Here is a 127881-nt window from a genome sequence, read left to right on the forward strand (position 1 = left end):
GGAAGGCAAAAAAAAAAAAGCACAAAGCTGCAAAACAGAGCCCTCAGTGCTGCTCAAGGTGAGACTCAAACTTCTGAATCAATTTGTTGGCCTTCCACTTCTTTTTTGAAACAGAATCTGTCACAGTCATCACGAAAACCCTAGGTTTTCTAATTAAAAACATGCTCAGTAACCACTTCTTTTGACATGCAACTGAACAATTTCCGTTTGGAAACATAGCATCAGTTCATCTGTAAATTAACTAATGACACCCTGCATCATAAAGTGTATCACAATCATCTGAAGAACCCTGTATAAACACTGGTGTGAAAGACGTCTTTTTGAAAGGCAGATGCAATTGGGTTACTGTATTTTTGCAACATTTTTGTAGAGCTTTGTTTTTTTATTAACAGGGCAGCATCCTGACCTCATTTAGTTGTCTTTACGCGTATTCTAAGTTATAAACCTTGGTGGGAGAGAGGAAGGGCATCTGGGAAAGGAGTACAGCCTTCAGGATTTTCTCTGGGACCGCAACAATTATAATATCACTTATTTTTCCCTAAACATGCCTGTAAATGCACAGAAGAATCCTAGGATCTTAGACTTCTGAATAGATACACACACATTTATATACATAATACATATGTATACTTTTTTTTTTTTTTCTTAAGCCTCCTAAGAGGCAAGAGGCACAGACTGCCCGCAGACGACACACCAGCGAGGGGCGACCTCGGGCCCTCTAACGCCGGGCGGGAGGAGCGCCGCTTTGAGGCAGCACAAAGCGCAGCTCCGTCCGCGCCCCGCCCGAAAGCGGCAGCACCAGCGCCTTTCCCAACGCCCGAGCCGCAAAGCCACCGCCCCTCGGAGAGCCTGGAACCCACCGCCCCCTCCCGGCGCGGCGTCACCCAGTCGAGCACCTCCGCGCTCCGCACGCGCCAAGACTACAACTCCCCGCAGCCCCCGGGAGCAGGGCCGCGTCTGCACCGCGGGGCCGCCTGGGAAGCGCGATCACTCCCGCCCTTCTGCTCGGCCGCCGCCCGCGGGCCGGGTCCCCGCCTGCGGCCGGCGCTGGGCGGGGCGGCCGCAGAGGCGCGTAGCCAGGCGGGGAGGAGGGGGAGGGAAGGGGAGGCGGCGCGGCCCTCCCGCGCCCAGGGGCGGGGAGCGCGGCGCCGGCCCCGCCTGTGGCGCTCCGTGGAGCTGTTCAGCGCCCAGGTGCTGAGTCTCCCCCCGGCTCACGGACGCTCCGGCGGCTCTCCCTTCTCACCGCTCCCCGGCGCGGCTATGGCTCCGGCGCTCAACCGCCCGCTCGGGGCACTCTGAGCGCCGCGCCCCGGCGCAGATGCGGCAGATCCAGGCGCCCCTGGTTCCGCGGGGGGACGCGGCAGGTAAAGCCTCACCCTCCCCGCCCATCCGCATTGCATCCGCGGCCCCTCGTCCCTCCGCTCGCGAGGCCGTTGCCGAGTCGAGGCGAGCCGGCGGGCAGAAGCGTGCACCGCGAGGGGGACCGCGAGGAACAAAGCGGTGCAGTGCATACGCTTTTTAAGTAGTTTCGTTGTTTTAATTTCCGGGAGGTGGGGAACGGAGAAGAGATAAAAGGTTCTTACTGCAAATATCTGTGCTTAGCTACATGTAAGAAAAGAACTAACTCGATCAATCTGCTGCTGGTACCGTGCTTGTGTTCTCATGGCTCAGCACCAAAAAGAAAATTAAATGCAGCATTTGTCATACAGGTATTGCTACAGTCAAGTCTGCAAAATGGTTTCCTTGAATACCTTCCTTGGCTATACGTAGTGCTTGTATAGATTTTGCACAGCAATAATTACCTGCGTATTTCTACATGGATTATTAGCCACACTGAGGAGCTGGGGCACACAGCAGAAGGTCAGAGGCAGACCAGCATATATAGTGGTCCTGTAACAAAGTGTCAGAAAGGGGAAGAAAAATCCCACTATATATGACCAAAAAATAAGTTACATCCTAAGTGAAGTCATTTGCAGCCAAGCATGGTGCTGCTATGCACGATGCTTCAGGCTTCTTCTTAGTGCTGAGTGATGAGGTAGGGAATGGAGCGAGAACATCAGATGTGCACAATCAAGCAGCAAGTGTTCTTAACTGTGTGCATGTGGAGTAGCTTCTGTTGTCAATGCATTGGTGATTGTTCCTTAACTATCAAAAGACTGCATATTTTACCTCAGAGCAGGATGTAGCTGTATTTTCTGTTGTGTTGATAATACAGATTTACTTCATTTCAGAGTGGCATGGGAAGGGGGAAGCTGGCAAAAGGGAAATTCAGCACTTTCCTTGGGTGTGGAATATAAAAAGCAACTTTAAATGAGCAGAATGCATGCAGCCAGAGCAGGAACTTGAATAGGCTCTGTGCTGACTTCAACAGGAAACCTGAGAACTAAACTAGGAGTTTAAAAAAAAGCTTCCTTGAGATAACCAAGCTGTAAAGAGTACAGTAATAATGCACTGTATCAAGAAAGATGTGCTTCCCACATTAACATATCATGCATTAAGACCAGAAGAATGCCATCAGGCAATTGCTGGGGTCAGTAAGGCAGGTATTTAAAAGCAAGTTGATGAGACTCACAATAGTTGTCATGCTATTAAAAATTGCCTAAATGTACATAGAAACTTCACACTTCTCATTTTTTTCTTTTTTAATTCATCATTTTAAGATCTGGATATGCAACTTGTTTCCACTAGAGAATGCATTTATTTTGTGTTATCTAGGCAGCAGTTCAACAGTTTCTGTGCTTTAGTATAATAAGAAGAGTTGGACACCATCTCACAGTCCTTGCATATCCAAAAAACCCCTCTACAGTAAGAACGCTGAACATGCAAGGCATAACATCAGGTTCTCAGAAGTAGCCTTTTAAGAATCAAGTTAACAATTACAGCAGCATACTACTGTAAGATTAAAAACCAATTTGTGCTTATGACTGCATGCAAGGCAGGCTTCCCCCCTCATCCATCCCCCTGCCCAATTTGAAAATGATTTCCTCACACAGCTCCTCCCCATCTCTGGCTTTTAGCCTCTGTACCACAGAAGCCTCAGAGCATGTGATCAGCTCTATGTGACTTATGTTATTGATTTTTTCTACCATGAACAATTACTATGGAGCGACAAGTCAACCATTTTGATCTTTACAGACCTAGCTCTGTTTAGCAGTGCTATCCTTAGCACACACATCCTAACCCAGCCTGCATACCTCAAAGTAGCAGTTAGCTTCAAAATTAAAGGGCACTGTTAAACCTTAAAATAGATTTTCTTTTGGGGTAGGAATGAAAGAGGCTTAATAGCAGAATTGCATTCTAGAGATTTTCATTGCTGTTGCCTGAAACAACCCTTGAGGAGCTACTGAAATACCAGAAGGGCTGAACAGCGTGCTCTGACCACACCCCTACATTGCCATAATCATCAACTGAGACTCTGCTTGTTGCCACATGGATATTTTTACCTGGTCAGTTAGAACAAAGACAAAGATCCTTTGTGCTTATTAAAAGCAGGCTATCCTAGCTTCATTAAGCCAATGATCTACTCTTAAAATATTTTTAAAAGGATGCTTCTATTACTCCAACATTGCTTATGCTAAAGCCTATCACAAGTGGAACATGTTTGCTGACATGCCAGCTTGGGCAATAAGCAAATATTTTTCTGATTTAGAATCCACTGACTTTTCCCATCCAGTTATCATGCATTAAGGACAGTGCAGAAAATCTCAAGTTGCAAGCTCTTCATGGAAATGTTTATTTTATCTTTTGTAGTGGACTGCTCAAGTCATGGAAATATTTTATTACACTTAAGACCATTTTTCAGAAAGTCTTGAGCAAAAATGCTTGCCAAAGTCACATTATATAGCAATATTGCAAGTTTTGCTTTTAACATCAAAATCTCTATAAGCAAAATTGGTATGAAAATGTTTAAGTTAAAAATCAGCATGTGTCAATGGAAAGCAAACGAGTGGGTCTTTACTGCTAACTGTATTAGGGAGCAAAGAAACACATACCTTTACAAAAGAGAACCAAGGTACCCTATGTTACCACAAAAAAAAACATTTAGCATGCTCTTCTATTCCCTTCATTATGGTTTATAGTTCATTATGGTTATAGTGCATTACTTTCATATAACTCTGGAAAGAGGTAAAAAAAAAAAAAAAAAAAAAAAAAACCAACATACTGTATAGTGCCAGTTTGCTGCTTTCATTTCAGCAATGCTTGCCATTAAGTACAACTAGATTATAGATATCCCCCATGAATGACCTTAAATTGTCAGTACAATGCTCCCAGCTCCACTCTTTAAAAGGCATTTAAATGCACCATGCAATGAACAGTTACTGAACTGCTTTCTCTTACAAGAAAGGGCCTGTACGTTTGAAGCAAGTCAGCAAGTAATAGTATCAGTAATTTTTGAAAGCATGTCTCCTAACTTGAAGATTTACCTATGGACTCTAAGTATTCGTAGTAAGTTCTCCACCACGCTCAGAAGTAAACAGAAGAAAATCATGGCTGCTCTACAAGCATGACTGCTATAATCGTGTACTTTCATGTACTGCAGTTCAAAGTCACTGTAAAAATCTGGGAGAATGAACATCAGAACATGGGTGAACTGTGAAGTTCTTGCACAGAGGAAGAGTCTTATCTGTGCTGACATTATAATGCTGACAACAATTTGTGCAAAGATACTCCTAGTTTGGGAATTATATCCAAGGTGAATTGCACCAAGTACAACATTTTCTTCAGTTCTACTGAATTTAGTTTTTAGTACTTGGCATGCGGGTAGAAAAACAAAGACAGCACAGAGGACAAAGCCTGCACATAGGTTTGCATTTACCCATTAGTAAACACACCAGATCTCCGGCAATTCCTGACTTAGTCATGCAAGTACTGCCAGGGTCACTCAGCTTTTACTGTAATAGCACTCAGAATGCTGTCTGACTTCAGAGTGACCAGCAAACATCCTCTTAACTCAAAGGAAGAGTAACTGCATGTTTGTATATCCCAGCAAAGGTGATGGAGACTGAGAAACTTCATACTGTTGATCACTGTGCTACAAATCTAAGGCTTAGCAAGTATATTTAAAGAACTCAAAGAGAGCCCTTGTGCGTGTGAGCTGACCCTAGTCTCCACAGTGGGAATGGATGCCTGGGCAGCGTGCCTGCTGTTCCTGTGTGTATGATGACCATTCATCCTGGCTGCAGGCCTACTGCCTTCAGGTGAAATAGAACTTCATGGATTTCACTCTTCACTCACCATGTTCTACAGACAGCATAGATGATGTGACTGGGCTAGAATTGCATGAAAAACCCTAATTCTATCATTCTTCAGGTTTCTGCTCCACTTTGAGACTTTCCTGAGGCTACCAAGAAGTAAGCTTCCCTCCCTCCCCTGCCTCCCCCCCCCCATTACTTCTCCTCAAACAATATAACTTGACAAAATTTGCAAATACAGCCATATTAAATACTCCTTATGAAACAGGATCTCAATCTATGAAGCTTCTGAAATAACCGGAGTTCCTATTGGAACCCAGACCCAAGATACCTCAGATGTTACAACAGATATGCACAACCAATATTCCACCCGTAAGTTCAGCTTCAGTCCATTTTCTGCCCATAAATTATAGGATCTCAAATGCAGAGCAGACAAACATTAACCTGGCATTCTAAAAATTTGGTAAACTGTTCTATTCTTGCTACTTTTTGTTGACATTCCCATAGCATCTATTGAACCCTGGACTTCATAAAGTGCCATATGACCTATGAAAATGTTGTAAGACAAGCCTTGTTCTAATTCTGTCATACAACTCTGTTCAATTTTGAGGTCATTCAAAATACATACACTCTAAGTAGCTAGAAGTTACTTGTCCTGGAACCAAAAGGATGTCTAGGAATGCGTTATCGGTGAGAATGGGTTTGTAAGACAACATAAGCCAGGAGATTCCAATTTAAACATGAAGAACATCAAGGCTTACACCATATCACTGTCGCATACGAAAAATGCCACAGTACCATAAGATGAACTATGAATGAATTCAGCATAAGCTTCGGAGAACACATCCTAGACATTGTTCTGAGTAGCTGAGCACTGTCAAACTTCCTCAAAAACTTTTTTTTTTTTTTTTAAACAGGTCATTACTATATAATGACATTTACTCCAAACCCCATCATTCCTTTTTTTTGCTAGAATGCATGGATTTGAAAAATGCTCTACTATTCCTGTATCATTTCATAGTTTAATCATAGGCAGCTCCTTAAATCTGGGAACTGAGGTAAATGTAAGACAAGTATTTTTTTCTGTGGTACTTGACTTCTGTCAGCTACTGTAACTCAAGCACAATCTATTTTGTTATTAACAATAGCAAAAATAACCTCCAAAGTGACAAGCCATATCTGTCACTTGAAACTATACAAGCTTTGAGTGTATTTATAAACTGACTCGGGGAGAAGAGCTAGCATTGCAGGATTCCATCTGTTCCTCTATTATTTCTAAACATTTGATTTCCATTCCTCTACCCACAGAAAAAGGAATATATTGCTGCTAATATTTTATTACAAGTATGCTTATGTTTTCTTCATACTTGTTAATGTGAGGTTTGCTTCCAAACTTCGCATTTTAGAACTGAGTTTTACTTGATTTATTGGTTTTCAACTGCTGATAGGACAAAGGCTTACTTCAATGCTTCTTCAAATAAAAGCGTCATGGAGGAGTGGGAGAAAAATCAAGTGTTCGAGGAGAACTTATTCTATGTAGAAAAGAAGAGGAAAGCTGCGTGGTGCTTAGATGAGACTTGGGAGAGCTAGAAATTAAGGAGAAGAAAAGATGTAAGGGACAAGTGGTAATGTAGGACTCAAGATAAGGAGATGTATCAAAACAGAACAGTGTAAATGTGGAGTTAAATTGCAAGGACTAAAGATCCTGTGTAGCCAAGAATGAAGATGGACTACAGCTTCCCACTGTGCCACCACTGTGTATGCTATGCAGAGACATCAGTGTCTCTCTCCAGCACTGAACTCCAACACATCCGTGCAGGATTCCAAAATCTTTCTTGATTGAATCACAGCGGCACGTTACATCCATGGCAGAAAATGAAAGACTGCTCAGATGCAGTATAACAACATTTAATTAAAAAAACCAACACAACAACACTTGGGAGCAGCAGAGCTCTAGCCAGCCTGTTAGGTCATATGCCTTACTTTGCACTTCACCATAGAGAGGTGATTTTAAGAATGGTACTCATATATATCCTGCACCAAATAACCTGAATTACTACCAAAAAAAATTTAATCATTTTTACCCTCTAATATTTTCAATTAACTCAGCATTACCTTGTTGCAATAACAAGACAATTAATCCTTAGCCTTTCAAATAACAACTGAATCCAGGGATTATGCAAGTCTTCCCTACCTCTTCAATTATTATCCATCTGACCACAGACAAGAATGGTCAGTGCTGTCATTCTGGAGAGACAGTATGGCTCACTGAGCAGGCAACAAACTCCAGGTCCATTTTCAGCCACACCATGAACTTCCTGTAACACAGAGCAAGACACTCCAAGCCTAACCAGTCACCCACTATTACTAGATTTATTCCATTCCAGTCAATAGCACAAGCCCTCAGCTTGCTGTTGTGGTAAGCACAAGAGAGCCTAACATTGTCATCAAATAGAAGAGTGGCAAAGTGAAAGCCATGAATCCCACTGCATTCCTGGACCCCTGCTCCCATTTCTTCTTACCATTAACTCATTTGTAGGGAATGTATATTATGGTTGATCTGCATATTTTGATAATAATTCCTTTAATTAGCACTAATTAGAATAATAACTTGCCCACTTCCTGACCCAGACAATCATTAATAATACAAGTTCTTTTTATGAGAAGACATAAAAGTGCCCTTTTTTTTAAAAAAAAAAAAAAAAAAGGTTTTTAGGTCAGACTTTAGTAGATCATCTAAAAAGCCAAATATGATTCATTAAACTTATCTTCCAAGGAAACTTCCAAGAAAGAGTGGTTCTTTACTGCTGTTATTTTCTATTTTAGAAAGAAGTTTACCTATTCCTTTAATGCTAATTTCACCTGGATCCAGAAACCCCAAGCTAATAGTGAAATAGATTTCTGATCAAGATGCAATGACCAGAGTACCACAACATGCAAAGTTCCTGTTTCAGAGGCACAAAAAATTCATTGGAATCTAACAGTGGAAAACAGCTGGCAGCCAGCGTCAAGATATTCTCATGTTTGAACCAGTGACAGGGTAAACAGTTAGCACCATACATCAGAACTCTAGTCACTACTGAAGTTCCTTAATTAATTGACATTTGACCTGTGTGTGAAGTCTACATTTTGTTCATTGTCTGAACTTCTCATTTCAGCCATTTCTATACACTGAAACAAAACACTAACGGAGACCAAGAAAGTCCTCCATATTTCACAATCTTTGAGTATTGCTTCTGGAAAGCACTCAGACACATCCTCCTAAAACTGGAAGATGAACAGCCTGCTGTCTTCTACCTCTTTGAAAGGAGGATTCTGTTTCACCATAGGAAGCCATTCTTGTTCAGATTGATCACAATCAGCCTTTCACCTCACTAGCCATTAATAAAACCCCAGTGGCAAAAGGCAGCAACTGCAAGGTCTCACCAACATGCATCTGAACTGTGGCTTGGGCATCACCATTCACAGCTGTTGTCCAGCACTACTGTTATAGAGCCACTCACCAAGATTCAGGGTCACAGTAGAAATGAAGCACTATAAAACTCAGTATAAGCATGCCAAAGTAACTAGTAGAGACCCTATACAAACAGTGAATCTATGTACACATCTGTACGTACACAAACTTTCCAAGTCTTATTCCAGTTTCTTACACTTTAGTGCACAATACTTAAGTTATTACTTAATAGTAACTATTTCTCATTTATAATTTGCACTTTTCCACATTTACATATAGTACAATATCCTAAGGACACAAGCAATAATATGCTTTTCACACAGCAAACCATGTATTAACCAAATGTTCTACACGTTAGTACTGCATCAAAGTCCAAAGTCCACATTATATTTAGACATACGTGAAAAGCAAAGTTTTTTTTTTTAATATGACAAACATTTGCAATGTTTAAACCACTCTTAATGCAACCATTTCTATCTACTCAAGTTCCATTCCTTAGTTCCATGGAATCTGTTCTTTATCAACAGATTTTTGAATTTCCTATCACGTACCTACATAACACAATATATTCCCATATCTACAGTGCAAACTGAAGCTGAAGATAAGCAGCAGACGAGGTTCTTCCCTGCCCAATCCCAATGTTCACAAGAATTATTTAAGCTTGAACTCAAAGAGTTTTTATACACTAATAGGCGTTAGCACTTGTTTTGGTTAAGCATTCAGAGCAACCTAGGTAGCTTTAATCTCGTTTTTTCAGATGAGCAGAATTAGAGTAAGTTACATGAAACTGCTCCCATGATGGAACTACTCAAGAGTTACACATCTGAACCAATCAGCTTCTCAATCACAGAACTGCTTCCAAACATTGTAACTGATTCTACTCTACAAAGTTACCTAGAAACCCAACTCTTAAAAAGGAAAGACAGAGATAATCAAACCCTATGCTGAAGGAATCTGTAACTTCGTTTATTACCATCTAGGCTCTGGTTCAAGGGCAGTAACCACTCAAAGTGAATAACTTGAGGTTATTCAACTTGAGGTTGACTCTTCTTTGTCAAAAGTGCTGTAAGTAGTCACTTTACTCCAATCATTCACTCAAATATTCACAAAGCTATGTTGCAAAGTGGGCTAGAAATCCATGAAATCCTGTAGTGGCCAAAAAGCAGCTAGTACCAAGATGTCTGACCCATTTCCTCTGCAGTCAGCACAATTATCTTCTTTACAAAGCACTTTCAATCCACTGGATGAAAAGGTTAAGTGTAACCAAGGAACAAATCTATTACTTCTAAAGAATTGGCAGCTACCAGTTGAGGAACTATAGCTTTCTATACTAACTACTCCACCTTTCTCATGTTAGTAAGCAGAACTGTCTGTTGCTGCTATTGAGGATGGTAAGAAATTCTGTCTCAGAAAAAAAATTAAGTGAAATGAGGATACATTAAAATAGAAAAACATTTGTTTTTCTTCATCTCTGAAATTCTATTTAGTTCCTCACTTCTCAGCAGTCAGTTACCTTGTGAAATCAGTACTGCTTTGCCACACAGATGACAGATCAGAGTTTCAAGGCACTTTCCACAGAAGAGTCTAACACAACACAAAGCTGAAATCTATCACAGATGTCCAAAAACATCTAGGCTTCCATTCAGGCCTATTATTTTCCTGAAGGCCTGGTAGGGAAAATAGTGAAAAGCATATTTTCTCTCACACAAGCCAGTTTCAAGAGTCATACCAAAAAGATGAAAATAGAAATTAAAAAAAAAATCAACCTCTGTTTATTTACTGTAGGTAACTGTTTCTGTTACATCCTTCAATCTCTCAAACAGTGGCCTGCTAGCAGCACCTGAGTACCTACTGCTCTTTAAAGGGGAGCCATAATAACAGCCACAAAGAAAGCTCTTACACGCAGTCCCATTTTAAAATCCATGCATTCATTTCTAAGAGAAGCCAGGAAAATCCTGACAGATGGAAGAGCCAGTAGACAGCTTCATCCCTGAAAAGACTGCACATTAACTCTGTCAAACAGAGATTACAGTTCTGATTCCATAATCTGCCTTTGAAGAGCTACTTCTGACAACGCTGTGGGGCCCAGCTCCAGGTCTCTTCCTTCAGAACTCACTGACACAGTCTTCACATCTGTGCCACAACAGAAGTTCCATCACAGAATTCATTTGATCAAGATGTGAAAGGTTACCTGACCAAACTTCCTATTGAACCCATTTTAAGTAACTGGAACAGCCTGCCTTGCTCGAGTGTGAAAAAGATGAACAGAAACAGTAGTAGTAGGCTCTGTAGAGCCTACTACTTTAGGACATTGCAAAAGAACACTTCATGTCTTGGCAACCAGAAGTAATTTATTGGATAGTTTTTATATTGTATTCTAATAAAACTTAGATTAAAGATCCTGGTGGATGACAGGTTGGCCATGAGCCAGCAGTGTGCCCTTGTGGCCAAAAAGGCCAATGGCTTACTGGGGTGCATTAAAAAGAGCGTGTCCAGCAGGTCGAGGGAGGTGATCCTCCCCCTCTACTCTGCCCTGGTAAGGCCTCATCTGGAATACTGTGTCCAGTTCTGGGCTCCCCAGTACAAAAAAGACAAGGATCTCTTGGAAAGAGTCCAGCGGAGGGCCACCAAGATGGTGAAGGGCCTGGAGCATCTCTCCTATGAGGAAAGGCTGAGTGAACTGGGTCTGTTCAGCCTTGAGAAAAGAAGACTGAGAGGGGACCTGATCCAGGTCTATAAATATCTGAGGTGTGGGGGGCAGAATGGCGAGGCCAGACTGTTTTCAGTGGTGAGTGGAGACAGGACAAGGGGAAACGGCCGGAAACTGCAGTATAGGAAGTTCCGCACAAACATGCGCAAGAACTTCTTTACAGTGAGGTGACGGAGCACTGGAACAGGCTGCCCAGGGAGGTGGGGGAGTCTCCTTCTCTGGAGATGTTCAAGACCTGCCTGGATGCCGACCTGTGCGACCTGCTGTAGGGAACCTGCTTTGGCAGGGGGTTGGACTCGATGAGCTCTGGAGGTCCCTTCCAACCCCTACAATTCTATGATTCTGTGAAAAAACATTCCAAAGCCAGAGTTTCTGTATTTTCCATGACGGAAAGATTTTAAAATCAATCTAAGTCAAAAAGTTAAGTTCTTACTTCTTTATCTTTTTATTAATTTACCTATATTGATTCAAGTTGACTGGTTTGTTGCCAGGCATTTTTTTTTGTAAGAGATTACTAACAGCCCAGAATTGGAATTCTTACCACGCACATTTGTTTTGCCCAAAGGATATTATTAACCAAGATTCCTTTTACCTTATGCAGTACTAAGTAGCAGTTAACATCTCCATAGTCTAGCATGCAAGTTGATTTAGTTTGATCTTAATACCTCTCCACTCATATTGTGCTGAAAATTACTGTTCTGTAAAGTTACCTGGTTTTCAGCTCAGCAGATGAACATCGGCATGGTCTTCATTTAACAATGTATCTTAATTCTAGCAAGACAATGCTCAGTCTGAACCTATGCTACAGAGCACGATCCACTAAAAATAAGAAAAATAATCTACAGTTCACCAGCTTCCGTCTGCAGCTTTCTTCACTTCAACTACTTGCTCTTTTTAGAATGTGGTAGCTGCAGCTTCACTTGAGAGAAGAAGTTTATTTGGTACCAACTTACAAGCACAGTCCACTGGGCATCTTAACTTCCTCTGTCTCATAGTCATACTTGAGCACATTGTCATGGTTGCACTTGAGATCCTCTTTTAATAGTGTACAATCAATGAATGCACAGATGTCATAGCTATCAGGTATACCAGAGAGCTTGGCTACGTATTTATTACACCAAAGCAGAGAAAACAGGACATTCACCCAGATCCTGTACCCGCTTATGAAACTCCAGCAGAGTGAAGCTCCAGAAGAGATCCTTCCCCACTGGCAGTCAGCTCTTAAATGGGTCTAGGAGAGATGGAACCAGGCTCCACCCCTTCCTGCAGCACAGGAGAATTGCCTTCACCTGTGCTCCTCTGGCTGACTCAGTGCTCGCCTCAAGTGATCAATCAGAGGTTCAGGCCGTGGTTCAGCAGCTCCCATACAAAAAGGGCTCTGAAGCCTGCTTTTACAGACTGAAGAGCTGTGCCACCTCCTATTTGGAAGTCATACTCTGGGGGTAAGAAGCTAACTTGCCTGAGAGATGACGGACAAGTTGATTCACACCCTGTTTTCCATGCTGTTGTCCTCTTTCATTATTTGTCACTTTCTCCAAGACAGCACAAGACCAACTTGGCAATGCCAGAAAGACAAAACTGTTCAGCTTTTAGCGAGGCTACAAGCTTTTCTATACAACGGAATTATTCAACCAGCATGAGTTCCATTAGCAATAATGTACAATAGCTTCTGATCCAGAACTGACTAATCTGTTGTGAATGCACCTCTGTTAGTTGAACACTACAATAGTATAAGAGCTGGTTTAGCTACAACAGTTTAGTTTGGATGCAAACTTCCTTTACATAAATAGCCTCTCAGCAGAGGTATTACACGACAGGTTTAAGTTTACCCTAGAGATCACGAGTACATGGAGAAATAAAATCCAGCTTACTAATTATTAGTTACTCTTGTAAGCACACTTAGTTTCTCTTTATCATTAGAGAAACAACCAACATGTTTGAAAGACGCTTAGAAGACGACAAACAGGAACATCCAATATGCAAATCAGCTTCCCAGGAGTTTTAATCTCCTGAGGTCTTCAGGAGGACAGCTGCCAGCTACAGATGCTTGGCTGACTAATTGGCATTAGCAATAAACAATATTTTAATTTATCCAGGAAGGGAACAGAGAGTCTAAGAAAGGCTTATCAACACGCATTAATAAAACCTGATAAGCCTCTATCTTTACTGAAATTACTGTGGAGTTCATTTCTACCCTTGAAAATTGCACTAATGCCAAATTATGGTTTATAATGCTCTAAACAGCACCTAGATGAACTTGGCAGATTTTAGAATAGGTACAGTATACGTAAAGTAACTGCTACTGTAGTAAGTAAGAATATGACATACTTAGGGTTTCATAAGGCAGGTCTGTATCCAAACCTGAGCAGCTTATAAGCAAGTAATGCTTTTTATTAAACAACGGCCTGCTAGATCGCTTAGCGGTATGTCAGTCTCTGAGCTACAAGACAACCTACCTTATATACAACAGACACTACTGCATAAAAATTGTTCTCCTAATTCTTGGCAGCAACTATGACATTAACCTTTTGTTTTCAGGAGCTATAACCTGGCTTGCGTAATATTTATCTGACAGTATTTAGATGCTTCTTTCAGCACTTTAAAAGAATGCAGACTATCAGAAGTGGCCTAGACTGTATTTGCATTCTGACATGCACACTGCAGACAGAACTCACAGTCAATTTACATTGTTAGAGTGAAGAAAGTTAACGTAAGACTTCAGGAAGAGAACTGATGCGATAGATAAGCAAGCTGCAAATAACCTGGAGCAGGGTGGAGGCTGAAGAAAGCAACCATAAAGCAACAATCACTGAAAAAAAATTGAAATACAGGATGTATGCAGCAGCTGCTGTTTTAAAACCTTTTGAATAAAGAATTAACAGCTGATGCTGTACTCAGTAGGACTCGCATCTACTCTGAGAAAGGGAGCTGAGCCAGGGAGACAGATGGCTGGTGAAGGAACTGACACTGCCAGAGCTAGAACATTCAGTAGTAGGGAGGAAAAACAGCTATACCCATAAAGGGACTACTGCCAAACATGTAAGTGAAGTGAGAGCAATCACGTGATTTCAACAGTTCTGCAGAACTGTGGATGATGTGCTGAACTACAGGCAGCGTATACGGCCCCAAGCTTGGCAGTTCAGCAACAGCACAGAAGCAAAGAGACAAAGGACAGATTAAATGGTCAAGCACCACCTGAGAAACAGCAGCAAATAGTTCAAAAACATAAATGATTTGAAAAGCAAGTGCTGAAATGCTCAGTCAACACAAGCACTGAATAGATAGATTTATCTAGAATTAATTTGCAAAGAGATAGCTCATTATTCACTAGAAATAACCATGCCAAATGCCAAGCGTGAAGAAGCCAGATTTAAAATCTCTCTACTTAGGAAACAGTTTGAACAAACCTAGTGTTTCTCACAGCCATAGGTCAGCTCTCAGTAAATTCCAGGTATGTGTAATACTTGCATCTTGAGGCTCGCTTACGAATACCTGCCCATCAGCATCCTTGGAAATAGAGCAATTTAAATGTATGGGGAATAGCAGTTGTGGGGAGAACAAGTTTGGGAATTTTACAGTTTTGCGATACAAAAGGAAGTGTCCTGAGGTCTTAGGAAAAGAAATATAAAGCTTATTAGCACTTGATATCTTCACAAGAAGTGACAGCTCTCAAGTAAATAGAGATGCATGGTGGTACCTAGAATGAGCATCTAAAAAAATAAAAGCAATTACTTCTACTGATGAGACCTTCACTTTTCACTAAGTACTTTTCCAGCCCATTATCACTGCCAGTTATTGATAACAAGATTCAAACTGCATTACAACAGATATAGCTTTGGTACATGCTATTTTCATTAAACACATTTCTACTGCTTAATATTAAGGGCATTTAAGCCACACACTTACAGAACAGTCCCCTGTTTAAGACAGTTCTTACCAAAATCTTCAAGTTTTGCTGAGATTTTAACCACTATTGCAGGAGAGCAACAGCTATAGCACAGACAAATAGAATATTCAAAATCCCATCAAACTTATTACAGAATAAGATTATCTTTTTGGTATTCAGAAAATTAAATTACTTTCCAAGATGCAGAAAGATTTTTTTAATATGCAGGCTAGGCAACCTAATTAAATAACAATATGTGATGGCTCCAAAACATTATAGATCACACATTAATGCAGAAAGCCAACATAATTACCAAGTTACCCATCCCAGACTTCTAGGCACAGAAAACAGATTCAAACAAACTACTAACAAGCATAAAAAGCAACATATAATAAAAATAAGCCAATGCAACTGCTAAGACTAATGAATGTGTTGAAAGGTCAAAGGAAAAAAAAAGGACTGCAGAAGTCATCACCAGTAAGAAGGACTACATAAACCTACAACTAAAACCACATTAAAGAGGCAGGTAGCACAAGTTTTACATAAAAACATACTCTGAAAACTAGAATATCAACAGGAAGCCTCTTTCACAGAGTGGAAATGAGCAGATCAATAATTAGGTCATCACTGACCTCTTCCCCACCCCCCCTCCAAAACCACACCCAAACAACAACAGCAGCTCTGATTTTCTATCTATAGATATACCCAACGTTAAAATACACTTTCATTTCATTCCCATTTTCACACCACCTCAAGTTACTTTCTCTTTCTTCCCCCCCCCCCCAAACCTCTTACGGTGTTCCCATTCTGCAGGAAAGCAGCATTACTGGGAAACAAAAGGGGATAAGAACACCGCCTTAGGAGGGCCAGGAGCACGTGTGTAGGGAAAATGCCAGAGGGCCAAACAGTAACAGGGGCAGCTCACCTGTACCCAGGGGAGTTCTGCCTCTCCCAGGCAGTCCTCCCATCACACGGTGGTGTTCTGCCAGGCTCACATACACCCCTACTCTATACCTGTTATTTGGACGTTGGGGAACCAAGAAGGGAGCACTAACAGCCTGCCAGCTCAGCTCCACCTTCACAGTGACAGCATTTATTAATCACAGTCAGTTAAAACACCAACACCGATGCACTCTTTTCCAAGTTTAAAAACTGAAGAGATCCTAAGAGGCTATATAGTGTTGGAAAGATAAACATGAGGTGAAATAAATTATGACTCCAGAAAACACTGATATTTTACTTTAGAAACCAACACTGAATAATGCCTCCAAAAAAATACATCATTGAAAAGAGCAGCAAACAGCTCACGCTTAAGCTCAATACACTAAGCAACACTGAGCTCTTCGCCAAAGGCAGGCAGACATGAGCAGGCCCAGCCCTCACAGCCGGCCATTCTGCTGAGGAGATAGGCGGAGGCCTACAGTACCTCACTCGTGCCGCCAGGACAAACCTAACCGCTCTTCCTAGAACACCTCGCAAAGCTAAATCTACCTTCCTAGGAAGAAACAGCGTAGCAACAACAAACTCACCTCACAGAAATAGGAAACACGCCGCTCCCGCCGCCATCTCGGCCTCTCCTCAGTGCCACCGCCCCTCACTGCGCTCTCGCCGCCTCTGATTGGCGCGGCCCGCTGCTCTGCGGTCGAGCAGCCAATCAGAGCACGAGTAGCGGGAAAGCAGACTCCTCAATGTCGCACCTCCGCGACAGCCTCCTCAGGGCCGATGGGGATAACGGCTATTTTATCCTCAGGAGGGGTGAGCCCTTAAGCACAAGCCGAAACTTCATTTTCTCATCTCTTTCCTGACTTTGTCAAGCTAGTCTTACAGAAGAAAAAAAAAAGTAGGGAAGAACAAAAGCCTAAATGAGTTCAGCCATAGTGACAGCTGGGGGAGAGGTGGAGCTGGAGGCGTGAGAAGTGAGGTCTGGGACACGGCGTGCTGCTGGTCAGCCTGCCTGACGGTGCAGGTGGCTCTCTGTGAGGGTCTCTTAGTTTTGGCTCTCCAGTATCACCTGCGGAGTTAGCCCTGCTGGGCAGTATGGAACAAAAGCACTTCAGTGGCAATAGGTTTACTAAATAATTACAAACATATTTTTGTACCTCTATTAACTAACTAAATGCTGTTTCAAGTGAGCAGTTCTGCCTTGGTTTTTTCCCACGCGTTGCTCCCTGCCCTATGCAATGCTGAGATCAGTGCCACCTGCTTGCTGTTTTTCCTCAAGGTGGGGCAGTGAAGGCAGAAGTGGGTCAGGTGTGCCTGTTTGCAGCACAGCCTCTGAACCAGCAGCCCGCCTCACAGAACAGGAGGTTGGTCAGGAGATGACTGAATCTTATGGAGGGATTTCTTGTTGCAGAATTTGCTGAAAAATCAACAAAGCGTCATCTACCATTCCTTCCCTTCTCTGCAAGTGGTGAACCTACAAGTGAAGTAAGCCTTTATGATTCTTGGAGGGCAGGGGTGGGTTGGAGTTCTTCCATGTGAGTCTCTGTATGAGATTTTGCAAAGTCAGTGGAATTTCGGGGGTTGGGATCAAATGGATTAAGTATTCTGTGTTGTGTTTGCTCAGGGTGCAGGAAGGAAACATTAAATTACACCCACTTGAAGTTACTTGCTAATGAATTACTTAATTATACACTAGGGTATTAGAAGGGTTTTACATTAAGTCAGTGATGTTTTTGTTGTCTTACAAGAATCACCTATGTTTAGATAGGGTAGAATTAACATTCTTTAGAAGTCTTTATTTTAACTGGAGGAAAAAAAGGATTATGTTAAGAAGATAGCGTGTTTAAATTTTTGGGGCAGGTGCTTGCAGTAAAAAGTGAATTGCTAACACATTAGATGTTAAGCATGTCTTGTAAAGGCAAGAGTTTCTTTAACAGCTGGTTGGAGACTTCTAATACCGCTAATCATAACATGCAGATAAGTCCAGTGCTTCTACTTTTGCTATATGGTGGTTCAGAGAACTAATGGGAATACTTTAGAATGGTAGCTGTATGAATTGGCCAAAACTCTCAGTTTTACATTTGAACACAAAGGTGGGAGCTACTACTTTCCTGCTATGTTCAAATATCCTCAGTTTAGAACAGAAACTCCAGTAAAAAAGCAACTTCTTTGTGTCTTTGGGACTAAGAGTTGTGCTGAAGGCAGAACCTGAGCCTTGGTATTCTACGTTTGATATGAAATTTCAAAGGTATGAAAGCTTTAAAATGTATAATTTCATCTTGTTTTGCAAAATAGTTTATTTTAGGAAGTGACTTGTGGAGTATGTACCATCCTAATGCACTTAAATATCAAATGGCTGTGTTTTCCTTAGCAAAACATCATATAAGTTATCAGTTGCGTGAATATATTATTGTACTTTCTGCCAGTATCTTTTAAATTCAGCTCATAGATTCAACCTGGTTCAATTACAGGAGTATGGTTGATGGTATTGATGGTTTTCTTTCAGGCCAGTTATGAGCTCTGTTCTGGCTCTAGATCTACTGCCACTAGTAATGTGCTAGGCTAACATCAGTGATAAATTTATAAGGAGAAAATGCAAATAAAACAGTCAAAAACTTAAATTGTCCTACAGATAGTGCCAGTAAATACAGTAGTAGTAAGCTCTGTCGTTTAAAGAAGGTTTATTCAGTTTACTACAGGCTGCCTCTTGCTTTGCTCCTCCCCTGACAGGAATACTGCCCGGTGTGCCCACAACTCAGTGGCTGCAGGTTTTGAGATTACAGACTCGGATTTTTAAGAACACAGAGCCAAGTTCTTAAGTGTTTGGCATCTAATAATTGGGGACAGATTCTCAAAAGAGATTGGTGCTGATTGTGCTGAGTTCTACTGAAGATCTGTCCAGTTCAATTTTGTGCCTAAGCAAGCTGATCTGTTGAAGATCTACTCCCTGTAGCTAAGCATGACATTCTTAGAACGTTGTGAGGGCAATAATTGCAAAACAAAAAGCCTTCGTTCGTTTCAGAGTCCCTGCACAAAACAGGACAAGGTTTTGCTGTCTGGTACATTCAGACCAAACTTGACATTGAGGGTGTATTTATTGTTTTGCTACCTCCCTTCTGTCTATGTGTTTGTGTAAAGCATGGGCTTTTGTGAAAGGAAGAATGCAAGATGTCGTGTGATTGGGATTGCACAGGAATTAGAAACTTTAATTAAAATTTACGTAAGCGTTAATATTGTGAGTTTAATGATACAACCAGTGTTTCTAGAGCTGTATTGCCTTCTGGCTAAACATTTTATCTTTGATTGCCCTTCTTTTTAATCAATGGTGCAGTTCCTGCTGAATTTGATTTAGGCTGTTCGATTTAGCAGTGTTGAGCACTATATAAAACATAGCTGCATCACCAGCAAAAGTGATGTTTTATAATGGGAAAACTTGATATGTTCAGCCAACATTTTTTACTGGCAGTCATCACAGTCATAATATTGAACTGTGAGGTCCTTCTGGCTAGCCATTTGACTTACTGTTGCAGATTCCAGCACATTAGATGACTTTCCACCTCTAAATAATTCCTTTACATTGAAAATTAATTTAGTAGGCTATTAAGACAATATTTTGAATTTTGTTTTGGTCCCTTACCAATGACTATGTCTGTTTGATATTGAGCAGTAAATACATTTTTACATGGTCAGAGGCTAGCCTGCAATGCATAGCCTGCATGTCACTGAAAGCAATTTGCCCAGACACATTATCGGGTTATTGCACTGCATTTCTTATGGCACGTACATAGCTGTGGTGGTGGTAAATACATTAGGTGCAGAAGGGTAATTTTTTAGAAATCGTTCCTGCTTTTTACACAAAGACAAAAAATATACAAAATTGTGAAATGTTTATCACAGAAGATTAGAGAAATTGCACCAGCCACAAGCCTCATTCATTTTGGGCAAAGAATTCTGGTTGTACTTCTGATGAGATGCAGCTTCCTTTGTCACACTTTTAGGATGGGGGATAATTTGGCTGTATTTTATATCTGTGGTCTATTCCCTCAAACGTCTTTCTGCAAATGAATTTAATTTGCTGAGGCTAACATAGTGAATCTGATCCAGTTTGCACCTCACTGATATTGTGAGCCTATTATGGCATTATTAGTCTCCAATTATAGGCATGCAGGTAGGTAGTGGCCCAGTAGTGAAGGGTACACACCCAATGCATCATGACACGAATTTTAAGTGAGGCAAAAACAAACAAACATATGCATGTTTGAAAAATACACCACATTGGTGTCTATCAAAAGGCTGTTTTCTGTAAGTGGCTGCTCTGAAGGTGTTCCCAAGAAGTATTAAAAATTACCATGCTGTCACCTGTTCTTCCACGCTACAGACTGGAACTTGTCACAAATGCAGATGTGCACAATCTGAATGGTTTGAAATACTTCAGTACAAGGGTTATGCAGTAAGGTCAAGCAGTTTCTTAATGATGATATTTATTTCATTTGTTGAAATAACATGACACTATTAAAAAAAAAATTGGAAGTGTTTTTTTCTGCTTTAGTATTTCAGTTTTGAAAATCAAATGAACTATTTGCCGTAAAATTCACAAATATTTACTACCATTGATACAGAACCCAGCATAACTGTTTTCTGAGATTTAAGATACTGGACACTAACTTCGTGTGCCTTTCCAAAATATTTTTTTGTTGCATGAGTAGAAATTTGTGAGATGGATTCTTGCAAGACTCATTTTTAGAGAAAATCCTGTGCACTTTCAGATTTCTTCACTGTAAGACTGTACTGAATGTGCCACAGTAAACTAACAGGATTAGAGGAAGCAGAGGGATAATAACTGTCAATAGGGGGGCAGAGACCATATAAATTATATTTGTAGTATTTTTATTCTCTTTAGTCTTCAGGGCTGGTGGCCAAAGATAGAATAAACCTGAGGAGGAAGGAAATACTTCTTTTTGTACAGTAAAGAGTGAGATCAAAGAAAAATGACAGAAATAGAGACAGAAACTGCACATTCTCTTCTGAAGTCACATCTTAAACTTGAGATATGTGGAGTATTTTTGACAGAGGAAGGGATCCTGTACAATGTGAGTAGTAAAGCTAGTGATGGCAGAACTGCAAGCAATAGCTCCTCTTAGGTGCTTTCTGCAGTTTTCAGTACCTCTAAATACTGACACAAGCCTTTTAAAGTTGTTTGCTGTAGCAATCCACCCTGACACAGAATAGTAGTATGGCATGCAGATCATACTCAGTTTTAGGATGATGCAGGTCAGTGCTGCTACATGTAGGTTTTAGCACGATCGCTTCCTGGGTTTAGTTGCATGTGCAGGGCTGCTTGAGGTGTCGCATCATCAGTCCAAGGGCTAAGCTGAGAAATCATGAAACAAGAGAGAATAAGTACAAGATGATCCTTCCTGGTGGCTGTACATGTTCACATTGGCTGAGTTCAGCTTTCTGTGAACATATGAAAAATGGGCTTGTGCATAGTTTAGTTACTCCTTGCTGTTTGGAGTAGTGTATTAAATTATTAAATGTCATGTTGCATTTAAATCTGTCCAGTTTTCTGCTCTGGTTTGCTTTAAAACTGGAAAAAAAAAAATCCTATAAGTGTTCTAGGTGCTATGGAGACCGTGCTAATGTCAGAAATGTTTGCAGTGGGGGCCTGGAAAAGGGAAACAGATGTCTGCAGTTACTGTTGAATGTGCTTGGCTGTTGGTGCATAATGTCGAGCAATGGGCCGCAGTAAGAATTGCTGAGCTAGTGGTGGATGTGGTAACGTACAGCTTGTGGAGGGACACAGGTTGTCACTTCACTCCAGTGCTGTGGCACTGAAACTGCCATACTGAAACTGTCCTGCTGAGCTACACCATATGGCTGCATTAGCTTGAACTGGTGCCAGCTCAGGTGTCTGCTTTTTATTTGCAGACTTGGGCCAGATTAAACTGCCTGCTTAACTCTGTCTTTCCTCATGTCCCACTGTATGATGAAGTGAAGATGTGGAGATACGATGAAGATGAAGTGAAGTATATGATGAAAGCACTTCTGGTGCCTTGTTTGTCTTGACCTTTACAGATCTTTATTTTTTAGGTGGCTCCTAAACTTTTATGAAACCTGAGGAGTCTGGGGTAAAAAGATGGAGCTTTAGATGTTGCTCTTGATGGGGGGGAAGGATATTTTTTTCTCAAGCACCAAATATTATGGGAACATTAAATGTTGTTTCTGATAATATTTTGACCTGGTATTTTGATTGAACTGGAACAAAACTAGGAACAGACCTCTCTTGCCCTCCAAGAAAAAAGCTTTCCAAGTGCCAGACTTCCAGTTCTCCCTCACTCTGAGAGAAATCTCCTCTATGAATCTTGAATCCAATTTTGCGCGGTTAATACCAGTGCAGAACTCTGTCACTAAGGTCATTAGCTTGATTATTGATTTAGCTGCCCTGCATGGGTTCTCAACACATCTCAAATACAGTTAAAGCAGGACCTGTCCAGATACTTCCAAAACAAGCTGTGTGGCTGTGGGCTCTTCTGGCACATCTGTTGTCTCTTAGTATTATTTTTCATTCTGAACTGTAAATGAGCAGTCAGAGTGTCTTAGGTGCTTATTTGTCAAGCTTTCTAACAAGCCTCTTTTGTTTTACTCTCCCCTGTGCTTACAAGTTGCCTGCAAACAAACATCCCTTGAGGTCACCTTTCTTTTAAAATTCATCCTTTTGAAACTCTCATTTGTTGTGATATCTATAGAGCCTTTACAGTGGTTGAGTGGTGCTTATCGTGATGTTCAAAATTGGCTTCTTGCATGTACTTTCCCATCTCTCTGTGCTGCTGTCCAAAAAATAAAATGAAATATTTGATGAGCTCCCTTCTAGAAGCAGAGCCCAGGCATCCAGCAAGCCACCTATAATATCAGCTCACTTTAATAGTGATTTTAGAGCAGGTTTTAAGTCTGTCTCATTACTGTATTGAATTCTTGTATTCTTGTTCTTGCTCGCTTACACAAAAAGAATTTGTGTGAGAGTTCTGTTGTTGTCCTAACAGTATTCCTGTGTATGGATTTTATTTTCCTGTCAGTATTCAGGATATTTTATTGCTTTAAAAAAAAAATAAAAAAATTGGTAGCCTGCTTAGTTAGCCTCTGTCAGGTATGAATAGACTCAAGACTAAGCCAGTAATGGTATGGTTTCCATGTGATACAAACTCACCTAAATGGGAAGTATGGAAATCATGTGCTGCTTAGTGAATGAGGAAATGCAATCCTAATCAGAATGATACTGAAGTACCATGGAAAAGGAAAAGCTATTGGAAAAGGGGAGAGAGAGAGAGAGAGAGAGAGAAGAAGGTCCAGTTGTAAATGTTTTTGATAGGAAGGTCAGGGTAAGGTGCCTTCAAGGGTTGTTCCTTCATAATGAAATGTGCATTAACTTTAAAAATATGTATTTTTAATCTGGCTGTGCCTACAATATGAAGCTGTTTTTTGTTGTTTTTAATGCTATTTAGAGCACCACTTGCATGTATCTGTGGTGATATGGGTTATGTGACAGCGTGATTCCGTGCTTGAAAGCTACAATTATTCTGTAAACTTCAAAATCTGGAATTCAAAATTAGAAGAGGCTCAGAATTTCTGTGTTTGATTGGCTCAGGCTGAGAGCTGGAGAGAAAGTGCTTTGCCTTTTATGTGTTCTGTCAGATACAACAATGCTAACCCAGGAATGTGTCAGCTCCCGAGAGTCTCTTTTCAGACAGAAGGGCAATAATGAATCTCAAAAGAAATTCACAATCAGAAAAAGCAGTGTTTTGCACTGAAGTGTTTCTCATGGAGCTGTGAACATTAGTCTTGTGCTGTATTACTTTGGAAAATAGCATGTGAATCCCTGTAGCTTTATTGTTTCAAGACATGAAAGGAGATATTTGTTTGGATTTTCAAATAAAAAAAGAGCTTGTTGTGTTCCATTAGGACATGGCAAAGTTAGCAATGCAATCTATTTTACAAATGGCAACGTCATTTCAGCATGTTGTCTCTATGTTCAGTGATGTTGCTGAGTAACTTTGAGCAAAGTGGGATTGTTTTCTGTGATTCTTGAAAATATTGACACCAAGAAAAGTTACTTCTTGGGCATCACTGTATATTATGTATTTTGCATGCTGGATTTTTTACTGCTACAGTTTTTCATTGGAAATAAATTGCAAATTGTCATTCAGGATTCTATGGCACTTCTTGCAACTGCAAGAGGCTGAGGAACTCAAATGAAAATAGCTGCTTGCTTTCTGTAGGATATTTTTGTTGGTTACTGGAAAGTACTGTTGTGATGTCTGTATTTTGCTAAATATTGTACTTGGATTTTTTTTTTCCTGAGTTAGCTGGGCTCTATTGGAAACAGACAATTTTCAGCTCAAGATAGAGCAGATTCTGACGTGACTTACATTGGTTAGCACTTACTTTGCTAGTGTTTGCTAGCAAACAGTACCTAGTTACTAGCTAAAAAATACAATTCTTTGGTGCTTTAAAACTAACAATATTCTAAATTCTATTTTTAATGCAGTTCTGAAACTAGAGAAAGCTGAATGGAAGAGCAAGTAGTCCTGAATTACTTGAGTGTGTGGGTATCTGTTTTGCCATATGCAAACTCTTCATTAGAGATCTGGATTCCAGAATAGTTCCTCTTGACTCAGTTTCTTTCCTGGACCATCCTGGTGACTTCTTTATGTGAAGTTCTAAATAAATGAAATAACAAAATCTCATCTGATCTAAATCTGCCTTTTGCTTTCTAAGCATTAATGACAAATAACCAGCTGATGAGAACCTGTGTGTGATGTGCAGTTTGTGAAAGAATTGTCGGTGTCGTGCTTTTCTGTTTGCTTTGGTTATTCAGGCTTTGTCTCAAATGTAAGCAAGGCTTCACACTGAAAGATTTTGCAGGATTCCGAAATTACTGCTACTCTGCTTGCAATTCCTCACTTTGTTTTTCTATAAATTTGACTTCTGAAAAAGTCCATTGTTTTTCAAACTGAGGCAAAGTAAATTTTTAATCTCTTCAGCACTTTTTGGGTTTTTTTTTTTTTTTACCCTCACCCACCTGTCTGGAGTGATCACCCTTAGTATTAATCCTTGGTGTAAAAAACGTTGACATTAAATTAATTGGGAAGGGAGGAGGAGTTTGAAATTCACATGCTGTAGACTTTTGTATTTAGATGGGTTCTGGCAAACTGAAGAGATTTAATGGCCTGAACGTAAGATTTAGGAAATGAGAGATCTAGGTTCCTCCCCTGATATTACCACAGGTTTGTATGAAATGAAAGCTTGTTCTGTGCTGACTGTGGAAATGCTGGAGGATTGTCTAGAAAATTTACCAATTTATACAGTGTAATTAGAAAGCATATACATTGTATAGCTTTATTTTCAAATATGAGTTCTTTGAGACCCTGTGCTGTCCTATGTGATAACTTTGAATGCTCTTGAGTGCTAGTACTTGCTGTAAAGAGAAAACTGATCTTTAAAGCTTTAGTGGTTTTCCACAGATAATTACAGTTAATATTTTAAAATTGACATGGATTAATTAGGACAATGACATTTTCTGCTGGTATCTTCAAGAGGACAAGGACGAAGAAACACATTCTTTCAGGAGGTTCAGAATAGAGTAGTTCAGAGTAGATCTAAAGGCCAGGGAAAACACAGAGGTTACACTTAGGGCAGTGATGGTGTTACTCAACTTGACACGCGTTATGCACCTGCATTATAAACACACTGTCTACTCAGTGTTTGAGCAGATCATCTGCACAGCCTTTATGAGCAGTGGAAAGACATAAGCAATTCAGCGCGCAGCTCATTTCAGCTTCATAAATCTAAGTAAAGATATCTACTTTATAGAGATGAGAGCAGTACCTGTGTGCCAAGTACGCTTAGACATAGAACAGATTTTCTTTGCATAGGTTTTGTCCCAGAACGAATCACTTGTAAGAGCTTGCATTAACTATTGTGTAGCACAGCTGAATGACTTCAGTGCAATCAAAGAGCTGTGGTACTGGCAAGATGTTTTATCAAGCAGATGTTTATTATTTAATTTTAAAGACAGAGCATTTTGTTACTGAATGGCTCTGTTTACCCCTTCTTTGATGTCATCTGAATGTGTGTTGAGGTGTTACATTGTTAATTCTAATGCTTGTGCTACAGGTGATAATTAATTAAAGTAAATCAGAACCAAAAGAAAATATGAAGAAAGAAAATATCTAGAGAATGCTGGCATTGTAGTTTTACTTAAACGCCATAGGAGATGTGATTTCTGATATAAATAATAAGAACAACTGGGATAGGAAGTGCAAAATACTAAACAAATCAATGGATTTTGAATCCTTGAAGTCTTACACCTGTCATGTTATGAATCCCGAACATTTGTGGAATGATGGTTACAAATAATCAGCGTGTGTTCTCTTTATGTGGTCCACATTGAAAGCCTTACTTTGGATTTCTATAGCCCAAATCCAAAAGCACTACGTGGGACTCAGGTACCTCTCAGCAAAGCATGTTTGCTTTTGCAAAAAGGAAATGACCACATGAGCTGTTCATTTATTAGAATCAGTCATCAACAAGTGGTTCTTAAACTTGTTACATGAATAATCATAGAGCTTTAATATATATATATATATATAATATTAATATATAATATATATAATCATTGTAGAATAATGTCTGGTGATGGTAAAAGATTTACCTCTGTTTTAAGCTAACATAATGTTAAGAGGTTTATAAAAAGTTAATATGTATTGCTGTATGTTTTATCTGATAATTATTGACAAGATAAAACAATTTCATCTTTAACTCAGTTTGCATAAGCCCCGAAAATAATAAATGCTTAGACCTTGAAATGCTTCCTATTTTTTAACGGATATTAATGTGGCATTACTAAACTGCCCTAGCTGCAGGACAGATAAAACTTGTTTTTGTTGGATAGAAGGGACAGAAAATGTTCTGTAAAGCATGTTGCACACGTGCATTTAAGTTACAGAGGAGGTATTACATCTGCAGTGCGCTGCCCTGCCATTGATACCAATGTGATGCTGACAACTATTAGAGCACTATTTGCTCAGTGACACCTGACCGTGCTCAAATAAAATGTCAGGTAGTTCTGTATCTGACGTGACTCAGCAGCTACTTTAACAAGCTAGTTTAAAATAAACAAACAAAAAGGTGTACTCCAGCAAACACTGTGGAGTTCTGCTTTCACATGCCACGTGATGACTTAGTGAAACTACAGTGTGCTGTGGAAATGTGCTTTGATGCACAGCCATCCATCACTACAAGTCTGATCTCATAATAAGGCCAGAGATTAATGTTTTATTAAAGCAAGGTAACTTTGACAATTACATATGTAATGAGAGAGGGAGCAGGTTGATTGAAAAGCTTCCATCTTCCTGTAATTAATATAGAACTGAAATGAGCTAAAACTGAAGAACACTATCATCCTGGAAAAATTAGCTGTCTCAAGTCTCATTCTTCCCCCTGTCATGGCTTGTTAATGAGGAAAATCCTTTCCATTGCTATTTCCTACAAAACGATTCTCAGTCAGAACAGAGAGTGCTCATTATCTTCTTCACCCACAAACAACGGTACAGAAAAATTTTATCTGTGCAGTGAATTCTAATGTTTGTGGCTTATGCTATGGCTTGTAATAACACAACAGCTCCTTTACAGCTGCTTGGATGGTCCGTTGTTTGTGTTCTGCTCCTGGGAAGTGACTTGCAAGTTGTGAAGAACAGCACTAGATCTGCTTGGTTTTTGATTCTATCCTGTTCTTGCCTTTTCCAAACTCCATTTCAAAAGAATGTATGGAAGCGTAGTTTGGTATAGGAGTTGACTACTCCATTACTATTTACCTTATTAATTTTCAGTTAAGAAAGTAGGAAAGATGTACTCTCATCTGTTTATTCTCTCAGACTGATGACAGAAAGAACAATCTTAGTCTGTATTCTGAGAAGAACTGGTAAGAAATTCTACTCGTGGTCACTGGAATGGTTCTGTTGTCTGCTTCTAATCCAGCTTCAGTACCTTGTGTTGTCAAAAGCAGAGCCACTGATTTGTCTTTTACAGTGTGGAATGGTTTCTTAAAGCTACAAGATGGAATTATACATCTGATGATGTTTGGTTTAATCAGTAGCACAGTCATCAATTTCTTGAGATGCAATAGGAGAACTAACAGCCTGCTACCTATTCTACAGCTGTTTCTGAAATGTTAAAGGATCAGCAGGTGTGTAAGGGCAGGAAGTGGGGTAATTGAAGAAGACAAGAACAACTCGTGTTGCAGAGGAGTTACAGAAGGGAAGAAGATGATCAGCTACCTACCATCACAGTTTTCCAGGAACACAACAGCAATGCAGCCAATCTAAATAAACCTATTATAACTAGCAACTAACAGTGGGGGGAAGCCGTGCTCTTGGAAGCTGAGAATAAGGAGAAATTCACCTCTTTCTGTGCTCATTATGTGTGATACTTGTGGGTTGAAGGCAAATCTTAAGTTTTTGCCAGACTTCACTCTAAAGGATTGGAGCAGAGGAAGAAACTGAAAATAAAGTAAATCCTTAAAATGCTTTATTTGCTAAAAATCTTCCATGTGTACGTCACTGTAAAAGTAAAGAAGAAAAAAAAAAGATGCTTTCTCATGAGGTGAACCAGAAATAGTTAAATATTGTAATGAAAGACTTCTAATATTCATAGCTAGTATTTACCAATCCAAAAAGAATACAAAGCTCTGACAGCAAAACAAACTTTTTGAGCACTTTTTTTACGTGCTTCTCTTCTGCACTGCTTTGCAGCCCTGTTAGAACATGGCCTTCTGTAGATCTTCTCATGCAAAAACAAAACAGTCTACATTTATTGGATAACTTGATGGTAGATCACTGATTTCTTTCTTTTTTCTTTAAATATAAAATCTTTAGTTTGCAGTTCCAGTAATGCTACTGTTGTGTGTAACTTGTTCGGGAAAAACGTACATTTCTTCTCATGAGGTTTTGTTGCTGTGCACTATGGAGGAATATGATTTAGGGAACAGTCATAACCTTAACTGCAGTTGATAGGCATGCTGTCCATAAAACATTCTTGACTGTCTGGAAGCTTGTTGTCTTCCCCCATTCTACTGTCTGACAGGAAAAACGTCCCAACAAGCCGAGTATCTGTTTCTTATTGACAGAATGAATAAAACAGGAAGCTGACAGAACAGTCATAATTCCAGAAATGCTGTTAATGCATCAGTGCAAGAGACAAGTACAAACTGACACCCTGCATCAACTCTCAAGGTGAATTCCTTTGAATAAAGCTGATGATTTATTATATTTCAAGTTTGTATCAGAAATTGTAATAAATGTATAGAAATTCTGTTAACTGTTACACTCGGAGGGAAAAAAAATGTACCTGAATGTTGTCAAAGTTCTGTGTTTCAGTTCAGAGATTGATTTCCTTGGTTACCTGCCTGCTGTCAAACCTGACACAATTGAAAAACTGTGTTAAATTCTGTAGATGCACTTGCAGGATTTGTATCATTTTCTTCCATCCCCTGCTTTGCTGTATGATAACAGCTGAAATACTCGGGTGCTTAGTTTGATCCATCTGTTAAACAGGCGTAATATTAAATTATAGAACTGACTGGATGCTCAAATCAGCAGATAATCTTTTCAATGGAGCTAACAGTCAAACAGTAAGAGCTGAAGGACAGAGAAATTGGAGACTTTGGAGTTTCTCTCTTTTATCTAAAACAAAACAGTTTAATTTTAAACTTGCTGATGTTGGTTAATGTCTCGCTGTTGAATCAGCTTTCTTGAGTCAGAACCAAACACTGTGGGAACTGGATATACAGCATTTTCCACTTTAAATTCTGCTTAAGTTGAGGCTTTAAGGAAATAATCATAAAATAACTGGAGATGTTTAGGGATAAAGTTCCATGAAACGTGTAATTTTGGACTTGCTAGTTTATTAATAAAATTTAATTATTGCCTTAATATTTTAAAACACACTGAACTATTACTTACAATATTTCAGTAACATCTCAGCAATCCTAGATATTTTTAAGCAGATAAATTAATGTTGATTGAAAGCAAACATGATCCTTGAGTCAGAAAGAGCTTACAGGGTTAAAGCCACACACGGTCACTTTTCATCCATTTTTCTTTTTTGCCACAGTAATTAGGCACTATGCCAGGCACCACAATAGCAAAGAATCTTTAGTAGAATATTTTTACAAGCACTGTTGGATGCATACTGAGATCTGTGCTTTCCTCTTCATGGCCGTATCTTCTGTGGGGAAAACTCTTGAGTATGACTTAATATTTTTTTTCAGGTACTTACACGCTGTTCAAGCTTGGGGTTAAAAGGTGATTCTTTCACACTGCCATAATGCTTCGTGTGTTTTGGGTTGGTTTTTTCTGTTTTGTTTTTTGCTTCTGTTTGCATGTGTGTGTTTTGCTTGCTTGGTTTTTATCTTCAGCATACCTTGAGTATTTGATACAGAGCAGTGTTGAGTAACGTGGTGAGTAGGAAATGTTTTGGAAGCAACATCAGTTAATCTTGCACTTTTTAGTAGAGTTAGGTGGGAAGTAGAAAACTGGAGAAAAATAAGTTTTCAGTCCCTTATTCCTAACAGAATTATTCTGTTACTTAGACACAAACTCTGGAGCTCCTCCTAATTTCAAGCAGAAATTAGAGAAAAAATGTGCTTTACTGCAGTAACTCCTTGAGTTTGTATTCAGGTTTTACAGTGGTTTTGTGTGTCTGGAGGACTGACTGTGCTCAGCAGAGTATTTTCTTTGGTTGGAATTGAGAGCCATTTGCAGACAGCCACGCTGTATGAAAAAGCATAGTGTTGTACCTGAACTGAAAGGCAGTATCACCACTTCATTCCTGTTTCTGGCCTGTGGGACACAGCACTTCTAAAGCTTACAGTTTGATTTTTTTAAATTTTATTTCAATCTGGTCTACAGGTTGGTTTTATTTGGTAGCGTCAACTTTTCATTCTACTGCTGCGTCCAGCTATTCCAGTATGAATAATCAAGTCTGGAAATGATTTTTTAACAAATTATCACTGCATCAGTGTTAGCAATTCACTGAAGAACTGGAGGTGTACATATTTTTCTTTATATGCTACTTAAGATCTAATTTAAAGCTTTCATCTGAAATGTTTGGTTTATTTGGAACGAAAATGGCAGGGAACAGATAAACAGAGTTTAGCGAGATTGATGCTCGTGGATTTCAAATGCATGACCCTGAATACATTTTTATACTCCTTTTCAGGCTTTCATAAACTTTGGTAACCTATATAGCAAGAAGGCACCTCCTCTCCTGCAAAACTGGAATTCAAAAGGCAATCCTCTTTTTAGTGCTGTAATGATATTTTTTTTAAACTGTAGCTCAGCAAGTCAGTTACCTGCTAAATTAGAGTCAGGTCCCAGTCCATGTTACTTTAGCCTTCTGAGGAGTATAAAATGCTGAATTTAATTATTATTGTATTAGTTTTAATATGTAACAAGCTTGTTTTGGACTAAAAATTCGGTAGCTACCTTGCGACACTGACTGCATCCATAGAAACTGTGAGAGCTACAGGGCTCCTATTTACCTCCTGTAAAATGCAGAAATTGCCTTTATTTGTTGTTGGATGGGTTGAGTGGCTTTGATCATTTTACACAAGCTACAAAGCACAAATCTTTCAGGCACAGCACACTTGGAACTGCACGTGACAGACCAGGCTTCTGTACAGCCTCTCTTGCAATTAACTTCTATAATTGGTGCCTGAACAATGTAAGGAGTGCATATCTATATTTTATGCAATAACACAATGTTATGAATAATAATAGTAAGTTATGCAGCATGATCTGTGAACTGAAGGCAACTAATCAGAGGAAAGAGAGATCTCTTTCCCTAGTCTCTTAATTTATATTCACTTGCTATCTTGGCTAATAAGCTTACGTTTACTGTGGGAGTGGTGCAACCTCACAAAGGATTCACAAAATCACAGTAACAAAATGTAATGGAGGGAAAGGAGTTCCTCTGTTTCAGGGATGATGTTGCTTCTGCCCAGGGCTTCCAAGCCAGCCTCAGCCTTTATGTACATTGCATCAATAAAGGCTTCTGGGAAAGATGGAGTCTGTAACTCCAAGTTGTGTTCTGAATATTCCTTTCTAGTTACATGCTGATTTCAACTGGCAGACTTAGAACTGGGAGAATGCAGTTAAATACAGGCTTTTTTACAATTACCACATTTTGTAGTGTTGGATTCTCATCACACTTCTCTTTGCATGAATTTTTGATACATTAAAATTAAAATTCAATGACTGGGGAAATTTGGGATATTTTTATATGGTAAAGTAAGTGGCTCTGGTATTCTTATTTGTAAGAGGAGGAACAAAGATGTACCAGTCCCAAATGGATTGCATAGAGAAAACTACGCTTCAAGTTGCTAGTGAAGATATTTAAGGTTTGTTCATGGAAAATACAGTACATCTTCCCCTACTTAGCTTCATGTGCATAATGTACAGCTTTACGTTCTGTCTTGGGGTGGAACAATTCCTCTTTGAGTATACAAAGCTTAATATTATTGTCTGGCCCACATCCTGCTGAAGGACCTGGGGAATGTCAGTCTGGTTTCTCTGGCTGTAAGTTCTTCTGATTCTTGCTTTGTTTCCATGAGCACATACTATACACCCAGAGGCAATTTTTGTATGTGCTGTATGTTTGCAGATGTCATTCTTTCTTGTAGTGTTTCTTCACTTGCTCTAAAGTAATCTTACTGATTACAGCAAAGTAAAAAATAGCCCATGAGTTACCTCAGTGAAAGAAAAATTCAGGTGTGCTCATCATGCTCAAATTGTAATTACAAAGGTTTTCCTTTATTAAAAAAAGATCTAATGTTTGAGCACTTATTACATCTTAATTTTTCCCTCCTATCCTTATGAATTCATATTTATGAATATTAACAAATATTTTTTTGCAGAAAGAATGGGAGTTTGTGATCGACTCTCATGACCCTTCCAGAGAGCGTGGCGACTAGATATACATTGCTGCTGGCAAACAAGTGGCACATTAAGAAGGCTGTGGGCTTTCAGTGCCTCACTTCCATTTGTCTGGTTAGCAATTGGCTGTGAGTAGTAAGCTTAAGAAGCTGCTTAATTTTCTAAACTACTTCTCAGAAGTAGGCCAAAAATTAACTGCTGAGGAGACCCAACAACAGTAGAAGCAGCAATTGTTCTTGCATCCATTAACGCTGATGGAAGTCATTTGCTGCTCCCTTCAATGAGAAAAAGATAGTGGCCAGAAAGTGATGGGATGTATGCAGGTGTCACCAAGTAAGCAGAAATTGAAATTAAAGAGAGCGTTCTCAGGCCCTGTGAGGCTGCCGATGCTCCACTGCTTTGGTGTTTCTTTTCTGCCACTGGTTTAAAAATGCTGCAGAAGTTCAGAGGCCAGTTTTCCAGGTGGGAGGTTGAAGAAGTCGTTGCACTGAAACAATTCTTTGTCTGCAGTTTCAGAGTTCATGGATTCTCTGATTTTGGTATGTTAGGTAGAAGTTTGCTGTACACTTAGTACAAACAGGAGGGAACTGTTTGGAGGAGGTTTGGTTATTATGTAACTGCTTTTATAGCTTTTTTTCTATGCAAAATGCATTTATTTCCAATATAGTCAGCTAAAAAAATTAAATACAAAGGAGCTTTGTTATTTTAATTATGTAATGTACTGCTAGATTATTTCAGTCAGACACATATGAACTAATTTAAATAGAAAGTTAATAAATGCTTTCCCTTAAATCTATTGATATGTATTGACTGATAGCTATGTGTGAATTTTTACATTTTAAGCAGAAAAAATTCTTTTATGCTTTCATTTATTAAAAAGATGTTTAATAGTCTTCATTTGTTCGACACAAAATTGGCTGTCTATTTTTATCAGAGATTTGCTGTCTTATTTTTGAAAAGCCCATTGTTTGCCTTTGAAAGGCTCTTAATAGAGCTTTAACAGGGAACTAAATTTGAACAGCAAGAAATATGTGAACATAAACTTCTCTTTTTCTCTCTTTGGATTGCTTAAATCTTATGAACTACAGCAAGAAGCCTGAAGACCTGTCTCTCTCTTCTGCAGCTTTGTTGACTACTGGCAAAATCATGTATCTATCAGCATCATTACTACCTATGTCTTCTGCATCTATTTAAGGAAATCTCATTTGTTTTGACCAGCAGGGAGAGAAAGGTGATATACTGTGACGTTTTGCATGTGGTCTGTTTAAAGATGTTTCAAATATTAAATTTTAATGATTCTTTTATTAACTTTTGATTAAAATAACATTTTTGAGTGAATTACTTATGATACAGCAGGAACAGTGTGTAAAGGAGAAGCTGAGGGAGATACTGTTGCATATTGGAATATGAGAGGGCAATTTGGAAGCCTGTGTTTCTGAAACTGATGTAAAAGATGCTAATTCCAAGTGAAGCCATGTAACTCTCTTTTGCAAATTCTCACTGTGCACTTGCTGTAAGTAGTCAGAATTTTTATTTTAAAAAGAGATGAAATTGCTTTACTGAGATGGCTTAACTCCCAAGTAATTCTGGGTGGTACTAATCTAATTTCTTATTTATGCAGAAACAAGGAGGACTGGAAAAAAGCTTGAAACACAGTCATTAACCCACATCTTGTTTGGGTTTGGAGATTTGCTCCTTTTCATAGCCTTTCTGTGTAACAGTCCATGAAGAACTGGCCTAAGAACTACGCTGGGTTGCCTGGGCTTTTTTAGAAGAAGAAATTGTAGTTTTATTTTGTCTGTAATCATTCTAATGGCTAAGCACTTACCTTGGTGGCCCTTGCTTAAAGTATGAGGACTAAATACCCAAGGTCTAAGCATGCTGCTTAGCTCGTGGAGCAGAAGTGTTGCCTTATTTCCTGGTGAACTGCTGTGAAACATATCAGCTCAGCTCTGCTGAGGCCTTTCTTGAATGAACCTGGGTTATGTAGATCCAGCTCAGCTCTCTCTGCTCATCTCCTGGTTACTGGGATTTGTTTCTACTGTGCCAGCTCAGAGTGGCTAAATGGGCTAAATACATTTGTGTGTATCCTTGTTTTCATTAATGAAAGAAGGACTTGAGGCTGGATAAAGCCCTGAGTAACCTGGTCTGACCTCACATCTGACCCTGTGTTGTATAAGGGATTGGCTGCAGGCCTTGTGAGGCTCCTTCCAACTCGAATTTCCCTTGATCCTATGACTACAGAGAGGAAAATAAGGACTTTGTCATACTAATTTGCAGTGAAACCTGTTGGAGGGTCGCATCTTTTCTTAACCTGAAAATGAGCTTAGCTGTTTTTAACTGACTAATTCTTCTGTGTGATGTGGATTCAATTCTTCTGGACAGAGTTGATGCTGAAGCTCTTGTTCAACCTGAATAAATAATCATGAATAATCAAATCCTGAGGTTACTACTATAAGTAGTACTGGGCTCATTAGAATGCACCAGTCGCTATTTTGTAGAGGTGACTTGACCCACGGAGAGTCCAACTGGAGTTCTCATCCATAAATAGGGTGATGTGAACACGGCTCAGTACCAACTGGAGTGGTGGGCAGCTGCAATAATACCAAGTAATAAGCAGACTGCAAAGCTCAGTGAAAAAATGAAACGTATTATTGCTTACTAAGGCAAGCTGAATTAGTTGGATTCTTGCATGCAGTGCTATATAATAAAAGTTGTGACAATGCAGTCAATATCCGTGTAGTATAAAATGTGATTTCCTGGCTTATTTTATTATGTGAAGTACAAATATAAACTAGGTTGGTCCAAATATCTGACTGCATGCTGGTAATGACCAGGTACTTCACAGCTGTGTCTTCTCAGCCTTTGTATGGTTGAGTATTGGCTGAGAGAAGTAACACTTCCTATTTCTTCCTTAATCCAGTTCATATTTTTTTTCCCCTAAGAAAGCTCTGCAATGAGAGATTTCAGTATGCAAACTTTGAATCATCATCAGTTCCTACTGAAGAGCACTGCAGACAGAAAATAGATTTTCCTGGTGAATTTTTCTATGTAATCCTTGTGTATCAAAGTATGGATTAATTGAAAACATTTTTCCAAGTAGCATTCTTTTCTGTTAATCTCCCATCTCATGAAGAAACAATTTTGAACCCAAATTAGTATAACTGAGCGCTTTCATATTTTCAAAATGAAATATTTTGGGTTTTATTAAGAATTAATTTTAAAAGCTATTTCTGTAGGGAAAAAAAAAACACAACAAAACATAAGGTCAAGATACAGCTATTTAAAATTCAGGGAAGGGTTTTTAACAAAATTAAGTTTGAGGCCTATCAGTTGAAGATTTTTTGAGGAAAATATTTCACTATTTTAGAGCATATTGCTGGCTTGGGATAACGGTTTCACTCAGAACTTTTCCTAGGAACACAGAGAAGACAAAATGTTTCATGGTTTAAACTTCTTGTAAACCCAAATATACTTTCAGATGACTGTTCATGGCAAGGATGAGATCGACATCAACTGTACTACAGAGCAGAGCCAAAGACTTGGTTTTGAGCATGCTGTTAGTTACATCTTTACAAACTGGGAACTTCGACCACGTCTTGTACAAGAACACAGGAAGGCAGCGCCTACTCCCCAAAAGCCTCTCTTGCCTATTTAGATTTCCAAGAACGCATGGCAAAGCAGAGAGGGCCGTGGGCAAGGGGCACAGACAAAAAATAGAATCTAGGCATTAGTCTGGGGCTGTAAGCAGGCAGTTCTGTGTGGGTAATTGCAAGACATAAATGGAGGAAGGGGAATGAGATCTCTCTCCCATAGCCTTTACATTGTGTGTTTTAGTTCTCCTGTCCCTTAGGTGAGAATTCTCTCATCTTTTTTGTCTCTTCAGAAATTTATAATTGCTTTTTTACATTTAATTTCTTACTGTTAATATTTATAAAAAAAAAAAGTGCATGGTGCTTTTTTTCCCCCTCCTTTGTTGGAAGAGGCTGGAGGAGGCCTCTGAAGGCCATCTAGACCAACTCCCCTGCAATGAACAGGAACACCACAGGTTGCCCAGGGCCTTTATCTGTACTGTTTCCATTTCCACCATTTCTAGCTGCCTCCAGGCCACTATAAGTCCTGATGACTTCTGAGTCCATTTACAGATGTGCAAAAGATGAGATATGTCTGAAAGACTTCACAGCTGGAATAGGTGCTTTCCAAGGGAGAGTAATCAGAATGGTCCAAACAACAAATATGGCCAAAACTTGATTTCCCATTGGTTATGGCCTGACAGGTGTACGCAACTGGGCACGGGGAAAAGAGAGCACTGGATTAGAGGTTCACCAGGTCATGGACAGGGTGCTTCGGGTGGGGGCAAACTGGAGGTGGTTTCTCTGGAGAGAAGGGGTTTCCAGCATCTGGAAAAGTCAGTTCCCTTCTGAAAGAAAACCTGTGAAGGATACCTGTTCTCAGTGGAGGGCTTTGGTAATGCTGTTAGGTCTGTAAGAACACAGTGCTGCTATTTCTTGCTTTTTTACTAGCATGGAAGACAGGAATTTGAAACTAGTTTCCTGAAAATGTAGGAGAGGATTAAAACAATTTCTAGATATTTTTGTAAACAGCATAATCCACTTAGCATGTAAATTTCTTTTATACTGTTTGGGGAGATTACCACTAGGCTGCTTTCTTTTTCTTTTGAACGGAGTTTTCCAGAGATTCTCACAGTAGGCTTACGATTTTTAAGGGTATTTTGTGTTTGCAGAACATAACATTTGAGCGTAGTTCCTTTTTAACCTCTCGAGAACTCACAGGCACCGTGAATTAAAACTTCAATGAGGAGCTCAGCTATGCTAACAGGCGTGCTGTAGAAGCGTACTTGCAGGTACTGCTCGTACAGAGCCAAACGCAGTTGCTGGAGGAGCCAGCAGGCGGTCAGCTGCGCTTGTGTGTGAGCCAAGCTCACAAATGGCCGCAGTGATTAGCGGCGTGGCTTTTGTATGTACAACTGTTCCCCTGAAGAAAGCCTTAGAATGATTCCAGAACCTGTCATCAAAAATTTGCCCTGTTATTATAAAGGCTGAACTTCCCTTATGTACAACAGCAGTTAAGTCACAGTCAGCAGTTCCAACCTTGTTATTTTCTTTAAAGTCAGGTTTGACCAAAATATCAGCAACCAGCGTGTCTTTTTCCTTTGCTTAACCACGGGGTACAAATCTCAGGTTTTTAACTGCTGCTAATCTGTTCTTAAATCCCACTGAGAAGAAAAGGTTGCTGCATAATGATTTGCAAATAGGTCTGTAAAATTAGAAAGCAATATGTTTATTGGAAAATACACGAAGTTCTTGTTGTCTGATATTAAATTGTAAAAGTTTTTCATCTGAAATCGTGTGTGGAGCATTAGGTTGAATGTGCTGCAGTACCCTTTAGAGCCCAAAATTATTATTTTGGGGGACCAACAGCACGCTTGTGATTTTTGTGAGGAAATACCGAAGTATTAGGGTTGGGGTTGTCATTTACTTTTATGTTGTTTTTCAAATCCTCTGAAGAATTTGGTAATAGAAGGTGTTCTGGAATGTTTACATTTACAGTAGCTATGAAACAAAAGCAGGCTGCTGGGAGGACTTCTGTTTTGTATTCAAGAAAGCTGTTTATAGCTCTGTTTACAGAGATTTGTTTGTAAGACCTACAGAAATGGAGAGGCACGTAAGATAAAAATCTGTATTAGTAGCATTTCAGGAACATTTTCTTCCTTGAAGCCTTATTTGAATAGGCAAATTGTTTTAACACTTCATAATCATTTATAATTTTTTTTCTCTCGCTGAACCTTGACTGGAGAACTGTTGTTATCTTTGGCATGTTATCAAAAAAGGGTTTTTGTGTAGGACCTGATGCAGAAATTCACCTGTGTTTGCTACTGACATTAACAGAGTAACAGCAAACTTCTGATGCTGTACATTGGAGCCACATTCTTTAGTCGAGGGAAGACAGTACATGGATTTCCCAGCTTGTCTCAGAAGATTTCAGGGTTTTTTTTGATGCAATCGGTTCACTGACACTCACTTGTATTCTCTCTCCACTGCTGTTATAAGCAATGATTACAGTCAAGATCTCTCTGCAAAACTACAATAATAATTTGCAGGTTCTCCACCAGTACCAAAATTAAACTGCACTGAACACAGGTTTTGAGCCCGATGCTGGAAACAGTTGTAGCTGTCTGCTGAACAAAGGAAGGAAAAAAATGTATTTAAAAAAATAAAAGGCCTGAAACTTCTGATGAGATGTAGGACACTGAACAGTGATTACAGATATTGAATGAACTCTGGAAACAAAGCTAATTTATTAATATTGTAAGTAATATTTGGAAGCTTCTGACAAGTTGTGTTCTTCTGCTGATACCTGCTGATTTAAGATGCAGCCGCAGAGTAACTTTTTCCTATATTCTCATTGAATCGTGTCTCTGAGGAGAACTGTATGTCTGCCTTTCTGGCTGGCTGCTTCAGAATGAAGTAGTTCAGTGGCACAACAGAAAGCAGTCATTGTTTTGTCTTATCACTTCTGTGCCATGTGTTCATTTACACAATCCAAATGACAGTAAGGCATCCAATCTTAAGTAAATGATGGTGTGGAGCTGTGTGAAGAGTTCTCAACAAGTGTTTGTGTTAACTGTTTAGCTTGCTGTGTGTTCCATTTAACTCATACAGCTTTATTTGTTAGGAGTAAGTTTCCAAAGTAATAAGAGCAAATTTTATTTAAGAAACAGTCCTTGTAAAATCACGATTACTAAGGAATGTGCACGAGGTACCTGATAATTCCACCTGGGATCTGTGGAACTTGAAGGTAGAACAAAAATAGAGAAGTAAGCGTGAAGACTGATGCGTTAAAATAAAGTGAAACTCTGGATTATCTGATTTGCAGGAGAATGCCATGAATGTTCATGTCATTTATTAAATACTGAAAAGATCCAGTAGGGTATGGTGAGGTGTGGGGAAACTGTTAGGGAGGTGGTTATTGTAAGCCTCAGTGATGCTAGACTGCTAATGCCATCTGTTCCTCTGTCTTCTGATTGTTGTCTTTGCAAGATTTCTGATCAAGAAACATTAGAAGCTGCAGTGTTTGGATGTGCAGCATTCTGTAACCATAATAAGTTTTTACAGTGTGGATGGGAAAATTACTCATGGAGTCACAGAATGGCTTGAGTTGGAAGAGACCTTAAAGATCATATAGTTCCAGTGCTCATGCCATGTGCAGGGACATCTCCCCCTGGACCAGGTTGCTTTAAGCCCCATATAACCTGACACTGATTATCTGTGTGCCATTGGGCAGCTGACTTTAGAACATCATATAAGTGAGTTTACTTTTTTTTCTCAGTGCAGATGGTAGTAAAATTCTTACAGTGCATTATGTTTTGTGTACATATATATATATATTAAAAATATTATATATAATATAAGAATATAATAATATATAATACATTATATGATATATATAATGTAATAATGTGATTATATATATATATATACATATTTACCAACAGCCACAATTGAATTGATGACAGCTTTTTCTGATTATATGCATCCTTTCTGAGGCTGAAGAAAAGGCAATGGATGTTAGAGCATCTGATGGAGCATGTATGCTGTGGTTACTTATCAACTTACGGATGTAAAATCCCGACACTTGGTCTTGAAATTCTTTTAAGTATGGTGATAGAATCATAGTTCATTTCCATAGGAACTACAACAGATGCAAAGAGCACAATAACACTGTTTGCTGGAGAAAATTCTCAGCTAGAAGACACTGTTTTTCAACAAATCACTACCATTAGCTATACATTTTTGCCAGTGCATCTCACTGATAAATATAGGCACCATCAGAGGTAAGCCACTGTTGCTCTCACCTCTGCTGAAACACACTACCCACTGCCTGGCTGTTCTCACATCCTCTGTTCAGCCCCCACAGATGCTTAGCAAGTGTTGATGAATGTCAATGGGTGCCTTTTTGTCTGCATGGAAGAACTCCTTTGCTTCCTTCGCACTTCCATGTCAGACACTGTTTGTTTAGATTGTCCCTCTGCTGTCATCTGTCACACAACAACAAAATGTAATGAACTACTGGTGGGAATGTTCCACTTCTACTGCCATCATCTGCCCCTGACACCATGGGCTGATGTAATGAAATAAGAGGAATCCCTACAGCCCCTGTAAGGTTTGAATATCGAGTTCCACTTCAAGGGAAAATGCAGCTTCAGAAGGAAGGGGGAGACTTCTTGAAGTGAAAGTAACTATCAGTGAAAGATGACTGACAAATAATTTAAAAAAAAAAAAAAAAGCATGTAGAGAGGTGAATAATTAACAAAAGACTTAAAGGATTTAATTAAGCAAGATTAAAGGGTTAAAATACGTAATGTGAAGAACTGGTGGTTTCTTTTAGTGATGTTGGCAATAATAACAGCAACAAATTCCTCAAGGGAAGTCTCCATCAATTTTAGACATAGACAAATAGTGCTCTTCTTTAAGAGTTGGTTAGGCACAGAAACAAATGAGATTATTACTCTATGCCTGAAGGTCTATTAATATATAAATTAAGTATTTTTAATTCTGAGTGACTTTGCATCTAAGATGCTGGAAGTCTTACAATTCTCCAGTGTGAGAAGGAAGAAATAAATGTAATATTTGTTCATGATTGAAATATTCATCTTCTGTTCTCTCACATTCTGTTCATATTCATTCTCTGCTCTCAAAGCAGTCAATAGGCTGGCGTGTGTTCTGTCAACTCACACAGCAAACACATCTCTTTGGAGTGGAAGGTAAGGTAGCCAGGTGCCTGGAAAGCAGGATGACTTCTTTCTTGCAGTGATGATTTTGGAATGAATGATGACAGATGCACACACTACCACAGAATGTTTTAAGGAGCTGATGTAGTAAATAAATTGACTCCGTTCCCTTTCTTGGAAAATGTATTTTAATAAACTTGGAATTCATGTAGGTAAATGCAGTGCACTTACTGTTGAAAATAAAATCAAATAGTATGCTGAATGCAGTAGGAATTTATTTTCCACCATGAGAATGGTTAAATACATAGAATAGGAATGAAGAGAAATTAAGGCATGTCCATGCATGGGAGATAATCAAAGCTTCAACTGAAGAAGGCCCTGAACAACCTGCTGAAAGGTGTCTCTACTTGGAGTGGTATCTGTCTGGGGATGTTGGACTAGATAAACCTAGAGCTCCTCTCACCTGTTTTGGTATGCAATGCTGTCTGTATCCTCCTTGCATTTCCCCGGATTAATCCAAGGTACCCCACAGTGACTTCACATTTGTGTTACCTCTATTCTGTCATTTTCTAGGACAGGAAGGAGGCTGGGGATGGGAATGTTCACTCTTTCCTATTTATTCCCATTTCCACTACAGAAGTCAAAAGGCAAATCAGAGAGAATCTTAGTAAGGATGGTAAGAAGCAGCACAGGAATGATTTTGAGCCAGATACTTGAGACAGATAAGACTGACACTGTGCCCATCTCTCCGGTGTTTTAGAAATGGCTAGAACTGTCATTTCCTTATGAATGTTGAGAATAATTTTGGAACTGTGTATTTAATTGTTATCCCAGCAGCCCTTGGCACTTTGTTACCCACTGGTGAGGATGAACTGTGCGATAATTTTGTTTGAGCCACAAAAATAAGTTCTGGAAAAGAACAGCCCTTTCCAGTTTGTTGCATCTGACCTTTCAGAAGTTGAGTTTCCAATTTCCTGATCCAGATGGTTGAGGAAATCTTTCTAATAGAGCAAATCTCTACAGATGCAAACAGTTCATTAATAATTCAAATTGCCTGAATTAAGACAGTCATTCCATTCTTTATTCAGTGTTTGAATTAGTGTAATCCTATTTCCTTTATTTCCTGTACTGCCTTCACTAAATCTTATTTTGATATAGCATATGATTAGGTCATGCTATGAAATAACGTGGTGTAAGGGGCTCTATGGAATGACTTTGGTCGTGTTAATTCAGACAGTGAAAGCCAGCACGTATGCAAAAAAATGTTTGTGTATAAAGACCAGCAATGCTTGTAAATAGCTCACGACTGGATGTAATGATACAACATTTGCAGTGATATCTCCAGTGATTGATAATCACTCTGGTCTAAGTGTAACACAGATAGGAAACTGAGAGAAACCAGGTCTTCTATTCAGTATTTTCTGTATGTCTGTTTTTATGTGAATTGAGCAACTCTTAGATATCAACAGTTCTAGAATTATGTTTAAAATGCACACAGTGTTTCACCTTAGAAATGTGGTGAAGTTATTGTTGTAGAGACTTTTTTTTTATTAGTGTTAAACATAGTTTTGCATGAAAAAGATGAGAACACACTGCCCAGCCCACTATTAACACGTAGAAATTTAATTTCCATATACCAGAAATATCTAGATTTCCTAATGATTGAACTAGTGAGGGAGGGGGGAAGTAATACAGGGAACAGGACCAGTGATGGACAGATGAGGGTCTTTATTTTTAATTTTTTTAGAATATGGCTATGTAATACAAGCTTAATTACTTAACTGGTCCCAGGCTGTTAACAAGAAGGCACAATATTGTCCTGTTAATCAGAGCCGTAGCATGGAAAATAAACTGATGAATATGCCTAAACAGAGCTTGATTTTTTTTTTCTGTAATAATTTTCAGAAGCTTATAAATCACTGTGCATTGAAATGTGCATACTGTACTGATTTGACCTTCTGTCTTTCAAATGTTTCAACTGTTCCAAAGTGAATACGAAGAAATTGTATCTTATTCATGACTTGTTCACAGCCATTGCTTCCTTCTTATTAGCACTGATGTTTAGATTTAGGTTGTTATTCTTCATGTGTAACTGCAGTAGCTATGAAAGCAAGTGAACTCTGTGGTGAACGTTTACACTTTATGAGAAAGTAATTCTAATTTGTTTTTTTCATTCCCATTGCTTGTAGAAGGAATAAGATTTTTTAGAAAGCAAATTCATTTCAAAGCTACCCTGCAGATCTTGGTTCAGTGAGTCAGTACAGCTTATCCCATAGCGAACAAGCCTGGGCTCTGACACTGAGAGAAACAGCAGAGTCCTGCAGCGAGAGGCTTATGAAGCTGAGCTGAGCCCAGGCAGAGGCAAAGGACTTTATTGTTCAACCCAGAAGAAAAACTCCTGAAGAGTATTTTAGGTTCCTAGTTGGCTTTTGGTCTTACCTGATGAATTAGTGTGTTGACAAAAGCCTTTAGGAGTGGGAATTTGGCTTTTCAGAAAGCCTGCAATGATTGTAGGTACTAATCAAAACAAATCTGCATACTAATTCCTGCTAATAAAAATGTATTTACTGCACCAACCCACTTTGGTTATTCCTCTCATAAACACTACTTTGAAATGCAGATAGTATCCTCCTCTTCTTCTAGGTTTTGGGTTTTGTTTTAGTTTGTTTCTGTTAAGGAGTTTTCTTTGGAAAGGGGAGAATTGTTTGTTTTAATGTACTCATTTTTCTAATGGACAGGAAATAGAATGTTTTGCTTTACTGTTAGTTTATGGTTGGTTGCATTCTCCTCAAGCTTTACAAAACTTACAGCATCATGAAAACTTGGGAGCAAGCCCCCATCCTCATGCATTGGTAGTTAATTTAGATGCTATTTCTGCCAACATTCGGCACACAGCACGATGAATAGACATTATCTTCCCTTTATCAGATAGCAATTGCTGTGCTACCCAAACCTGAGCAAGGAAGTATTTCCACATCCATTCGTCCTCAGTGCTGGTGGCCAAAGCACTCAGAAGGAATTTGAGGAGGGTCACTTTCACTGGTGGTTTTAGAAACTGAGTACTTTAGAGAATGCGGGAGGTAAAGTGGAAGCTGAGAGAGAGATCTTAAAAGTAGCCAAGATGTTTTTTTTAATTATATTGCTTTTCTTAGTGTATTTTTAAATGTAAAGAGCTGGAGAAGATAGAAGCTGAGATTTGATTAAGGGTCGCCTAGACTACAGTAGCAAAGAAAGGGATAAAAGGCTTTTGAAATTTATTTGATTTTTAAAAGAGAATCTGTTATTGCTCTGTTTCTTACATCATCAGCTCAGAAATGAAATACACTTGGAAGAGCATACTGCAGTTGGGATGGCACTGTGACACTGCATCTAAGTCACAGTGAATTTCCAGAATCTCCAGGTGTCACAATCAGTCTGGTTTGTTTCTGCAAGAAGAGATGGGGATACCATGACAAGATGGTGCAAAGGAACATCCCATTTTATAGGTGCCTGGAGAGCAATTTTCATCAGCACAATTTCAGACGTATGTATGTCTGATGTACATAAAATAATTCTGTGTAAGCTTTAGTGTGACAGGATTGCTGAATTCACTCAATTCTTGAGCATCAAATAGCCTCCTACACGTGAGGATGTACTGCAGTCCAGTGCCATCCCGACAGCTGTCCACAGCCAGCGCTGCCTGATGAATTATTCTGTCCTTTGTTACGAGTCTGTGGGTTGTGCGTGCGGTACAGCGGCGTGTCGACAAGAACAGCGCCAGCAGGAAGCTGTTCCACGCGCTCACTGAAGGAATCCTTCAGTGTCATGGATAAGGTTAAACTGTATGTATGGTGCTTTTCAGACCTTTTTTTGCTGACAGTCTTCTGATACGTCGTGTTTCAGGAGTGCGGTTTACTTTTCTGTGATTTAATGGGGGGAGCGTGATCTGAGGCATTCTTTGTTTAAAAAGTGTTAGCATTGATTTGCATATATTTTTTCCTACATGGAATGTTGGGTCTGTATGAAATGTTGGGGCTATGATTGCTATTAAAATAACTTAAGGTCAACCTCTTTTGAAAAACACCTTCATTTTACAGAAAAAAAGAGTCAAACACACTCATCTGTCAAAGATTTTGTCCAGTTGGGCCCAATCTTCTGCTTTTTCTGCTGAAAGTGGTAACGAAGTCACCTGATCAAAAATGAAATGTATTCCTATTCTGTCCTTCACATGACAGTGGTCAGACTGACATTTTTTATATTTTCTCTTGATGTTATTTTGAATACAACCACATACAGCTTTCTTTGATGTATTTTAATCTAAGCTGTGTTTATACATCTCCTTCCTGCAGGGCTGCTTTTGTTTTCAGGTAAATCCCCTCATCTCCTTTTTGCCCCAAATAAGCAGTGCTATCAGTCTGAATTTATTTGAATCTCAACCTAACAAAAACCGTGTATGAGTGGTAATGGGAGAAAAAAGGCAGGCCTAGAGCCTGCAGTTACCATGCCAACGCTGCTCCCGAGGGTGTAACCACAAAGAGATGAATGCTGTGAAATTAAGTTCTGTGAGATAGGTGAGGAGGGACATTTCCATGCAGCTGTGCATTATGTGCAGCTTTCATGTATATTATATTTTACCATTTGTAAAATTAATGTTATGCTTCGACCCGATCTTGCTGTTGTTCCCTTCTTCCTTTCTGTTCACACTTCAGTTTCTTTCTTCTATGCAGCTTGGGAGAAACTAGCATTTCAAGACACACGAATACAGTAACTTCCTTGAAAAAGGGTTTATAAAATAGATGTGATATTGGGAAGTGCAAAATGCTCCGTAAAGTTACTGGGGCTTGCACTGTGCGTTCATTTATTTGCTACTTGCAGTCTATTTGTTGCCAGCACAAAAACAAGCACGATGCTTCACAGCAGGACCACTAGCACAGCTAACACATGAGATGCTGGTGCAGGACAACATTTTCCTTAAAGGTATTTCTGTGTTTACATGTGATTTTTCTCCATTTGCCTACAACTGATCATAGGTATTTGACAAATACTAAAGACAAACCTCCTTGCACTTAATATTCTGGAGTCGTGCTGGAGTCCCAGCCTGCTGTCATGACACAAGCACTCCTTTCACAGATGCAGAAGGAGCGCTGCTCCGTGTCCTCCTCTCCCACTTTGTGTTTGTGCTTTCAGGGACTGTGGGAGATGGTTAAAGAGTATCAATTCTCAGTAGTGTTTGCAGCAAGTCATAAATTTCTAAGGCCTTTGCAGACCTTGGTTAGAACTGTGTTTTACTATTCTGCAGTGCTGGCCAACTGGAAAGTTTTGAATTAGTGACTTGGAAAGAGCCTGTTAATACATTCACTAGCTTACACAATTCTTGAAATAAATCCTTTTTATGAGTTAAACAGCTCAATTCTCTGCTGCTTTATTTTTCCTCAATACCCCCCTCACAAATACATGCAAAGTACAGTCAGAGCTGTTTATAACATGTTGGATTTGCCAGTTTACTTAGTTGAAATTTCCTGGAACGCCATGAATTGGTTATGTAAGTAGAAATTCTGTGGGATACTTTACTAAGTTTTTCAACTCCCAAGAGGTTACTTTGTGGACTGGAAATGCCAGCCTGGGAGATTTGGACTGGAAGCATCTTAAATCTCATGTAGCTCCAAAATTCAGTAGTCTATTTAGATTTTTCTTGGGTCGTATTACAGAAAACAGCCTTTGGTTCAATTGCAGCTAATTAAAAATAGCTAAGTTGCCATATTTTTACGTATTAACTTTGGTAAAGAAATAAGCAACAGAGTGGAATTAATGCTAGCTGCATTTATATAATATCCCAATGAGGATTCCTTCCTTCTAGTCCACAGTTACACTAAGCAATATTCAAAGTGCACTTAGTGTTTAATAATAAATACTGAAAATGCTGCTAAAACGTAACATCTCAGCCAAAAAAAAGGAACTAAATCTATTACTGTTAGTTATGTGGAATTATAAAAGGATTAAAGCATGTTACAACCCAAGTTTAAAAAGCTGGTCTGCCAGTAGATGCTTAGAAACTTAACAGAAGCAGAGGGTTGTGGTTTAGATCTGCTGGGTGCAGCTGGTTAAACTGGAGATGCACAAACTGAAGTTTAAAGATAGCTAAGAATACCACTGCATTTGAGTCCTTTCTGCTGATCAAAGATGTCCTCTGGCAGTGCTCTCGTGAGGTAGCAGACTGAGCTTCATGTATTTGAACCTTTGTATTGCACCAGGCTCACTGAAGTTGTTCTTGACATCCGCAAGAATCGTGTTAATGAGGCCTGAGCTATAGGAAGAGGAATGGTGCAGAAGGTCTAAGTAGGAGTTGCTGCAGAGCAGCTGTTACGCTGATACATAGGATGCACACAGAGATGACACGCAGGTGACTGACTAATTTTGTACAATGTATATTTTAGGTGACACGCACAGCTCTCTGTCTTGGATATATATCTGATAGATACCATCTGTCTTGGGCTGCCACACTTGCACAGTAAGCTGTCTTTGTGTGACTCAGTCTGATGTATGAATTCCTTGGGCAGTTGAGGCACACTGCTTATTTCTCCACAAAATTCAACTACAAAAGCACAAGAGTTGTAATTCTGGCATAACAGAGATTTTCCCAGCCCCAGTCCTTTCCTGTAAAAGTACAAATTAACTAAGCTGAGGGCAAGAATCTGGAGCTATAACTTAACAAAACTTGCCTTTTTCATATTTGTGTGGAATTCCCTTGGAGAGACTGTATTTTTAGGTTGTGAACTGTAGGAGTTGTGTGCCGACCAGCTGTATATAACTGTAATGAACGTTTCAATTGATTAAAACATCCATAAGCACGTATCAACTTTGCAGATTTTTTTCTTGTAAAGAAAGAAGCCCTTGGCTCTGTTGTTATATCACCAGCTTGGGATTTCTGTGGGCATCTTAACAACTGAACTGCTACTTACAAGGCCAAATTCTGCAGCTGGTACTCAAGTGAAACTTCTGTTACCCAGCAGAATGACCACATGATGCCATTCGTGGATGCCTGCTGCAACTGCATTAAAAAGAGCTCTGCCATTATCTTTGTGTTCCAGACCAGAGGGAGATTGTTTTTCAGAAAGCTTTCATTTGGTCATATTGGCTAATGAAGGAGCAGGCCTTAGATGTAGTTACTTTGTAAAACAATATGTGGGAATGTACTTTCTGCAAAAAGTAACGCATCTACATTTGCAGCTACTTGAGTAGGATGAAGCTAGGCAACAGCAAGGCACCTTCTAGTGGTTGGCAACCCTGCCTGCAACTGGGAGACTGCATCCTGATCATCTTTGGGGTCTCTTCTGACACAAACCGTTCTGTGATTCTATGACAGCTAGGTGAGTTGTGGGTACCTGAATTGTTTGTGAAGGTTGTAGCCCTAACTAGTGATTAATTTCAAATCACAGGGAATTAGCTCACAGGAGGCACCTTAATCTTTACGTTGTGCCTTATCAGACAGAACACCAGAAATCATGATGCAAGTGGTAACTGTGCACTGTATCTGTGTACCTTCCCTACACAGGAAATGAACACAGTATTCTGATGCGTAAGAGAAGCCTTGCCTCTGAATTAAAAAGCATTGGATTGTCTGAATGCGGAAATTAACCACCTGATTGAAAGTGTGCCTCATAAATATTAACTCTAACTGCATTGTAGGAGTAGACAGTATATTACATCTCCTTAATAAACAGATGCCTTCTTTTTAGTATGTTACCCTTTATCTACTCCCATTTGCCTCAGGAATGCTTTCAGAAGATTGTCACTTGAGTTTTCCTCTAGTGGATCTATTTTGTCAAAGACCAGAGCCCTGGAGTTTGCAGCCTGATCCGTGGGTATGCTTGTGCTGATCTTAATGTGCTGAGCTGCTTTCAGGCTTAAATCCTGCAAGATATACTTGAAATGGAGCTTCTGTGCTGCCAAATGAGCTGCAGTTTGTGAAGGAAGAGTGATGCAGAAAACTGAAGTCAAAGAATGGGCAAAAAAAGAGCAGGACACAGGAGCTGGACACAGTTAGTTGATGCTAATCTACTGCTGGCAGTGGACATTGTAGTAAAAAGGTGGCCAGTCATATTAAACTGGCAATGGGATGCTCTCATAGGAATCTCTTGAATATTTAAAGCCAGAGTGGCAGAGTTGTGTGATTAGAACTTCCCAAGACAGCAGTAAGGCTTGTTGAGTATCCCCATGCAATTCTGAAATCTAAGAATAAAATTTACCATACTTAATTACTGCCCAAGCAAAAAAAGGCTTGAGCTGAACTCTATATCTGATAAAGTAATTAAGACCTCTATCGTGTGCTTGTAATTGCTGATATTACAGGGAAGCAGTTCCAGGTTTTCCTATGACACTCCCTGCAGGTCTCTGTGCTGCTTGATTAATTTCTTTTGCTGCTAGGAAGGCTGTCTGGTAACTGCTGCCAGCAGATCTTACTTGTTTATTGGTAAAATGGAAAGGAAAAAAAAGGCTAAATCTCTTCTGTTGATACTGGTAATGAGATGGCTCTACTTTAAAAAAGCTTCAATTATCTGTTGTTTCTTTCTTTTTTCTTGTTTCTTTTCTTTTTCTGGGGGGAGATTTTCTCTTAATGCCAGTTCCTAGAATTTCACCTTAATAATGTTGGATGTTGTCAGAGAAGTCGGAAACTTTATCTGATTGTCACTCTACAGCTGTTCTTCAGTAATGCTGCTAAGCCTACTGAGGTAGCTATGAAGGGTTTATTCACGTACTCATGAATTAAGATGCAGAATGTTAATGCAGCTCCTCTGGCAAAACTGAATATACAGGAGTAGCAGCACAATCCTTTGAGCTGCTGGGCAGTCGGTACTGATGTGCGTGTAACTTGTGGTGTGTTGTTATTCACAGTATATTTAGCTACTAATCTTTGCAAACTGGAGCTTTATGTAACAGTCCTGTGAATAGATGGTGATAGCTCAATTAAATCTGAGGGGTTGTAATGGAAAGTGAGAGAAGGAAATACATAAATAATGAAAAATAGTGGAAGTAAAAGTGGTATTAAATTTGAATGGGAGAGCTGAAGAAATAGAAGGATGCAGCATAGAATGTGGTCAGTGTAAGGAAATGAGCAGCTCAAGTGCAATTACATACGATGTCTTCATCATAAAAGGGCTACCAGAAATGTAAGAGCTGTTATTAAACATCTTCTATTTTATTTAGAATTTTTTTAATGTAAGACAATTCAACAAGAATGTGTAGAAACTGGAAGGCTGTGCTGTTGAAGTCTTAAACAAAAGACAACGTTTAAGCTGCAGACTCTATCCCGGCTTTTTATTTCCGTGTCTGTTGCATTGTAAGCTGGCATGGAGGGCTGGTGCTGTTTATTTTGTGCTTTGTTTGTTTTGTTTGTTTTGTCACTTGTTTGCTTTTGCATTAATGCTACAGTTTATGCTCATACTTCAGTTGTTGTATTTCCCTTAAAGCTGTGCCTGTGTTTGTTTGCACAAAGGGACATCCGGGCACGCAGAGTTTGTTAATAACAAATAATAGCATTTTGCCTCTTTTGTCTGTACTTGGATGGCAACATGTGTTCCATTAGCATTCTGATTGCAGGGCTCTTGTCAAGATTCCTGCTTTTTTTGCTACTGGATTCTGAAAGCTCTCAGCGGATCAATGGATCGTGGAAACATGCCGAGCTTTTTCCCAGAGCCTTCCAGCCTTGCATGTGTAAAAGTGGAAGCATTTTTCTCTACTTTCTGGAAAAAGCCCTGTAACGTATTACCCAAACCCAGATAAACTGTAACTCTCTGTTTCAGCTGCTGTGTTTTACAGCATTCTTCTCCACTCTGCAGTGACTGCAGCTGGCTAAATGGATTCTGATAGGCAATGTTATTTTTGGAGGATTCTAGACTGTGGCTTGTGTTGAATGATGTATGTAAACAGGGCAGTGTGTCATAGAAAGACATGTGTTGTTGCTTTCTCTTTTCAAGAAGTCAAATCCAGGCTATTGTTTCTGCAGAGGAAGGACCTCCCCCAGGTGTTTGGCAAACTTTGTTGCCTTGCTTTCTTTTTTTTTTTTTTAATTTAAACTCTCCTTTGTTCCTCAAAAGCCTGACTGATCATACTGAGAAAACTGCCGCTCCAGTTGCTTCAGTATGCTGCTCTGCTCTCCTCTCCTTATTTCCCTACTTTCTACTCTTTTTATTTGACACTGAAGAGTTCAGAATGTTTTTTCTCTGCAGTAACGTATGACAGCTGATTTCATTTTGAAACAATTTTCACCAGTCCACAAAGTGAGTACTGAAGTTGATGTAGCATTTGGGGAAAACTTTGAATTCTCCAATGTACCACAATTAAATAATACATCAGTGTATTCTGGTAATTACATGACCTGAAGTTCAGGTGGAGAGAGAAACTCGCGGCCTCTCAAAAGCTACATGTTGAATATGTAACTGTTCCACACATCAGCGTATGTTCTGTGCCAATGGATGTCTCTTAGGACATGAGCAAGCCTTTGCCTTTTTGAGACTGCTCATTTACGATTCTTTTATACTGTCTGTCTTCTAAGTCTTCTCTCACTTTAACAACACAGTTCAGGGAAAAATTCTGTGTGTTGGTCTTTTTTGTAACACCCTTCCCTCGCCCCTTCTCAAACATGTCTGTTTTTGTTCTCTGTTATTACTATATGAATCACCTTTTTATTATGTGTTTTTACATTTTAATAGGTTGTATTTTAAAGATGCTTGTAAAAGCACAAACATTCAGCCTGCATGACTGCTTTCTTTTGATATAATCCCTCATGCTATTGTACTTATAGTACCAATTTGGAAGAAAATATTAGAACAAATATGTTGGAGAAAGAGTGAATGTTAGAAAGTTGCAACTATGAATGTGGAAAGCTAAGAAAGAAGAATGTTAGACCCAGCTTTAAATCTGGAGTTGAATGTGACAGAGGGTGGTGAGGCACTGGCACAGGTTGCCCAAGGAGGCTGTGGGTGCCCCATCCCTGCAGGCATTCAAGGCCAGGCTGGATGTGGCTCTGGGCAGCCTGGGCTGCTGGTTGGTGACCTGCACACAGCAGGAGGTTGGAACTGGATGAGCACTGTGCTCCTTTGCAACCCAGGCCGTTCTATGATTCAAATCTAGCATCTGGTGCTTATCTGTGTGGCAAAGTTTTTACATCAGGAGCACATACCCCAATAATTCACATGTTCCTTAGTTTATACATGCATTAGGAAAGGCCTTTTGCTGTTGAATACAAGTTTCTGTTATCCTTTTAAGGTGAATTGTGTATTGCTGGTCCTCTGACCTTTGTCCTGGCTTGGGCCAAGTGTGGCTGTTCACCAGCACCTTTCTGGCACTACATCCCTGACCAATACTGTGAGAACTCGTCAAGTATTTCTGCTCTGTCATTTCCCCCCACTGATTTTTTAGAGAGCGTTTGGGACACAAGGAATGAACAACACAGTGTCTTGGAGATGGAACAGAGATTGGAGTCCTGTTCTCTACTTTCTACTTCCAGTATTGTTTTGTGTTTATTACCTCATCCAGAAACTCTACTGAGTAGGGAGCTGAGAATAGCTCCCTACCTGAGTGCTCTGGAAAAGTCTTTAACTGAGCTCTGCTTGTTTCCTTTGAAACTAAGGGTGTCAGTGCCTGTCTGCACTGACAGGAAGAATAAGCCTGTGGCAGCCAAGAGCACCTTTGTTTAAAGGTCTGAAATGACTGTCAGAATTCTAACCAAGAACGTCTTTAAGAAGCTAATTCCAGCTAGTTTCTTGTGCATGTTATCAGTTATTTTGAATTCTGAACTGTAAAGGTAGCTTTCAGTGTGAACTGCCCAGGAAACCGAAGGGTCTAATTTCAGAGGCCTCCTCTGTGCTTCTCCTATAGGCATCTGGACTTCAACAAAGTGACTTTCAGGTGTCTGTGAGAATATATTATATTCCATTAGATCGCGGTCTGTTTCTCTGCTTGTCCCAGGACATCCTCAGAAAATAACTCCTGTCTTTTTTCTGCTTCAGTCCCTCTGCATGCATTGCTTTGGGCGATAGGATAATACAGCTTTAAAGCACTTTGAGATTAGATGCCATCTTGAGAGCACACTTAAAAGACTGAAATGTGAAAATGAATCACAACTCATTGCATTCCTGTAGTTAGATATAAGGGACACGGTCTGCCCCAGAATGCAGAAACATGATGATTTTTTCTTTTTTCTCCTTTAAAGCAAAGGTGTGGCAATAGGATGATGATCTTGTGGTCAGATTCTTCTCTCACGTCCTTTTTGTGTAATTATTAATTCTGTGCAAACTTCATTTTAATAAAGCATAAATTTGAGGAATAGTTCACACTCTCATCTGAATGAAAGCTGATCTGCAATGCAGTCAGAATACCCATTACCTACTTAAAAACATTCATGTGTTTGGAATATTTAGTCTCCTATTACTGCAGATTAAATACTGGTTTGATAGATGTGGTTTTCTCTGCAGAATCCTCAGTATGCTTTTCCTAACGGTTGAGCAAAATGCATTTCTTTTTGTTAGACTCCCACTTGAAAAATAATCTTTACTTCTGGCTGTAGATTGGAACCACAGAATGAGCTGTGTAAAAGGGTTGCTTTAGCAGGCTGAAATCAAAATCGGAAAGGGAGAAGCACCTTCCTGGAGCAGCCTTTTAAATTGTTTTAGGGGGTCTGCAAATGGAAAGGTTGCAAAAATGGTGCGTGAATGTAAATGTTACATCAGTCATATATTCCATGTAAAAGGTAAAAACCTACTTCTGTGACTTTTATGTGCACACATGAAAAGCAGACTAGCCTGCTCTTTTCCTTATATCTGCGCATATATATATAAGATTAACATACAATATATATATACAGTAATTTTAAAAGGTTGCTTCTCCTGCCTCTGTTAAAGCTTCCTGGCCTCCTGAGATTCAGAATAACCTCCTGGTCACGCTCGCTCTTTATATTTGTATCACATGGTAGTTGCATGTGTTAGCAGTAGTTATACTCCTTGCTCCCAGTGAGGATTCACTTTTGACTCCAGAAACTGATTTCAGCAAACAATTTTGAAAGTGGTCTCACTTAACACAGTTCTGTAGGCAAGTGATGGCTGGTCAGCATGGATAGAGGTTTTTATGCAGATGATTAGTGTCAAATATCTCCAACTCAGTAGGAACATTGAAGAGTGAATTGGGTTAGTTTTCAAAGGCTGACACTGAAAGTGGATTTGTTGTACGTTATATTTGGTTTCAGTCCAAAGGGGATGTTAAACTTTGAAAAGAAATTCATGTCTAATAGTTCAGGCTATATAAAATCTTCATTTCTGTTTTATGATGAATGCTTCACCCATATCTTTCTTTGGTTTGCAGAAGTTGTTGAAACAGTTGTGGGGTTTTTTTGGTAATTATTTTCAGTGGCTTATATAACAACAGCATTTCAAAGTCTGGGGTGATATTGATTGTTTTAGTTACTGAGTTATAGGAAGACAACCAAATTATTGTCTTGTAAATCCCATCCTGGCCCAGTTACTGAATTTCACATCAGGCAGTTCGTTAGTGAGCAAACATGGGGAGGGAAAGTGATCCAAGCAATAAGTAATCGTTACTGCAAAGCAGCTGCTCACTGTGGGTGTGACAGCCCGTTACCTTTTCCCCATGTAAGTTTGCAAACAATTCTCTTATTGGTGCAAAGTTGGAGTTGGCCGATGGCTGCATTTTCACCCTTGCTACCATTTATTACAGAGACTCCTGGAGAATTTTTCTCGTTCTTTTTGATTATTTCTCTTAAGCTGACCTAGTTCAGCAAGACTACATCTGGACAGGTGAGATGGGTTGTTACTGTTGCTGATAACTGGCAGTGCATTAAGGTCTCTGCAAGGCCGGATGGAGATCAGAAAATCCCACCTCTGATCTTTCTATGTAAGGAGGTTCAGATTTCATTCTCAAATCTGAGAAACTGCATAAATCTGTGTTGCTGTTTTTGTAGAAGAGAAACAAAGCCTTGATTTGTAGCGATGGAAAAAGAGCTGTAACACTGAATGAGTTCCCTGGTGGCTTCTGTCAAAGACATTTTTAAATGTATGGGAGAACCAAACTGTTCTTTGTGGCTTTTAAAAAATCCCTCGTGTGAAAACAAAGGTGGCTTAGAAAGGCTTTTCAACAGGAAAGTCTCTGGTAAGGCTTCATACTGTTTTTACAATTTCAGGACAAGCATTTCTCCTCTAATAGCTACATGCTTACAAACAAATCGTGCTTTCCAAAACACACCCGTAGCAATAAGGAAGCCATAATGAATGTTTGGTAGCTGATCTAGAAGTCTATAGAGGTCTATAAATACTGCAGGTGTGGGGGCAGAGTGGCGAGGCCGGACTGTTTGCAGCAGCGTGTGGAGACGGGACAAGGGGAAATGGCCAGAAACCGCAGCAGAGGAAGTTCTGCACAAACGTGCACTTGAACTTCAGGTGAGGTGACGGAGCACTGGAACAGGCTGCCCAGGGGGGTGGTGGAGTCTCCTTCTCTGGAGATGTTCAAGACCTGCCTGGATGCCGACCTGTGCGACCTGCTGTAGGGAACCTGCTTTGGCAGGGGGTTGGACTCGATGAGCTCTCAGCTCCCTTCCAACCCCTACAATTCCGTGATTCTGTCTGAGCAGGATGAGGTGAGCCGTGTGTTCTGAAGGAGGTGCCTGACAGGCAGTAGTGTTTGGTTCCTCGTTGTTACGTAAATAGTAATGCATTCCATTTTCCTGTCGGCATCTTCACTTTTATTGCAAACTGCATTTGATGATGTTTCCTGATTAGTTTATTCCTAATTTCTATGCCCTGTTGGCTTGTGTCCTATGGAAGTTAATTATGTTTTGCTGACAGATGTGTGTGAACGGTGTTACAGTGGTCAGGGCCATCTATCTGAAAGTACTTGCTAGTCTTGAGACCTAACAGCACACAACTGAAATATGCACAGGAGCAAGTACTAATGTTGGGCCTGCCATTCCCTTTTGCCATTTTGAAAGTCAGTTTTGCTGTTTGTTTATGCTGCATGCATGTAAAGGGTTCCTGTGAGGTCAGAACCTGACTATGCTTGTTAACATGAACCTTTCAGGATAGCGTGTAGATCAGTGACAGCGGGTTGCTTTTCTTCTATTTGTGAAACATTCACTTCTACAGAAAAATAAGTCAGTAACTATTTTAGCATTATTATGCCAGATGTTTCTTTCCTGTATTTTCAGGATTGCATTTATTTTCAGCAATCATATTCTGCTGCAGGTCTGGGGAAGGAAATGCTGCATTTGTAGCTCTGCTGTCTGTTAGAACTGGCTTAATTTTCTGATTCCAGAGCTTACATTCTTAACACAAAATTCATTTGAAAATTGTTTTTCATTTATTGAAACTACACTAATAAGCCTAAAACTTGAACAATAACTGTGCAATATTAAAAATAAAAAACTGTTTTTTCTGTACCATGTGGCATCAGTTCACAGTACTTCGTGTCCTTTGCAAGGAATGTAAGACTAGAAGGGACCATCTGGGTTATCAAATACAAAGCCCTCACGATTACAAGCAACAGAGAGAAACAGAGCTGCTGCACAAAGTCCCACGGAGTATTTTTTTTTTAATGTACCCTTGCTCACCAAACACAAAGATACAGAGCTTCCCAAAGCCTGAAAGTAGAAAATACTTCTAATTAAAAAGAAAATGAAGTTACTGAAATTCTACAGAAATTGTGAGGGAAAAGAAAAGCAAACACATGGAATTCAGAAGACTGAGCCTTGATACCAGCTACGTTTCCTAAGGCAAAAACAAGGCCCAGGTTTGGCACACAGACAGCATATATTCCTTCTACTAGCTTGGAAGGGATTAAGAGGGTATTGAAAAACAGCTGTCTAAAGCACAGCTCTTAGCATCATGAACCATGAGGAACATTTCATTGCATGTCATAAATTACCTGCAGTATGGGTGACTGACAGTTACAAGAGCACAGTCTGGTAGTGCAGCTCTGCGTGGTGAGCAACCCTCAGTGAGCTGATTGCAGTTAATTTGGGAAAAGCAGCATCTTTTGTTCTGAGAAAAACCTGCATGTGTTACCATAACAGTATGCAGATCAGCACCCATTAGAGTGGCACTGAAGTTGATTTTAGTGGGAGTTTTCAGAGCCATAAAAGGGGCAGGCAGTTTTTCAGTTCCTTAATGTGTTGAGAAGTCTTGCCTATTTGTTTCTGTGTTAGTGCATCTTTTTTTTCGTGTCTGGGAGAAAATGAACAGATAAGTATATGCTACATGGATCTGGAGTTTCTTAATCCACAGGGATGTGCTCTATATTGAATTCATCCCCAGAAGGTATTTACTCAGGAGGGAGTTTCATCTTCCACTGGTCCTTTTTCCCTTGCATCTCTACACATGGAAGATAAATTCCTGATGGTTTATTTTATATTGTGTTATCTGTGATTATTTTTAATTATTTTCTGCTGGTTTTAGGAAGATTTTGCATCGTGAAGTAAAAATATTTTCCCACTGTCTGAATGCAAGAAATCACTCACTGGAACATTCAATACAATAGAGAAGGATAGACTGGTGATATTAAAATGCACACCTGTGCAAAAAATACCACCACCAGTTCTTTTCCACAGCTATTATCTGTACAATTATAAAGTAGCTTAACAGTTTTACTAGTCAAAGTTAACATATGCAGGTACATAAATGAAAGTTCACGCACACCTACACACATCATACAGACATCCTAGGTGAGGAAAGTCATGAGCACGGGTAGCATGGTACAGAAGTTCCCTCTTGAAGACGAGCTGTGCAGTGCTCCAGATCATTCTTGGACAAGTGTCCCAGCTCCTGCCCCGAGTCCTCCCAGTGTCATCAGCGCCTGGCATAAGTGTCATCATCTGCCCCTGTGCAGAACGGGTGGATGGATTCCATCTTTGGAGTTCAACAGCTCACACGTGAGCTGCCCGTGGAAATGCACGGATAAAAGCTGCACTGGGAGAGTTAAGTAATGGGAGGGAAGGCTCAAAATGGGGCTCTGATCTGCTGTTGGCTAAACTCTGTGTTCCCAATGAGGATGTCTGATCAACTGAACTGTTACAAGCAGTACGTGCTTGAGTAATGGAAAATTTAGAATTCAAGATAGGCTGTTTATCATAAATATATTCTTAAAATGAATGTATTTAAGTGAGTTAAGTACACAGACTCCTTCTGTTCCTTCCACACGTTATTTAGCTCGCTTTGGTGCCCTTTCAAATACTTCAAGTGTTGTCTTCAAAAGGTTTGCAGTGATACTTATAGGAGAAAGAAGTTGGTTTATCTTGTAGAGGTGAGGAAGGCATGTGCCTAAGAAAGATGTGTTTATTTATTTTAGCTGGTAATTTTAGTCTTCTCTAAATTTTATGCAGCTGTAGCTCAGGTAAAGCTTTATTAATAGGCTGCCTTCATGGGTGGTTGGTTTTTTATTTTGTTTTTTAGATCTTTGGAACTGATGCTACGTGCTCTCTTTTTAATTCCTCGAGGACTCCAGTGGGGGACTTTACAGTGAATGTAATATATTAATTAAAAATATGTTAATACCAAATGCTTCCAAATGGATATTTGGGCTCTATGTGCATGTATACTGCAAAAAACCAACCAACAAACAAAAAAACCCCTTTAGAGTGTGGCTAACTTAATGTTAAATTAAGTAAATAGCAGTGTACGACTGCAATGCTGAATTCTTAGGGCGGCTATTGGTACGAGCTTTCTCCATGAAGCAGTATAGCATGTTTCACATATTCTGCATGTGAACTGACGTAGTGATGCTGAACTTAAGAGTCAGTAAGCTGAGAGGAGATTAGTCATTATATATGAGCATTCTGTTCTTTCTCAGTGAATTTAATCAGTAACGCCATATGCAATTACTTTGAACAAAACTAAGCAGGATGCAACAGGAACAGGAACAAGCATATATTCTTAACAATCAGGCAACACCTATATTAACTGTTCAGATTGAATTGTAACTTGAATTAGAATTCAAGTGAGGCCCGTTTGTCTTTAACCAGTTTCTTAGAAATAATCACTGCTGAAGTACATATTGAGCCATTTCATTAACCTTTAAAAGAATGCCTCTAAGTGTTGCTCCTTGGCTGAGGTGTTAACATGCCAGTCATGCTGATGACCTGTTCAGCAGAGCTGAATTCCCAGCTGCGTTACATTGATCTGCGGATGAAGGGCACTATTTCACAGCTGAGTGTTGTTCTCCAGTCACAACTGTACGTATTTATTCGAGTGATAATACAACAAACATTAATTATGTTGATGAAAATGCATCAGTTTTGAATGTCACCAGTCTGGAATATAACTTATAATAATAGCAAATCTAAAATAATGAATAGTACTTTGTTCATCAAAGTCACCAAGATAGATGGTTACTGCTTTCCTAAAGGCTTACAGAGTGAATGGGTTGAGACAAAGGGCCAGAGACTAAGTGATCTCTGCAAGGGAAGTTGTTTGATCAGCACTTCACAGCTGTGATTCTGCCCAGCTCCTGCTGCTGCTCAGCAGTTCCTGGATCACCCGGCTCAGCTGCTTGCACTGAGCAGTGGCACAGAGACAGGGCTGCATCTACATTTGGACCATACGTGATACGGAGATGTCGGAAACAGTGAAGCAAGTTTAGAAGGTTATGAGTTGATGCCTTGTCCTGTATTGGCCACCTTGGTCCTTTCTCGGGTCATGAAGTCTTTCTTACAGATGCTTCTAAAAAATGTAATGAGAGCTATTCAGAATTTCAGTATTAGAATATTGTAAAGGTCGTCCTTTTGGTCCTGGCTTGACAGTTCATTCGGTTTTTCAGTCTGCTGTTACAACTGCTGCTGAGATGAAAGGTGGTGATGAGACGTACCTCTGATTCATTGCTCCAATACTTGTCTTTATTTTAGCATGACTTGAAGGTATGGCTTTTAATCTAGGAGGAGGTAGAAGTGCTACCTTAAAAGCTCTAATATGCTGAATAACTAGCATAGTAGAAATGGATGGCGAAAAGATGTGCCAGCAGTACTTAGATGCCTGCCTGCATGAGAGGGAAACTGGAAAAAAAAGTGATGGTGAGGGGGAACCCTGTAAAATTCGTGTTTCCTACTGTGGGAACGGCTGTCTTTTGTTATAATTTTGGGAATTTCTGTGGTGTAACAATAGTAATAGGCATACTCCCTGAAATATGAAGAAATAGGAGTGATTAAAAGAATTCTTCTGTTAGAGACCATAGGGAGAGAGAAAGGGGAACTAACAGGGCTGATAGCCAGTAAATCAGTAAGCCAGGGCCGGCAGATTTGTACTGTGAAACAAAACAGAAAGTAAAGCCACACATCTTCTATTCTAGCTACTTTGATGGGAGCGTTACCTAGCTTATCTGTACATAAATAAGGCCTTCTGTCATTGAATTAAGTCTGTCCTAACTTCACCATGTGAAACTGAAATTACAATAGTTAAACCTCATCAGCTTGCAGCCTCCTCACGAGGCACAATATCCAATAATCCTACTCAACTGTTTTGCCTGTGGTTGCCAGAGTTACAGCTGATGAATGTTCCTGCATGTTGTACTTCCTGCAAAGTCTCAAGTGTGTTGCTTCAGACAGACAGCAGCTTTTTCCATAGGTAAATGGAGAGAGGCTGAGGGTATTCACAGTAGGAACGTGTTTTGTTTTTGAGTATCTGTGTATGCTGATGACGGTGCTGTTTTGACATGGGAGAGTTTGCCTGGCTGGGAAACTTGCTGCAGTGTGAAGCCTGTGTTAGCTTGTCCTTGAATGTGATTTGTGTATTTCATAATAATTATTTAATGGTGTTTGATCCTTTTTTTAGCATGAAATGTTGTGTGTTTTGTAAAACGGAGGCAAATATTTGGCTGAAGAAAAGTTCCCTTCTCTTTATACTGCAGCATGGAGAGAAAACTGAATTAAAAATAATAATAAGAAGGAGTTAGTCGTTAACATACCAAATAACCAAGTTATCAGTACAGTTGGTAGGAAAGTATGCACAGTTTGTTGATCATTCTGACTTGCTCCAGAGATTATTCTCTTCTGAAAATAAGTGTCTTTTATCTAGAGAATTCTGGGCACTGAAATCTTAGGCTTACAGAACAAACTGGCACAGCTTGATCAGTGGCATTCTGAGCTTTCACAATGTTAAGTGTGCCATCGTTCCGCCCTCCAAATACAGCCAGGGCTTTGTGCAGCCAGGTGGTTCTTTGAGCTAAATGTAGGCATACAGAAGTTGTTTTCAGGTGCTCCTTTCCCACTCAGAACCTTCCCAGAACGATGGGTGCACCCGTACAAAAAGGCTGACCAATCTTCAGATTAGTCTTCAGATTGATCCTGGATGCTGAGGCTGTGTTAGTGTCAGCAAGGCTCCACGTGGATGATTTCTGCAGTGGTGGAATTTAAGAATGGGTCATTCTACACAATGGAGTACAATCACACTTCTACGTGCTGTGCTGAGGACGTTTCATTTCTCTCTATTTGCAGTACTTCATATTAAAGCCTAAGGTTTTGTAGGTGAATATTTACTTCAGATTCATGTGAGTTGTCCCTACGCTTCAAAACTCCAGTCGAGTGAGGATTGAGTCATTTATCTCAATGCTTCCTTGTGTTTGAGCTTGCAGGTGTCACGTGCAAGCTGCCTTAATTGAATTCTGCTTAACTTCTCTGCATGCTGCCCTGTTAGCCTTTTCACTGTTATTTTTTACACGCCTTTCTTTGAAGTGTGATCAAACTAAGGGAGAAGTGTCAGTAATATGAGATCTCCCCTGGAGGAATTTGTGGCATTTGACACCCGCAGCCAAGTCTCTCATGTCCTGGTGGCAGAAGCTGGCATTCAGCTGCTGTGCTATTAACATAATCTGCAGGTAGCATCACCTCTGTGTTCAGTAATAAAAGTGAACACTTACAGCATTATTTAAATTCTTGACTCTGACATTTATTTAGAAGTACAGTAGTGGCACTGATGAGTTTTTAAGATTAGGTTTTTAATCTGTGTTTTTAAGCATGTTTCTGTAAGAGAATCTACCCCAAGATTACAGAAAAAAGTCGTTCTGAGCCCTGGTGGAAAGTTGCAGATGTTCTTGTGTAGCAGACATCAAAACAAGTTTTCAGAATGTGTTTGTTTGTTGTATGTATTTGGGATTTTTTTCTTCTAATAGAAACTTCTCTCTACAAAGCCCTTAGAGCCCTCTGTTAGATCAGCTTTCCAAACATTCCCCTAACAGCAATGCATTAGAGAAACGTTTGGGGTTGAATTCTGGCCTGTAAGGTAATAACAGGCTGTGCTGTTTGAGCAATATAAATTTTGGGGTTTCTCATCTTTTTTTTTTCCCTCTACCAAGGCACAGCTACAGTTTGAAAAGTGTTCTACTGGTCTGGTGGTTGGTGACCCTGCACACAGCAGGGGGTTGGAATTAGATGATCACTGTTGTCTTTGTCAACCCAGGCCATTCTATGGTTCTATTAAAAAGGTTTAGACTTGGCTGAATTATTGACTGCAGATGAGCTGTGTACATCTGTAACCAAGAGCCACTGTAGGTGGATTCACTGAAGGACTTTAAAACATGGATCCTGAGTTACAGTAAATATTTAACAGTTCCCAGTGCACAGTTGTTGTGTAAATGCAACATACAAATAGGAGTGTTACTCAAGTTCAGCAAGTAGCTGTAATGTAGCTGACAAATGCCAGCAGCTTACGAAGGCCTAACCATAATGAACAGCATAATGAACAGATTTGCTTTTACTGATCAATATGGATAATAAAAGCAATGATTTCCCCAAAACTTGTTTGTTAAGAGTGTTTGCAATTGGGAGAAGAACCTGGTTCCAGGCTGGTTTCTCAAACTGCCCTGTGTTGAGCTGTTTGCTTAACTTCCCTTAACCTGGAAGTCGAGCTGTAGTATCAGCTGAGCGAGCGGCCAAGCCTGGTCTGCTTGTCTGCTTGGGCCTGTTGCCTTGCTGGAGTCAATGGCAGTTGTCAGGTAATTCAGGATAACAACTTAGTCATTTTGGCGTGATCTCAGTCACAAAATGACTTATTTGAATTTGAAGGTATAAGACTGTCTGAGATACACAAAGGCTGTCACTGAGAAAAACAGCATAGAACAACAACAAAACAGCGGAAAACTTTTTTTTCCATATTTTCTTTTTTAGCAAGAGGATTTCTTGTCCTTGACAAGATAGGATGTCTTAATCTTTCACGTGCCAGCCTTAGGAGTTTTCCCCGTTGTTCTTCCCATCAGAGCACGTTAATAATCCTTTCAACCAGAAAGAAGCTCGTAATCAGCACGCTGTGCAAACTCAGTGGCCCTGGCCCTGGTCGGTCTGGCAGCGCTTACAGCAAAATGCGCTGCACGCTTCCTGCTTGTTCTGGCCACGGGGCTCCAGGAACTGCCTGGTTCTTCTGGACATTCAGCTCAAGAGCGACTGAACGTGGCTCGCAGGGCGATGCCTTCTCTTCCCTCGGAAAGGTCGTCCACCTCAGATAACCGTGTAGGCTGTGGATCGTGTGGTCTGGTATCTCTGTGATAGCAGTCAGCTATACACAGGTAAGGAAGCTATTTCTTTAGGCCGTATTACTGTAAGCTGAATGGAAGGTTTGTCAAACAGCAAGGAACCAGTTGATCTATGGAATTGATGTGCAGCCAAGGCACACTGGAATTTGAAGTTCTGCTTCCTGTGCTCTGCTGTACAGCTCTGTCAGTGTACAAAGCTGTAGTCTCTTGGTCCTCAATTGATCAGCCTAACACCTGTCTGAGACTTACACAAATGGAAGTTCTCTTTTGTGAATTTCTGTCACAAGTAATCCAAAACCTGAATTTCATCACTTCTGCTGGTGCATTTACTGCACATAGCAATAATTACATGAGATAAAAAATCTGCTGTACTTTGACTCCCATTGATGGTGAAGCTCATTACACACCCCCATTATAATTATTACTCTCTTTATGTATACCTCGTTAAACTTCAAAAGCAGGCATCCTAGGGATGCTGTTTTAAGAAACTATTCAAGGGTGAATTATGTAAGACACTAACAGTCTGTTCCTTCTGTATCGCTTCAAATCTTATAAAATTTGGGGTACGTAATCATCAGAATGTTATAAATAATATTCTAACGCAGCTCTGTTACTTCCCCAGTATGCATTACCTTCACGAGCACAATTTATCTCTGAGAGTAGCCATATTAAGGGTGGATCAGGTGTATGAGCCATGCCAACAAGCAAGTGGCATCTCCACTAGCGACGTTCAAGTAATTGCACAGCCTGCAAATTGTAGCAAGGGCAAGGGGCAGCTTGCAGAGGTAGTAATACAACTGACAGCTAATAAAGATCATGCTGTCCCTCGGATTATGGTAGTTGCTATCCTGCTACACTGAAGCTGTGTTGTTCAAAGCACAGAGTCTCCACTTCTGTTCTGTGGCAGCGTGGGGTAACCCACAGCCACAGAGATGCTAAGGGTCCGACACGTGGCATCCCATGAGCTGCACCTTCTCTTTGGCAGCTGTCCAGCTGCGTGAAAGAAGCAATGCACATCTTCACGAGACTATTCCATTTCAGTGCTGAAACAGCTTCACTTCCAACATACATCGCTGCACATATGAAAGCCTGTTTTTCTAGGAAGACGGTGTATTTCTGATGAACAGAATGGCTCTTTAAGTACTGGATTGTGAAGTGAATCACAGCACAAAATGAGCTTTACTTAATGGCAGGATAAGGCTTTTTGCATCAGTTTGGATGGTGAAGCAAAGGCATTTTCAGCTTTAGGCATCCATACTAACAGAATATGCTGTTAAAATGATATACTTTTTGGCACATTTATAACCCTAATTAATGTGTATAGGAATTGTGCATATCTGAAGGTGGTTTTTGCAAGTAACAGGCTGTACATGTGCTCCAGGAAATGGAACAATCTTGACAGTTATATTGATGCAGGTCTTACAAAACCAAAGCTCTGTTTAAGTTGTGGTGGTGGAACTAACTGTACAGAGACTGTCAAGAACAAATTATGTCAAGTAAATGGAGGTACACACATTCTGTGTGTAACTGCCTCAGAACTCTGGTGGGTGAAAAAGAAATATCTATTATTGTTTGTTTGTTTTACTGACCATACTTTGACCAAATTTTAATATGCTCAGGTGTTGTTTGCCCCTTCCCTCCCCCCCCCTCCCTCCCCCCAGACTAGAATAGCAGCATTTATTTGTGGTCTCGCACTCTTGTTAAATAGGTGAAACAGTGAAGCTTAGTGGACTGGGTGAAAGCAGCAGGGAGAATTCTGGATGCTTGCTGTGCATCCTAGGTGTAATAGTGAGGTCAAGTTGTTTATGGGCTGAGCCCAGGCCTACTTAGGAGTCAAAGCTTCCCATTCTCAGAAATTGTCTTCTTCAGACTTGCCTTGTATTCTAGTACACATACAGCCTGGAAATATCGTGTGTTCATGCACGCAGCCTCTGGCAGTTTAAGTAACAGTTATTTCAATTAAACATTTTACTTTCAGGCACAATGAAAAGACTGATGATAGTTTGACTCAGTAGAAATTTCAGACAGCATACTAAATATTTAAACAAATTGGTCTGCTAATGGCTGAGAGAAACATCTAGTGTGCATCATCTGCTGGCGATGATGCCAGGATACTGCAGGGATTCCTTTTAAATATTCAAATAAGTTATTCCGTTTCTGTTGCTCATTGCGGTGTGGAAAACTTGGTATTTCATTGTTGTTGCAAGAGTCATTAAAAAAATGGAGGCGGGGAGGCATGAAGTAAAGTACCTGCAGATGGTCCTGGTCTTTACAACTGCATTTAAGCACAGAAGGGAAGAAAAAGAAAGAAAGAAAGAAAAAAAAAAAAAGCATTGAAGTTACTATTTTGTTGGGTTTTATTTCTTTTAAAAAGGAAAAATATTAAAAGCCCCTGGAATGGTAAACCATGCATAACAGAACAGTAGCTGCTCATTTCTACTTGTTCACTGTGTTTTCCATTAAAATATTGTGAAATTTTTCTACTGTCTTATGCTCATATCTTATTCAGAGGTAGAAGAGGTGGAAACTTTACTTTGTTCTACCAGGTTCCCACTGACTAGACACAATAGCATGCGTGCGTGTGGAGCAGGCATCTCAAGACGTGGAATCTGGAAAGCTGGAAGCACCCTGGCGTGAGCTGAGGTCTGTTCTACCAGCAGAAACAAGGAGAGTTTTAGGCAATTTAGTGCAGAGGGTGAGAAAATATCAGTGTTTGTAGACTTGAAAGGATGTTTTGTGACTGAACGCTGCTTCCTGTGCTGTGACAGAAAGGTGGCTGGAACACGCCGAGCACGTTTCCTGGTTTGTCAGGATGTCTCTGAAGGCAGAGGAAGGATCAGTGTTTTCTGAATAAGCCGATGCTTAAAAAAAAGTGAAATAAGTTTTGGATGACTGGAAAACACATTGCAGTCCTTCTGTTTTGCATTCTTAAGAGTCTAGAATTTTTGTTCCAGGAGTACTATTTTGCTGACAAATAACATTAAAAAGGTGCTGCACGGCGTATCTGGAAACATATAGAAGCAGAGTTGCATAGCTGGATACTGAGTGGATTCTTGGCATGCTGCTTATTAGGTAAAACTTACTGTTCTTTGAAAAGAATCCAGAATAACAGACGATGACTCCAGTGCAGAAAAGGAAGAGTGGTAACAGGTCTGCACTGCTGTTAATTCTGTGTTTCACAGCTGGAACAGGGAATGAACCTGTCCAAAAGCTTCTCTGTGCCTCGGAGTGGTTTTAATACAAATCGCCAGACAGATCTTGTGGCTTTAAATATTGGATTCATGTACTTGAGAAATGAAAAGCTTTGTCATATCTGAGCAAACTCCACCCATACCTCATGTAAAGATGGCAGCAAACGAAGGCGTTCTCTCAGATGAAGTACAAACTGATTGGGTGCAGTGTTTTAAAGTCAGGAACTGCTACCTGCTTCTACTTCTTGTTCTGTAGGAAGAAACAAAAGCACTGCGGTACGATCGTCTAACAGTGTCTGACAGTGAAATGGACTTAGAAATAAAATATATTTTTCATTGAATTTGGAGCACATTTTAAAAAATCAAATGTAGAGCGTGGTTTTGTGTTGTTTGCTTGGTTTTTGTTCTCTTTTTTGGGAACGCCAATTGCTATTTAACACTCTAGTGGGTTTTGTTATTGTTGTTTTTGTTGTTATGCATCTCACAACTATTTAAGCTTGAAATTCTACTGAGTTTTAATTCTTGTATGGCATTCCTGCACTTTCATCAGAGGAGCAGACAGCAGGTGCTTGGAGGACAGTTCAGAATGTAGATGTTGAGGTTTGAGTAACGCTGCTTCTTTCATGGGGCGCCACCCAATTTGATGCCTGTCAATCTGCAGGAAGCACAACTGTCAGCACAGCAGGGAAGCAGTGCTTGAGGAATCTAATCTCAGGCTGTCCACAGAAATCTGCTTAAGATACAAATGCTGTGATTTGGAATTCTCCTTATGTAGAACATGAACAAATACTAATAACTAATTTTTCTTCATAGGGATGCCTGTGTCTTAACTTGTGTTGTATTCTAATTTCCTTTGTGTATAATTGTGAGAATTCTAGGTGAGCTTTTTTTTTTCTTCTTTTTTTTAAGAACAGAGATTTATTGGCAGGAATTTGTGTTGGGCTTTTACTGTAGGCTAAAGTAACTTATTTGCCAGCTGGTGAGAATTACTTCAACAGTACAAAAATACACACTCTTGGGAGAATTGATGACGTTATAATTCTATCTGACGAGCCATACTGGACTCACCAGAAGCCTGAAGGCTTGAAGTGCTGTTTGAGAAAGAACAGCTTTTCATTTTCGAGGCAGCACGTACCCCCCTGGCGATTAATGGGCCAGACATGGCTGCAGTAAGGCCTCTGTGGGTTTTAGAAGGTGAAAGATGAGCAGGAAAAATGTTATCTTCAATTGTTTCTTGGACACCCAAAGCTAATATTGTTCCACCTCTCTGAGATTCATTAAACAAACCATCTCCAAAGATCAGATTTATTTAGCCATTATTTAATTATGCCAGCTCTTATAAAAAATGAGGCTAAAGCACACCAAAAGGTGATTTTGTAAATAGAGCCCATTCCATTTCTATTGTATAAACAGAGCTTGGTGTCACAGCTCCACATGCTTGCATGCTGCAGTTGTCTCACTACTGAAGTACACCAAATAAGGGCTCAGAAAAGGGAGTGTTTAGTTTTGCAGGTACTAAGTGAGATCACCGAGTGGTCAGATGAATTTATTTGACTACTTCTTGCCTGATAGCAAAGCCTTCCGGAAACCTTCAAGCTGTAGAAATGTTTGCTGTTATTTTAAACCTTAAGAGGATTTGCTATTGATTCCATTTCCAGTGGATTCCCCGTTCCTAGGCCATAAATAAGAATTAATAATTTTGAAATAGGTGACTGTCTCCTGTATGAGAAAATGCAGTTTTGCTGGTTTAGGACTTATATATAGGATATGTGTGTATGTAAATATATTATCAAGCCCTTAGAGAGTTACTAAAATGATGCACTTAAACCTATGTTTCAAGTAACATCCTTGCTTCCTGCACTGCAGCTAGTTACTGTGTTACTTGGATTGCATGGCCATAGGAGTTTTAGGGGCAACCAGGTGCTTCTGTGCAACTGGCCCTTCTAAGATACTACAGAAACACAGTCTGCTTCTGTTGGCACCAAAATCCAAATAACTGACAGAAGTTTCCAGAGTTAGGATTCTTAGATGAGCCCTTTGCCTCTGCAATGGGGTGGAACAAAATACCCTGGGACAGCAATCCCATGTAGCACCCAAGCAAGTTCATGTTCAGGTCTGGCACATTTGTGTCAGAGAATGCACTAAGTTTTGGGAGTGTGTTTTAGAATTGGCAGGTGAGGTTTGGGTCAGGCCTGCTGGGATCCCTCAGAAAAGCTGCACACTGATTGTACATTCATTGCAGTTTATGTATGTAAAGAAAAAAAAAAAGTCCTCTGTGCTTAGAAGATAAGATGCATCCCATCAGCAGTTTTGACTCCAAAAGTAAGTTTTCAGCAAGTAACATCTGTTGTATCAGGGTGGGATCCAAGTTGCTCTCAGGAATATAAAAGCTAGTTGTTTTCTGCAAGAACTGGTTCCAATTTTCCATCCATTTTGAAAGAGAAAAGGGAGAAAAATGCTTTCAATGTTTTCAGTGGGTTATATTTGTTTAGGTATCTTTGATGTGTTTCCATACATGGATATAATTGTCTTTATATTTTAATATAAAGTTTAAACGCTAATTCTATTTAACTTGCATAGCAGAAGTGTGTGGGTATTCATCTTGGCCAGGGAAAATGTGATCTGGGACTGCCATCTTGCCACGATTTGCTTTTGGAGATGAGAATCTGCTGCCGTGCCACATGAATGTAAAGCACAGAGCACGCTGAGCAGTCTGATCACAAGCAGCATTTCAGCTCTGCGGTAAAGAAACCTGCATTTTGAGCAAGGAGGTTTACGGGATGCCATGGCAGTGTGAAGCCTGGTTTCCCTGCTGAGGTCACTAGCAGGAGGGCAGCCACGGCCAGCTTGTTTTGAATGAGGAGGGCTGTTCCCTCCCACAGACCTACACAGGGGTGCAGCTGTCACAGCTGTATCTGCACTGCTGGTTCAGAGCCTGTCAGGTAGGCTGGAACATGGGAGCCCACGAGCTGTTGATGTCAGTGCTTCGCAGGCCTTGTTGGGGTACCTGAAGCTACCAGGGCTGTGATTAGCAGCTCCTTGTCTGCTGAAACGTGAAAGTTCTGTTCATTCAGAGAGGGACATCAACAGTTCACGGGCTCCTTTTGAGCACTCAACCCAAGTGTCTGAAAAACTTCTATTACTATTACATTGGCTGCTCCAAAAGCAATGCCTCTTATTTCGATGGATGCTAAAACAAAGAGTACAATAACACTACTTGATTGAGCAAATTCTCAGCTACAAAACACTACTTTTCGACAGTCACCACCACTAGCTTGGCATTTTGGCCATCAGTGAACAAGAGCCCGCGTGCCACGCTCATAAAAGCAACCCACTGCCACCCTTCTCTCACTTTCCTGATTTGGTCTGTTCCCTTCAAGCTCTGTGGGAGTTCTGCTTTTCTCTTCCGTATCCCCTGTATTGTGTTTCTGAAGAGATATGGAAAAGGGAACAAGCACACAGATCCTTATCTTGCCTATTCTCACTTCCAAACATTAACTCTCGCAATTTCATATGGTGTAGCAGTTGCACTATTGTAAGCTGTGTTTCTCTACTTCAAATGATAACCAGCTGATAGTAGTGAAATGAAACTAAGAAAAAATGTAACACGTTCTCAATACTGTTTTTCTGAAATCCAATTTTAGAAATGTGCTCCTTACTGAAGTCCAAACGATTGTCAGGATTCAAGAAAAGCAAGCTGTAAGGAATTTATGTCAATATGAATAAACCCAGTACCCGCTGGGGAACTTCCCACATCAGTCAGTCACTTCACAATTTCATTTCACTGTGTTCCTGCAGTGTTTCATATACATTTTTAAAAACTGCTGAGGTGTTAATAGTGAATTTGAAGAAATCTGAGTTGTCTGAGTTCAAAAGTGTAATTTGGTTTTCTGAGAAAAAGGAAGTTAAAAAGTTTCTGACCATTTCTAGGCTGCCTAACCTTATTACTACAACCTTTGTTTTCCTTCTCCTTCTCTATTATTTGACAACTTTTATTGTCCTTTATTTAGTTTGCAAGCTATGTTGGAGTTAGGAACATCTCTTTTGATCTGTGATGTCTCTAGTGCACTTCTGGGCATAATTATAATCATAAAAATCTTTGAAACCTTTCTACCTGATATCTTGTTATCACTGCAGTTGAGATGTTCTATAGTGGCACCATAAAAAAAAAATTAAGGTCTTTTTTTAGTCTTCAAACACTTAGAATATAATAAAAACAACTAAGTGAGGCCGTGTTTTACCTCTTTGTAGCATATGAAAAAATATCTGTCTCACTGCAGTATTTTAAATTCTCCCTTAATCCCTCAAGCCCCTATGAGTAAAGCATTGGATTACCAAGTAATATCCACCATCAGGAGGAATTAGGCACTTCAGCTTTGGGTTCCATCCGAACCACTGCATTAGGAGAAACGTTACTGATGTCATGTTTTCCAAGGTGCAGCTGAGTCACGAGGTGCATTTCCCCCACCCTTCAAGACCTTGCGGAGATGATAAGACATATTTCTTATGATTCTGTCTCGTCTCTTTGGGTTGCCTTAAGGCACCAGCAAGCATATGGTTTTGCAGCTAAGAAACAAGTAGGAAACTTAGTTCCTGTTCATCTGTGCCATCGAGTCTGCGACAGAGCTGTGGCAAACTCGGCAATTTCCTTCATCTGTAAGATTTATTAATCAGAATACCATTTTACTTCCAACAAGACTGCTTTTCAATCAGGGTCCTGATGTGCCAATGTCTTTATCTGCAATATTGAAGAATTAACTAAAGGACATCCTCTCCTCCATTCCTCATTCCCTCCCATCACCATTCCCTCCTCCTTTTTCTCCAAATATCGGTTTTAAAATGTGCTCTGGTGCCAGAGTTTTTGTGGTGCTGTACCATTTGTTGGGAGAATGCAATTAGGATTCATAGCATAAAGCGGATGGCGTGCATCCCTGCTGCCTCTGCACTACAGCTGGGCCAGCACCTGGACAAGAACTGCCCGGCAGATCTGCTATGATTTCCAAAAGTGCCATCCTTGTGTAAGGCACAGGAGGGGTAAGAGTCGCCATGCAGCCTTGAACCAGCATTTAATCCTTAGTGCTGACAAGAAATGACATTCTTGCTAAATGTTTTTTTAAAACAGATTTCAGTTTTAATCAATTTGCTTTATGGCACTTGCTGTGTAATCCTGTCAATTGAAAGCATTTCTACTTACATTAATTTTCTTCCTTTTTTTAACTGATACATAGTGTGTCCGTAGTTAGATTTAGTACGTTCATGAATAACTGTTCTTCTGAGGCCATTCTGGCTGATGGTTCTATGGTTTTCTGGACAACTGTTGATGGTGCAATTTATTGATGCTGCAGTCCATAACAGAACCTGCATGCGGTACCTTGGCTTGATTTTTCCTGCATCACATCACCACACAGGTGTTGACTGCTCTACAAAGTGTCACTTGATGTCATGTTCCCCTAGGAGCTGTAACACCCTGCCACTGTGTCCTTCAGAAAATATTTATCTACAGGAGATGTCATTAGGCAGATCGTTATGAATCTGTTGTAGTTCTGCTTTTTTCCCCTGGCATGTGATTTTAAAACAGCAAAGGTCAAGTTGACATTACAGTCTGCAACCCAACTGTGCTTCTGACCATAAAGGTCATCTGTTTGCAAGTTGGAATGTGAGGTTGGCAGTCCATCCTCTCTTCACGTACCCCAGCCAGCAGTGTTCTCTGTATTCTTGGGACTGCTGTGGAGAAGAAAACCTTCTTGTGTGTGCAGTGATTATGTAAGTCATTGGGGATTTTAGAAAGCTTTCTAAGCAGTACAAGAGAATAACTTCTTTACAGTCTCTTACAGTTTTTCTTGTGTAATAGTAATTACATAATTGCACAGGGGTGAAGTTATTTTTAACATGTGATTTGTAGATGCCAGAATCTCTTTTGAGGAGTCCTACTGAAGAGTCATAAAGAAAAATGAATCCGCTAGGCTTCTCCTTATTATCAACACTCTAAAATGCCTTTGCTAAGTAGTAAATGCCAAGCATTTGTTACTTGGCATTTGATTAGTCACTTTTTTATTTCAACTCAAAATGTGTATAAGATTGTGAAAATTATGCTAAGCTAATCATTAAGAAGAAAAATCTTCTTTAATCCAACTTCTGCAATTTCCATCTGGATAAAACATCAGGGCAAAACACACAGGGCCATGTATCCTAGTAAACAAGCCTGTTGTTAGCAGGATGTGCTATCGGCTGTGAGCTGATTCCTGCCTTCAGTCTGTGTTACGAGCCCCTGCCACCACCTAACTGTATTGTTCAGATTAACGCTTACTGCTTTTCCCAGGGCTGCCTTTCACAGAAGAAATTTCTGCAAAATCAACTCATCTTCAGCTATTTCTTTATTAAAATCCTTTCTTATCCATTGTGCCTACCAAAAATGAATGGCTGCAAATCTGATGTGCTCAGGCGGTGATCAGTCTAAATTCCTTTTCAGCAGGGCTGGAGGAAGGATTTTCTTATCATCACTGAACAAAAATGTGTGTGGTAAAAAGAGAGTTAGCTAAGCTGCGTATCTGAACACATTATCTATCCCTGCTGACCCGTACAGCACACTGGTAGGCAGTCTGGTACCGCATATGTAGCACAAGAAAAACGTGCTGCCAGGAACACAAATGGTTGCGAGGGCTTGGTTTGAAGGAGCGGAAATCTAAAAGGTGACAGAAAGCAGAGGAATTGCGTTTTTATTCAGATACTGAGGCAGCACTGCTTTGTCACACTGTATCCTCTTTGTTCTATCACTGATTTATTTGCCACTGGCTAGAAATAGAAATGTCCATCTGTCTCCATGTGCCCTGCAAAGAATTTAAAGTACGCATCAAACCATTTTCCTGAATCTGGCTCTCTGAAAGCCCCAGATTTTAATTGAACTTATGCTAATAAACATTTTCTTGGAATTTTTATCACTCCAAGATGTCAAAACTGAAGAAGAGTTTTAAAGCACGGTTCAGTATTCATTCTCCTACTTTTTTATTCGGTGCATGGTTTTCATTCGGTGCATGCTAAGTTTTATTCTTGATAAATGGGAATTCTGCCTTCACTGGTCACTGCTGTCGAAGAGAACAGTTCATTATAAAAGTGCCTTTCTTAACTTCCTCACTTTCTTTTGTGCTTCTGCAGAGTGTTTGATAAGTGATGGAGGTGCTTTGATTTCGTGTTTCCATTCTTTCCTTTTCTCGCTGCCCTTATTGCATACTGTCACAGCTCTGTTTGAGGAGAGTGACACTGCTAAGTGGTGGTGGCGCTGTCAAGGTTCATGAAGTTCGATTCACATGGTTACGTGCTTAGTAAAGAAACATTTAAATTTCACGTTATCAAAACCCCTCCTACAATCGTTAAGGTTATTTCGGTGACTTCCATATGCAGCTTATATGTACTGTTATACTGCTGAGCTTCCTTTACAAGGCCCCCAACATTTCAGTGTCTTTGGTTAGTGATGGCATTTGTGAATATCGCAAAATTGCACCTGGTATGATAGTGCCTGAAAGATAATCTCTATCTTCAGAGGAAATAAGTGAAACTGCTTGGTGTTTTGTTTTTGGTTTGGTTTTGTTGTTTTAGTTTTATATATGCAGTCGGTGTTGTTTTATTCAAAGGTGGAAACTGGAATTTAAAAACAATGCCATGAATTATGATAGTTTAAGTTTTGCTTAAGCATGCACCAAATAGCGGATATGCAGAATATGTAAGAAGTCTACAGGCAACCCTGTTCCATTTTTTGTGGAGTAACTGTAACGCTGAACTGTAGTTCTAAGCATACAGTGAGAGTACAATACCTAGGTATTAAAGCAAATAGTTTGACTGCTTTTACTACGCTGAATGCTAAACATTTTAAACCATACTCAATTGTATGAAGTGTTACAATTCAGTCAAACCATTTTGTTGTGAAGTGCAGCAAAGCAAACCATTTCACAGTAGTTGTAGCTTTTGCTCTTGAATGCATTTTTTCCCCAAGAACTCTGGCAATTTATGTAAGCTTAACTTCAGTGATGAAACACGAGCTGCCCAGAGACAGCTGCTCCACACTGCTGGTAAGGATTTGAAGGCAGCTGATATCAATAAATGAATATTAACGTGAGTGGATGAAAGACACTCCAAAGTATATATTTCAATTTAAGGCTTAGATTTGGAGTAGAAATCTATGTCCTCTATGACAGCATGAGTCCTGTGCGTGATCAGTGTACTGAAATGCATAGGTTACATTTTTCCTATGTACTGAAATACATAGGTCACTCCAAAAGTAATGCCTCCTATTTATTTCCATGGAAACCACGACAGATACAATGAGCACAGTAACACTGTGTGATAGAGCAGAGTCTCAACCACGAGACACGACTTTACAAAATAGTTACTGCCAGTAGCTGTTCATTTTTGCCAGCAATGAACAAGAGCCTAAAAGTGTGCACCATCAGAGGAGGCCGCTGTTGCTGTTGCCCCTGCTGAAACGCACCACCCGCTGCCTTGCTGTGCTCACATCCACCGTTCGCTCCCAGGAATGCTCAGCGAGCATCAATGAAATGTCAGTGGTGTCATTTTTTCTGCACTGAGGAATTCAGCTCCTCACTGTTACTTCGTGTGCGTTTTTACATCAGACGCCACTTTATCCTACTGCCCCTCTGTGCCATCTGTCTCATGGCGGCAAAGTGTAAAAGAGTACTGGTGGGAGGGTTCAACTTCTACTGAAGCACCAATATCTGCCTCTGGCATCCTGGGCCAATATAATAAAACAGGAAGCATTACTTTCAGAGCATCTCTCATCATTTACAGAAATACCAGTCTCTCGTGGTTGGAGTTGCTCTACATCCATGGTCTGTAACTGACTGCTGGAAATTCTAAATTAAATAAAAAAGGGAAATAATTTAGACTGTAAGGGATACCAGTATGAGAAAATTTGCTTTAAACTTTTAGTAACTGTTACATATGTATTATGTCTCTTGTTCTTACAGATTTTCTTTTTGTCTCTGGAGCATTTCGTTATGGCAGCGTGCAGTGAACAATGACATGCTTTGACAAATACAGATGCCAAAAAGCCAAACAGAAACCGTGGCCTTCTTTTCTTTCTACTCCAACACAGTGAAATGGTGCTCTTACGGTTTTGTTATTGACTCTTACCGGAAAAAACAAACTTCTGACTGGACCTTTTGTTCCCCAAACCTCTCCCAGTGTTGCTATGGATGCTTGACACAGTGACACCATGTAGTAGGCCCTGAATTGTTGTCGTAACTAAGTTGCAATGGTTTTATATACTTCCCCATTTCCCAACAGCTTTCTGTCAGTTCTGCATTCCTTTTCCTGGGGCCTAATTTTCCCATGTTACTGGTTTGCAGATAGGCTTGTGGCCTCTTTCGTTCCAACTACCTATGAAAAACGTCAAAGAGCAGACGATCCATGCTATTTCCATGCACTCTGCATCATTATCACCACTCCCATCTACCTGGCGCTGCTGGTGGCCTCTCTTCCTTTTGCTCTGATAGGCTTCTTGTTATGGTCCCCTCTCCAGTCGGCCAGAAGGCCATATATCTACTCCAGACTAAAAGACAAGAGCCATGCCAACGAAGCTGCGCTGCTCAGTGAGTGGAAGGCTGCAGGGAATGGGAAAAGCTTTTGCTTTGGCAGTGCCAATGTTTGCCTGCTGCCAGATTCTCTGGCGAGATTTAATAATGTTTTCAACACACAGGCTAGGGCTAAAGAGATTGGCCGGAGGATCCGAAATGGGGCAAGCAGACCACAGATCAAGATATATATAGATTCTCCTACCAACACATCCATAAGTGCAGCGAGTTTCAGCAGCCTGGTGTCCCCCCAGGGTGGAGATAGCACTAACCGCACTGTTAACGCCGGCATGAAAAGGACAACATCAATGGAGTACAAAGGAGACAATTCTGGCTCCAACAACAGTGAGGATGGTAGGGATGAAAAAGCTGGATCTGGAGAGCCAAATGAAGGAGAGGAAAATACTTGCATTGTCCGCATAAATGGAGAGGACAACGGCCACATGTCAGACATAGAAACAGACATTGTCAATGGCCAGGCTAATGCTAGCGGCACAGCAGAACACTCGCTGGAAGGCGACACGGAGATCTCAAAAACGCCTAACCACAAACAGAAGGATGGAGATTCTGGCAGTTTAGACAGCTACTCTGCCTCAAGAGAGTCACTAGTTAAGGTTCGTGTTGGAGATGGGACAGTGGACCAAAGCACTGTTAACAACAAGCTCCTCTACAAAGCTTCGATCATGAAGAAGACTTCAGTACGGAAAAAGAAACATATGGATGAGACCTTTGATCATGAGATCTCTGCTTTCTTCCCTGCCAACTTGGACTTTCTGTGTTTGCAGGAAGTGTTTGACAAAAGAGCTGCAGAGAAATTGAAAGAGCAGCTTCATCACTATTTTGAATACATTGTCTATGATGTTGGGGTCTACGGTTGCCATGCCTGCTGTAGCTTTAAGTTTGTGAACAGTGGTCTGCTTTTTGCCAGCCGCTATCCTGTTATGGATGCTGCCTATCACTGTTATCCCAATGGAAGAGGAACGGACTCCTTGGCTTCCAAGGGAGCCTTGTTTCTCAAGGTAAGAGCTTTTTTTTTTTTTATTGACTCCACACATGTGACGAGTTATGCTATTTTCTCTCAGTCGTTTCTGTTTGAAGAAAGCAATTTTCAGGTCTAGATTACCTGATGTAACTGATTTGTAAGTTTTGTGGCCTAGATAAAATGTTGAAGTGTTGGACGTGCATGGAATAATGGGGGAGGTAAGACCAGAGTATAATTTTAAGTACCAAAATTTGAAGTAATTTTTGTGGAATTTCAGTTTCTTTTTGCAAAAACCTCATCAACAAAATGCACTTGTTCTAAATGTCATTACACAAGCACAGCACAGCGGGCATTACTGTCAGATGCTAGGCCATGCATTACGTGTTATGTGAGTCACATAAAAAAGCAAGTATTGGCTCTTGTATTCTTTGATAATAGTACGTGGCATAAACAAAAGCCTGTTTGTATCTGAATACAGGTTTTCCAAAACGTTGGGTCTAAATGATCTGTACTGTACTCTTTTTATAACCAGATGAAGTTTATTCTTTCATCATGAAGTGTTGTGTGCAAAAAACACGTGTGTTGTGCTGTACACCAGGGTAAGAAAGACTATCCTTCAGCATATGCGCATATTACGGATTAAGAGATTAAAAACAATCTGCCTTCAGCTGCCTGTTGCTGAGTCAATGATTTGTTGCCCTGCTAGGCACACAGCAATGTCTCCGTTTCTTTTGCAGAGAATTAAGCCTCTTTTAAAAATTCCACTGGGATGATGAACTTAATTAGGGATTCAAGTTGTTAAATAATGTTACAGTTAAGCAGGGAATAGGGACCAATTAATATGAAGATTCAATGATGACTACTATCTCTTAAATATCACAAAATTCTGTCCCAACTAAGAGACTGTTTTACCTTGGGTCTGTGTCATTCTGAGTTACTGCATCTTATACATAAAATACTTTTAATTGTGAGCTGAATGTGTCCTGATATGAAGTGGCTTTTTCTGAATTGTGCGCTGTATGAGCAGTCAGTTCCTTCTTTGACCAAAAAAGAAAAGAAAGTAAGAATGATCTATTTTAGCTTTGAAACAAAATTGGTTTGAAGGTTGTTCTTGATGTAGAGCTTAATCTGACTGCATGCATGTGGAGTCCTGAGACAAAAGCTACAGTAAGCAAAAAGCCTGGCTTGTTTTTGAAGTCACTGAGAATCGATTCCTTCACTTCAGAATTTTGCAGGTCTTACAGTGGGACACCAGCAAGCAAACCGCCATCATACAGTGAGGGTGGAGAAGCACGGGGTCCTTCTGGCCAGTACTTTGCTGTTCCAAACAGACAGCTTTTGTCACTGCTTTTAGATACTTCTTTTACTGGCCAAGGACAGCTCGTGCATTACCTTCTACACACGTGCTGTAATCTAATCTACATTAGAGTTTATCTTGGTGTGGTTTCGAGGATAGCAATACAGCCTTGCAAAAATACACCATCATCCCAAGTGCCTCGCACTCAGTAGTGGCATGGTGTTAATTGTCTCTGACCCGTGCAAATTCTTTAAGCTTATAATCCTGGTGGAAAGCACAGTGCTCCTATTTCTGGAGTAGGAAATGTGTTACTTGAGTACTGTTTCTGTAGTACACTTTAGAAGCTTGTTCTTGCATAGCTGCCATCTCTGAGTCAAGGACCAACGGCTTTCTATGCTGCTTAAAGAAGTGTGAAAAGGAAATGAGGGGAGACTTGAACATTCTGAAAATACAGATAAAATCACCTTGTTTCCACTTACTGGGAGGGTGAAACCTTTATTGAAATCTTTCAGAACCCCAGAGAAGACCTAACAACTAAATTCAGAGGAATGTTCAGAGGAGGGAATGGTTGATTATCATTTAGTGAGTACTGTTTTTCTCCTTGCTACAGATCTAACTGTTGAGATAAATAAAAGGTCTCAGAATCAAACTTTTAATGCAAATGGAATTATTTTGAATGGAAAGGCAACGCTGTTCTGGCAGAGTTGTGTCACGTAGCAGATACCTGCTGTCAGGGGGCTGTGTCTTGTACATTTGTTCCTTTTGGAACAGGTTCTGTTTCCAGTGAATAGGAAATTATCCATTGCCCCCATCTTTTCTTCTCTGCCTTTATCATCTGGATTGTAAAGTTCAGGTTGAGATTTGGAAGGATTTGAAAGATTTGCTTAGTCACACAGAATTATTTTACCTGAGAGACTTATCCAGCTCAAGGGTTATTATTAGTAGCTACAATAATGATTGGCTCCTATGTACTGCTTTCATTCATATGTCCCTAAGTGCACAATAAAGACAGGTCACTATCTGCTAAACAGAAGGAGAAGCTACGGCCCAGGAAGTTCAGGTGATCTGAATCTGGTTTTAACAACTGGGGCGTCACAACAGCAACAAACCAAACAGACAAGGAAGCAAATTACAGGCTAATGACTTCATGCTACCTAAGAGATATCTGAAGACCTGTGCAAAGGAATCCCACTAGTCTTGGTCTGTTCTCTTCCGAAAGACACCTGCCACAAAAGGTGCTGTTGCTAGCACGTTCCTGACAGAGATCACAGGCTGTTTTTGTCCATCTGGATAGGCTGATGTTCTCCAGGCCAGATGAAGGCAGCAGGATGACACGGTTGTGAGCAACTATTGTGTAAAGCCTGTTTTCTGGATTAGTGGCAGACTAATTTATATCCAACACTTTGATCTCCTCAAATTCTGGCAGTGTTTCTATGTCCAGTATAAGAGGTTTTCAGTGGGACATAGAAGGAACACAGTCAGAGAAAAAAAATAGTGTACAATAAGGTGGAAACATAACTTGCACCCAAGTGACAATTTTGTGTCTGAAGTGTTGAACCACTATTCATACTTGCTGCTGAAGGCTCAGAGGAGAAGTCAGCAAATACATAAATCAGCCAATCCATTTCCATACCTTGACAGGCAGGACTCGTGGGAGACTCCACTGTGACTCTGTGTTCTAGTGCTGCACTTTGCGTTAATTTACAAAGCCTAAGAAAAGAACCCTTGCGCTCTGTAGGTCTTACAGCTCTCACTTCTCCAACTAGGGGAAAGACGTGTGAGTGACACAGATGCTGTCCTGGGCTGGGGATTCTAAACGAGGTTGCATGAAACTATATATAGCGTGTTGCAGCAGACTCGGTTTTCTGCAGCTGTTGGTTTGACACTACATAATTTTAATTCTCAGTATCTCTGATGAATTTAAAGGGAGTTTAAAAATACCCATCCCTTGCAGAAATTGGATTATGACATTGCAGTCAAATCAAGTTTAAATGTGTTATGAGAGCACCAGTTTGTAAATTACTAGAAGGTTTCAAGGTCTTAACATTCATCTTGAGACAGTACTGGCAGTATGCAGCAATATCCTTAGTGATCTTGCTTTCAGGGACGCTGTGCAAGTTTGGGGCTCTAGTGTAATAAAAGCAGAAAATTCACCTCACCTGTTGAGCACCTGGATTGGAGAGTCTGTCCAGGTTTTTCCAGATGTACCCATCTAATCAAACTTCTCCAGACAAATCTCTCCTCTTCCCTAGCCTTAAATTGTAATTGCTGTAACTAACGCACATCTAAACTGTGCAAGATATGTGCATGCATAGTTGGGTCACAGAGGTCAACAAGAGGGAGGTTTTCAAGATGGTTATTAAATGAGAAGAGGTTTTGGAGTGGTTTTGTTCCTACTGAGACTGGGAGATGTGGAAGAATATGGAATAGATGGCTGTTCTGCATACTGTAATTTGGGAGGAGGCTGTTGGCTTCTTTGGCATCTGTCAAGAGCGCTGGTTTGAGCAGAAATAAGAATTCTGACTTAAGGCACAGTATTATAACAAAGCAGAAGCACAGTCTTATGTGGGTAGTTTGAATAATAGACTGTTGGAATCAAAAGGGAAAAATTGTAAGTCTTGTGGGTTTTGCACAATTTCTGAAAGAACTTGTGCTTAATTAATATTAATTCCCAAGCTTATTAGCAGATTTAGTTTTCAAATTCTCTGAAAATTACTGCTGTTCGCAGGAATTACAGTAACTGTGCACAGAACATGTTATTATTCTTTGTTTTAAAGGAAACCTAGCAACCTTTGCTTCATGTGCAAACCTAGCCTTGTTCTCAAAAGAGGTGATATGGTTTTAACAGACGGTAAAAGGAGCTCTGACTGCACAACTGCTTCCAAGCAGAATTCACTTGCTACTTCCCAAGCATCTGCAATTTATGATAAAAGGAGGTTCCCTGAATTACCTTCCCTGATTCTTTTTTATTTTACTGATGCATGTAAATTCTGCTTGGGTCATTTAAGCTTTCTTTACGTTCTCTTAACAGCTGTCCTGTGCTGTGGATGGTTATGAAGGGCTAACTTATGCTACGCAGCTGCACAGCCTATATAACCTTAAGGATTACACAGAAAAGCAGGATGGCTGCTGAGGCCAATAGGAGATCATCTGGAGATTTCAGATTTTCTTCTCCTTGATCAGTTGTCCCGTGTTCAAGTTACCCCTGGATGTTAAAAGAAATGTCTAGTGCTGCTCATGAATTTGTTTAGCTAACTGTAAAGCCACCCCATTTAACTTAGGAGGGTAACCTAAACATCTTCCACATGTTCAGTTTTTGCTTTAAAATGTTAATGTAAGAATTGGACAGAGTCCAACAAACTTGCTGAGAGGTTTTTCATGGTTTTCTTTTTTTAAAGTGAAGAGGTAACTCTACCCATGGTACTTTACCATGTTTACTTCACCTTGATATAATTTAAGCTATTAATCATGACCTTTTTCTCCTTCATTAGTAGGGACGTGCTAAAACTTTTGTGGAGGATGAAATGCAGGTTGGAGAGAGTGAGCTGTAGCCTTTATCCCTTTGAGAAGAGAAAGAGCCCTTCATTCGTGGCACCAATTTACAGCCACTTTCCCTCAAAAATAAACTTAATGAAGCTTTGCCAAATAGCTAATTCTCTCAGCTGCTAGAGCAGCAATTGTTGTCACATAACAGCTACAAAAAAACAGAATGAAATGATCAAGTACTACTGTGGGTAGAAAGAACTGCAAAGCACCAAACAGAATTTTGTGCTCATCTCTAACATGTAAAACCTTTTAAAAAGTTTTTAATATGCTTAAATATGTTGATAATCATATATTAATAATTTAACTAATATATCTTCTTTAGAAGTCACTACATATCCCTGAAGGCAAAAAGCCGAGTTGTCAATGTGCTAATACAGGATGCATGGTTTTGCAATGGCTCTGCTCACCAAAAATAACTACAACAAAGAGGGCAAGGTGCAGGAATACAGTACATCTTTTCTGCAAGTTACCTCTAATCTAAATCACCTCTGTGGGACAGGAATGTTTGAAGTATAAGTAGCTGCAAGTTTTCCTTGGCAACATCTCTGAACAGGAGGGGGAATTAGGGCAGTTTGAGTCAGTATGCCAGCTTGGTGCTGACTTTCCTCTGAGTCAAATACAGTTTCTCACTGTATTTGCACAGGAGGTCTTAGGACGTTCTCCTAGCAGCTGAAATGGGAGGTACAGCTGTGTGCTGCTACCCGGCTGTCTCAGAGCATCAAACCAGGCCTGAACCAGGAGCGTGCAGAGACACTGCTCCTGTGTGCACACAGTTGCTTTATCTGCAGTAATTCGTCAAAGTTCTCACGTATTTTTAATGCTACTAATATTGGCTAGTATGGCAAGAGTAGTGTTTCTGTGGGAGCATGTCACTGTCACATCTGCTGTAAAGTCTGTTTGTGTACCCTGGTCCTATTGTCTGTGGTGTTCTGATGAACTAACTTCTGGCCCCTGCACAGAAGATGCTCCTCGTGAGTTTGCTTCAAAGGAGAGGTTTTTTCCTATGGAACATGCAGGTGTGCTTTCAGCCTGACTAGTTTTAACTCCTAATAACATCGTTACTTGGTTCGTGTCATGACCACAGACTCGTTTGCCATAGAGCTGTACACTTTGGAGACATGCTTTCTTCACAAGATAGAGAAGCAATCAGTACTACAATTCACATTTATTCTAGTAACAAAAGTAGCAATTTAATTGTCAAATTCTCAGATAAAATGAATGGTGTGATTCATCTACAGACCAAGACGTAATTGAATCGTAATGGTGAAAGCTACAGCTGCTCTGTGTAACAGCCCATCTCCCTGAGAAGTTACCTTTGGGTTTTTTGGCTGCATGCTGACTGTGGGCTGCTGAGCTCTCCAGCTCTTTCTCCGGTTTGCCAAAATCTTAGTTCTTTTCTGGTTTGCACACCTGGTTTTCCTTCCCGTGACAGAAAAAGCAATGGCTTATTCTTTAAACATGTATGTATGTAAACCCTTCGTATTAAAGGGTACACACAGCAGTTGAGAAATTGCCTACTTGTCTTAGAATGGCTATGTACCTCTAGGTGATGTGAAGCTTCTACAAAATGTCACAAAAGGTTGCTTCCCTCTTAACAAACTATTTTTGTCTACACATTACTGGACAGTGTTTAAGAATCTTGTTTGAATCTTTAATTGAGTGTGATTTTTTCCTGAATACTACAGCTTCAATTTTTAAGCATAAAAGAATGAACTAGAGTGAATGAAATAACATTACTTGTTGTCATGGGGATTACTGAGCTACCTGGAAAATCTTGTACATTTCATGTTTATCATTCAGTATATGTTTATCATATCAGTATAAGAAGTATACAAAGCTGTAAACACAACAAGTATGGTCTTGAACAGTTTACATTTACACACATCTGTCCCAGTAGTGCAAAACAGCTCAATCCTATCTGAGTCTCAATAGATATGCAAACAAAGGAACAGGGAAATGCTACCTAAACAATGGGAGCATTTCAGTACCAGCTTAACAAATAGCTTCAGCTCTGCCATTGCTGTGTTAGCAAACCATCAAATACCTGGAAGTAAACATTCTTTTATTTCATTCACTCTAGTTGTAAAATTTCAACTGTTGCTACTTGAGAAATTTGTCAACAAGAATCGTTCCAGTGCAGCCTTGCTAACGTGATTTCTTTCACGAACTCTATTTGTTACCTGCTCCCCATCCACTTGGAGGACACAGTGGTACTTTGTCTTGGAGAAGCTTTCAGTACACAGCAATAGGAATTTACACAACTTTGCACTGTACATGACAGTGTCAGCATGGTTCCTCCAGTGTATTCTACTAAAGCTCTGTGGCATAAAGTGCTAAGGAATCTTTTAATGAGAAGTGCTTGATGTCAGTCTCCTGTGACTAACAAGAAAAATCTAGAGCTGTCGGTTTTTGCACTTACTTATTTAATTCACGGGCAGGGAATTAATGTAAATATGTTACAGTGGAAACTGGCATTTTGATTTCCAGGCACAAATACAACCACAGCAGAGTTAGTAGGCTTTTTTAAGGGAAAAATGGCTCCTCCTCATCTGCAGAGAGCTTCTTCCTGCACCAGCAGTGAAGAGAATACAGATGTTCAGTGTTGTAATAGAGGTCAGAATGCACCTCGAGCTTTTACTTTTCCAGAAGTTTGAGTAGTTTGATTACTAAGCCTTTGCAAATGTAGTAAGAATTAGAATTAAGAATTTTGCATATTTCAGTGTAATAATATTGAAAAGGTTTTGTCAACTCAAAAATTATGCAGGAGATGCTACTAAACCTCAAGATAACTGAGAGTTTAACAGTATAGCACATATGACTTTTCCCTCTTGTAATGGCTGACCTATTTTAGAAAGCTGGGAACTTAGATTTAGGTAATATTTTACAATAAATTTCTGTATAAGTAGCAAAGTGGTGCACAAGACATCTAAGACTTCAAAAAATGCAGTATCTGAATACTTCCCTATTAAAAAAAAGTCAGTGAATTTGTTACTGACGCTGATCTACTAATGTAGACCAACTGAAGTCTATGTTTAGGCTTATGAGGAATGAACTACTCTGGCTTATTCACTTGCACATATTTTCTATGTAAATATGAATTTAGAAGTGCCTTCTGCACTAAGAAGGAAGAAGCACGTTTTACTTGTCAAGCGCTGACCTGGCTTGGTGGAAGTGGAACCTTTCTGCCAGGATCCACGTTGCAGGCTGAAGCGAGCAGTGGGTGTTCTCTTCCTGCAGGGCTGCCACGAAGGTGGTTGGGCAGAGTCACCACAATATAACATAGCCTTGAAAATGCAGTATTCTAAATGTAGCTACAGCACTTGGCCACACAAAGGAATGTTTCTGCACAAAATTACAGGGCTTGTAGTATTTGGGAAGTCAAGTAGTTTTCCTCACTGTCCTTTTTCATCTGTGAAATACCAAACTAGACTGAATAATCAGATTTTTATTGCTATTTTATTTCAAACCATATTTAAGGTATTAATGTTTTTTCTGTAGCTGGGGACTGACTAAGAGGCTGCAAGAATATTTATTTTCTCTCTCTTAGTAGTTGTCATATTTATATTTTCCTCCATTATGATTATACTCAAAATAACTCTGCTTGGCTGTTTACATCAAGGCTGCCACTTAAAATAAAACCCACAAGTCAAAGAAGGTGGGGAAATGGGAAGGTGAGCGGCTTTGGATATACTTCCATTCTGGCACTTTCCAAAGAAATTCTAATTCTGTTAATGAATTACACTGATGTCTGCTCATTTTTTTTGTTCTTGTTTGGTTCTTGAATTAGAACAGTGCTCATGAGAGCACCTCTCCCACTCCCTCAGAGGTGCGTTCTGTTCCTACCACGTGCACAGCAAGCGGTGCTGTCCCCTGGCAGGGCGTGTTGTGCCCACTCACCTGCAGGTAGCTGCAGTCAGCCTGGGCCATTTCTTGTCGTTCTTGGAGAGCTACAGATCCCAAGTCCGTTTCAGTTTAGATACGGGTGTACAGGGACACTGCATTCCTCATTTCTGATTAATGGCTGTGTGGTGCTACGTATAAATTCGTTTAAGAGTACAAGATCTTATCAAGCGCTCCATTAAGGCTGCACAGGAAATTCTACAGCCAATTTGAGTTGACTTTCTCAAATGACTGGAACTCCTATTTGCACATTCAGCTTTTAGACTTCAATCGTTTATGCTTTTCTGGAAAACAATTCCATCTGCGTTATGCACTGAGAGGATCTTAAGAAGCACATTCTTGCTCTGAGACAAACTTTACATGCAGTGTTTTCAGTGTGGTTATGTCAGGTAACAATGGAAGATGTATCACATGCACAATTCTTTGCTGCAGGAGTTATTGCAAAATTGCAAACCAGTAGACTTTATGACAGTTTTTGATGCTGATGTCAAAATCTGATTCTGAGTTACTAAGTTTGGAAAGCAGTATCCATACACCTGCCTGCCCTGAATAGCAGAAGACTTACACAGATGTTTCCCAGTGTTTTCTTGAAACCATATACACAGTGTAAGAAATTGGAATGATCCTCCTTCTAATTCACCTCTGACACTGTGACAGGTTCAGACCAAGGCAGCCTGCTGGAGGAAGAGTTCTGCAGCCAAACTCCTGCAGTATTCAGTGACAGCCACTGTCACTTTCTTGTCACTGTCACATTCCTTGAGATCTTGCTACTTTCTTGTGAGTTTAACAGAATCCTCTGGCCTAGAGGTAAATCCATTGCTGATGTACTTCCTCATCTTCCTCTGCCTTCAGCCTCTGTGAAGGAGGTTAACTCTATGGAAACAGCACTAGGAGCACCATCAATATTCATCCTGTCTAAACGAGGATGAAACAGACTTGAGGACAGAATAATGCAAGATGTTTATTGCATGCTTTTCTAGCTGAGCCAAATACTGAAAGTTACCAAGGTATTGGTAAGTACAAATGACTTCTAAATTCACTTGCTTCAAAGCCAGCTTTCCAGTTATACAATTATCAGATGGTTCTTAGTTTTCTTGTTTTTTCAGCTGTCCAAGTAAACTGACAAAACTGTGTCTGTGTGTGATGGTGGCTTTTTTTTTTTTAAGCAGTGATGAAGGAGTATGTGTGTTACATGCAAAACGGGACCTCAGTAATGCCAAGTGTGATGATCAGGTGTTCCCTGAGGGGTTTGTGATGATCAATTGTTCCCTGAGGGGTTTGTGTGTTCCCAAAGCAAACTAGGTGGAAAAAATAGAGAAAAAGGCCGGTGGCATGTATGAGCACTGCACCACTGCAGTTGGAGTGGAGCTGTATGAGCTGCTCCATGGATGACCTTTTATCTCTTCCTTTCCTTTCAGGTGCAAGTGGGAAGTACACCTCAGGACCAAAGAATTGTGGGATACATTTCCTGCACTCACTTGCAAGCTATTGCAGGTACTGTCCTAATTTGCTTCTCACAATTTGTCACTTTTCTATGCTACTGGTGGCACTGTGCAAAAGCTGCCAGCATTGCTCATCCAGTGTTTTCCACAAAGAGCAGTGTGCACTGAGGACAATGGTGAAAGAGCAAAGAAAGGAAAGTAGACAAATACTTCACAAAATCTTTGCATTTCTTTCTTGGAGTAATTAAGTATTACAAGATAAGCACTGTAAAAAATCCCTTGAGAACTCTCCTTCCCTTTGCTCTCTTAACCAAATACCATTATTTCAGCAAATGCATTACTGTCACCATTAGTTGCATTTATGAACCCATATGGTGGCTACCAGTGTACAAACGAAAGTTATGCAAGCAGAAATCAGAGGTGGAAAGAAGCCTAAATTCCCTGGTTTTACCTGCCAATTTCATACATAAACAGCTAGCAAGTTAACACTGTTGTTGAAAATTTTTCTTAGATGTGTTTTAGAAGGAATCCCACTGTTATATTCGTTACAGCATGAACCAGCACATTATGTCTCCTTTGTTCTGTGAAACAGCATTTTCTAAGATCCGTAAGGATAAGATACCACATCGCTTAAGTGGGGTTTGGAAGGATTTGTTAAGAATCCTCACTGAATTAACAAAAAAGAACGAGATGTTCTCTAATAGCAGATGTCTGACTGTGAGATATGTGGATTCCACTGCTCGTAATAAGCAGCCTGGAATTTCATGTAGGTCATCATGTCGTGGCTGGGCTTGTTTCCTCCTTAACCATCGCAAACCTTTCTGATGATGGCACTCAACACTTGGCTCTCCTCCTGTCAGTAGGCAGAACCAGACAGTGACCTTATCTCCATTTTACAAACCAACTCCAGGAAGAGAGAGCAGGAGAAGTTAGTGACTTCTGGTAGTTCCATTTCGTTTTTACTGTTCTTACACATATGTTTTGAAGTGAAGTTTCTCCATTTTAGCTGTTGGTCTGAACACTTGTTAATTAAATGTCTATGGAAAATATTCCACGTCTCTCTCCTATCTTAGCATCAAAACTATTAGTTCCAGACTTTACAACAGGTGTAGTAATGAAGTAACAGTCAAATCTAAAAGCCTTTGCTTTGTGCAAAGGGAGGAATGCAAACACTTAGTTTTACTCGATGTGATTCTTGGGCTCCTGAGTGAGTGCTGCAGAGCACCAGGCAGCCCTCCTGGACTAGTGGAAGACAGAATGTATGCTGCAGGTTGAGACAAGGCAGAAATGCAACGTGAACAGCAGAACTTTGAATCTGTGCTCTACAGTAAGTCCAGGTTAGCCCAGACAGACAGCCACCATTCCCAGTGCGTTAGAGAGACGGAGAGTTTTAAAGAAGATTCATGAATTTTTCAAACACGTTTTAACAGTGTACCATTGTTCAGTTTTCTAACTCTGGAATTATGGTAATGCATGGTGAGATTGCTGTTGTAGAGCTGAGGATTGTTGCTGCTATTGTTTGTGTTATAAGCCTCTGGTTTTAGTCCAGTTTCTTTTTGCATGTTTTCTTAGCTATAACCACATTATGACATCACTAAAATACTAAATAGGAATGGGAGAGAAAAAAAAAGTATGTATTGGGAAGTTAACATTCTTTTTTACTAAGTCAGTCTAAAGCTTCTCCAAATTAAAAAAAAAAAAAAAAAGTAATTTTACATTTTCCTATTTATGTTCTTGCTTTGTATTTTTATGCTTATCTGGCTCAAGCAACGTTCAGATAGAACAGACAAGGATCTAAGAGTCTAAATGTCCTTTGATAAATCATATTAGTTTATGTAATGAGATAGAAAACTAAAGTTCATAACAGTTTGGCAGAGCTGCACTTCAGTGTGTATCATCTGATTCAAGACATTTCACACATTTAAAAAAAATGTCAAAAAAACCCTCAGGTTCAACTGTGTAAAGATGTGTTATCTGTAACAAGAAGCACTGCTTAAAAGGTTAACCATTTAAATCATCTTGTCACACGACTGGGTGCAATTTAGCTTCCCCTCTAGGATACACAAACTTGTGCTTGACAGTTGTGGTACTTACATGAGTATAAAACGAAGGGATGCCACTGTTCATGGTCAGAGAAGAACTAATGCTTTTTTTTTCCTAAGAGATGTGCAAGCTAAACCCTGTTCCAAGCAATTACAATTTGTTCAGAGCTGACTTTCACCTTTTTCACTAAAGCTTTAGAATTAGATGTAGATTAATCTAACCTCTCAATTCCGTACCTATTCCTGAATGTTGTTACGAAGGAGCTTTTCCATTTCTGCTCTGGAAATAGCTGCATTTCAGTGACAAATGAGGGGGTCCTTAATGAGTCTAGAATGTTATTTTCCAGGGGGCTGTTAACTTTACATGGTTTTTCTATGTTTTTCAGTTAGTGTTTAATGTTCTGGTAAGATTTTGCTGCCTAGAATCTACCTACTTCCCAAGTCCCTTTGAGTCATGCCTTTTAGACGTCCTACCAAGAGACTGAATGGAGGGAGCCTCAAGCTATTGCAGCCCAGGTGCAGATAATATGCACTGGATGCTCTCTCATAAACTCAGACATGCTTCTTTTTTGCACTTATTGCAAATCCAGTCTTTGGCATGTGCTGGCAACTCAGACTTTTCCAGAACTGGCTTTACCAATCCATATGTAGCTTAAGCAGAGCTCAACTCGAGAGTGAGAGATCTCTCAGTGTTTGAAATCATGGCTTGCGATCAACAATGTCTCTGCTGTTAAACATCCTTAGGCAGCGATTCTATATACATTTCCGAAGCAGCAAAGCTACTTTATGCACACCATGTCAGTGTACCCTTGCCTTTCCTCTCATTTACACTATCAGCTGTTACAGGCTGTGCTGTACTTGACTGGGGACCTTACCTAACTGCAGTCTAAATGAGCAGAACAACAAGGTTCTTTCGTTACTGTTGCTGTTTTGGTGTTTTTTTGTTGTTGTGTTTGCTTTCCCCAGCTCCTTCTGGCTTGGATAGATTATGCAGGGTAGCTTAGTTCATCTCACAGTCAGGCATGGCACAGCCTGTCTCATGGCTAAACTGGGTGGGTCCTTTGGAATTATCCTACAACGAATGAAGGTAAAGTATTTGTTTATGCTAGCTGTGGTTTCTCATAATACCCCTTCATCCTTCCATGAAATCTGAAGCTGAAGGGAACTAGCAAAGAACTGGGAAATGCTGACTGCAGGAACCACTCACCACACGAATACTTGCAGTTTTCCAGCCCAGTTACTGAGGAAAAGGGTGTAGAGCAATTAGCACAAATCTGTATTCTCTGGTTAATCACTGGTGGCAGTCAATCAGATCAGTGATTCTATCTGAACGTTTAATTACAGGGGAAGGCTGGAAGAAGGAAAGTGGAATGTCATATTAGGGAGATATTTCCTAGTGCCTTCTGTTAATATTAACCAATGCTGTTTCAGTGCAGCAGCAGGCAGGCTCTGAAGTGTTGTTTTTTTTCAATGACTGTTCTGGACTCAGGCTTGGCTTCTCCTCTACTTCAGTGTCCAACCAGGTCAGTTACCTTCATCTCCAATGCTACAGATCACTGGGAGCTGTTAAGACTCAGTCTCACTAGGAAGTTTTGCACCCACATATGAACAGCACCTGCTGTGTAGCTACAGGAAGGCAGACAACATCAGTTTAATGCTAATCTCAGAAAACAGTTGTATTCAAGTTGCATTTAGGGGATTTTTTTGTTGGTAACAGAGCTGTAGCTCACCTCATTGCACTCGCTTCACTTCATGTGCTTAAGTGCAATTGCTTCCATGACCTCTAGTGGGGAGAACCAGAGATGTCAGAGAGGGGAGAAATGGAGATAGCAGACTGTCACAGGTTCTGAACTTGCTCTATTTCTAGAGCTGCAGTGCTTTCTTCTGTGGTTTTCCGGCGTACGGTGCTGCTCCGAGGCTCGTGATCGTTAACAAGGGAGATGTATGTCACTGTGCAGCTAACGCTTTTTTAGTAATGATGGTGCATGCTGCCTGTTGTCTTTCACAACGTCTTCCTGAAATGTTTTTGCATGTCTTTCTTCTATGTTTTTCTCAATAGTTTCCTGTTTTGGAGAATTTTGCCTCTTTGTGTCTATTAAGTGGTTTTTATGTTTACTAAGTGACTTTGCTGTGTTCTGTTTCAGGTTGTTGTCATAGTTTTATGCCCTCACTGGTAGTGGCTGTATTATCTGATCACGCATCTTAAGTAAAAATATGCCAGATAGATACCTCCAGAAAATGCAAACAGGATTCTGACAATTCAGAGATCAATTAGACAGCTCTTAGACAGCCAAGTAATATAAAATCAGGACTTTGTGTAGAACAAGATAAGTTACTGTAGTCTTGTCATTACACACCAAGCTAGTAGTTGCAAGGCAGGCCAGAAGAGGTTATCTCTCTCTCCTTAGAGATAAGCTAGGATAGAAAGATGCAGGTGATGCAAAAGGAGTGTCTGTGAGTGTGAATAAGCTTCGCTATGAGAGAGATGGCTCTGGAGGGATCTTTAATTAATGTCTGTGAATGGCTGATGTGAGGGTGTAAGGAAGACAAAGGCAGGCTCTCCTTGGTCGTACCTAGTAACAGAACAAGAGGCAATGAGCACAAACTCACATGCAAGAAAGAGCATTTAAACAAAGCAAAACTCCTTTATAGTGAAGGTGACTGAGCACTGGAGCAAGCTGCCCAGAGGCTGGGGAGTCTCCATCCACAGAGACACTGCAAGCCCAGCTGGACAGTTGTGAGGGGCCTATATGTGAGCATGCTTGGGCAGAGCCCATGGACTAGATGGTTACCAAAAGGCCCTTGCAACTTCTTCCTTTCCCTGAAGCTGCATCTTTAGTTAAGCAGAATGCAAACGTTAGTCACACGCTCTGTTTGTAGTTAGTCTCTATCACCTGCCGTGGGCCGTATTTGTTCCATGTGACCTACTTCTTGTGCTTTTGTCTAAATACATCTTAACTGTCGGGTTTTCTTGTGCTCTGTAGTATACTGGTATGCACGATCAGCAAATATGTCAAGTGCACTTCTGCACTGTATGTGCACTGTGGTAACAAGGGGGTTTTCCAAGAATTCAGTGGACTGGATTTGTGTCAAGCAGTGTGATTAGGGTATTATCTGAACGTTATGTACAAGTACTAGAAACTGTAGGTCAGGGAATAGTTCCAAAAAACTCTTGTATGAATTTGTGTATTACAGCCCATCTGTTACAGATTTGTTGGGAATACCTGAAGATTAGAAGGAAAAAAAATCAGATTATTTGTTGTTTGAATTAACAGCCTGAAGAGATGAGTCACTGTCAGAACCTACTTGAAGGTCTCTTTTCCTGGTCATGTTCTTTTCAATATTTCATGCATTTATTTAGGATTGTATCAAACCACACTTGGTGGAAAGTTTTTGATTCTGTTTGCATTTAACTATCACTTTAACAGAGCCTGCCCCCAGTATTCTGGGAAGTTCAACCACTCCCAGGTTAACTGTGTTAGGAGAATGAAGGTCTGGTGACTGAAATCTGTGTGCTAATCCAGTTACAGCATGTTGCAGAGTTCACATTTTAAAAGCCTATAAAGTGCAGGTGGCAAGCTCAGGTGAGATGACTGATTAACAAGCTGTGAGGATGCAGACTTAAATACTCACGATCTCCACAGTGAATCACCACTGAAAGTGGCTCTGGACATACGTAACTGATGTTCCTAATTGTGACTTACAACATTTTAACAGCCATCACACACAGGCTAGCAAAGTAGAATCATTTTGGTTAATGGTCTGTAGGTTAAAAGAAAATTCTAATAAGAACAAGTGATTTTAGACTCACTGTTTTTGCTTATGATTGTGGAATTTGAAAACAAATCTTCTCTTTGAAGAGATGGCCTGAATCGACATCATTTCATGTCTGAAACAAGCAAAGTTGTAACTTCATGACACGTACAGTGAAAACAAAAGGAAAGGAAAGACAATGTAGTAAACAATTATTCCTAGAATGTGTCTCTTCCTACTTCTTTCCCCCTATAAAGCTTTCACTGATTCTCTTAAAATGGTTACAGTGATTAATTCTTTCTTAGGCTTTGTCACCTAATGTGCTTGAAATTAAGGGTAGGTAGTTGCCATAATTAAAAAAGCTGGTTTGTATCAGTTTCACAAACAAAGAGCATTTGGCAACCAATCATCCATGTCACTTATAAACACAGGGGCACAACTTCAGCACTCGTAGTCATAACTTCCCTGCAGCCAGTGAAAAGGATCTGACTTCATCTCTGAAGTACAGCCTATCTGAGGTACACATGTTGTACACAGACCTTTAGAAATATGAAAAAATACTTTCAGCTTAGTAATTCTTACTTGAACATAAACAGAACCCTTCCTTGGATGGATTACTACTGTATGAGTAAATTGAATGTTGACGTATAAATCCTAGTAACATTTGAAAGTTAAATTTTTCATTTTTTAAATTTAGAAAGCAAAGAAAGATCAAGTGGTTTACTGCAGAACATGCTGTCCAGACTTGGCCAAAGGGTGATGTTTATTCTGAATTCCCAATCATTAATTTAGCGTATCATATCATCTTCCACTCGTGGCCAGGAACATGACTGTTGGTCAGTTTCCTGCAGCACAGGTGTCCTGTCTTCCTGTTCCTTCAGGAGTGCCTATTATGATTCCAGAAGAAGATATTTACATCATCAAGACACGGTTCCTAACGAACTCCATTCTGGGCTAAGCCTTATGTAATGAGTATGCTATTATCCATGCCACTTGTTAATTTCACACCTTTTTTTCTCAAGATGTCTAACAATAGCATAGCAAATAATATCACCATATTACTAACTACAAGAATGTGTCCACGCTTAAACAACTACAGAAGTTGTTCACCCGTTAGTACTATTTCAGAAATTTGACTTTTACTGAAGTGTTTGTAAAGATTCTTGTGATTTCTATCTGCTCATACTGTATCAGGTATCCTACAGAAAAAGCTGGTTGAAACCACATAACTAAGACACTTCCCTACACAAATTCATATGTGCAGTGTTTCATAACCGAAGGCTGGATTTTCATCTGTTGTTATTCTACGTAAGAATTTTGAATACACCTAATTGTATAGGTGAAATTCCTTTTATTGCAGACAAGGCCCTGCAAGGCTAGCATACCACTCACACCTCTCATAAATCTGAGGCTTAAAATGGCCTTGTCTAGGCTCAGTGATGCATGTGCTAAGTTTGGTGGGGTTCTTTCCTTATTTTAAAGAGAAGGCGCTCCTTTAATTTTGTTGCCTCTCTCTGCCCTGCTGAAGGGATTATGGATATGGTTTGATGGATAGTAGAGAAAATGAGATCGGAATTGCTGTACGTTATTTTTCTCTTCCTAGTTTGCTTTAATCTCAATATCCTCTAAGTGAAACAGGTGAGATTCTGACCATGCTCTGCTCTGTCCACTGGGCCATAGCAATGGCCCTAGTGATTTTGCTGGATGCACCACAGGCATGCAATGTTCTGAGTGTCACGCTAAAAGAAAGGCCTTATTTCTTGACATTTCTTTTTTCCTTTGCAGGAGACACTACTGTTCGATGTGAGCAACTGGATATGCTTCAAGATTGGCTGTCTGAATTCAGAAAATCTACCTCCTCCTCCAGCACAGCCAATCCAGAGGAGCTGGTGGCTTTTGATGTAATTTGCGGAGATCTCAACTTTGATAACTGCTCCTCTGGTAAGATAAGCTTTGCCTTTTCCTTGCGTGTGCCTAATCCGACATGGGATAGCAGAGTTCTTGATACATTCATTCTGTGGGTTACAGCAGTGTACTAACTAGTGACTGGCTTGTGCGAGGGAAGGCTTAAGAAACGTCTTAAGATAAGTCTTGTCATGAGCCAAGAACAGCAGCTCACGCAAATTCTGCCAAGTTATTAAACATGATGGTTTTTAAGGCACAAAGGGCAGCAATTTGCAATTTGTTGCAGTAGCAACAGTGAGAAGAATCTAGTTGTTTGATGTTACTTGTGTGAGGTAAATGTGCTAAAACACATCATATAATTTCAGTTATTAATAAAAGGGGTGCGTGCTACAGGATTTTTGCAGGAAAAAAAAATCTTGCAATTAATAGCCTTTTGATTGTGCATGTACACAGATGCAAGAGATTAATGCCCCATAGAGAGCTCAACATCACTAAATCGATCTTGGAAAAAATTAATGGATGGCTGTGTACCTTCCATGGCTTTTATTTGAGTTGAAATTGTTTTTATTGCGAGTTGAAAAACAAAGAATTTTAAATGTTTTCTTCTATATTTGGAAGCAGGGGGCACTGGAAAAAAGAACACCAGAGAACCGTAATTAATGGCTGGTGAATTTACAGACAGCAGCCTTTTCAAACATAGATAGTATACTATTAACAGTTATACAGCACAACAGAGTGGTGCTATATCATCTCTGCTTCCCTCTTGGTACAGTTCATGCATCCAGCAGAGTTCCTTGCTTTATGCAGTGGCAATGAACTACTGGTTTGCAGCCGGCATGTGGATCAGCAGAGCTGACGGCTGCAAGGCCAGCTGCATGGCTGGGCCAGAACTGAAGTACTGAGATAAGAGCATAAGCCAGGTACGGTGAGGGGTGTTCAGTCATTGAGATTTCATCTGTGCACTGTGTTACAGGGTGCAGAGTACAGGTAAGCTCAAGCTGCAGCTTTCAATTGGGGATTCAGCAATTAGAAAAATAAAATTGTGTGAGAAGGAAGGGACTCCCACAGGTCCTCTGGTCCAGATCCGTGCAGTGAAAAAAGACATATACACATCCAGGCTGGATGTGGCTCTGGGCAGCTTGGTCTGGTGGTTGGCAGCCCTGCACATAGGAGGGGGGTTGAAACTGGATAATCATTGTGGTCCTTTTCAACCCAGGCCATTCTATGATTCTTTGAAATACGGCTCGATCATGTGCTCAGAGCCCCATCCAGTCTGACCTTGGGTAGCTCCAGCAACGGGGCATCAACAACATATCTGAACAACCTCTTCAGACTATTGAGTTTGTAGATTAGCAGGTGAATATGTGATCATCATCACATGTGAATTCTGTAGTCTTCATAAAAAGCCTAGGTAATTGGGACAGAGAGGAACAACTACTCCAATAATCTACAACAAAATAAAGCAAAATAAGCATTGTCAGATCATAAAAATAGGTACCATTCTCTCATCTCATGGCTTGTATTAGATACTTGTAATGGAAGATTTTAGCAAAGTCAGAGAAACAATTAATTGAGAAGAGACCACCAACCCAAAACAGCCTTACTGTTCATTTCTAGCTCATCGGTACAAAAAGTAATTTAATCACAACTATCTGATCTGAAATAAACTCAGAACGGCCGGAGGAGGTGTTCCAACTCCGAATCCATTATGGGTAGTGGAGATGAACAGTAAGCAGAAAGTAAACAGAATGCTGCAGTGAAACCAAGTTTTTCAGGACAAAACAAAGGTAGCAGGAGTTGGGAAAAAAGGAGGAAATTCGGTCAGTAACAGTCTTCAGCTAGCCACGCTGCTTCAAGAGAAGGCTGGAGAGGTAACTGGAGCAGTCCCAGTGAAAGGAGACAGGAGCTGGGGGATACAAATGGGCACAGCTACTTCTGTTTGACTGCAGTTCCAGCTGCAGTATTCTTGGATGGATGCAACAGCTGAAGGCAAATACAGCCTTCAAGGAAATAAACTATCTTCTGCACACCAAAGGGGATCCTGCCCAGTCAGACTGTGATAGTCCGCGTGAGGGGCCATATAGCATGAAGAGAAAGACGTGGGTGAAGCTGTGAGGTAATGTGTGTGCTCAGCATCCTCTGACTGAGAAGTTCTGGTACTCTAACCAATACCTTGAAGTACAAAGCAAAATTAGTGCCTTTGTGACTTGTCTTTTTAAGGCAAAAGAAAACACAACTATTTGTTTTTGCAAATACAGTTGTAAATGTTGCAACTAATAATAAAGACACAATTAAAACATAGCTTATAAGAATGTTTTTGTTATCTGTAACTTATTCATACTCTGTTCTCCTTTAAAATTCACTTGGTCTGGGAAGTGAAATTAAGCTGGCTATTTGTTATTTGTAGATTGCTTCGCTTCCTTATGCACTAAGCAAGATTAATGCAGTGTTTTAAAGTTGGCATGTATTCTTGTCCATTTTACATTACTCATTGTTTTAAGGACATTCGTTAGGATTGCAGCAACTGAACTGCTGGGTTTTTCTGCCTTCTATAATCAGCTTTCTGTAATTCTGGGTATGGGTTGTTTTTGGTGTTCTTTCCCACGCCACAGATTGATACAGCAAATAATTAACGTTGTTGCAGTGAATATCAAGCTTCTATTCTTAGATGTATTTACAGCACAGTTTTCATAGACCTCCAGGTTCATGAATAACCTTATTCTTTTGACAAAAATTCTGAAACTAAGTTCTCCCTCCTAGCTATGGGGAACGATATCACAAATAGAGAATTCTCACTTACTTGAAACACCTTCCTGTCAGGTTTGTCTCACCAGTGTACAGTTTGATTGTTTTTAACCTTTTAGTTTATCATAAAAAACCATTCCAGTCAGATGAGCCCAAGTTTGTCTCATCAGCTCTGACTTCTATCAGTGCCACAGTGGCAAACTGATCCTGGCAAAGTTTTAGCCTGTCTTATTTTTGAAGTTTGCAGCCATTTGTTATCACAAGGGAAAGCCCAAGGAAATAAGCAATTGCACAGACTACATTCTAGACTCTTCCAGAAAAATAAAAGAAACCAACAAGCCAATTGGCTGTTCAGGCTGAAAGAACAATTTGCTGCATTGCACACCTGACAAGTTTTTAGGAGGTCAGTCCTTCAATCCTCTGCCCAGGCTCCAAGATATCCTTTTACAGTCTCCTTGCAACTGTGAAGTAATTTTGAATGTAGAGAGCTGATTAGATGTTGGGGAAAAAGCTGGAATCATGTAGTGAGGCTCATCAGCTGGGGTGGATGCATTCGCTGAAAGACCATCAGCTGTGCTAATCACCCTTAATGTCAAAATGAGAAAGTGCTATGGACACTCAGTATTACTGTACTCCACACTGCCTCCTGTGTTGTGCTTCCTCCTTAACAGGGAGAGGTTAACAGCTCCTATATCAGGCAAGAACACTATTTTGCAAATGGAGAACCAATTTGATTCCTATGGTGTGTAAGCTGCCTTGTCTCTAAATATGCACAGCTCACAATTCAAAAGTGTCTGACTTTAGGGGTCCATTCTCATGCCTACTTTCATACTCCGTAGTCTTGCCAATAGTCAGTGGTAGCAGCAGCAGCTCCAAATGCAGGTGAATATTCCACCAATCCCAAGAGAAGACTCTGTGTTGCTTAGAAATTTTACACAGAATCACAGAATTGTAGGGGTTGGAAGGGACCTCCAGAGCTCATCGAGTCCAACCCCCTGCCAAAGCAGGTTCCCTACAGCAGGTCGCACAGGTCGGCATCCAGGCAGGTCTTGAATATCTCCAGAGAAGGATTTTAAGCTTGTAAAAGGTGGAAGTGCTTCGAGAAAGGAAGTAATTGGGACCTACTGCCAGTTGCTTTGCTATTTAACAAAACTGGAATTGCAGCAGCTGGTATTTTCAAGTTCTGACTGTACTTGCTCCTACGTACAATGATCACTATGTTATAGTGATAGGGCGCACAGAACTACAACTCACTTATATTTATACTGAGCTTCTGAAATTGTAATGTATGTATTTTTCTAGGGCTGCTGTTAAATTTAGTGATCCTAGGAGCTTGATGCACTGTTGGGCTTTAAACGCAAGAAACAGAGTAGCAATTAACAAGAGATTAATTTGAAATTCGAAAGCTGAGAGATCATGATGATTATATTTAGAATGTCTTTAATGCTTCAGTTGATATCTCAAGTGAATTATCAATTGCCTGTCCTTTGTCTTATCTATTACAGCTTGAAACACATTCAGTCAATTCTTCTGAAGCAAGCACAGCACTAACTTTCATCTCCAGATTTACTGAGGTGTATATATAAATCCCCAGCAGCCACCTACTGCGCCATCATGAAGTCAGTCCAAATCTCTGCATCATCTGATCTCAACAAAAGTTTTCTATGAGTATAAGCATATAAAGTGCAAACACAAACGGCAGAGTAAGGCAATGTGTCAGGAAACCTTCAGTTTAGAAACTAATAAATACTATCTTTTGTAGACTTGGTAGGAAAACAGACGTTAATTAGCAGCATTTGTTGGAATTTCTGGTTAAGACAGGATATTGCTGTGCAGTGAAACTGCCAAACTCGTTCAACCAGTTCTCTAGAAAATGCACGTATTCTGAATAGGAAGGAAGGCTTACCTTTTATTTTGCAGTAGAACATACAAACAATTGTCCACAGGCTTACAGTACACAGCTGATGTCCCTTTTCTTGTGCTTCTTTCCCTGCAGAGGATAAGCTGGAGCAACAGCATTCTCTGTTTACACACTACAAAGACCCATGTCGAATTGGTCCAGGGGAGGATAAACCATGGGCAATAGGTAAGATATTCTCTAGCCATCAGTATATCAGCTCTTGTCTGTCACTCACAGAACACCTATCAGCAGCAGGCAGTACAGCTAACTGGCAGTAACTGTTTGACTAAGACCAAATATTTGCAAGGAGTTTATCTCAAAGGCAGCAGCATGTATTCTGTAAATCTTAACAATGTTTTGTTGAATTTTAATTTCATTAATTAATGAAATTAATGACATGTCAAACGAGTCCAGTCTAGAGCTTATGCATCAAGCCACTTGAATGCCTTCCTACCCTTACTCTACTTTTTAAATAATATCTAGATCACTTTGCAAAGAGAGCGAAATTATTGTTTCTGTGTTTTCTGTACGCAGTGAAAAGGTGCACCTTTTGATTAGAGTTCAGTCTGGTGTTACAGAAACACTGTGAGGATGTACTAGTAATTCAGCAATGTTAGGAACTTGTAGGGCTCACCTTATATAAGATTTCACAGAACTCAGATACTCAAGCATGCTGAAACTCAGATGAGCTCAGTACAGTTTTCAGTGAACAAACAGCTTTTTTTCCTATAGGAGCAATTACAACTGTGAAGATGCTAAATATAAGAATTTGGGACTACTTATTGATGTGGTTTTACTCTGTTGTAACAGAAAAGTTTCTCTGCCCTTTAAACTCAAAAGGCGCAGACAATATTTTGAAAGGTTTAGGGAGAGAAGTCACTTTTAAAGACAAAGCAAAGGCTCATCTAGAGTGTAAGTAACAAACAGGTCAGTTCCTCGTCATTAGAACCAATTATCTTTTGCTAATTTCTTGTGCATCTGGTTTGAAAATAGGATACAAGAAAAAAAATTAAGGCAAAAAAGGAACAGGAGACAGCAACAGGTAAGAGTAAAGTTCAAGTTTTGATTGGAAAGCCTACCAGGAAAACAGAAGAGACTTAGCTAAGCACTGTGCTGTAGGTAAAGTGGAAAGAATAACGTATGGAGGGAGACAGCAAAAGAGAAGGTACTAAGTATTGTCATCCTCACTGTTACAAAGTGTATTATTACGTCTGTTCTAAAAATAATCTCTCAGACTGAAAGCATCATTTAGTCTGGCGTGAGATGCAGCCTCTGTAATAACTGCTATGGATACTACTTGTGTAACACAGAAGTGAATATAAACAGCTTTTTCAAATCAGAACAGAGTTGTCCCCCATCCCTGCCACATACATTGTCCTCAGATGCTTTTTGAGAGGCAAGTACCAGGGCACGTGCTGGGACAGTCACATTTCCCTTTCTGTTCACAGGTACCTTGCTGGATCCTGAAGGATTATATGATGAAGAAGTGTTCACTCCAGACAACCTACAGAAGTACGTAACTCTGGTTCTCCCACATATTCTAAACAATTCTTTAAAAAGCCAGTTCATTGCTTGCTATTTAACATTTCATAAATTGTGCTGTTTTTGGACTGTAACATACATACATATATATATATATATATAATTTTTTTTTAACTATGGAAGTCTTGGGGTAGAGGGAAGAAAGGGAAGGAAAAACAGCTCCTTCTCAAAGCCAGATAGAATTGGCTTCAGTGGGTGAAAAGATGAGAGCAACTGCTGTCAGTGTGTTTTGTTTCTAGAGTTAGTCCTACCTGAACAGGTCCCTAGGAGGAGGAACTCTGAGCGCTGCCGAAAAGGGCATGCAGGCAGCTTGTCTGAAGATCTCTCTACAGCCAGTCAGTTCCATGGCAGTGGCACTGTAAAGCACAGAAACAAAAGTGAAATGTAATTTTCCTCAAATACATTTAAGAAAAAAAAAAAATATCTAAGGTTTGAAACAACCCATTAATTAGAAAGCTTGCAAATCTCAGTAAGAAGCAAGCTCACAAATATAGAGAGAGGAATCTATTAAAAACAAAAACATCAGACATAACTAGGAATGTAACTGACTGTCTTTCAGAAATGCTAGTACAGCACTGCTTTGGAAGAGTTCAGTACTTGTTTTGTGTTAGAGGAGTTCCACCACATACAGAAACCCTCTTAATTTGTAAGAGCCCTAAGCTGAACTTTTTGATTACCTATGCATTAATATTACGAATATAAATTACCTATGCTGAGTAATATGCCAGTGGAAAGAAATTAATTAGCTTTGTACACTTTAGAGCCGCAGTTAATGATGTGCTCAGCCTTTGTGCACCTTCTCTGCCTTCATAGCCAGTTTCATGGACAAAGTGTATTATCACCATGACTAACTACAGAAGATGTCCTAGCATTTTGTTATGAGAATATACTGAAGAAGTTAAAATATCTGCATGAATAAGTGTGCAGATTCTTCAATTAGTGCATGCAGAGGAAATGGTGCAGCCCACAGGCACAACTGACCTCGGTGCTTTTATTCAGAAGTGCAGTGCATGGTATCGATGGACGCTCAGGTGAAGGCCACCCCGAAGTTTTCCTCTTATCAGTTTTGAACGTACATCTGTTGTATATTGTTATTCCCTTTCTAAGGTCTTGGCTTCGTTTATATTCAAAAGATAAGGATTCATTACACTCAGTTCTATTTTACACATTCAAAAACCTGCAAAATTTCTGGACATTTCCATTCACATGTTAAAAAACATGAATTTAGTACAGGATTTTGGGGAAGTAAAAGTTAATTTGGCCTCTACAATCAAGTTTGCAAATGCAAATCTGTATGTGGGAGTAACATTCTATTTTATGGTTCCAAAAGCAGGCTTGGAGCTCTTTAAAAAATAAAAAATAAAATCTGTGTTTTCAAGCAGCCTTTTGAGCCAATCTGTCACCAAATTAATTTCGGGATGTTTTGCTTTATTCCCTTAAAAGTTACTTGTAATTAAATTCCACTGACGTATCCAAATGATAGACAAATAGCCATTAGATGACCCACAGAGATTGAGAATGTTACTTGTACTACCTAAGTGTGTATACAACACTTCAGCATGAGATAACTGGAAAACATTCTCGAATTCTGGTAACAGAACATACGTTAAGACTTTCTGACTACTAAAAGCGGCATTCAGTTTTCTTCAATATATGATAATTCTTTTAAACCTATGAGAAAAGCAGTAGCTTCTTATGCACATCTGCAGGATAATGAGGATCTGAATGTGTAAATTATGTAGCTGTGCTTTGGTATTAGAGAAACAGTTGCTTCTGCAAGAGGCCAAGACAGCCTGTCCTCTCATCCCTGGCAAGGTACTGGTAATTGCAGTTGTAGAAATTACCAATAAATGCAGCTAAATTCAAAGTCATTAATGAAAGCCAGCCTTAAAAACATTGGAAGCATTTTTAAAGTGTCTTTCCAAACATTTAAATGAATTACTTAGAGATTATGGAGTGTTATTGCCAGCATTGAAGCTGTGGAGCCCCTTCTAGCTAACAGATAGCATTCAGATACTCAAAACAGGTTACGGCCTGAAATTGAACCATTCTTACAATTTTTCAGTAATAAACTTTGATCAAGCTTTACAGATATTTAAAACTGACATTTCAATTGGCAACGTAAGCTATGCAGAGAATTATTTCTGCGTCAGCGGTCTGCTGTAGTTTATAAATAAAATTAAGTAGTTTGCGTTAGCAAGCTAATTAGACAATGAAAGCAGAACAACCTAGTTCTTAAGTCTCTACTTAGCGTTAAGTGCAGCATACGTGGAACACTGGAACTGGAGAACCTACTTGGTACAAATAATGAGTAAGGCATTTATAATTATAGAACAACTAATAAGCTGGGCGTAATGATCTGAGGCCCTACTGCAGTGCTAGAAGCTGCACAAGCTTCTGCTCAGAGGCTTCATGAAACGCAAACAGCTGATCTATCGCAACACTGGCATTAAAGCCAGGACCGGAACGAGGCCATTTTAACCTCTGAAACCCTAAACAGAGCCCAGAACAGAAGAGCACCTCACAACACAGCTAAAAAAACACAGTGATTTAAAAGGAAATTTTTCTTGACTCCGCTGCCACCAGTGGCTCCAGCCTACTGGCAGGAACACCAGAAAAAGTTTCAGTGGCTTCTCAGCTGAATGGGAGGTGGTCCCTTGAGGAGTAAGCTTACGGCTGCCTTGCCTCTGCTGCTCCTCGTGCTCCTCTGCTCAAAGCAGCTGCAGGCAGTACTACAAACTAGCAACACAGCAATGCCTGACAGAACTTACACACTTATGGATTAATTGGGATAGGAGATGTTTAAAGGAAAAAAGGCCCAATTACTTGTTATCTTGCCTAAAAATTAAGGCAACTATTCTGAAAATAAATAAATCAGATTTAGTTTTGCAGCAGTCATTAGTTCTGTTCACCTTACCTGTTAGAATCTCATAACCTGATCTTTGGTACTTGTCCCTATTTCTTGTAGGGAGAGACAGCAAACCCTTATGAATAAAGTGACAGAAGTTTTAATCAAAAGTAGATGCACCCCCTCTTGCAATTTGTTCTCTGCAGGTATCTGAAAAATAATATTTCTCCTCCTTGCCCAGTTGCCCTGTGTTCACACTCACAAAGACAGAACTGACACTAAAACAAATCCATCTTTTAAATTAATGCATGCAAGTTTTTGTGGATGATACTGCAGCACTAATCAGCAGTTTCTTCTACTTTGTTTCTTAATTGGCTTTGCCAAATATAAATACAATTTCTGGAAGAGGTCAGTTCCATCAAAGAGATTGCTTTCAGGTATTCAATCATTTGCAGTAGTTCTCTAAAATCAGCTTGCAAATGGGTTGCAGAGAGTAAGCTAATTTCATACCAGTTATTAGATGACAGTCTAAATTTGCACAGTACATAAAAGGAAGCTTACTTTTATGTAAACTGGTTACTGTAAACTCGAGGAATCTCCAATGCTTCACTAAGTCCAAAGGGAGTTAGGAAATGTCTGACTAAGTAGCTAACTATATGACTGTAGCTTTGCCACTCTTATCTTCTGGAAGCACATGAAGTACGTGCAGATCTCAACTGACCCAGTCTTACTGACTGTACCATTAATGAGACCTAATCAACTGTACCAAGTACTTTGTCCCCTCTCTGACCAGCCAGAGACTTGAAAGAGACAATTTGACAGAGAAACTATTTAAATCTCAAACACAGAAACATGTTGTGAAGATCTAGTTATTGTCTCTTGTTTTTTTGTTTTTTTTTTTCATTCTGTATATTCACATAAAAAATCTCCCAGACCCATAAAAATTATGTGAAGTTGAGTATTCTAAACTGGGTGATCAAGAGCACTTTATGTTCTTCCAAGGTGAAATTAAAGGCTTTGTACCCGCCAGGACCCAAGCTCAGGCGCAGTGTTTCTCTTACAGCACTTTGCTGTAGCTTAATGGTGCAATTGGCTCTGGAGCAGATAGAAAGAAGGGCAACAAGGCTGTTGAAGGGCTTGGAGAATGTGCCCTACAAGGAGCAACCGAAGGAACTGGGGCTGTTCAGTCTGGGGAAAAGGAGGCTGAGGGGAGACTCACTGCTCTCTTCCAATACCTGAAAGGTGCTTACAGCAGAGCAGGGCTGGTCTCTTACTGGTCACGGGTGATGAGAGGAAATGGCCTCAAGTTGCCAGGGGAGGTTTAGATATCAGGAAAAGCTTCTCTACATTAAGGGTTGTTAAGCACTGCAATGGGCTGCCCAGGGAGGTGGACGAGTCACCATCCTGGATGTGCTTAAAAACCTTCTGGAGGTGGTGCTCAGGGACGTGGTTTAGTGGAGGACTGTTAGAGTTCTGGTTAGGTTGTGGCTGAATTCGGTGATCATTGATGTCTTTTCCAACCTGAGCAATTCTGTGATTCTACAATGGAAACCACAGAGCCTCATGCTAAGATTTTGGCAGGTAAGTAGTAAAGGAAAACGATTTTCAAGGAGGTGACTGAAAAACATTTGCTTCTGTATTTTGAGCCAGACAGAAAAAAACGCCACCTAGTCTGTCCCTCTCTGCATGCAGTAACCATACAAAACAGCTATCACTGTACTTGTTACATTGAGTGCCATCCTGCAACTGCAGCTCCTGCATTGACATGCACAATCACCTGTTGTCTGTAGAGGCACCATGGTAGATCTTTTAAATAGAACACAAGATTGTAAAGCAAGTTTGCAATAAAACAATACATAATAGCTTAGCAACACAGAATTGTTGTAGAAGAGTAATGGGAACCTTTGTGGGCTATCTAGTCCAAAAATCACATTCAAAGCAGAGCTGACTTCAAAGTCAAATCAAGTTACTCAGGACCTTAATAACCTTCTGTATAAAATACACTGTTAAGGTTTAAGAACCCAAACTAAATATTTTAATGGGAAATGTGCAACTTATCTGCCCAAATACAAGACTTGCACCTGGAGAAGTAATTCTTCATTTTGACTGTTTAATGCATGGCCTGTGGCTGTGTAATCTCTGTGCAAGATGAGGGAAGTGAAAATAGTGTCACATTCAGGAATCAAACACCTATTACTTGGTAGTAAAGTAAGCTCAGGGTTCAAGACACATTAACTTGATGCAGAGGACTGCTCAAAACCAACTACCGCGTGCCCAAATGCCAGCTCCTGAAAACCATGCCGCTCAACCATACCCTTTATGTAAACGTGGCTGTCTTCCTTCAAACAGAGGAACACAGAATTGAGAGTATCAAAAGTCCTTAGCTGTGCTGTAAGGTTATCTGCAAATCATCTCCTTTCTGCTGGATTCAGCAATGCTGGAAATCAACTGTGGGTTGCATTGCACTACAGAGAGCAGGTCAGCAAGGTTCTCCTCTCAGCTTTTTGTTCTCCTGGCTACCAGAGTAGGTCTGCAGGACCAGCGCACAGCATCAGTGCTGCCAAACAAGGCTGTAAGAGCACCGTTAGCAGTGGTGCAACCTCATGTTGAAAAATTCTGGAAGAAATTGTTCTTCATGCTGCACGTTTAACAGTTCTTTTGGACAAGCATTGCCCTTACTGGGGAGTTGGAGAGAATCCAGCGTAATGCACAAAGGCACAGGATGAGCCAACATTGAATGTAATTTTATTTTTTCCAATGAAACAGGGTGCTGGAAAGTGAAGATGGAAGGAAAGGATACTTAGTCTATCCCACCAGCAAGAACCATGGTTCCAGTCAGAAGGGGAGGAAGGCATCACTGAAAGGAAACGGCAGGAGGATTGACTACATGCTTTATACAGAAGAAGGTCTCTACCTGGAATGGAAAGTGGTGAGTTTCACAGTTAACAAAGAAGAGCCACAGCTCACACAACAGACTTGTCTGGATGGCGCTGCAGCCCCTTCAGCCTGAGTCCCAGCTTACTTTCCCAGAAAAACACAGTGCTTTGGTATCTTCTACATTAATGCAAGTACTGAGTTTGTAAGCCTACTAGATACATTTTAGATGGAGCTGTAGGAACACTTGACCATATGCTGCCCTCCAAAATAAACAGTAAACCTTGTTTCCATTCCATAAACTTTTGCCAGACAAAATGTTCTGGCTGATGCTTCCCCTACCAACAGTCTGAATATTCTTTAATCTTTTAAAGTGTCTGGATGTGCTTTTATTATGCTTATGAAAATTTACAAGTCTGTGATACAAATGTAGGAGCTGACGTGGAGTAACTAGAATGAGAACCTGCAGTGCACTGTCTGCTCCCTCACAGGGGACCTTGCCTTAAACAGAACTCCAGGATGAAAATGACAAACTAGTTCACACTTATTCTGTATAACCCATCGCAATTACCAGAAGAGCAGGTAATCAAGCAATTCAGCATAGCTCAGCAGATGATAACTCCATCCATCTGCACACTCCACAGGCACGGCTGCTGAGCAGCTAACTTTTTTTAAGGCTTTCCATTTCAAATGCAAAAATGCCCACAGTGCATCTGTATGATAAACTCATCTTCCATTCACACAATCAGTATGTCAAGCCAACATCTGAATGGATTTGACCCAGACTATGCCTCTGATAAGATTCATGCTGACTGCATAAAGAAATACGTGGCCATGAAGAGGCTACGGCCTGCTTCCCCTTAGGACATGCTAGTTTACGCTGGCCAAAAAGCTCCTGCAGAGCTGCATCTCTCTGCTTTCTGCAAGCCATTTCAGAGTACTGGCGAAGTTAGTAGCTAGCCTACAGAAGGGGACAGCTGAATTGGGTTAAGAGAACATGAGGATTGTTAATATTCAGCTTTCAGAAGCTGGGAAGCAAGCAGTCTTTCATACAGAAATTTAATTTGATTGTACAACACTTTGCTAGGACAAAGGCTGGAACTGATACACAAGGAGCAGGGTCCTGACCACCTCATGTTCGCATGAAGCTTAGAATCTCAGTCTAACAAAGTCAGCCTTTCAGCTGTACGCCATGCCCATGGCAGTACAACCTGCCCTTCCAAGAGAGATTTCCTTACAAGTAAGGATTACCTACCACAGCATTACAGATAAGCCTATTGGGAATAACAGTGGTTTACTATAAGCAGAAAGAAAAGGGTACAGCTATAGCCTAAGCGGTGCTCCTGGTTAACTGCATCACTGACGTGCCGTGTGTGACAGAGCACTGATTTACCATCAGTTCCAGCCAATGCCAGACTAGTCCCATACATCTACTAATACCGTAAGGCAGCCAAAAGTAAGCTAAAGAGTGGCTAAAAGATGCATCTTAGTGCACGATATAGCAGATAAATTTTCAAATTTCCTCTTTCTTACTTTTATTTCCACCTGCAGGAAGTAGAAGAGTTCAGCTTTATTACCCAGCTAGCAGGCTTGACAGATCACCTACCAGTAGCAATGCGTCTCATGGTGTCTACAGGAGAAGATGACCCTTAAAACTTACCAGCTTGGAGAGATTAGAAGAAGGAAATGTTAACGATATTAAGAAAATATCACAAGATTGGAATGAACTATTCTGGTGCCACGTTAGGAAAAATGACCAGACCTGACCCAGGCTACTCCCCAGAACGTACCAACAATGGAGTATAAAAAAAGGGAAGAAATTGAAGGCTGTGGCCAAAAGCCACTGTCACAAGTTGCTCAGGCAACAGGGCAGGCCTGTACTACAATGTTTTCACTGTGGACCGAATGGAACTAAGATGGAAGTCCTAACTCCTTCTGAACCAGTGCCATTCTTACTAAAACATGTTTTTATACTAATATATAGCACAATTTAGTTTGTAATTAGTCTGTGGGTTAGTGCTGCTCAATGGTTTTTTGCTTAATTTCTTTGTATAACTAAGAAGCTAAAGCTTTTTTTCTTTTCTTTAGCCTGTTGAAGTTGTAGTAGCGTGCTTGCATCAGTAGCATGCGCCCGCACTGCATGCCACTCTGAGATAAAATAGTAAGATACCATGGGGAATATCAGAATGGAAGTTAATTCAAAAATCAGATACCAGCCAAAACAAGGCATTCTGGGACTAGCAAACCCTTCCATCATTACAGAAAGATATTAAAGCAAACAAAGGAAAACTCTGTTCTATTTGAAAACCAATATTATCCTCTCTCTTTTAAGGATATTTGTAACGAAAAAGACATTAAGACATTTTATCACCCTTCTTCCAGCTGCGTTGCCACTGGAACTGTTAAGTGTTTTGTCTGAATAATGACTCCAGAATTGGGCCTTTGCTTTTCTAACCACAAGTCGTTCCCTTAAGAAGAAATACGGTTCCCCTGTAATGTTTTTTTTCTCTTATCCACGTGGGGCAGTTCTGAATTATGGTATGGGATGATGTATGTATTACAGTAGAGTGAATAGATTCCTGCAGTACCATTGGGAACACCAGAGCCAACATTCTGCCTTAGCTAGGAAGAGTAAATGGGAAATAGCCTGTAAAATGCATGTTAGATATAGAGTTAACGTAAATGACATTCTGGGGGAAAGTATAGAACAGTGTTTAACCAATAAGGCAGGATTGACTTCATTCTCCAAAGGAATCAGTACACTTGAAGGGAAAGCACAGCACAGGTAGCTACAGAGTAGCTAGAGAACTGAACTGTGACTCAGCATTCAGCAATGACTGCCTTTGAGCTGAGCCTAGAAGCAGTCTGTGAGACACAGCTCCTTTGTTACACACTTGCAGACTTCCAGTAGGGGTTTTACAGTAAAATTCATGTATTCTTCCCACTGCAGCTCCTTAAATGTGGGGCCCCCAGTTTGCCATCTTATTCCAATGACCTGACCTACTCAGACTCTATAACTTTAATTTAATTTAAAAAAAAGGAAAAAAAAAAAGCTGAGAGTCAGGTCCATAGAGATTTCAATTCAAAAGGGTTTGTGTTGATAGAAAAATGAAACCCCTTGTGTTTTAACCAATACTTAGTTTCTTCTGCTTAATTCCTCTCCAGCACTTGAAGTCTTACTTCTATATTGCAAGTTCCCCATGTTGAGGAGAATTAGTCTAATACTAACTCCATTAAATAAACTCTTCTTTCAGTTACGCTGGCCACAAACTCCTGATGATCTTGTTATGGTTTAGTTTATACCTGCTAGGAATCAGCTTGAGCTAAATCAAAAGAAATTAGTCTTAAATTAGAAATCCTAGTCTGCAGAGCCTCTTGTACTGGCTTAATTAACTACAGTAAACAACTGAACTTATATTTAGATCAGCCTGATTTTGCAAGTTGCAGACTCTTCGTAGTCACGGAAGCTCTGCTCAGACAGCACTGGCTCATTCCCAGGAGGCTGTAGGTCCCTGCTCACACTCTCCCAGGCCCCTCGACTACTGACGTGTCCTACGCCTCATTCCCAGTCCTGGCCTCCCTTCAGCAGAGCCTGCCTCTTGCAAGTGTACTGTGCCAAACCATGCGGTACTCTGCAAAGTAACCCATGGGACTCAAAAAATGGATCCAGACTCAATTCCCCCTTTTGATAAAATTACGAATTCAAGTTTACAGCATCAGAGACTTTAGTGTACTGTCCCAGTGCACCACCAGTTTCCCACTTTGTACGTTTCTCTTTATACAGAGGGTGCACGTAAGTGCAATGTGTTTTTCTGGTTTCTTATCTTTCCATCCAATTCAGAAAGACTTGTACCTGAAATAATGCTTTTAATCCTATTTTCTACCTTGCTTGTATTTTATGAACCTTTTTAAAAAAGAAAAAAAAAATACAAACAGTATCAGTAGCAATTTGTGTGCTGTCCAGCAGCTATTTCTCAGTAGTAAGATTAAATATAAGGTACGGTATTTTTAATAGCTTTCCTAACAATGTAAATTACAATTTGATATCCATTTCGCTAAGTGTCAGTGGCAGGAGCTGAATTTGACACTGTGTGGGACATAGTCATAAACTACTGCCAAACAATCTTTCATTATTTACAGTAAAACCAACTTTGTCTAAATTACTTCAAAATTAGTTCAACAGCTTTGTGCTGACCAAAATGAGGCACTTTTGTCAACTTTTTGAAATACGTTGAGAAATATTTTTTCAAATTCGAAGTAAACTGTTTTAGATTTTGATGTTCTTAGCTTTTCAGTGATCAGTACATGGATAGATGTAAAGCGTTCTCTTTAAACAGTGCACACGCATTTAACCAGTCTAAGTAGTTCTTAACTAATTTACTGTCTTAAGGATCTACCTTTGCAAGAGACTGATGCTGGGAGGTACAGCTGTGTGGCACCACTGTACAGATGCTCCTTGCTTTTTTTGCATTGATCCTGTGCCTTCTGATGCCTTGATAATCTTGCAGAAGTCAGAGAGCATACGTACCGGTAACTGTACAGAAACTTTCTTTTCCAGAAGAGCAACATCCCGGGTAGAAAACAGTTCAGCTACACTACTACTACTCTTCCATACCCTGTCTCACAAAGAACCGTTCCGACAATGTCAGTACTGGCAGGATATCAATCATGACAAGCCTTAGACAAGCCTTGTTATTACGTAACAGCATGTTCACATAAAAAATAAAAGGGCAGAGTATTCCCAGGAAATTGAACCCTGGATAGCTTTTTTAGATGTCAATCCTACTTTGCTGAAGGACGGCACGACAATTTATTAGTAGGATGTTATTAATAAGAAATTTGAGTTAAGCTTAATCTACTGTTGCTTACCCCACTTTGTACAGGAGTTTCAGATATCATCAAGAAGTGGGTGATAATGCTATTCTTGGTTTAATAACTGCCACTCAACATGGCTACTGTAGATGATGTGTCATCTGTTTTTATAAAAGCTAGATAACATCTTCTGTTTCTCATGTTCAATTTGCATTTCACAATAGCAGTTCTAGAACAAGTGAACAAAAGACACAAATGAGGACAGCTGAAAACTGTGAACTTCCAGAAGATTCAAGGATGTCAGGTCCTGATAAAGTCAGTACCTTTAGATCACTTCAGGAACACAACCTACAGAGAACAGTATGTAGCTTCTCAGGCACGTTCAGAGCCAGTTCCTTTGTGCACCGTTTGGCGGCCTGAAAGGGACACACGAGCCACCTGCTCTCCACCACAGCTCAGCCACTGAGGCGAGGGTCGTAATGCTTCATGCTACGTGAGAAAGTGTTTACCAAATAATTACAGTAGTGGCCAGCTAGCTCTATTGTCATTGCCAACTGGATGCTTAACTGAAGCAGTCCAAAGCAGCTTAACAAACTGTGACACAATGGCTCCGAGGGGAGCCTGCAGCCTTCTGAGGTATGGCCAGCTTAGAGAAACTCTGGAGGAAGCCATCTTGTCTAATGAGTTGACTTGTCTTGTGCAAGAATTATTACAAGGTTTTGTTCCAGAAGCACTCTCAGCTAGTCAGGCTAGAGCTCAGTCCTGCTTGCTGGATAAGACAGTAGGGTTTAAGGAACTTACAAATCCATTATTGTTAATTTTATTTTTTAAATAGCCTTTGTTTGGTGGTCCAGATGAAGCAGATCTGACTGTCTCCAGTTTGGTCTCTGAGCTACCCTCAGATCACATCGGTGTCAGCACATATCATCAGCTCAGAAATGAAGCATTTTCACCTCCTCCTGGCACCGCAGGATGAGAACAGAAATACCTACAATTTTGAGCACTTTGAAAAACTCCCAATTTTACCATTCATTATTATGAGGTTCAAATTCTTACTGAAGGTCTCGTTTTTCCACGCCATCTTGTTTTAAATACAATCTTGATGATTTTAAAATCTTGTATTATTGCTGAGGCTTAGAATCCTGTAAGAATAACAACCTTTTTTTATTTCAGTAATTTTTTCGGTATTGTATCCTTCTGGGACCTAACGTTTTTATATGGTAAGCACACACCTTCTGACATTTTGTTATAAATGTATTAAAAAATAAAAAATTAAATATTTTCATTGGTTTCTTTGCCTGTAAGAAAACCACAACCTTTGACCTGGTAAGAACAAGGTATTTTGAACAACAGGGAGAGGTTTTTTTTTGTCTTTTATTGGTGCTGAAAGGAATTACTGGTTGATGCAGACAAGATAATAAAATTTCAAGGCTCAAATGTTTCTTTGCAGTCCCCTTCTTCTGGTTTTGTGGTGCAGGGTCTGATATCACTAACAAAAGTTTCACTCTTCAGATGCAGCTCCTTAATTAAACACTTGCCTGCTGTCTCACTGGAGGATCAAGTGCAGCCCCATTGCGTTGTGCCCATTTTAGTGAGTCTGCAGACAATAAAGGCTGAGAGATCCGAGTGCTTTGAATTCAACAGCCTGGCTTCTACTGCTTACACACCTCCCTGCACAGAAACCCTGCTCAGTTTCAAGGCCTGCAGCATTCACACAAGCATGCACTTCACCTGCTGCAGGCTGCAGAACTCTGCGCCTCATCCCAAGTCCACATCTTCAGTTTGGGATATTCATACTACATTGCACTCTGCTAGCATTTTATAGATGAACACAACAACAGTTATTATGCAGCTGTGCATCACAGAATGGCCAGGGTTGGAAGAGACCTCGAGGATCATGAAGCTCCAACCCCCTGCCACATGCAGGGCCACCAACCTCCACATTTCATAGCAGCCCAGGCTGCCCAGGGCCCCATCCAACCTGGCCTTGAACACCTCCAGGGATGGACGGGGCATCACAGCCTCTCTAGGCAGCACCTTGGTATCTCAACAGTTTCCCAGTCCCTGAACTGAAAGCAGGTTTGATCTGTATACTGTACAGTCAAAACTACTTTAAAAACAGAAAAAGAAGAACACAACACACATACGTCCATAGATTTCACAGAAGAACGTCAAGGGAAAATGATCCATTTCGGTGATTCAGCCTTTTTGAATAGTCCCCAGTCTTTTACAAAAGATGATAGTGAAACCCACCATGAAGAATTTATTTTCTCCACAAGTAGAAAGGAGGAAAAAAAATTACTGAAATGCTAGCAGTTAAGGAAGAGCACAACGCACACATCTCCTGCTGTCAGCTAAGAAAAGAACCACTCCCTCTGGGAGATAGGATGTTGGACACATCTCTGCTGCTTCCTCCACTGTTGTAGAGCTGACTGCATGCTGTTGCTACCACCATTCCACCTGGACAGTTTCCAGCAGTGGATGCATAGTATGTGGCTCTTCTGCAATACCTGATCTGTCTTTCCACTGTCTGAGTCTGAACTATAGTGGCAGCCCCTCAAGAGTGGGTTCCCTTGTGTTAGATACTGCAGAACCACAAGGTAAAAAACAATCATTCCTGAGAGTTCATAATATTTTCTAGACACTTTGCAAAGAACAAGAACAGAAAAGCGTGGGTCCTTCTTCCTGTTCTCCCTGCCCCGTGAGTTTAATGTAGTTCTTACGACCTGCTGCCCACAGCTGCCTCTTAGCCAGCCCTAGAACTAAAATGCCATCTGCCTCTTTGGCTATCATACAGATTCTCTTGGCAAAGCATCCATTAAAACACAAGCCTCCCGACCCAGTGAAATTTCTGCTCAGAATTCTGCTGAACTGGTATTCTTCAAGTCCTTTTCTTTGGAGATTTAATACTTTGCTGTACTAATTCTCCTCCTCTGTTGATGCAAATTCAAGTTGCTCACATACATTTTCATGGCCTTTCAAAACACATGCTGTTACCTTCTACTGTTGTTTATGACTAATCCATATTTCCTATTTACCACCTCCTAGGTTTCTAAGCCCTTCATACTTTTTCCCCCATACTTTTTTCCCCTGACATTTAGGATAGGCTCCATGTGGCCATCCGTGAAATCAGTAAACAAGGCTTGCTTTAGGAAAACAACCACCCCAATTCTCCTACTTCACCTAATGGGAGACTTAACAACTGCTCCTCACAGCCACCAGATGTGCATGGGAAGAAACATGCATTACTGGCAACTGAGATAGAAGAAAAAGAATTTGAAGGCAGATGGATCGCAGAATCTGTAACGTTGAATCTAAGCATTACATTCATTCCCTTTCTTTCCTTCCACAAAAGTCTGAGGAACATCTATGACTGCAGAACATTTCAAGCTGTCCTCAGCCTACACATCTCAGTGCCCACCAATGCCATCACCTCTCACAATGCTGGATGCTTTCCCCGCCTTTGAAGCCAACAAATGGATGAAGGCAGCCGAGTCCCATCCTGCACCCTCCTCTTTCCGTCTCCCGCAGTCTCTGGGTCAGAAGAGCACATCACTGCCCTTTTACGGTTCCCAGCACTATGTGGTCACATAAAATGGTTCCTCCGGACTGAGAGCCGTCAACAAAATAAAAGTAATCAAAAGATGAGATTAACAGAAGTGCTCCAGCCTTCCCGTGTGCTTTAAATTATAATATGATAATGGAAAACATCACATCACCGGACATTTCCCTATACCTCCCTATTAACATACCAGTTTTCAGCATTCTGTCTGTCAACATTCATCTGTAAATTGCACAATTCCTAGAGAACAGCACCTTTGCTCTGTTGCTCTGGAAAAGTTCCCGTGCTGACACCACCTTCCCCAGCTCCCACACAGAACGCCATCCTCCAACACCGCCTGCAGTTTCCAGCTCCGCAAGGTCTCCCTTTCCCTTCTAATGTGAACCATTGGTGCCTGGAAGAACGACTCCAAAACCCCCTGAAGTGCCAGGAAACACGTGTTTCAGAACGCCCCTTATCTTTAAACACTGCAATAAAAGCCTACAGCTTCACAGATCAAGTGATTTCCACTGCTACGTGTCATGTTTCAGAGCACCTCATCTTTTTCAAAAAATTTTAAACAACTTCAAGTCCCCCAAACTTTGTGCAAATCAGTAAGGTTCAAGTGAACTTCATTCACTTTTTTGTTACAGATGCACTGGTTGAGTATCCCTGTCACAGACTTGCATCGCTTTGAACAGACCTCAGCATCATATTGGGCACAATGTCACAATACAGAAAACTGAAACTGATTTTTTTATTTTTGCTGCCTTTATTTAGGCAAAATGCCTTTATTATTCCAAAAGGTAGCAATTCTAGTACTTGAATACAACTATACCTGGCTGGGCTGTTACTAAGTCTCCAGAACAATAATAACCTGAAAAAAATTCACTGCTGTTCAAATTCTTTTTTCTTTTTTTTTCCCCTTTTCCTACATGTGCTTTTAAAGTGATCTATTCACACGGCCAAAGCAGAAGTTCCCTGCTCAACATAGGTATGTGAAAGTGCACAGACAGGTTGGGCAGCACTTCAAGAACAGGAATTTCAAATTTAGATTACACAACCCACTTTCAAGATCCCAAACAGGCAAAGCAATTTGCAGTAAGGAAGAGAAACTTGCAATCCCTATCAATCTAAGGCTGGAGTGGTGGTTGCATGCTTCATTGCTATTTTCATTCATTTCTTTATTCTAAACCTATAATAAGTTCCAGGCAGTGATTTTTATTTTGGAAGTACTCCAGAGCTGTTAGCATGAAAGGTACCAAAAACCAGCTCTAGAATGTATCTTCACATTAGCTTCATGGCAGAGGTCCAGTCGTCTCATTCACATCAAGTTTCAGACCATGCATTAAAGTCTTGTTCTAATAATTTCAGAGGAATTCCCAAGGTCCCTACATAACACATGCAGTGGGAAAGATGAAAAAATAAAGAAGTCATTGCTGTGCATCCTTGAGCAAAACAACACAGGGCTTCCTACTCAGCAGCCAGTAGCAGCTTACACACATCAGGCTTCAAAGGCCACCTTCCAGGTTAAAAATGACCTGGACTCCCCAGGCCATTTGTTGCATCAGAAACCTGGCAGAAATCTACAGATTCAGAGGAACTCAACTCGCCCACAGAACCCAGACACTGCAACAGAAATCCAGCTAGCTGAAAGCAAGCCCAGAACAACTCAAACAGAAAACCTCCAGCTTCTACAACAAGGACACTGAGCCACATCAAACCTATCTGGTAAAAGCTTCTCAGGGCCATCACTTAGATTGCATCAGTTTTGCAAAGCTCTGCTGAAACTCCTCAAGTCAACAGAATGTGTCAAAAGCAGCCTGAAGCCTTTTATGTCCCATTCCTATCTGCAAATGTTTTACTCTTCCAAATCACAGCAACGAGATGCGTCAATGTGATGAGCTCAGTGCAGACCTTAATGTGTTCCCTGAATGCCACACGATCATTAGTGTACTGAATATTGATATCTCTGACCACTCTCAAACCAGCCAAAATGGAATCAGCCTCACAGAGACACACATGGAACACCATAATAGCAAGTAATTGATATAAATCCTTCCACCTTAACGATACAAAATGGAAGACAATTAGTAAGTCATTGCAGAGTTATGCCAGAGAAACAGATCTGCACATAAAAAGAATGGCAACAGCCTCTTAAATGGAGGGAGGGAAAAGGCAGACCTTCACATCTAGCCTGTGAGCTGTGATTCTCACAAATGCCTAGTATGACTCACACAGCAGAGGTCATGATGCAGCTATGGCAAGAGCTGCCCCATTCCACAGTAAGACTCTTGTAATGTTAAGATTCTGAAAGATGCAGTAAAAACAAAGGCACCGACTTCCACTGCTGCCACAGCAGCGCATGGCAGAGCAGGCAGCCGCAGGGTCCGCATGGGCATCCTGCAGGGAGCACCGAAACACGGCAGCGTGCACTCCGACATCACCCAACAGCAGTGTACTCTGAATGGATCCTGCTGCAATGGATGGGAAGAGAAGGGCATGAGGGGGGGAAGAAGAAAGCTTTCCACATCAAAGGCAGTAAGGTACCCTTGTTAAGAGCTTCCCAATTAGCTTAAATGCTCTGGCCTGCGAAAGCAGGTCCAGAGTTAATATCCTCATTAGTTTTTCTAATCTAATTAGGTATAATATTTTAAAATGGTTGTGTTTGGATGTAGCAGATTCCTAAATGCTTTCCAAATGCAAATCCAGAGATTTGAATCCCAGCAAAATCCAGCTTCATCTTTCTCTACAACTAAAAAATTCTCCTGAAGTCAACAGCAATACTGTCAGCTACTGGAAAGCTCAGCTAAGACCTCTGGGCCCTCTGGGAACAGGCTGTCACAAGGTCTACAAGACACCAATTGAAGAAAAATAAATAAATCCCAGGCCTAGTATGGTGCCAAGCACTATGCTAAATATATTTCTAATGAAAGGTGTATCACACAAGACAAACTGATTCTCAGTATGCAGCCTGGTCCATTATCTCAGCCCTAAATTAGAAGTGTTATGAAACAGGTATTTAAACTCTATAATTTCCCTCTGCCACTTTTCCTTATTTATAGCTGCCTCAAACTCAGACTTTTAACAGAACACGTCTTGTAACTCACAATAAGCACATAAGAAGGACTTCATGCTGCAGCTACTTCACTAATTGACTCCTGTTCTCAGAACTGAGGCACACACGGGCTATCGGCGCTTACCCTGCTGCCCACAGCTGACCCTGTGCGTGCTTCCACCTCCCTGCAAATCCTCGGCCTCGCCAATCTGCAGCTGTCTGTCCCAATGTTAGAGCAAATCGCATGTTGTAAATGCAGCATTTATTGCACACCGACAGAAACAAATGCTGAGCCTGGTTAAGTGCTGGGCAGTGACTCCCCAACCAGTACAGAAAGCCCTGGTCTTGGACTGAGCTCCCAGGGCTGACAATTAGAAGGAGGTTTCCAACCACAAGACCTGCCAAGTTCAAATGCAGCTTCCAACAAACCACAGTGGAATGCAAAAAGAAAAAACCTAACTGTTTTTGTCCTTCAGTGGTTTGTTGTATTTGAAAAGAGAAGAAAGATGTTATGTTTAAGGCTTACCACAGGAAGGGACCAGACAGAGCAAATCAGAAGGTTCCATTCAGCTCTGCTTTTGGTTTGAGGTCAGGAGAAAAATACAGAATTTCTTTTACTTTAAGTAGTGATTATTTACAAGTGCATGCATAATGATCTGTTTGCGACCCTGCTTGCTCCTTAAAAAAAAGAGAGAGAAGAAAAGATACTTCTATTCATGTTTTAAACATGGGCAGAACTGGCTTTTGCTAGCAGACACTCTAATACAAATGGCTCCCTGTCACTGCTCTGGGCAAGGAGCTTGTTTGTATACTTGGAGCTTCCATCCAGAGCAGGGGAGGCACAGGGAAGAGGAAAGGAGATATTGGGTCTGCAGGTGTGTTATAAAGATACAAAGGAAAAAAAAAAAAAAAAAAAGAACATTAAAAAATATTAAATGGTCCTTAATTATTTTGCAGCCATTCAACAGAATGTACAGTTCTGGCTAGCTCTATTTCTGAGAAGTACGATTGTACTGATATTCCCTTTAGTTTTACGGATGCTTTGACAAAATCTTATTTTAAATAGAATTCTTTGATAAGCTGTTGCCCAGACAACCCAGGGAATGCAAATACACACTGCCTCAAAATGAGAGTCAAAAGCTCTCAGCTTTTTGGAGAGGCAAAGAACAGAGCAGTGTACCTCGTTTTCAGCCAGAGGCTGACACAAGTGGAATATTTTTCCCTTCAGCAAAGGGATGTAGGCAGCAGCCTCCAAGAAAGCAGCAGGAAGCTGGCAGTGGATATAAGGCACTGCATTGATCCAAACAGAAGATCTCCTGTGAGAGAATACTCTTATTTATTGAGGCAGACTACATGGCTTGGCTGACTGGCACCATGACAAATACAAACATGGAAGCATTCTAAATGGGATGTTCTCCTGTTGAGCAAGGCTTCAAAGCAAAAAGAAAAGAAGAAAAGAAAAGACTAGCCAGCACTCAGAAGCATCACTTCGTACCCTAATCACAAAACCCCCGTTGACAACCTGATGACTTCCACTGTGGAACAAGGAACCTGCTGCCAGCACATCTGTACATTAGCATACCTACAGAGGAAAATTAGGAGTTCAACTTCCCACAACCCTGGCCCTAACTCATTTTAGGATGAACTGCTTTGATGAGTCAAGGTGCTGTGGAAAATGAAATGCTACTTCTCCTCCTCTCCCCCCTCCAGCTTTGCTCATATAATCTACAGACCTCAAATAAATGTCACAGCCCAACAATAAGGGCAGTGCATACGAAAACAACAGGAGGCCGATCTTGAAGAGATTCCTCTCTGCGACAAACACAAAGGAAATCACAAGGAAACTGAACGTACTGTCAATATATACCTGTGAAACCTGTGGAGGTAAGTACCCTGCTAAAATAGACAGAAGTACTGTTTTGTATTGAAAGACAAAGATGTAGTCCCTCCTAGATTTCTCCCTGCCTTCTCTTTTGGAGACTTCTTTGACACATCTTGCAATGTATGCACCAAGATAATACCAGAGGGTGAAAACATACATTTAACATCAAAGTTGACCTTACTTTTATATACTATACATATACTGTACTATTTATTCTGCTGCTTGACATAGAGGGCACTGCTAGATTTTGCTGAATGCTGGCTGTTGTGTATTATGCACAGAGAAAGGTGGGGATAGGTAAGTAGAAGAGTTGCATTTTCCCTGCCAGATTCATACAGAACAGAAACATAACAAGAAATGACCTGTAAAAGAAGTGGCAAAGACTACAACCCATCATACTACAGTTAGAATCACAGCCCTGAACTACCATGGAAGAAGTATCTCTGTGAAGCTAAAATTGAGACAAGGACATAAATAATGAAATGAAAAAACTTAACAGAAGACAACCTACTAACTACAAACATCCAGACACATGCAGTTAAACCCAAAACCACAGACTTCTGATGTCCTCTTGAGAAAAGAGCTGCTAAGACCCATCGCAACATAATACATTAGCCCAGTTTTCTACACAAGACCATAAAACATTAACATGCCTCCACAAGACCTCCATCCTTCTGCACGCTATGCCTAGGAACAGTGCTCTCTAATGCCACGCAGTCCAAATGAGACTGACTTCATTGTCATCTTACCACATTCTCCACATGCCTTGTCGGTTCCTTCACATAAAAGTTTTGTGGCTTGCTTTCCACAGCGCTGTCCCAGAAACATGAGCTTTAGCTGAATGGCAGAAACACCTTTTATTTAAGAGAAACTCTACTAATTCTGATAATGTTAATTCTGGGAGGCCTCTGGCTTGCTTTTCTGTGAGCTTCTTGAAACTCTGCATGGCTGGACAGCTCAGTCCTCACATAGAGGTGGGAGGAATGGAAGAGATGGCCGTTGATTTGGGCAAGGCCATAGCTCAAGGAGATGTGACACCAAGTTCATTTCAGGGACCACCACATTACTTCTGTGAGCAGAATAAAACCACCAGACTGAAGCCATTTTAATCACTTGGATGGAAGCACTCTACCTGAGAGACAGAATGACAGACTGCTGTAGGCAAACAGCTGAGGTCAGCCTGTCTCAGCTGGCTCACATCACACAGGAGGTACAATAAATATGCATTCATTTGTTACCCTTCCTCCTCTTTTCTCTTGATGAAGGAAAAGTAGGATATAAATGCCACTCAGAAACCACAAAACAAACAGACCCCCCACACCACATTCCGCTTTTCTGTCTGACAGCACGAGTTATTTTTGCATTTGTAAAGACAGTTCTGCAAGGAAAATGAAAGTTATCCTGCAAATTAGATCTGAAAGCAACAAAATTTCAGCGACAGAATACAAAAGTGACACCTTTTAGCACACCAGAGGTGTGCACATGCAGTACCAAAGTGGCTGTACTGGCTTTTGCTCGGTAAGAACATGACTGGTATGTCAAGCTACGCACAAAGGAGCAAGCAAAACTGCACAGCATTTTTCCACACCCACAGTTGTGCACAGTTTCTTTGGTCTGACAGTCACACAGACAGACTCAACACCACAGGTTTTATTTCAGAAGTCCCACTGTGACTCCTGGCACACAGCAGACCTCCAACCCAGGCAAAGTTTGCTCCCTCGTGCAAACCTGTAGCCTGGAAAACAGCTGGCACTGCTTATTTCACACAGAAAACACCACCGGAGCCCAGGCCGAGCAGCAGGGTAAAGCCGCAGCCCGCCGGGCAGAGCCACCGCGACGAGACGGGCACTGCCCAGGGCCCACGGCGGCGGCGGCCCCCGCCCGGCCTTCACACCCCAGGGCCACCCGCTCCAGCTCTGCCAGCCAAGCCCAGCCCAGCCCTTCCTCACCTTAACACCTCACGGCTGCGTCCCGCGGCGCTCAGGCGAAGTGCTGCCCCCAGCGGCCGCTCCCTCGTCAAGGAAAGCGGGCGGAGCGAGGAGGACACGTGCGCCCAGTGCCGAGGCTGCGGGCGGCCAAAATGGCGCCCACCGCCCTGAGGCGTGGGCTCGGCCAGTCAGGAGCGGGCGCCGCCGCGCGGAGGGGAAAACAGGCGGGAGCGGCCGAGGGGCTGCAGCACAGCCCTCCTCACAGGAGCTCCGCTGACCTTCCCCAGCGCAGACACCCACAGCCATCCAGGGACAGCGATTTGGGCGCCGATCCCTTGTTGTAAATGCCCTTGCTGTTGCCTGCGGGGGAATGTAAGATTGTGCATGCAGACCTGCAGCACAGTCACCTCGAAGGTTCCTAGAAATATGTTGTGTTTCCTCTCAGCTGTCGTCTTCAAGTGCTGCAACGAGGGCTGTTTGCCTCTCTCCCTCTCAATGCCATTCATCGCAGCAGCCTGATTTATTTGCTGATTCTTAGGGCTGTGAATAATTGGTTTCTCAGATACTCTTAACATGAGGCATGCAGTCACTTTATTGGAGCAGGACCCGTCAGCCTTGTGAGCAGACTGCAATAAACCAGTGCTCGCTGTTTGTGTTACGCAGCTGCCCTTCAGCACAGCCCTGAGGAAGAGGAGAAGGTCCTGTGAGCAGTGGCAGAGCCAACACAGGCTGGGGCCGTGCCCACAGGCAGCCATCGGCCCTCAGTCGAAGGGCTTTCTCTTCACACAGGGCAGCTCTCGTTCTCTGATCAGTGCCCGTGCCCACAGAACAGGCATCTTCAGGGCTCTCAAATCCTAGATAAGAACCCTGCTGGGGAAAAAAAAAGTGGGTCAACTTTGTGACAGCCTTCAAAACAACAACAAAGCCCTATGGCCTTCTATATGTATTTTTAAACCATGGCTTTAATTACGAAGTATCCAAGGATTTGCTGCCTCCAGCCTTTATCTGCCGTATCTCGGTCAAACCTCCTAAGGCTGCACTTGAAATCACACTGCACTAAGCAAACAAATGATTAAAGCAGAGCAAGGGAGCCAGGGGATTAGTAGATGCTGCACAGCCCTGAGCAAGTCATTTTTAGCTGTGAGGCCCTAATCTTACAGTGATCTTGGGGCAGATGAAATACTTTAACGCCCACACAAACCACTCCTGGTTCTTCCTCATCTGAAAAACAGGGCTGATAATGCTACCTCTCTCTGAGAAGAAGCATCCGAATCATTAATCCACATTAAATGCCTGGAAACATGGAGCTTGAAGGCCATTAAGTACCAAACCACATTAACAGTCTGCAATGCCAGCAGGGTCAATAGGGTAAAACGACGACGCAAGCACCTCTTGTATTCAGCTCACCGCCGTCACTAGAAAAATCTACTGTGAAGAAGCTGCAAGTCTCCTTCTCTCCTAACAACCAGCTGTAACTACAAATAGAATACAAAAGATGAGTGCCTAAATGAATTAGTCCTGAACTGCATCCTCTATCTCGTTAAATGCAGGAAGCCTTCACAGAGCAGTTTTGAAGGGCTAATGAAGGAGAAAAGCAAGCTCCTGGATCCCAGCCTTGGGTCGCCCGGCCTTCAGACAAAAGGCAGTAGTTCTGCAACACAGAAACAGAACTTGCAGCTGCCATGACTTAGAAAACACCTTTTAAATAAAATGCAAGACTTTGCTTCATCAGGACAGACAACTCCACTGTTCTATTATTCATGTGATGTATTTAAAATGGGACACTTCACCTGCCTGCTCATTGTAGTACAAGTCCATATCAGTCATAACAGCAGTTGTCAGCTTTAGTACTCCTTTTCTATTTCAGTGTGTGTATGCATGGTGTATCTTATAGCATCACAAACATTTTACTTGCACAGATGAGACAGCTGCATTGTAAGTCTGTGCACCTTCCCCTAACAGAAGTAAACATGCATGAACTGAAAATGCACTGAAATATTAGGAGTGGATTCTCAGCACCCTCTCGTGGACTGGCGCTGGGATAACCATGTCCTAACATCCACCAACTGTTGGTAAAACTTCAGAGCTACAGAAAAGTTATTTTAGCAGCAGCACTATGGTAGGGAATGTGGATGGCAACAATTTTTCATGTGTGATCATTCTTAGTATTTTAATAAAACCTGTCCTTATTGGAAGCATTTCTTCTTGTGCCACTTACAAAAATCAGCCCATTACATACTGGCTCTCATGCAACATATGAGCTGTAATGTCAGTTCAGTGGTGGCAGGAGATTTTGTTTCTTTTAAAACATGCATCTATGCCTGCAGGCTTAGTCAGGATCAAACCTGTCGTCATTTAGGGGGGGAAAATGCCTTTGGAGGCAGCAGTGAATGAGTTTCTTTCCTGGAGCAAATAGGATGATCAACTTATTGAGATGCCAATAGCCAGGAGCTCTTCCAACTCATCACATCACAGCAACGCTTCTGTCAAGTCTGGGAACAGATAGGAGTTGAAATGTTGCTACTGGGTAGATGTGTTTTTCTGATAATGTGGCTTTTTTTTTCCCCCAGTGTGCTTGTAGTAAAATACCCTGTGGAAAAGGACAGAGATAAGTGCTTTGTTTTAAAAATACACATATTCAAGGAATGGAGAGTTGCCTCCTATGTGAAGCTGTTTTCCACACAATTACAGATCACACTGTTTTTAAGTCCACCCGAGGAATTTACAGAAGCCAGGGAATACTGCTACACCACAGGGGTGGCTGCAGAACATCTGCAGATGCCCCACTCCTGGATGGGGCTTTGGGCAGCCTGACCTGGTGGCTGACAACTAGCTCACAGCAGGGCTTGGAACAAGATGAGGGTCTCTTCCAACCCCATGCATACTATGATGATTCTATGATGATATGCTCCTCATAACAGGTGAACAAAGCTTCCCCTGATTCACCCAGATTCTTAACAATATTTTTATGTTTTCTAGCAAACAGAATGTAATGAATGGTGTGGCTGATGCAAATCATTGTTTCAACCTAACAACTTCCATGTGTTCTGATCAAATCCCCAAAGCAGGTTCAATGCCTAAGCACACGAGCACAACCAGAAAGCATTAATGATGTTAACATCACTCATGGCAAACCAGGTTTCCTGAGTACATTCATCAGATTCTGTTCCTCTAAAGAACACGCAGGTGCTAAAATATGCACAGTGTTCCATATTTCCTTCTTTCTCACATCAGCAATATGATTACTGCTCTAGGAATACTGAAACTTGAGATGCTTTTCCTCACATGCTAATAATGACTTATATTAATTGCCACCATCCAGCTCTAGAAGCACAATTCTGCAGAAATGCTACTGTGTTTTCCTTATGGCCTTCGCTTCTGCTATGCTCACCTTTGCAAGTCTGAACAAAGTCAAGTCTCACAACATCAAAATGGTCTGAGAAGGATAGCTCTGAGTCACAGTGCCCAGCTCCTATCATAGTGCCTACATACCTCCCACATACACCACTAATAACAAAATACAAATTCCCATCAAAATACATTTCTTTTATTAGACATCATAGCAAGCATGATGTCTAATATTACATTTATTAGACTTCTTTTGTTAAGAAGTCTCTTCAGGCACACAGATATATACAGTTATCTTTGAGGACGTTAACACTAGACATTAAACCACTGTAACCTCGGCTGCACTGGTTTTATTTCTATTTCTTAAACATAAATTCTGTTACATTGCTGTCCTTTAATTCTGTGTTCCCATCAGAACATTGCATGCTTCTGTTAGATTCTGCTTTAGTTGTGCAGTAAGCAAAGCACTTTCAGCAGCTCTTTGTATTGCAAACTCTCTGTACCAGGCCACAGGAGGCAGCACCTAGCTGTGTTCTCCTGTTACCTCCTTCAAGAGAAGATAAAAAGTACAAACCTCACGCATTCAGACTTGCATAAATTAATTTATTTTACATATAATTGTAATACAGATATAAAAATGCAGTCTTCTTGAAAACAGAGTTATACATACTGGAACAAAAGGAACAGTAACAGGGTCAAGCTTTTTAGCCCAGTTATTGTTCCCCTTGCAATTGTAGATCTTAGTGGGTCAGCATACAACAAATAGATCTGTGATACTAAACTCTCTGTGGGCTATGAGCAGTGTATCAAAATCAGGAACAACTGTTTAGAGTAACTTATATATTCCAATCAACTTTGTAAGAAATGTGAGTCTGAGGTCAAATATCCTAAAAGTACAGCTTCCAAAAGTGAAATCCACAGACATTATCAGGAGCTTTACCCTCGAGAGAAAATTGTTAGTTATGTAACCCTTCTCTTCCCGAGTCCTTGCATTTATTAAGTGCTAAGATCTTGGTCAGGAAAATATTTAGCAGTATTTCAGATGGCTTTCAGGTCCATAAATACGATCACACACTTAGGAAGAGGACAAACTCCTACTCACCGTGGTGACCAGGCAAAGCAGAGAAGGCTCCTGCTCCCTCATGGCTTCTTTACTGTATTCTTGGCAATTGACAGAAGTTGCTGCTCAGGGAAATGGGAGCAGCTCTGGTGTGCAGTTATCCCTGCAGCTGGGTGACATGATTTAGGGCAGGCACTACATTGATTTTCTATTTGACTTCTCAGAACACACAGACAAGGCAGAGCAATTGATTGCTCATCTAAAGCAGAATTAATTGCACGCACAG

At 40.5% G+C, this 127881-nt stretch overlaps 1 protein-coding gene across 5 annotated transcripts; it reads left to right on the plus strand.

The window, feature by feature from the left end:
- Window positions 1-1127: 1127 nt before the first annotated feature.
- Window positions 1128-114219, plus strand: SMPD3 (sphingomyelin phosphodiesterase 3). Of its 5 annotated transcripts, none has more exons than XM_052686623.1 (8): window positions 1128-1364; window positions 76585-78209; window positions 88334-88409; window positions 95938-96093; window positions 100799-100888; window positions 102151-102214; window positions 107859-108021; window positions 109518-114219. In XM_052686623.1, exons 2-8 carry the CDS (start codon window positions 76872-76874, stop codon window positions 109617-109619), a joined length of 1989 nt encoding a protein of 662 aa, XP_052542583.1. In that variant the 5' UTR covers window positions 1128-1364; window positions 76585-76871; the 3' UTR covers window positions 109620-114219. The 5 variants fall into 5 exon arrangements, with proteins under 5 accessions (XP_052542583.1, XP_052542586.1, XP_052542587.1 ...); XM_052686626.1 differs by lacking the exon at window positions 1128-1364 and adding an exon at window positions 17500-17669; XM_052686627.1 differs by lacking the exon at window positions 1128-1364 and adding an exon at window positions 56267-56350.
- Window positions 114220-127881: the final 13662 nt, after the last annotated feature.

This window comes from Tympanuchus pallidicinctus, unplaced genomic scaffold (genome assembly GCF_026119805.1).
Source record: "Tympanuchus pallidicinctus isolate F22 unplaced genomic scaffold, pur_lepc_1.0 scaffold22, whole genome shotgun sequence".
Classification (NCBI taxonomy): domain Eukaryota; kingdom Metazoa; phylum Chordata; class Aves; order Galliformes; family Phasianidae; genus Tympanuchus; species Tympanuchus pallidicinctus.

What these genes read in the sequence shown, in the direction of transcription:
- SMPD3 (XM_052686623.1), top strand. Translation starts at nt 76,872, where the DNA reads ATGGTTTTATATACTTCCCCATTTCCCAACAGCTTTCTGTCAGTTCTG. An exon ending in AGGGAGCCTTGTTTCTCAAG is followed by an intron (nt 78,210 to 88,333) that starts GTAAGAGCTTTT and finishes CTTTCCTTTCAG; the next exon opens with GTGCAAGTGGGAAGTACACC. An exon ending in GGATAAACCATGGGCAATAG is followed by an intron (nt 100,889 to 102,150) that starts GTAAGATATTCT and finishes TTCTGTTCACAG; the next exon opens with GTACCTTGCTGGATCCTGAA.